The following is a 120,401-nucleotide window of genomic DNA, read 5'->3' as shown; positions in this document are numbered from 1 at the left end:
TATTTTTGTATTAAGGATTTCACATAAAATAGTCAGTTCTTATATTGAAATAATCGATTTTTTTTGCCTTACATAAAAGACAAAAGAGAGCATAGTTTTTTCAAAACCTTTAAAAAACACTAAGTGTCAATCAATTAGTTGTTTTGACAAATCAACTGGATAAAAAACTTGTTGAAGTCACAAGACCTTGAACGACAGTTTTTTCAACTAATTGAAAGCTCGAAACAACTGACTAAAATTCATACAACTTTTAGAAAACACTTCTTTCAAAAAAGATAAAGAATCAAGTGAGCTTGGATTAATACTATATGTGAGTTGACAACTCAAAATCTATTAAATGACACACATAAACACAGCAACAGATTCTTCAAGTCTTCAAAGCAGATTTGAGAGCATCAAAGAACCTTATTCAACAGTATATTATTTTAATCCCCACACTCCATTATATTTGTTACCTTTGCCTATCCACGTGAATTTGAGCATAAGGAAAGGGTAACAAAAGCTTATTTTCATTAAGAAATTGCATGAGAATTAGAATTCATATACAAAAGAAAACTGAGAAATACATTAGACATAATAATAAGGGGAAGATGGAGTTATTTTTTAATCAGTTAGATTGGATTTGGGTTCACCTAAGAAAAGATAGATCTCCTGCTCAGAGGAAGTCTAAACTTAGTCTTCAAGGAGATGGTCCTTTTTAAATCATCAAAAGAATAAATAATAATGCACATAAGTTAGATATGTCTTAGGAATATGGAGTACATGCTACTTTCAATGTTATTGATCTAACACCTTTTACAGGTAGCACAAATGATGAGGCATAAACTATTGATTTGAGCACAAAGTCTTTTCAAAAGGGAGTGGATGATGGTAGAGCCCTCAACAAAGGACCAACCACTAGGGCAATGGCCAGAAGAATCCAAGAAGAGTGGGACTCAGCTACTCTAAGAAGAGACATTCTATTATACATGTTTGAAGGAGCCCTAACCCAGTGGTATAACCTAGAATAAGATTTAAATCTTCTTGCTTAAAAGTAGTATAGAATTTTGGCTTGTATTTTGGCCTTGAGTAAATTAGGGTTAGGTTTAAGCTTCTAAAACCTACTTAGGGTATAATTGGGCTTAATTACAGCCCACATTAAACCCTACACAAATCATTATACCTAATTTAGTCACATTGTTCACACACACTCACACTTACCTTGTGACTTAGAATAGGTGCCAACTTTGTATGGTTTGGAATTCTAATTTCCCACTCTTTTCTTTGTATCATTGGTCGACTACTTCTACTATAAATGGAGGTGCTTGGCTATGGGAAATTCAAATAAAAAAATACATAAAGTTATGCTGCCAATATTGCTAGCAAATCTCTTCTTGTCTTCTCTCTCTAAGGTAGACCCCTTCTTGATCTCTCTTTCTCTAAATTCTTCAAGTGATTAGGCCTAACATATCACTCTCCACACTCTTCACGCCACTCCTAGGAGCAAATATCTCTTTCCAGCTTCTATTTGACCTCCATTCTTTAATGCTTCCACCAATCACTCCATCAAGCCAAGAACCAAGCCAATCCATGGAGGTTTCAAGCTATCAAAACATCTCATATGCCGCTTTCACATAGATAAGAACGTGAAAGCAAAGTGCAAAATGTTAGTGCATCCAAGAGAGACATGGGATAAAGTGATGGAAGCTTGGGGATGTATTGTTGATTGTGATCATGTAGATGCATTTGAACATCGTGTCCACGCATTTGAAGTTATTTGTTCTCCATGACCTATATTTGTTGAATATGTGTGTAATACATGATTAATTTCACACAATGAAAAAATTGTTAAGGCATGGACGAATAGGGTGATGCACTCAGAAAACACAACAAGTAACAAGTATGAACATCTTAACCCTATATTGTATAGTATTTCATTGGAAACTATCTACTAATATTTTTTTCCTTTGTAGGGTTGAATCCTCACATTGAATTCTAAAGAGGGTGCTTCAAACCTCAATGGGAGACTTATGTTATTATTGGGATACCATGAAAAAAATGATTACTTCGAAGCATACTACAATTAAAGCTTCATTTGAGCAGATCCTTCTTGTAATTGGTAATTTCTTTAATGTCACATCAAACAAAAAGTTGGTTGGGTTTGTATCCAAGTATGCTTTCTAACATATTACTGAAGAGAATGATAGAGTGAAATATGTTGGATTAGATGAAGGTCATTGTGGATGTACCCCTAGATCAACTCATGGACATATGTGTGCTTCTGAATTGGTTTCCTTTGGTGTTGGTAGCATACCACTACAATAAGTACATTTCATATGGACATGATTAAGCTTTGATGATATTTCAGTAGATGATTGTTCAATAGAGCTATCTATCCAAAATGAGTTTGAGGTGATCATGAAACTCTTTAAAGAGGTAGACATTATTGGTAAGGTTAACATCAAATAAGTTGCACGAAATTGCATATCTATATGTGATGTCTTGTGTGAACCACTTGATATGGTCAAAACTAAAGGTGCACAAAAGGGTTAGGCTACAAAATTTGCTAGATCAACTAGGAGAATCCCTTCTTATTTTGAGAATGTTGATGCATTACATTCACAAATTGATAGTTCTTCTACTATGAAATCTAGCAATGGATTGATTAAAGACATTACTAAAACCAAAGAAGTCCCTTTGATAGCTCAATTTCCAGTAGGGTTACATCCATACATTACTAATGTTGTTGATGTTAAGGCTGATGGGCACTATGGTTATTGCACTCTTGGGTTGTTGTCTGCATGAACTTGGTTAAAGAAATAAGTTAGTGGCGACAAGAATATACTGATTTGTTTGGAGGGATGTACGATAGGAATATTTGAAGAACTCACTTCTTGTTGACCACATGTCAATGATATCATGTATTGACTACATCTAAAATTGTTTATATACATGTTCAAATTTCATACTAATCATGTTGTTTTTGTATATATGGGTACAAATAAGTGGATGATAATTCCTGATATGGGATATGTAATTGCAAATCAATATAATGTCATTGTTGTGTGTTTATCTCAGATGAAATCAACAACCATTTTCTCTTTAATGAACAAACCACGTCTTAATTTAGGAACCATCGAATTGTTGCAATTGGACACATTAATGGTGTTCTCGTCAGTTGACTCTGGTGAAGAGCTCTGCTTCTAACCTGTCTCCTATAGTATTTTCTACGTCTTTTTATTGCATTGGAACATAGCTTCGTTAAAACAGAGGGGCCTCTACCTTGACTACATCTAAAATTGTTTATATACATGTTCAATTTTCATACTAATCATGTTGTTTTTGTACATATGGGTACAAATAAGTGGATGATCATTCCTGATATGGGATATGTAATTGCAAATCGATATAATGTCATTGTTGTGTGTTTATCTCATATTCAATCAACAACCATTTTCTCTTTAATGAACAAACCACGTCTTGATTTTAGGAACCATCGAATTGTTGCAATTGGACACATTAATGGTGTTCTTGCCAGTTGACTTTCTCGTCAGTTAACTTTGGTGAAGAGCTCCGCTTCTAACTTGTCTCCTCTAGATTGTTTTTTGCGTCTTTTGATTGCACTGGAACGTAGCTCCGTTAAAACAAAGGGGGTTCTACCTGTTGATCACACTCCGACGATCAAGTCAATGAGAGCATACAAAACAAAAGAAGTATCCAATTTCAGTCTAGTATTAAAAAAACATTGTCCCTTTACCGAGGGACTTTAGCCCCTTTTATAACTACTCTTGTAACAGCTTTCTCTCATGAGAATCTTATCTCTACTAAAAGCATAAATAATAACATAAAAACTATTTGCTAACAGGACACCACTTATCTTCAGGTGCTAACAGCAAGGAAATATTTTGTTTACGTGTGCACCCTTACTCACGGTGCTTCTCTTATTTAACAATTTTATCTTTTCAATATGCATGTATTTACGTAGCTTAACAACCACCTATGCAAACACGCACACTTAGGTTAAAGTATATTCTACTAATAACTTTATATTAATATATGACAAAAGATTATTTTAATTATTCTTTAACGGGCTTACCAATATAGCTGGACCAAACTCATGACCCACCCTTGGGACTCAAGAACCGAGCTGACCTACCCACGTCCATGCACCGAGCTACGAGCACTCTATCCAATACAAATGGCAATCATTTTATCCAGGTAAACTTCAGCTCGTTCAAAAATTATTTTTTATTGTTATGTAACTTATATTTTGTTGCTTTGATGAATTTTCAGATAAAATTACAATAAGGTTGTCTAATTCCACCAAAAAATATGTTGTGGTTTACATATTGTTACCCAACCGTCCATGATTGGTCATCATATTACACTAGTCGGATGCAAGTTTTTACGCAAATAATGTCCATTAGAGGAATTTTGAAAAAATTACAGAAAACAAATTTGGGAAACACAAAAAATTACCTTCTTCTTCAGCGAAACGCGACTGAAAAGCTCCAACGCTACAGGGATCCCAACGATCACCAAGACGACTATCGTCGCTCCAAGAAATACACTTGTCACCGCTCAAGACTCACTCTACATTCAACCCTAAGTAGTAAAGAAGAAAAACAAATTGGGAAATTTATTCAAACACTAAAGATATTTTTTTATCATTCATAGTATTAATAGGGTGTAGAACCAACACTCAAAATATGGAGATGTAGGATGTGCCCATTTTTTATTATTTGCAACCTGCTTTTCTAATATGATTGCTTCTTCCTAGACCTCCATAGGTTCTTCTGCCACCCCATATAAAACGTGAAAATACCTTTTTATCCTTCTTATGTCAATCCCATAGAGTAGCTTTCGGATTATGTAATCCGAACACACATTTGAAAAAAGACTTCAGGATTATGTAATCCAAAATATTATAGAGGGATATATTTTGAAATACGAAAATTTATGGAGGTAAGAAAAGAACATATGGAGGTGCAGGAAAAAACAGTCTTCTAATACACGCAACATGTTTGGCAACTTCTTCCTGCACCTCTACAAATTTCTTCCTGCACCGTCTCATTTTCAGAGAAGACTATTTTGCCCCCTTTAGAAAATGACTTTCGGATTATTCTTTTCGAAATATTTCTGGAACATCTTTTCTGGAACATATTTTATGAATTCTGGATTTAAAAATCTGGAAATCAAAAAAAAAATGTGTTCTGGAATGATTTTTTTGTCTTCTGGATTTTCTATTCCAGAAAAATGTAAAGTAATCTCGGTATTTTTGAAGAATGTAGGGGTGCAGGAAGAAAAATGTAGAGGTGCAGGAAGAAATTGCCAACATGTTTTTATTGAAAAGCCTGAAATTATTCGGTTGGCCCAACAGTTTTCCTATTCACCACTTGTTCTTTATATTCTTAATCCCAGTCGTTAAAAAAATCTGGGCCCACTCATTCGGCCCAATATTTTGACTATTAACAACCCGCTTTTTATATAGGCTTCTTTTTCCTGCACTCCTATGTTTTTCTTCCTGCACCCCCACCATTATTTGAAAAAGGACACCATGCTTATCGAAAATCGGGATCTGAGAGTGAGCTATGGTTTCATCAATCCGAAACTGAATCATTTTTTTTTTCTGGATGAGGAGGTGTTTTGGAAGCAAATTTTGCATAAATTATTTATTTATGGATTGCTGAATCCGGAAGCCTAATTATGTTATGAATTGGTGGATCCATAATTTTTTTTTAAAATTATGAATTTCCGAATCTGGAATGCATATTTCTGTTATGGATTGGTGGATTTAGAATACATTTTTTGAATGATGGATTTTTTAATGTAAAATGCATATTATGAATTACGGATTGGTGGATCTGAAATTTTACCAAAAGTGTCAATCCGAAATTTTTCTGGATTTCATAATCCTGAACGCAAAAAAAAAAAATACAGTTCAAGTGTATTTTAGGATTTTTAAAAAATAACAGGGAGAGTTTATTCTTTGCATAACATTGTGGGGGTGCAAGAAGAAGTTTCCTTTTATATATAGACTATTTTTGAAAACTCTCAGCCCATTTGAGTGGCCCAATATCTCTATTTGGCACTCTCTGAATTATTTATGGACTTCTATTTTTTTATTTATTTAAGATTTAGCTTTCTATTATTTGCCATGCGTTTTTTCATATAAAATCAACAACTTTTTGTTTGTGTAAAAATTATACGTATGAAATGTGTACACCAAAATGAAGAATTTATATTATATATTGTTATAAATTAATAATAAAAATTATCTTTATTATTATTTTTTTAAAACAAATCTTTATCATTTTAGCCTTTATTTTTTAACTCAAAATAAAAATTAATTCACAATAAAATTATAAAAATTGATAAAAATAATTTGTTCTTATAATTTGTTTCTTTATGGATAAAATTTTATAATTTTGACAATATTTTTATTTTAACAAATGTTATAATAGTTATTTTTTTTTTTAACTTTGTTAAAATCGATAAAAAAAAAGTAGACAAATAAAATTAATGATAATTACTTATTTGTTATTTAGTCTATATTTGACGTACAATCTTGGTTAGCTTTTAGTTTTTACTATATTAAAGGAGATGTTTATAAAATTACTTTTAATTTTAACTTTTTAACTAATGTGAGACTTTTTTTAATATATAAAATGTTTATTAAATTTATTTTTCACTCTTTTGTTTTTATATATACAATACAAGGCATAGCATATATACTTTTTAATTCTTATAAATATAATTCTCTCCTTTTTAACCACTACAAAAATATTTGTCAGTTTTAAATTTCTAGTATTTTCTAACTTTTATTTTTTAGATTTTATGATAAATCAGGTTTAGTTTAATACTAAATAAAAAATACTAATTAACGTGATTAACATATTAAAAATATTTTAAATTAAAGTAGTTATATTATTTATATGTGATTTAATTTAGTAATGTATTCTTTTTTTTTTTTTTATAAAGTTTTCGTGTTAGACATCACTGTGCAACTTGACATCTCAGCTAAGCTGACACCTCAAGAAACAACAATCATCTGCCATCACATGAAAAAAAAATATTATTAAAAAAAAGAAAAAAGAAAGAAAATACAAAAATATGGGGGGACTAGACCAAAATCCATATGTTAACACAAACGATACATAGGTAGATTATACCTATTCATAAAGAATTCTAAGAACATACTAGTTGGGAATCTATTATACCAATGAAGAGATTCTCTATGAATAAATCCTAAATTAGCCAACTTATCAGCACACACATTCCCTTCACGAAAAATATGAGTTACCCTAAACCTGATTGTCCCACAAAAATTAAGACAAGTATTTCATCGATTCTGAAACATCCACGGGACATTAGTCCTAGCAGTAAACGCAACACAAACCAAGGCAGAATCACATTCAAGCCAGACATTAGTGAGTCCCATTTTTTTAGCTTCCTCCATAGCATGTATAACTCCATAAAACCCAGCAACCAAAGCAGTTTGAACTTCAAGAAACGCTGAAAAAGCACCAATAAATTCTCCCATACTCCCACGAAAAATACCTCCACAAGTAGCAAGACCAGGATACCCAGGATACCCCCTAGCAGCCCCATCAGTATTAATTTTGACCCAGCCTGGTGAAGGAAATTCCCATCTAATAGGAAGAGGACGAAGAACTTTACCACTACGAGTCTTAATACCGAAAAACTTAATCACGTTGAAGTCCAACATATCATTCTTCATTGAAGCTTTAGACGAATTTCCCACTAGACAAGTTAAATTTTTAATTATCGAAATAGCCTTAGGAACCCCAATCTTATCCTGAAATCTAGCATAATTCCTCATACGTCATATCATCCATATAGAAAAGGTTATCACCGCAAGCTTAATCAATTTAACCAAAGGACTACCATCACTCTTAATAAAAGAAAGTAGATCATCCTTATTAGAGAAATGAGAAGTAAGAAAAATTTGTCGTACCCAACTCCAAATATGCAATGCGTTAGAACATTCAAAAAATAGATGTTGAATAGATTCCTCTTGCTTTTCACAAAGCAAACACATAGAACATATATGCAAACCTTTATTCTGAATATGTTGATCTGTAGGAAGTCGCCCATGAAAATTTTTCCAGAGTACTAGAGTTTTGGAAGGCGGAATAGATGAAGACCAAATGAATTTACCCCAACCACCTGGAACTCCTGGTTCTAAGAAAAAAGTCATAGCCGATTTAAGAGTGAAACGACCAGACTCATTTAGAATCCAATTAGGAATATCCTGTTCCTCTCTAATCATGATATGATTAAAAAAAAGAGGCATCTGCTGTAAAGAGAAGGGAATATTTCAATCACAACCTATCCAAAATTGAGAGACTGTATCCGGAATGCTAACACCATCAGATAACCCTGCAATATTTGCTAAAGAAGTAGTAGAGCACCATTTATCATTCCAGAAAATAATAAAAGAACCTGTACCAACAGTCCAATAAGTATAGTCAAGTATGGTAGAATAAAATTGCTTAATTCCAGGCCAGAGAGAGGAAGATCTATAAACCGTTCGAAATTCATATTTTGATTTAAGAACCCTGGCTTTCAAGAGTAAAGACCAAGGTTTGTCGCTATAAGCAAAGTTCCAAGCAAGCTTAAGAAGATATGCATTATTTTCATGATGAAGATTAATGATATTCAAGCCTCCATCCTCAAGAGGTGAACAAATTTTCCCCCAATTAACGGTAGCAATACCTTTTTTCAGAATATCACCAGTCCAAATAAAATTCCGACACCACTGCTCAACTTGCTTAATAAGTGAAACAGGCCACTTATACATATTAAAACTATAAGCTAGAGATCCAGTAATCACTGTATTGACCAGCTGAATTCGACCCATCATGCTAAGAGATTTACCTTTCCAAGATGCTAGCTTCAATTTAACTTTATCAGCCAAAGGTTGAAGAAACCGACACTTTGGAGCACCAACAAAGATAGGCACTCCTAAATAATGGAAAGGCAAACAACCATGACTACAGGAAAGAATATTTTGAATTTTGGTGACAAATCTTGGAGAATTATCCATGGTGAAGAAACTACTTTTAGAGTTATTAATATATTGACCAGAAAAATCACCATATGTTTTAAGAAAAGAACTCAAATTTCTAAGAGACTTAATATCCCCCCTACAAAAAATAAATATGTCATCAGCATACAAAATATGAGAGGGAGTGAGATAACCGTGCGGACTGGCCATATTTAAAATCTTCTTATCATTCACAAGCTTAGAGAGACCTCTACTAAGAACTTCCTCTGCAAGACAGAAAAGTAAAGGAGACAATGGATCACCTTGTCTTACCCCTCGACTGCAAGGAAAAAAACCCACCAAACTACCACTTATTCTTATAGAAAGCATAGCTGAAAGGAGAATTGTACTAATCCAACCGACAAATGAGGGGTGAAAACCAAAGTGTTTTAAAACTAATAATAAGAATTTCCAACTTAGAGTGTCAAAAGCTTTATGAATATCAACTTTGTAAGCCACATTACCTCCTCTAACCTTTTTAGAAAGCAGGTTAATAGCTTCAAAAGCAATACCAATGCAATCCTGAATCTGTCTACCCTGCACAAATCCATATTGATTAGGAGAAATGATTCTAGCAGCCACAAGTGCAAGCCTATCCGCCAGTATCTTGGAAATAATCTTAAACTTGAAATTAGCAACAGCAATTGGCCTGTAATCTTTAATGGAATCAGCACCCTGAACCTTTGGAATAAGAGATACCACATTACTGTTCATTCCAGGGAGAACCCAGTTTTGTTTAAAAAACTGTTGAACAGCATTGAAAACATCTGTCCCAATAATTTCCCAGCAAGAATGATAGAAAACACCACCAAAACCATCAGGACCAGGAGCACTATTACCGTTAAGATTAAAAACAGCATTTTTAATTTCAGAGAAATCTGGACACTTAATCAACATCATATTCTCCTCAGAGGAAACCATCCCAGGAATATAAGTACCAATAAAATCTTCCATATTATCAGTATCCAGAACATTAGAAATAGACTCAGCATAAAGATTTTTATAAAAGTCCAAAATATGATCCTCAATGATTTTAGGATCCTCCGTAACCTCATTATCAATCCGTAGACGATGAATCCCACTAGAATTATATCTCCTTTTGACCACCGCATGGAAAAAAGCAGTATTTCGATCTCCATCCTTGAACCATAACATCCTAGCCCTTTCTTTCCAAAACAAATATTGACAGTGAAGAGCATGATCAAGCTCCTCCTTAGCAATCTTTTCTTGACAGAGAAGTCCATCACTATCAGACAAACTAGCAGTCTCTGAGCTTTTTTGAATACCAAGAAGGATGCCCTGCTTAAGAAGAACTCCATTATGAACATTACGAAAAGAATTTTTATTCCAGTCACGGAGCTCAAGTTTCAACCTTTTTAACTTATGTTGCAAGATAAACATAGGACAACCAACAACCTGATTAGCCCAAGAATCATGAATAAGCTTTAGACACGAAGTGTCCTGAAGCCACATCGAAAAGAAACGAAAATTGCTAACCTTCCGCAAAGAATTACTAGCAAGACTAGCAAGAATAGGGGAATGATCAGAACAATTTTTAACAAGAACCTGATAAGAACAAGATTCCCATTCATCTAGACACACTCCATTACATAAAGCCCTATCCAGTCTTCTGTGAATTCTATGCAACCCTCTCCTTCCTTCCGTTACACCAAGTATAACAAGATCCAGTAAAAGGCATACAAGAAAGATCATTAGTATTAATCTAGTCCAGGAATTCATTACAAGAAACCTGATTAGGAGCCACCCCCCCCTTTACAGTCATCCGCCGAGAGCACAGCATTAAAATCTCCCAGAATACACCAAGGCCCTGTGAAGAAACTAAGATCCCTCTATAAAAATCGTTTAGACAAGTATGTGTTAGCACCATAAACACCTGCAAAGCTAAAACTTGTATCCTGCAGACGACAAGTTACAGAGATAAATTGATCATTAACCAAGAAATTTTGGACAAGATTAGGAACCGACAAACACCAAAGCTTAGCAACTTTATTAACAATAGGAGACGTACCCACCAAATGCATATTAACAGATTTGAAAAGGACGTGGAAAGCATTAGTGTACGACATCATGGATTCAGCAAGAAAAACCAGGAGAGGTTTAAGTAGGTTAAATAAACTAAGCAACATCTCCACAGTTTTGTGGTTCCCCAATCCTCTGACATTCTAAAAAAATGAAGAGACCTTCATTGCGACGTTGTAGAGAGAACTGCCTTAGCAGTTTTCCTGGATTTACCAGTCCCCTTAGGTGGTCTCCCTGGTTTTCTTTTAGTGCGAACTGTTTCCTCCCCATTATCACTGTCATCCTCCTCCATGTCATTAGAGTCAGCCCAAAATTTTGAAACAACCTGATTTTCAATATGATCAGAATTAATTCCAACAATGGTAGGCGGAATAGTTGACGCTCCAATATGAGAATCAACTCCCACATCTGTAGTTTCCAAACCATCAAGAGAAGAAAAGTGATTTTGAAGGACCAACGATATTGCTTTAAAATCCCCAAGATATTTAGCCTTTCGAGGGGAGGGATGAGGCGACTGAGATGGTACAGTCACAATAGTAGAGACCTCCACATTAGGAACTGGTGCATTAGTATCCGCATGTGATTTAACCCTCCGAGGAGAGGTAGTACGCAACGGAGATGGTACAATCACAGGAACAGATACCTCCACATGATGATCATCAATAAAAGTTGTTGAATTTGACTCTGGGTCCTTAGCTTGCATAACAGCTAGTGAATCCAAAGTGGGAGTGGACAACCCCTGCTTGGGTGAGGACCTATCATGATCTGAAGCATCCTCAAGAGGAGGCATATCTGCAAAAACATCCTTCCCTCCACCTGTTTCATCAACTTTCAACTTATCAATGAGGCCTTCCACGAGTTTTGTCTCCGGATCTTTTTTCCTATATTCTTAACGTTGTTTAGGAATCACGGTCCTCCCTTGGTCCCGTTCATCAGAAGATGCCTTCTGAGAAGGTTTATGTTGAGGCCCAAGAACACGACCCTGGTCATGGATCGCCCGACACTGAGCAAGCTCGTGCCTAATCATCTTACAATGAGAGCAAAAAGGAGGGAGCCATTCATATTCCACACCAGCTACAAAAGCAAAGCCTGGACGTTCAACCAAAAGTTGATCGGAGAGAGGGGACAGAAGATCAATATCCACCAACACTCTAGCCAACATACCCCTATTCTTTCTCATAATATGCTCATCCAAAGACAAAGGAGTACCAAGGCCTCTAACGATGGAATATATTGTATTTGGTTTCCAATACTCCAAAGGCAAATGGTAGATTCTAACCCATGTCTGAGTTTTGGTATTCTTCATGGTAGCTGGGACAAAGTCTTTTGTCCAGGCAAACAATCTCAATAAACCAGGAGATAACTTGAGGGAACCCATTCCGAGGGCCCATCTCGTGTCTTCTATAGAAGCGAACTCAAACTCATAGAAACCCTTTCCAAGAGGAATTGCTTTCCATGGTCCAAGAGCTTTCCACACCGGCTGCAACTTTTTAGTTAAATCCTGGTGTGTGAGAGGTTTATCCCCCTTAGATAGAATAACCCGACCATGGAGATGGGTTTTGCAATCCTCAAGACCAGCCAAGTAATCTGCCTCATCAATCTGGACAGCAATCATGTCACCCTTAATACAAGGGGTAGGTAGTTGGGACAAAGGAATGTCACATGTATTTCCCAAAGCCTGAGCAAAAGTCTTCCTTTGACCGGACATGGAATATACTTTATTATCAGGACAGACTTTTCGATCGATCAAACAAGTCCATGGAATGAGGAAACCCGCAGAGCCCTCTGCCATTTTAAAAGGCTAACAAGTCCGAACCTGTAGTAGGAAACCCTAAAACCCCCAAATCTTCAATTTAGGGTTTCAGTTTCGTTAATTTACGTAACCTGGACCTGCTGCTATTAGGGTTCGTCACCGTCTTTCTCGCAGCTGGACGGCGACCACTGGTTTCACGGCCAACTTCCCAGTGGTGGAGGCGTAGTTGGAGGCTGCAACTGTTGCTGCACCGCGGCGGCGACTGCTGGCCTGGCGTTGGAGGAACCAGGCGTCGCAGAGAGTTGCGACGGCGGCGCTGGTCAAATGCTAACCTAGGGATGTTTCGTTGCGTCTTCTCTGTGCGGAGGTGGTGCGTCTTCTCTGAACGAGTACGGCGGGGGCGATCGAGCAGAGCAGGTCGCGCGGTGGTAGCGATTGGACAGAGGACATCGCGTGGTGGTAGTGATTCGTGCGGTGGTCGCGGAGTGCAGGTCTACGGTGGTAGCAGATTGCAAGTCGACGATGGTCGCGATGGTGTCGTTGGGTGGTGTGGAATTAGGGTTCCATATTCCCAAAATTTTCAAAACAATCAAATAATATATCAAATGTATTCCTTGTTTAATATAGATAAAATAATTATATATACTAGTGAGAGCATAGGCGTTCTCGCGTCTGTATCCGCATTTCTTTTTTTTATATATATTAAACAATGTTATTATTCGCAAACTTATTAACAATAGAAATTTACAGTATATTACGAATAAAAAAATGTCATTATCATCACTATTATATAAAATTTAAAATCATTATATCTTGGTGTAAATTGGCTTAACCAATGCGAGTGATTAGTCATCCTTCTAAGTGTTTCATTCTTTACAAATTTTGTTTTCTACAAAGAATGTCAATTATGAATAAATTGCAAAATACACACATATATACATTGATAATTACTTGTTTGTGTAGATAAATGTGTGAATGCTTTTTGTTAATATCTTCATTCAATTGTAAGGGCTCCGTGTATATTATGTTACCTTTAATATATAATCTGTATTGGTAGACTCGATCCCCACAACCGAGCCGACTGAATGATACACGTCCATGTAGGACGACCGACACCCTCGGTCCATTAACGCTCAATCAAGGTCAGTAAAGTTAAATCATCATTATGAATTAGGTAATACACCTCTAAGTACGACCCACTTCACTAATCTGACCCAACAAGGTAAACTCATTAAAATAATATAAATAGCGCACATTCCAAGAAGTAGGTACACCATTAATTCTGACAACCGAGTGTCGAACATCCTTTGCTGACTTGAGCGTTGAAGTGTCTTCTGCAGGTACCCCCCATTTGACATTCTTCAGGAGATTGAGTGATCTAGCAACCGAGACCCAAAGGAGTAGCACGAAGACTGAAGGAGTAAGCTGACCGAGACCCAAAGGAGTAGCACGAAGACTGAAGGAGTAAGCTGACCGAGACCCAAAGGAGTAGCACGAAGACTGAAGGAGTAAGCTGAAGTGTAGGTCAACCGCCCGATAGGAAGAAGGAAGATGAAACCTCTCAATAGTTCTCTAGGTTTCATCTCCCTTGCAAGAACATAATCTATACCTATATATAAAAGGGATTTTCCACTTTAACTGCTTTAAATTTTTTCCCTATTTTATCCTTACTTAATATTTTATTTTATTAATTTATTTTGGTTATTTAGACATTTTATAATTTCAAAAGTTAATATTTCCTAATTACTCTCCCCTATTGTAGTAATTTTAAAATTGATTTAAGAAATAGCTTTTATGATTCTCCATTACACATAACCATGTACCATACTTCTCACTTTCTCTCTCTCATTTTCACATACCTACTCCCTACATTCTTTTTTTATCCTACTTCCCACAATCTTTTTTATCCTACTTCCCACATTCTTTTTTATCCTACTTCTCACTTTCTTTCTTTTCTCTTTCCTTTCCTCTTTTATGTAAAATCATACTTTCATTCTCACTTATCTTTCTCTTTCTATATTTTGATTAATCTTTGTGAAACCCTAATTTGACCTTTGCTTTATGAATTTGTAATTGAAGTTTGTGACTAGAGGGAGGGAAAAGACTCAACAAAAGGAGTTGCGCGCACCATCACAACAATCAGTAATTCTCTTTATGTGCATTTCAATTTATGAAACACTAATTTGACATTTGTCTTCTGAAATTTGATTGAAACATGTGACTAGAGGGATAAGAAGAACTCAACAAGAGAAGGTAGAGGGTACATGATGAAAGTTCTCATAAGACGCTTTTCAGTAACAATTTTATGGATTTAAATAAAATCATACAGAGCATTAACTAAACTATATTCTCATTTCTCATATTTTACGGAAAAGTTACTTCCAATTTGATTTTATGGTTTTTTGTCATCACCATTTCTCTACCTTTGTTATTCCTCTATATTTTCTTCTTTTAGGTTTTTTATATTCGAAAACATCTTAATTTTTCATAAATTTATGATTCTAGAGACCACCTTCAAAATAGGTTTGGTCACCAGAGAGCATTATGTAGAGAAGGTATGTCATCGTGTTCTTAACTCTACTTTTTACATGTTATACAAATGTTTTGTTTGTTCTTTATTTGTTAACTGTAGAGAGTTAATATTCATAGCAAAATAAAGGAATAAGATATGGAAAAACTTCAGAAGCAACAACAAGAATTTGTCTTCTCCCATATTTTTTTAGTTTATTATTACTTATTCATAATTTTAAAACAGGGATAAGCTATAAGTTAGAAAAGCGTAAAAAGAGGAAGACACCAAACCCCAAGGCACTATTTCGCTGTCGCGCTCACTCCCTCAATCGCAAGCTTCTCACGCGAAGGAACATTATTAAGAGCGGTGTGAAACCTAGATTTGGTGCGAAAGATAGGAACAATTTAAACGAGTCTCTATACGAGTTCAAGGCGAAGAAAAGATAAGCATATTCCATTGCATTTTCTTCTTTTGTATATAATTGTACTGGACCAGAGGGCTCAGAGCTCAACGCTCGGTGGTCGGACCTCAACACCTGCCATAGACAGGTCAGCTCAGCTCTGGGGTCAAGTTGGCAGGCCAAGTTGGCGGGCCATGTGATTAGGCCCCAGATGTATATATTAGTCCCTTCTTTCGTATAACTCTTCATAAGGCCTAGGTGGCTAACGAGGGGTAGTTATAGACCTTGGGGTGCGCTTAGTGCGCAGGGTCTAGTTCAAGTAAAACATTTTCTTTTAAACCTAAGCCATGTGTGCTAGGGCACGTAAAGGTTAGGTTGCATGTATGCAGAAGAAGAGTGTAGCACCACGCTGAGGGCGCCTACGTAAACAGACTGAACCCTTGATGTTGGTACATGAGTTGGTACCCTGATGGTTATTCTGTTATTATTTTATGCACTCCCTAGAGAAAAGATTTCGTTCTGTTGTAATACCGTGAGGGTTTGCCCTTGAACAGAATATTTTCCTGTTGAGTATACTTTCAGTTGAGATTATATTCTCGTGATAGAAACTTGTTACAAGAGGTAAACTATAAAAGGGACTTGAGATCCCAGGTTAAGGTACGTTGTTTCTAATACTGAAACTTACTACTTCTTGTTTCAACGGAGTCGTGTTCCAGCGCAACAAAGGGAAGAGCAGATTCCAGCAAAGACAGACAAAGTTAGAGCTTGTCATCAGAGTCAACCAACGAGCAGGTCAACTGACAAGAACAATAATATTTTTCACGATTAAAGTTGATTAAACTATTGAGGATGAATTTTTGGTTTATTATTTAATGATGTCACATGTGTTGCCATGATTGTCATGTATTATTGGTTGTGTATAGACCTAATGAAAAAATATTGGTTTAATTCCGATAAAATATTAAAAATTATTAAAAAAAAATATGAAACTCAAATTCTATTTAGTTTTCTCGATTGAGGTTGTAGTTTTAAATAAATTTGAACTATTACTAAATATATATATATATATATTCCCATAATTGATAAAATATTACAAATTAAAAAAAAAACATGAAACTCAAATTCTATTTCATTATTTTCTATCTTGAGTTTGTAATTTTAAATAAATTTAAGCCATTACAAAAAAGTGTTTTTAAAAGAGTGTTATCGGCATTTTCAAATTTCATTCTTATTTAAAATTTTATCACATTTTATCACAGTGATTTTATTATAAGTAACAATGAAACATAAAAAAAAATTTGTAAGTTTATCTTTTACTTAAGAAAATGTTTAGAAGTTTCTACATGATTTTAAACAATAACTACTATAATAAACAAAAATTTTGAAAAAAAAAATGTAATTATGGTTGTTATGGATGTACAGCGGGACTTAAAGAGGAAAGAATTTTTTTTAAATAAAATAGTGTACATTTATTCCTATGATATACATAATATTTTTATTTTTATTTTAGTCTTATTCTGCTTTAAAAGTAAAAAATAAACTATAAAAAATAAAAATAACTTTTGAATACATCTTAAAAATATAATACATTATAAATAATATATATATATATGTGATTAGTTATAAGATGTAAAACTTTGAATTAAATATGACAATTGTATAATCAAAATAATTTAATAAAGATATATATTTTGGAATAAATTTCTGTTGTGAAGATAAATAAAGTTCGTAAGAAAATTGATAATATCATTTGTGTATTGTTTTGATGATAATTAACTAATCTAAAATTTTGTAACAACATCTTGATTTTGTGGAAAAGTGACATATTACAAACAAAATTATAATAAAATTAATAAGTAGAAAGACAGAAAACAATTGGAAAGAGGAATAAAGATTAGAAATAAATTGATAGTATGTTTTTTATGTTTTATTAATAGTTATAAATTTTCAATTTTTATTGTGTTGTAATATGTGTGTTTTTTTATAGACAAAAACAGTCTTATAAAATCAGTTACAGAAAGTCTTTTATAATGTTATCATTTGTATTTAAAATTGATCTATTTCATATTTCAGATGTTTTCTCTTTTTTTCTTTCTTAATTTTATGATAAAGAAATATTACATAAGTTCCTTTGCAGATAAAACCTAATATTGTTAACAAATATGAAATTTACTTGAAATTAATATATCAATACCCTTCTATGTTTGTATTATTATTTACTAACTTAATTTTCTTTACTGTAGTTTTATAAAAAAAAATAATACTAAAACATTATATAATGTTATGTAAAAAATTTATTTAGAATTTTAAAATTTTCTAATTAAAAGTAAATATAAATATTTAATTTTTATAATTTTTTAAATATATTTTTAATGTTTATTATTTTTTCACATTTTAATAGATTACATAACAAAATGAAAAATATAAGTGATAAAATATCAACACAAGAACAACAAACACAAATTTGAAAACTAAATGTTGAAAATAGAAAGAAAAAATGAATGCACGAAGTAGGGATGGCAAAGCGGGGCGGGCCGTGCGGGCCGGCCCGCGGCCCGCAGGTAAAAAACGCGGGGCGGGATGACCTTTTCAACCTGCTAACCCGCATTAGCTCGCCCCGCATTAGCCCGCAACCCGTGCGGGCCAGTTGCGGGGCGGGGCGGGCTGGCCCGCACACCCGCAAGAAAAAAATATTGACACTTAGTAGCAGCAGGCCAACCTAAATTGGGTCATGCCAATTAAATCAATTTCAAACACGATAAAGGAGCAAGACACCAGTTAAAGAAGGAGAAGTAAGCAGAGGGTATTTTAGAAGTTACCCATGACCAAGCTAAAAGTTATCTTATTTTTATTGTATTATTTTTATGAAAAATTAATTAATTAATTGTCATTGTTTTAATATATGTAGATGACGGGGAAGATTATAATTATGAAAAAATGGATGAAGGTTCTACTAAGGTGGCATCCAATGTTATTGAAATGGAAGAATGTCAATAATGTTTATGTTTAATGTTTTTGAATTAATGTTTATGTTTAATGTTTTGGAATTAGGTATTTTTAATGTTTTGGAAGTGGAAGAATAGTGATATTTGATATTTATCTTAATGTTTTGATGTTTGACTATATTTGAAAAGGAAGGAAAAAAAATTAGGTTTGTTAATAACAAATATATAGGTTTAATTTAACAATTTTTTAATAACAAAATGTAAAAAAATAAATTTTTAATTTTTAAAAAAAAAGAACGCGGGCTGGCCCGCAAACCTGCGGGCCAGCTCTTATGCGGGGCGGGTTGGGAATTCTAGCCCGCAATAACTTTGCGGGGCGGGCCAACCCGTCCCGCATTTTTGCGGGCCAATGCGGGGCGGGCTGGCCCGCTTTGCCATCCCTAGCACGAAGAAGAAATTATAGAGAAAAGAGAAAAAACATTATTTATATGAGAAATATTGTTTCAGAAATGAGATTGACATCTATTTGACATTTGACTCAATCAATAAAAATTGCAGGTAACAAAAATGTTATTAGTGCTCAATGCTATGTTTTTATTTTTATTGGTGGCAATCTACATTGTAAAAATTTATTTAATTCGATGAAATTTATGTGTCTTTTTACATGTATTCGTATTTATTAAAATGAACTATAAATTTATATTGATAATATAAGTGTGTGAATAATAATATCATTTATTCAATTTTAATATTAAATATAATTATATATAAATGATAAAAATAAAAAATGTGGATACACTGGCACGTCAGTGCTCTGTTCCCGCTAGTAACAAATAGTGTAAATAGAATATTCACATATACTTATCTTTATGTGTCACGCATAAATAAAATGAACAATATCTGATTTTTTAAGATAATAAAATATCTTTATAAACAACATTTTTGGTAAAATTTTCATCTTCTCCTTCAATGTGTCTTTCTTTAATAAGAATTTTTGTTAAATGTAACAAAGAAGTTTGGTAGAGTGAAGAAGAGAATGTGCATAACCAAGAAGAATGAAATAGTTTTTTTTGTTGAAAGCATGAAACTTTTTTTTTTTTCCAGTATCATTACACACAGTTACACTTATGGGAAAAATGATTCACTAATGTTTAGTTGAATAAGTGAAAAGAGGAGTGATAATTCAAAATTCAAAAATTTAAAATTTAAAATTTAGTTTGTAAAAATAAAAAAGTCATAAAATGACAAATATCTCATTTCATATATTTTTTAAATAATAAAATAAAATATAAGTATAAAGATAAAATTGGAATAAAATAAAATAAAAGTTAAAAGAAAATATCTTTATATATATATTATTTTTATTTTTCATTCAATATAAAAAGGGATAGTATATTATTTATTATATCTATTTATTTATCTTGTATTAAAAAATATATTTTCAAAATATTATCTTTATAAGATAATTTATAATTTAGTGTCACTATAATTTTTATTATATTTTTAATATATAAAAATTAAACTATTCAATTTTTCTATAAAACATATTTATTATTTATATTTTAAAACTTAATTTTTAATTTTCACGATTTTATATAAGTTTTAGTTAATACCGTATTTTGTATTAAATAAAAAAGAGTTGCTTTACTAAAATACAAGAAATATAAATGTGATTATTAACATTATACAAACTAGCCTATCTATCCGATTTTTTATTTTTTCATTTATATGTATATGTGTTTAATATTAAATTTAAATAAATAATATTATTATTTCTAAACTTATATTAACAATATAAAATTATATATGAAAATGAACTTAAATTATCTAACCACATCTACTTATATATTTTTTTAAGGAAAACATTCTCAATATAGTAGTTACAGTAAATTTTCAAATATTTTTAAATTAAAAAATATAGAAGAAAAGTAGTTTAAAACTGAAAAACAACTAACTATGATTTTTTTATTCTCCAAATAAAGTAGTTCAATTCTCTATCTCCAGTTAAGTGACAATAAATAAAATAAATTTTTAAAACTGAAAAACTGGTTAACTTTAAAATTAAAAAATAATAAAATTAACTAAAAAAATAAAATATTAATAAAAATATACTCTTTCTAAGTAATAACGTGATAATAAATACACTATTTCTAAAAAATTACTGAAATGACAAATTAATCAAAATAAATTAATAAAATAAAATATTAATAATAATAAAATAGGAATAAATTTGTGTAAGAAAAACAGTTATAGTGTGATATAGATAATTTTTCTTTTTATTGGGTATGTTATTTTTTATTGGGAAGAATTATTTGAATTTGGAAAACTTAGTTATTTAAAAGATAAAATTATAAGTTTTTTTTTTCTAATTCAAATTTCTCTAAATTTAAATAAGATAAAATTGGAAAAGATTTATGTACAAACAACATTACTGTTAATTTTATTACTGTTATCTTTTATTGGGAAGAAGAATGATTTGAATTTAGAATACGTAATTATTTAAAGGATAAAATTATAAGATTTTTTTTTAATTCAAATTTCTCTAAACTTTTAAAATTCAAATTTTCAAAGAAGATAAAATTGGAAAAGATTTACGTAAAAAAATAATCACTTTGTACATTGTTATAGATGTCAATAATATGTATATCATTTCTTGTAAATCAAGTTTGGGATTTGTTATTCATTTATATTTTATTATTTTATTATTAATGAGAGTTATAAAATAAAAGTGAAAAAAAAAAAGATACAAAACAATTATTAGTGTATATAATATTTGTTGTTATACATTCAATACAAACATCATTCACCTTTTTCAACTTCTTTTATTACTTTAAAGCCTCTTTTATTACTTTCATTTCCATTGGTAATGGAGTAAGTAAGTTTGGTCTTCTCACCTTCCCCATTTTTTCCAATGGAAAAATGCACACTTCAAGTGAGTACAAAATAATAATCTAAAAATAAATTGGAATAAACAATTCTCCAAAGGAGGTTCTGACAAAGACAAAACCCCTTTAATGATAGAAACAATACCCAAATAATCATTATTGTTGTTGCTAAATAAATATATCAATATTTTCAACTTTTTGTGGGTTTGGTGCTTGTTAAGTGTATAACAGAATGACCTTTACGTAACTGCATGGGTATTCCTATATATACCCTTACGCCTTATGTAATACTTACTTTTCTATATACATAATGAAAATATAAGCCCTTACTCTCTCTTCTACTCACTTGACCTAATATGGTATCAAGAGCTCCCTGTTTTTCTTTTCTGTCATGTCTTCCGCTACATCCACAGTTTCTTCTTCTTCTTCCTCTTCTTTTCCTTCCCCTCACTTCTTTACCACATCGATTTCGTTGAAACTGTCTGAAGAAATTTTTTTGCTGTGGAAGCAGCAGGTCCTTGCAACCACTGATGGGTACAAACAGCAAGATAGTTTGCTCGTGGCTTGGATGTTAGCTTCCATGACCACACCGTTCCTCACCAAGATGGTGGGTCTTCACTCCTCCGCTGAGATTTGGGATGTTCTTCACACCTATTTCGCTGCCAACACACGTGCACAGATCAAGAAGTTCAGATTGCGTCTCAAGAACCCCAAGAATGAGCGCTCTGTTTCCACCTATCTCTTGGATATCAAGAAGACCGTTGATCTTCTTGCTGCCATAGGAGCCCCTGTTTCTGTTGAAGATCATGTTGAAACAATTCTAGATGGACTTTCTGCTGATTTTGACCCTTTTGTTGCATCCATCATGTCCCGCAAAGAGGCGTACACTATTAATGAAATTGAAGCTCTCTTATTAGCTCAAGAAGAGCGTCTTGCTAAACATCTTCAGGTTGATCATCTCACTGTTCCGCCCACCGCTGATGTTGCTACGTGGACTCCTACGCGTTCCACCAATGGCAAATCTCACCGCAAGCCTGGTGGCTCTCGTGGTGGTCGTGGCGTCATGCATGCTCCTTTGAATTCAGGATGTCTTTCCAACTACAGACCCTCGCATACTGACTCTTGGGTCTCGCTTCGCCCTGTTTGTCAAATCTGCAAAAAGCATGGCCACTCTGCGAATGTGTGTTGGCAACGGTATCATCCTTCTTCGTCTAACAATATGACGGCCAATTATTCCTCTTTTTCTTCTCAGGATTGTGTTCCTAGTGACGCGTCCATACTTGGTGCGCCTTCCTCCATGGATGACCCTCAGTGGTATCCGGATAGTGGCGCTACTCACCACATCACCAACTCTTCTTCTGTTTATTCCGATAAACAACACTATGCAGGTTCTGAAATGGTTAAAATGGGTAATGGAAAAGGTTTGTGCATCTCCCATATTGGTTCTACTTCTTTATCCTCTGGTACTCACAGTACGTCCCTTCATTTAAACGACCTTTTGCTCGTGCCTGATATCACAAAAAACCTTCTAAGTGTCTCAAAATTCTCTCGTGATAACAATGTTTTCTTTATATTTTACCCTCACTCGTGTTATGTTGTGCATCAGGATACGAAGCAAGTCCTTCTTCAAGGAACTCTTAAAGATGGGTTGTACACCTTTCCTGGCTTAAAGGCTTCATCACAATACTCTGCTAATTCTCTTTCTTTTACTGGAAACAGTGCCACTATCAACCTTTGGCATCAACGTTTTGGTCATTGCCATTTAACACCCTTAAAGCAAATTCTTTCGTCTTGTAATATCTCTGTAAAACATGATCTTCATTTTTGTGCTGCCTGTGCGCGTGCTAAGTGTCATTAGTTTCCTTATCCCACTACTTTAACTGTCTATACTGCTCCATTACAACTTGTGTATACTGATATTTGGGGTCCTGTTTATGTGCCTGCTTCTAATGGAGCTCGATATTATGTGTCTTTTCTTGATGCTTTTACCAAATTTACATGGATTTATGTTCTGCATACCAAGTCTCAGGTTTCGCATGCTTTCAAAAAATTTAAAGCTCTAGTTGAAAACCAAACTGGCCATAAAATTTGTAATCTGCAAACTGATAATGCACGTGAATTTCTTGCCTTAACTCCTTTTCTTCAACAACATGGTATACATCACCGCCTAACATGCCCTTACACGCACCAACAAAATGGTTATGTGGAAAGAAAGCACCGCCATATTGTGGACATGGGTTTAGCGTTGCTTGCTCATGCTCATCTTCCCCTAAAATTTTGGGCTGAGGCTTTTATTTCTGCAGTTCATATTATTAATGTTCTTCCCTCTCCTCTTATACAAGGTGACACGCCTCATCATAAACTTTTTCACACCACTCCTAATTACGCTCACTTTAAGGTTTTTGGTTGCGCTTGTTACCCTAATCTTCGCCCCTATAACACACGTAAATTTGCTTTTCGTTCTCAGTGTTGTTTTTTCCTTGGTTACAGTCTTCACCGTGCTGGTTATATTTGCCTAACTGCAGATGGAAAAACTATTATCTCTCGCAATGTTATTTTCAATGAATCTCACTTTCCCTATAATGCACAATCGCTTCCCTTTGCTGTTTCATCAGGTAATATCTTGCCTATTGTTTCTTCCACTCCCTCACTCACCATTGTGCCGTTTCATCCTCCTCCTGCTACCCCCCTGCCTCACCTCCTGATGTTGCTCCTGAGGTTCCCCCTACTGGTCCTCCCACTGATACTTCTGCGTCCTCTGCACTGCTCCCTGTCTCCACTACGACCAACGTTCATCCGATGGTTACTCGAGCAAAGGTTGGCACTCACAAACCAAAGGTGTATCTCTCCTCTCTTCCTAACATTCCTCACATTCCATCTTCTGTCAAAACTGCCCTTGCTTCCCCGCTTTGGTCTATTGCTATGTAAGAAGAATACACTGCTTTGCTCTCTAACAACACTTGGACCTTAACTACTCTCCCTCCCAATGCATCGCTGGTTGGGTGCAAGTGGGTTTTTAAAACTAAGCTACATGCAGACGGCTCGTTTCATCGGTGTAAAGCTCGTCTCGTGGCAAAAGGCTTTCATCAAACGCACGGGTTTGACTATGCCGAGACCTTTAGCCCTGTGGTTCGTCACACTACCATACGTCTTGTGCTCGCCCATGCTGTCACTTCAAGTTGGCATGTCTGTCAAGTTGATGTCAACAATGCTTTTCTTAACGGTGATCTTAGTGAATGCGTTTACATGCAACAACCCCCTGGTTTCGTTTCTGCAAATCCGCATCTCGTATGTCGGCTTTACAAAGCCATCTACGGGATGAAACAAGCCCCTCGCTCTTGGTTTCTCAAGCTAAGTAATACATTACATACCCTTGGCTTCACACCTACAAAGAGTGATACCTCCTTGTTTGTTCGTTTTACTTCTTCACACACTCTTCTGGTTCTTGTTTATGTAGATGATATTCTGATCACTGGGTCCTCTCTCTCTGCCATCACTACGCTCATTTCCAGCCTCCATTCCTGCTTTGCATTAAAAGATCTTGGTAATCTACATCATTTTCTGGGTATCCAAGTTACACGTACCTCCACAGGTGACATGCATTTGTCTCAGTCACAGTACATTCGTGAGCTCCTTCATAAAACCACCATGGTCTCCTCCAATCCGCAACCCACACCCATGATCTCCACTGTTCGTCTTCAACAAAACTTGTCTATGGCTTTTCATGATCCCACTCTCTATCGGTCAGTCATTGGCACTCTCCAGTACCTCCTTGTCACTCGTCCTGAACTCTCCTACTCGGTCAACAAGGTTGCACAGTTCATGCATGCTCCCCAAAATCATCACTGGCAAGCTGTTAAACGTATTCTACGGTATCTTGCTGGCACTGTTCACCATGGTCTCCTTCTTCACCGTACCTCTACCTCGAATGTCCTAGCCTTTGCCGATGCAGATTGGGCTGCCGACCTTGATGATCGCAAGTCCACCACAGGGTTCTATGTTTATCTTGGTTCCAATCTGATCGCATGGTCCACACACAAGCAAAAATGCGTTTCCCGGAGTAGCACTGAAGCTGAATATCGTGCCATCGCTGCAGTCATGGCTGAACTCCTCTGGCTCCGGTCGCTTCTTCACGAACTTCAAATACCCACGTCCATCCCTCGAATCTACTCTGACAATCTGGGTGCTGTCCTTCTAAGTGTTAATCCTGTCATGCACTCTAAGTCTAAACACTTTGGGTTATACCTTCACTTTGTTAGGGACAATGTCCAAACTAAGCAGGATCAGCTGTTTCACATCCCAGCCCGCTACCAAGTTGTTGATCTGCTCACCAAGCCTGTGTCTGGAGTCAGTTTTCTTCGGGTTCGAAATAAGCTCAAGGTTGTCCCTACTTCAACCATAAGCTTACGGGGGGATGTTAAGTGTATAACATAATGACCTTTACGTAATTGCATGGGTATTCCTATATATACCCTTACGCCTTATGTAATACTTACTTTTCTATATACATAATGAAATATAAGCCCTTTCTCTCTCTTCTACTCACTTGACCTAATAGTGCTTAACAAGGACAAAACAATAAGCATGTAAGTTTTTTCCATTCCTGAAATGCACATCCAAGAAAGAAAAAGATAAAGGCCTTCGTTAACCAAGCAAACAGAAATCCAAAATAATAATAAAAAAAACAAAAAGGGAAGTTTTGCGTTCAATTTTTGGGAGATGAGCATGAGGAGGGTAGAGGAGTAGGCAAATAAAAGTTACTTTAGGCCATTTGAGAAGAACCGGGCGGCAAGATGGAGAAAGGGGCAAAGAGATTTGAAGAGATTGAGGAAGAAGAGAGATACAACGAACATAGAGAAACCCTGATGAGCCCAAAAATCAAGTTGAGAGAATTATACTGAGACGAATGAAAAGGAAACGTTAAGAAGTGGTTATTGTAGATTTTTGGTTGATTATTGTAATCGAGGATGAAGTTTTTTATTTATTCTATGTGAAATTACAAAATGTCCAAAATAATTTAATAGAATAAAATGTTGTTATAATAGTAAAATAAAATAAAAATGGTTATAAAGGAAATTCCCATTACGTATAAATATTAATATTTATTTAAAAATCTTAGTAGGTTTGGATATAATTTTATTAAAATGTAAAGAAAATATGTGTTTTGAAACTATAACTTAACTTTAAGTACAATTTTTTTATTAATATTAACGAAATATTTTATTTATTTATTTATTATATATATTTATGTTTAATATTAAAATTTGAATAAATAATCTTATTATTTGCACACTTATATCATAATATAATTCTTAAAATTATAGAATTACCTTGTTAATTATTAAAATTATAAAATAACAAAATAATTAAAATAAAATAGAAAATTTAGAAAAAATAATCTAAAACAGTAACTTATTAATATTTTCTGAGAGAAAAACCCTAATTCAATATCTCACTCCGTATTCCTGCGTGCGTCTTTGAACCAAAACAGTGCAGCGAGTTTCAATGGCGGGTGGGAAAGCGAAGAAGGAGAAGGCGAAGGCGCCGCAGCACATGCCGTACCAAGGAGGAATCTCCTTCCACAAATCGAAGGGACAGCACATTCTCAAGAATCCTTTGCTCGTCGACTCCATTGTGCAGAAATCCGGCGTAAAACCCACTGACGTCGTTCTTGAGATTGGTCCCGGCACAGGAAACCTTACAAAGAAGCTTCTAGAAGCGGCCAAGAAGGTCATCGCCGTCGAGATCGATCCCCGCATGGTTCTCGAGCTCCAGCGACGGTTCCAGGGAACTCCTCACTCCAATCGCCTCACTGTATGAAAACAAAGAGTAATTTCACTTTCTGTTTCAGTTTTCACCCACTCTTGTTTTGAAGAAAATTATTTCAAAGTGTGAATTGTCAATTTTTTCTGTAAAAATTTAAAATAACCAGAAACGCCAAGTTACAGTGACTGGGAAAAAGGGGAAGCGAAACGACATCGTACAATCTTTTGTTTGAAGCGTATGAAGGAATGAGATTCTTTTGTTTGAAACTCGGTGATGTTGTGTGAGAAACACTTAGAAGTCCATTTGGTAGAGGTTATTTAAGGATTCAAATTGTGGTCACAGTTGCGATTATGTTGTAATGCTTGTTACTATGGGAAATTGTGGACAACTGTAACCATAGCGGTCAGTGACCCCAAAAACCTGAACCTTTTTTCTCAAAATAGTGGAAATAGTGGGTGTGACTGGTTTTTTAAAATCTGGGTTAGTATGTTTGAATGAGTTTTTTAGGGTAGCCCATGAGAACCGTTTAGTACGCATATTTCAAGTGCTTATTTTCAATGACTTATATGCATTAAGTTGATGCATGGTGAACACAGAATCTGTTTGGAAGAGCTTACTTACAACTTATTTGTTTTATAACATGGATACTTACTGTAAGATCTTCTTGGTCCCTGATTTTACTAACATGCTTTTGTATTATGTTCTTTTTTATTTTTTCATGGTTTCAGGTTATTCAAGGTGATGTGCTGAGGACCGAACTTCCTTATTTTGACATATGTGTTGCAAACATTCCATACCAAATATCTTCTCCTCTCACATTCAAGTTACTCAATCACCAGCCTGTATTTAGGGCTGCAATCATAATGTTCCAGAGAGAGTTTGCCATGAGACTGGTTGCTCAGCCTGGTGATAAACTATATTGTCGTCTTACGGTGAACACTCAACTCCATGCTCGAGTTTTCCACCTCCTCAAAGTTGGAAGAAACAACTTTAGGCCCCCTCCCAAGGTTGATTCCTCTGTAGTGCGAATTGAGCCCAGGAAACCTCGTATAGAAGTTAAGCTAAAGGAGTGGGATGGGTTTTTGCGAATTTGTTTCAACAGGAAGAACAAAACACTTGGTTCAATATTTAGGCAGAAGAGTGTGATCTCCTTGCTTGAAAAGAACTACAGAACTGTGCGGGCGCTGGAACTTGGGCAAAAAGATTCACTGAAGGAAGCGGATACCAAAACAGACTTGGCTAGTTTTGGTGACGATCAAGGTATGGAGATGGATGATGATGAAGCAGATGATGACGAAATGGAAGTTGAGGATGGGGAAACTGATGAGGTGCAATCTGAATTCAAGGACAAGGTTTTGGGTGTTCTAAAAGAAGGAGATTTTGAAGAAAAGAGGTCTTCCAAGCTCACATTGCAGGAGTTCTTATACCTGCTTTCTCTGTTTAACAAAGCTGGAATACACTTCTCCTGATTTCAGATGATCAATTTTCTTGATAGTTCTTCTCTCTTTTTAGTCTACACTATTTTTTTGCTTATTAGTCTTATCATTAGGCTGTATTTGTATTCTCCAAGAAAGAGTGGTATCAGATAACCTGTTCTTAAGCATAGTATTTTGTTGTGCTCCTTCTTGGATGTAATCTATATTGTTTTCATTAAATTATGTTCTTCCTTCATTACTTCATGAGCATCTGCATCTGCAACTTTCTGAGTGGTGTCATGTTGATTCTTTTATTTCAAATGTTCTTTTTCTCTCGGTAATGCAACCTTTGAGTTGTGGATAATGATTGTGAGGCATATTGTAGTATCAATATTTAGTTAACACTATTTAGTTAGTGCTATGTTTTGTCACTGAGAGGTTAAATTTATTTATGGGGATTTGAGACATGAAATTCTAAGTATCACCTAGATTGATACGGACGTAATGTGCTCATTTCAATATCTTTAACTGAAAGCAAAGAGAAAATATAAATTGGTCAAGAGAAGCAGCAGTGATGCACAACCACAAGAATATAGTTTCTCAAATTTCCTAACGTTGCAGTTTTGCTGTTTCTCCAAGCCTTCACGTGTTTTCATTGTCAGGGACTTATGAATCATGGACACTAAGAGGGCACTTGTGATCATGACACTAAGAGAACACTATTATCTTGTTAACTCATCCTCACTCAGAATTTTTATGTCCATTCACTCTTCTAGGAGAGAGACCAACAACTATATCCATGGAATTTGGGCAGTTCAGGATATCCATAGGTGTTAGGTATGTCTAACAATTTTCATTCTATATATTTCTCTCCAACTACCTTTCTTATTTTAAAATATTGTCTTATTTAATTTTAAAATTTCAACTCCTTTTAGAAATTTTGTTATTTAATCTCATTTCATGCTTATCATTTTCTTTAAAAGCCCATTAGATTTAATGGTCTTACTTATTTTTAAAACTATTGAGACAATGGTACTTTAAAAAAAAGTCAATAAGTTTTATCACATACAGTTTAAAATGCTCTAACATTTTAAAAATCTAAAACATTTAATGAAAATCAAAATATTTTGAGAAGTAGTGTATTTATCTAGACTAAAAGTACAAATAAGAAAACAAACAAAAACGTTATTAAAGAAAATAATATTGTTAATTCAAACTCAATTTAATTTTTTTTGGTATAAACAACCAAAGGACATAGAGTATCATGGTATGAAATATAATCTTTAGTATAAATCAACAAAGAACACAATAAACTACCATCCTATAAATTATCAATTTGATAATGATATTGGATACGAAAATTACATAAACTCCAAAATATAAGACAACACTGCCACTAATATGTACAATCAACATGAAAAACATCTCTAATAAGAATTCAGATTTATATAATTCTTGATATAAAAAAATAATTTACTTTATTTTATCATTTCCTATAATAAACCTTTACAATAGAATTTTGTAAAACATATATCTTAATAATTAAAATAACAGATGGAATCAAATCTTTGAAAAACAATGTTGTGAATCTTATAACATATATATAAATTATTATTTTTTCTTTTATTTTTTTTAACTTTTTTATGATAATTGTGTAAAAAAATTATTCAACTAAGTATCAGAACAATATAAATCTACAATTATACTCAAGTAAAGTGTCAAAAACATGTCTAAACTGATTTTTTTTAATTGTAACAAAATTGAATTTTTTTTTAAACATACAGTCAAAACATGTTTGGAAAGTGTGTAAAGGGATAATATATTTCACTGCTTTTTAGTCTTTTCTGTTGTAACCACCTATTGGTTATAACTCCTTTATATACACTTGTAATTGTAATCTTTGATATGAATATTTGATATACATTTTTCCTTTTCTCAAACTCTCACTCTGTTTTACTCTTTTACCCTTTATCTTCCTCTCTCTTCACATGGTATACAGAGCTTTTTTTTTTCATCATGTCTTCCCCTTCTTCATCTTCTTCTTCTTCGGGTACCAATCTTGAAAAATTTTCTGGTGTTTCCTCCTTCACACCTCATACTTTCTCTACTCCAATTTCATTGAAATTGGAAGATGATAACTTTCTTCTCTGGCAGCAACAAGTCACTGCCACTGTACATGGTCTCAACCTTTCACGGTTCTTGGAGGAGTCTTCATCACCCCCAGAATTTCTCACTGCTGAAAATTCAAAATCGCCCACCCTTAATCCTCTTTTTCTTCGGCATCAGCAACAGGATCACCTTCTCGTTGCCTGGCTTCTCGCGTCCATGACAATGCCAATCTTGACGAAAATGGTGGGTCTTCACAGAGCGTATCAAATCTGGAATAAACTGCATACGTATTATGCCACTCAGACTCGAGCCAAAATTAAGAAACTCAAGGTACAATTACGCAATCCTAAGAAAGATCGCTCCATTTCCACCTATCTTCTTGATCAAAAGAAAATCGTGGATACAATTGTCGTTGTCGGTGCCCCAATCTCGATCGATGATCAAATCGAAGCTATTCTGGACGGCTTACCTGACGAATATGACGGTTTCATTACTTCCGTCACCTCTCGCATCGATCCATACACAGTGGAAGACATTGAGGCTCTTCTGCTTGCCCAAGAGGAGCGTTTTGACAAACATCGATTGTTGGATTCTGGTATTGTTCAAGCACATCTTTCAATAGCTTCTTGGCAACCGTCAAACCCCACATACAACAAACCATGGATGAATCAAACTCACAGAGGTGGTCGCCGTGGTGGACGACCCCCAAATCGCTTCTCTGGAGTGTCAAATCGAATTTCTGGAGCGTTAAACAGAAACCCTAATTTCAAGACTCAGTGCCAAATCTGTGGAAAGATGGGTCACACAGCTCTCCGTTGTTGGCAAAGGTATGACACCGATTCAAATACCTCTATCAATGCTAATGCTACTGAATTTTTTGCTTCAGCGAATGAATCTGCTGAACCATCTATTTTGGGAGTACCATCTACGGTCACCGATCCTCTCTGGTATCCTGACAGCGGTGCTACACATCATCTCACAAGTGACTTCAATGCTTTTACCACCAAAGCCAATTATAATGGCACCGAGGATGTAAAGTTAGGTAATGGTTCAGGTACTCCTATTACTCACATTGGCTCTGCCACTTATATTACTCCTCACCATAACACTGTCGTTCATCTTCATCAACTTCTTCATGTTCCAAACATCACCAAAAATCTTATAAGTGTTTCTAAGTTTGCTAAAGACAATAATGTCTTCTTTGAATTCTATTCTGATTACTGCCTTGTCAAACAACAGGATACAAAGCGGATCATTCTATAAGGAAAACTTAAAGATGGTCTTTATGTGTTTCCTTCGTTTATTCACAAACTCAAACCTTCTGTATGCAATATTAATGTTAATTCTATGTGTTCTAAGTTTCAACTATGGCATAATCGCCTTGGTCATGCTTCCTATAACACTGTTACTAGAGTAATGAAATTGTGCAACGTACCATGTCTTAAACACTCCGTTTTTTGTGAAAATTGTACTATTGCTAAACATCACCAATTACCTTTTCATGATTCTGAAACTGTTTATACTTGTCCTCTTGAACTTGTATTTGCTGATATATGGGGTCCTTCTCCATACTATTCTTCTAATGGATCTCGGTATTACTTAGCCTTTCTTGATGCTTATTCGCGCTTTACATGGCTTTATCTCATATCCTCTAAATCTCAAGTTTTTTCAGTTTTCCAGCGTTTTAAAATTTTTGCTGAAAAACAAATTGGATGCATATTAAAAAGCTTACAAACGGATAATGCTAAGGAATTTCTTGCTCTTACACCTTCCTTGCATAATAATGGGATACAACATAGGCTAACTTGTCCTCACACACATGAGCAAAATGGCTCAATTGAAAGAAAACATAGACATGTTGTTGAGACAGGTTTAGCCTTATTATCAACTGCCTCTTTACCTTATAAGTTTTGGGGAGAAGCTTTTCTTACTGCAACTACTATTATTAATCACTTACCATCTTCTGTGCTTAACAATCGTACACCTAATGAAGTTTTTTTTAACAAAAAACCCACTTATGAATTTTTTAAAGTCTTTGGTTGTGCTTGTTATCCTTTGCTTAGACCGTATAATCATCATAAATTTGAATATCATGCTTTTATATGTCTGTTTTTGGGATATGATTCCAATCATAAAGGGTACCTTTGCTTGATGCCTTCTGGTAAGACAATTATCTCACGCCATGTCATCTTTAATGAAACTGTTTTTCCTTTTTCTCTTACAAATAATCCTTTCTCTATTGATTCTGATTTGTCATCTTCTACTCATTCTAATGTGCCCCTCACTGTTATTCCTTCATCCACCTCTTTACCATCTGCTCCTAATAATAATTCTGCTCCTAATAATAATAATAATTCTGCTGCTCCTGCTTGCACCACTGCACCTATATCTTGTGAATCTATGGAGTCTCTTTCTTCTCCACCTGCTTCAGATTCTATCATCAACAATCATCCCATGGTGACTCGTTCCAAAGCTGGTGTGTTCAAACCCAAAATATATCAGGTTAGTACATCATCTGTTGAACCCCTTGGTTATAAACAAGCTTTATCTGATTCAAACTGGTTTAAAGCAATGCAATCTGAATATAATGCGCTTATAACTAATAACACTTGGACTCTAATGCCTCATCCTCTTGGTGCGAGTGTCGTTGGGTGCAAGTGGATTTTCAAACGCAAGTTGCATGCTGATGGGACTTTTCATCGCAACAAAGCACGCCTTGTAGCAAAAGGCTTTACTCAGGTTCCTGGTCTGGATTATAGTGACACATTCAGCCCTGTTGTTCGACCTACAACAATTCGAATTGTTCTTGTTTTAGTTGTTTCCCACAATTGGCCACTACATCAAATAGACATTGACAATGCTTTTTTGCATGGAGACTTGCAAGAACATGTATACATGGCTCAACCACCTGGTTTTGTTTCATATGCGCATCCTCAACATGTATGCAAACTGAACAAAGCTATATATGGTCTAAAACAAGCTCCTCGGTCCTGGTTTCAGAAGCTTCATCACACTCTTACACAGATGGGTTTTCAATCTTCTAAAAGTGATTCTTCTCTGTTCATAAAGTTCTGGGATGGTAATGTCTTACTCATTCTTATCTATGTTGATGACATTCTTATTATTGGTAACTCATCTAATGTAATTCAAAAATTTATTTTTTCCCTACAAACTGTTTTCCTTTAAAAGATCTTGGAATATTGCATTATTTTCTTGGTGTTCAGGTCTCATCACTACCAGATGGTAGTTTATTCTTGTCTCAGGAAAAATATGCAAATGATCTTCTGCTGCAAACGGATATGCTTCATGCCAAATCCCAGCCCACACCAATGATTTCTTCTTTGCGGTTAACTAAAGATGGTAGCACAGTCGTTCCAGATCCCACTGTTTACAGATCTACTGTTGGAGCACTTCAATATCTCACTATCACACGTCCTGAACTTGCTTTTTCTGTGAACAAAGTCTATCAGTTCATGCATGCTCCTCAAGAACACCACTGGAATCTAAGATATGTTGCTGGCACCACTGCGCATGGTCTCCGTCTTCATCCCAGTTCTACATCATCCATAATGGGTTTCAGTTATGCTGATTGGGCAACTGATTTGGATGATAGACGCTCCACAACTGGCTACTGTGTCTACTTGGGAAAGAATCTTATCTCATGGTCTTCTCAAAAACAAAAGGTGGTCTCTCGGAGCACTACAGAAGCTGAGTATCAAAGTGTTGTTGCTGTTCTTGCCGAGCTGTTATGGATTCAATCCCTTCTAACAGAACTCCGACAAGTTTTCTCTCCTCCTACAATATACTCTGATAATCTAGGAGTTGTTCTTATGGCTGCCAATCCTGTCATGCACTCCAAGACTAAGCATTTTGAATTAGATTTACACTTTGTCAGAGAGAAAGTTCAACAAAAATACATTCATCTAGTGCACATTCCTGGTCAATATCAAGTAGCTGACATTTTTACTAAACCTATTTCAGGAGCATCCTTTTTTAATTTTAAGAGTAAACTTATGGTGGAACACATCCCCACCACAAGTTTAAGGGGGGATGTAAAGGGATAATATATCTCACTGCTTTTTAGTCTTTTATGTTGTAACCACCTATTGGTTATAACTCCTTTATATACACTTGTAATTGTAATCTTTGATATGAATATTTGATATACATTTTTCCTTTTCTCAAACTCTCACTCTGTTTTACTCTTTTACCCTTTATCTTCCTCTCTCTTCACAAAGTGTTTTTGAAAAGAGTTTTGAACACATCAATATGTTATACTATACAGGTGAGTGTTTTTATTCAATACATTAAAGAAGAGTTAATTATAATTTTTTAAAATTTTATTTATTAGTTAATGATTGAGCTAATTATGCACGTGTTTGATAGTCTTGTGTGTATCAAAGAAAAAATTAACTTAACATGCTGTGAACAATGAAGAAAATCAATAAAGAAAAATAAAAATATAAAAAACAAAAAATAAAGGATAAAGATTTTAAATTTACAAAAGATGAAAGGTTTTCTTATTACATATTAAGATTAAATTTCCCTTTAATCTAAGTAGCAACTACTAAAGGCCAAACATACTCAATCATCTCAAATTTAACATAATTAAAGGTTAAAGTTTTTATGTTAAAATTATTCTTTTATTATTGTAAGTTTTTATTATTGAATCTCAATTTAATGCTGGTGACAAGGCATTGCCTAAATTGAAACAACTTAACTATTACGTTTTCGGGTTTGGTATATTTGTGTTTATCAAATTTTGATATTTACACTCTGGAATCTGGTTATATATCTTGAAATATGTGTCGTGGGATTTATCTATTTTGCATGATTTTTTTTTTTGAGTATACTACTAAAGTTTAAGTAATTATTAAGCTATTGAAGTTGTGTGATTTATTGATTTTGTGTGGTTTTGTTTTTGGTTCATCTAAAGCTGAAAAACTTTACTATTGAATTGATGACAAGTGCATGTTTGGATTAAAGCATGCAAACACAAGTTTGAATCAAAAGTTTGTTGGAAACTTTAAGTTTGATAGAAAATATGGGTATTTGATAGAAAATATGGGTATACTATAATGTGATTTAGGTGAGTGTCTATGTAATCTCGTGAGAGTTCCATAGGCTCAACTCGTAAACTCGTAACTTCACATGATTTTTTTTAATAATAAATAACTACATTTAGTTATGAATGAAAATTATATAACTTCAAAGTACCTCAAATAAATAAGTTCATACAAATATTACAAAAATTAAATTGTTCAAGTCATATAAATTAAATAATAAGGAATGGACAAATGTCAAGTTTCTATGTCCAATTTTCTAATGATATCCTCTCCTCTATCATGTTCATCTCCATCTTCATCTTATTGCTCCATCATCTATATCTAGAGTTGGAATTTTTATTCTTCCATTTAGTTGAACCCTTTAACCAACACAAGATTAAGAGTCCTCTCTAGTTATAAGAAGATTCTTGAATCTAAATATTTTTTTACTCACATTCTTTGAAGAATTATTATATTTCACTTTTTTATCATTTCCATTAATATCTATGTTATGCTATTTTTTATTTCTATTAAAAATAGAAGATGCACTTGAATTCACCTGAACAAATACACTGCTCCAAATACAATTTCTGTAAAAAAAAATTGCAACAAATTTTCTTAATTAAAATAAAAAAAACATTCCAAAAAAATAAAATAAAAAAAAATCTGCACCTCAATTAAATAAAAAAAATATAATTTGACCATATACGATGAACTGCACCTCCGACACCACCGTCGACCTGCAACCCGCGATCACCGCAATCGTCGCACGAACGTACGAATCGCCACCACCGTGCGACCACTCCGCTCGATCGCCACCACCGCCGCACTCGTTCAGAGAAGACGCACCACCTCCGTGCACTCCACAGAAGACGCAAAGTGAAACCAAAACGAAAACGAAACGCGAAACCCTAAAGGTCAGTTTATTTCATTTAATTTTCCCCATTCAGAAGGACACCGTTTTGGGTTAAAACGAAAACCCAGTTGAAAGCAGACTCGCGAGTTTGATAGAGTTCACCGAATTCACTCCGATTCTGCCGAGTTTACTCTAAAACCGAGTTTACTATCGAGTTAACTCCGTAAGGATGTGTGGAAACGTAAACTTGTACGAGTTAACGAGTTGACTCGCCAAAACCATGTGTTTTGAATTTTGTTTTTTGTTCAAAAGTAAGTGGATAAAATAAAATTTGTTTAGACAGTACTGATAAAAAAAGGTATACTTGTACTTCATGTTACTCTTTTAAATACAAATCAAAAGTACTTTTACTTTAAAAGCAACCTTGATGTTGTTTTGAGCTGAAACTAAGTTTACTAGCAAACTTAGGTGAGAAGAGTACCGAGGGACGTTCAAACATGATAACAAACTGAGTTTGTTGTGATTAAAGTAAGTTGGAGGTGGTAAAACTGTTGCTATTGAAGTTGTGGGGTTTATTGATTTTGCATGATTTTTTTTATTGGTTTATCTAAAGATTATAACTTTACTGCTGAAGTCGCCGTAATGATTAATCTACTAACTGGTTTCTATTTTGCTGATTAAGGGAAAATTTGATATAAATTGTTGTACTAATTTTTGTGTTTGTGGAATAATGCTCTTATAAAGGTGTCAAATTCCCGCTTTTAATAACCTAACACTCCTTCATCCAGTATTATGCAGCTAATTAGGAATTTTTTTAATCCATTTGACACCCTCAAACTGATTAGGGATCAGAAAGAAATCACTATCTATGAAAGTTCTCCTTTTTGTTCATAGAATATGTCATGTCATGTAATTTTGTGTGTTTTAAATAACTAATGTCAGATGTAGTTTACTGGTATGCTCGTAATAACATAGTTAATCTTGATATGATTTTTGTCCTTTTTTGGTTATTCATGCACAGTTCTTTAGTTCCTTATCCAACAGGTCTGTTGCTTACGGTGTTTCCTTCCTACATGAAAGATATAAACTTTTAATCCTGCTTGGACTATCTAATATCTGTTTTTTAAAATTTATGAAATTTTTGGTGGCTTCTGGCTGCTGCTACAGTGTTTTTGAGTGTTGGTCACCACCCACCTGACACTACATCTTGCCTTTACATCTTTGGTCTGTAAATGATCCTTGAGAACCTGTGACGCCTTTCTCTGATCATTTAGAGTATAATACCTTTTCTATTTTGCAAAGGTTGTTAGACTGGTGAGAGTTTCTTAGAACTCAAATAGTAGAGAGTATACTTCGTATAAAAGTTGCATTAAAATACTATAAATTAACATAATAATTTCACACTATATATTATGTTTATGGTTTCTCATATAAATTTCCAATATTTTCGTATGAGTTAGGGGTTTCGGCGGTTTATTCATCAACAAGGTCTCTTCTCTCTCGTCCTCTCTGCACCCTAATTTTCGTTCTCTCTGCGACCTAATTTTGTTTTAAGTTGTAAAAGGTCACATCCTTTGAGTATTGACGTGTTTGATAACATCTGATTTGTATAGTTATTTTTGTTTTCGCAGGAAGCAAAGCGTGTCTTTTGAATTCAACAAGTAAAGATGTTAGGGTATGTTCAATTTTCCCTTATTGATCCTCTTAGTTGGTTTATGGTTTATGGATGAAACTCCTTTCCCCCTGATTTTTTATTCAATATTTAGTAGAAATACCTATTCCAAATCATGTTATTGTTGCCTGAGAATGGTTCCTCAGAATGAAAATTTGGTAGTGAGGATATACATACTTATTACATTGTCTGTTAGTAGTTGTGTCTTTCCTTGAGGTTCGATTTGGTAGTTTCAAGTTTCGATTGTAACACATTGATGGTTCAAAACTGAAATGGTTTTATCACGTCATGTTGTTTAAATAATTGTAGTTGAATTTTGAAGTTGAAGAGTGATGGAGTATTTGTTCTAATTTCCAATTTCTGATTCACTCCTAACATGATTCTGTGTTGAAAATGAATGAAGTGTAGTATCTACGATGGTCTATTATAGTCCTGGGTAGTCTTGGCATTTTTGTTACGGAATTTATCATATGAAATTGTTTTTGTAAAATTGAAAATGGATTAGAGAAATTTGTGAGGACTGCTTTGCATAAGCACTGCTAATCAGTTTAACTTGATTTGTGGAGAATTGAATGATAGCACTTCCCCTTTCTTTTGATTATGGAAATAATTCTTGTAGAAGCTGCTGGTATAATTTGTTCACATGCTTCTAATTTTACGTGCAATGCTCTAGGCCCAGAGTTAGGGCTTGCGTCATTCCATGGCCATTTTAGGTAAAAAAACGTAGTTTGTTTAGGTTTAGGTTTAGGATTGGGAATAGGAACCAAATCCATTTTGCTTCGGGCATCATATACAACGAGAACGACAAAGGATAAATATGAGACAATTTCTCCCTGCACCATATCATTTAAGACATGCACCCAATCCAAAATTCAACATTGCCCTTGGTTTCATGTTTGCTTACGGATGCAGAAATTCGGAAGTGGTTGTTGTATATTCCGGATTTAGATATCTGGAAGGTTATTTTCGTACTTCATTTAAGCTTTCGGATGACCATATCCGGAAGTGAGTTATGAGTCCCGGATTTTCATATCCAGAATGGTGTCCTGTAAATGGTGCTGAGGATTAGGATTCAAAACTCATTATGTTTGCTTATGGATCTTGGCATCTGAAAGGGTCATTTATGTTGTCCAAGTAAGCTTCTAGATGACCAAATTCGGAAGTGACATAGAACTTTGTAATTTGGCTTACGGACATGAATATCCGAAAGCAAAATCTTTTAAATCATTAAGGTCAAAACGAACATTTCACGTTAGTGTGTTGGGTGCATATTTAGATTGATATGATGAAGGGAGAATCATAAAAGAAATGACAAAATCCTAGGGTATATGATGATTTTTTTATAACTTTAAACCTAAACAAACTACGTTTTGCCTAAAATGGCCATGGAATGACGCAAGCCCTAACTCTTGGCCTAGTCCCTGCAAGCTTAAGGGTCCTTGGCCATTGAAGTATCTCCAAAGCCTTGGTTTAATTGCTTTCAATTTTGCGAACTCTGTTTGTAGTTGGAAGAAGAAAACGACTCTGGCACAGTCGAAGGTAGAGCAGAGAGCATTTGCTTCGGCTCTGGCGAGCGGCAAGGAGGCGACTTTGGTGGAATTCTACTCAACTAAGTGCAGGCTCTGCAATTCCTTGCTCAAATTTGTTTCCGAAGTCGAAACGAGGAACTCTCACTGGGTCAATATTGTCATGGCCGATGCTGAGAATCCCAACTGGCTACCTGAGGTACCTTCTTTTGCATAAAAGTACCCACTTTAAGTCTTGAGATTGTACATTATGAAATTCTCACTTTAATCCTTCACTTTGCAAAACATCATTAACTATTGGTAGTGAATAAACTTGTATGTGCATTCATAGGTAAAGAAAAATGAAATAAACCTTTTCACAAACTAAAATGAGATGATGTATCTTTGGAAATAAACTAAACTTGTAGAGGTTTTCCATATTATTTATTCTAGAAGTTTATTTTTTAATTTCTGTGTTATCTAAACTGTCCTAAACTGAATTATGTTTTGCATTGTGAGGGACTGAGGTGACTAACCCTTATAAGCTCAAATAATAGAGTAAGGGTACACTAAATTATAAACGAAATCTGAATGCAACTGACCAAACCCATGACTATAATGTGATTGATTGAGTAGTACTTTGAAAAATAAAACCATTGTTCCTTAAGTTTACATCTTCAATTTAAACATTTAGAGATCGTGTGGTGGAATAACCATATTTTTCAATGTTCATCCTCTAGAAAATCCCCATCATTTAGTAATCTCTTGATTACTCAAGTGTTTAATATTTTCATTCTTATGCTCTTGAAGAATTAAAGCATGATCTACTTAACCTGTAGATTCTGCTGGCAGGCACCCAAATAAAAAATGGGTTAGAATGTGTTAGTTGCACCAGTTAGTTAGATAAGACTAGAGATGATTGGGTATAAATAGAAATAGAAGGAATAGATATCACTGCTGGAGTTTGGAGTGGAAATTGGGAGAGAATCACTGGTTTATATCATTCAATTGTCTTTCCTTTGTACCAATATTCATTAAAATAAAGATCATTTTCTTGTTCCATTTTATATAATGATTTCAGATATGCCTTCATTCTTCAAATTTTATCTTGAGAATCATCATTGGCTGGTGGAGAAATCTAATCGAATAGTACCTTCAGGAAGTTTTGATTGTATGTTACTGATTTCTACAAACCTTTAGTAGTAGTAAGGGGGGAAATGCTCCTTATTTGCTTAGTGGGTTTCAGAAGCAGATTGTTGTTTGGCTTGTGCGCCTTTGAGAATCCCCGCATGGGATCAAACTTGATCTCAGCAAAGGTTTCTGTTTGGTTGCATAAATTGCATGAACATTCTGTGTGATTAAGTTATTGCTTGGGCTTGGGTACATCCAATGCATTTTGGCATACAAGAGTTCATGATGATCTGAGTATTATTAACTTCATTTCTGTTACTGCATTGTTGTAGAATGATAATGACCATTTAGCATCACAGAAGAGACACAGAGAAAAGGATAAAAAGTAGATCTGAAAGATAGCTAAGAAGCAGCTAGGAAAAATAAAAGATAACCTAATACAGTTTGGGAAAAATCACACTCTGTCACAGCAGTTAAACCCTTTTTTAGCAGAACTCCTTAATAAAAATAATATCTATCTATTGGAATAGATCTAATTCTGGTTATATGAATTAATTTGCATAAATAAGAACTAAAAGACTAATTAGAAGATAAAATAATACTTTTACAATAACTGTTCTAGGGTAGTATGGACAATACCCATGGAATCATGCAACAGCATAGGTGTTAAGAACTTATGATGTTAGCTATTTTTTTTTTCTGTTATGGAGATTGGATTTATATGCCATTGGATTGTGAAGAATATAAATGTACTTTGATGCTTTGTAATTTTTTTATATTATTTTGTTTATTTAATTGTGGTGTATAAGCTTACATGTCAATTTGGTTATTAGGAAGAATTTAATGGGACATGGGGGTTTAGTAAATACTATGATAGTTATTCATGTTATGCTGAACCACGTTTGAGCAGACTGACTAAGCCATTGGGTTCACATTCTGTGACTCTTGTCTCCTGCTCCAAGCCATGTTTTGACCTTTTCAAGATGCCGACCTGTTTCTCAGTTTGTTTTCTTCAAATGTGATTGTGGTCACTACATCCCTTTAAAGAAGTATTGTATTCTTGACTCTTCATCTGTGTAACTTTGGCTTTTTTATTTTTATTCATTCTTTCTGAATTACCTCTACATGCAAGCAAACCATGCAAATTTTATTTGCAATCCAGATGCTGCTTAAATTGGCCTTCACCCGGTATTTTTTCTTGGATTATGTATTGTAATTTGTAACAAATGTTGTTTCCATGTTTAACTGTAGCAAATGTTGCTTCCTTGGACATCTCAATTATCACCCAATACTAATAAAAATTGATGAATGGGCATATTACAGTTCTCTGGAAGGATACGGAAGAACATATTACATTTTAATTAAAAAGTAGAATACATTTTTCAATTAAGATACTTGAGGCCTTTATAATTTTATTGATGGAAAAGTATTATTACTCCTTCTTGCTGACTTGGTTTTGAATATTCCTATTGCAGCTCCTTAATTATGATGTTAGCTATGTTCCTTGTTTTGTGCTTCTTGACAACAATGGCAAGGCCCTGGCAAAGACAGGTGTCCCGAGTAGTCGTTTACACGTTATTGCAGGACTCTCCCATCTTCTCAAAATGAAGCGCCCTCAACCAAAATGATGGATGATGAGTTAGTGCTTGTGAGCACACACTGATTGTTTATTGATGTAGATGTCTTGAATTACATTTTATACAAGAGTTTATTATCTTTCTTCGTTTCTCATCTCCTAGATTTCATCGTTTATTCCCTCTGTCTATGCCATGGTCGCATTTCTCATCTCCTTTCGTCTGTCCATATGTTTCTGGCTCATAGTTTAGAACCACTGAACTTCGATAATCTACTTTAATCTTTTATTACTGAGTTCACAACCGCAACTATATTCAGTTTAAACATAAGCATGTCTGAAGAATCATTTATATTCTGAAGAAGTTAAGATTAAAATTCATAATGAGAGGAAACAGTTACAAAAATTAAAAACTATAGAGACAAGTTACTCCTTCTCTGTGCTTTGAAGTGGTTACAACAAACAAGTTGCAGGGCTTTCTCTGATCTTTGAGTTTTTCTTTGGATGTTTTGATGGGTGTCAGGTTTTACAGGCTTAAAGGGTATATAATACAAGTAGTTTCAGTGGGACGTTGAGGTGTTGGTTCTGTACAGTTTGCTGTAGGTGTTGGTTCTGTACAGTTTGCTGTAGGTGTTGGTCACAGGTTTTTTCTTATGGCAATTACTTCCTGCACGGCACCCAATTTTAGTATGAGAAGACAAAATGCCCTTAAATAAAATGGAGTACATATAACAATACATTTCGAATCCTCTTTTCTGGAATGTTTCTGAATTTTTTCCGGAAGATTTGGAATGGGATTTTTTTTTATTTTTAGATTTTTATTTTAGAATACAATAATCTCTCTTGGACGTATATTTCCAGAATGTATAATTTTTAATTTCAGATTTTTATTTCTGAAACAAAAAGTATTTTTGGAAATTTAAAATTGTGTAGGTTGCAGGTTTTTTTAAACATTCTTGGTATTGTTTTTATCTTTTCTTTATCTGTAAAAGGATTGAAACACTTTCCTTATTCAATTTATTTTTTTATAAAAAAAAGACAAATATTTTAAAAAACAGTAAGTTAGAATGAAAGTTACTGTTACAAAATTAAGACTATCATATTGTTTTTTTCTTTTAAATTACTATTTAATTGCATGATCATGTTTTTTTTATTTAACCTCATGCATTTTAGAAATCATTTCTTTCTTCTCTATAATAATAATAATGTTAATAATTTATAACTATATATAAATAGATAAGTTGTTTTGTAGTACACATTTTATATGTACTATTTCACTCTTATAATTTCTAGAATTCCTATTTCACTATTATAATTACTGTTATTACTTTTCTCCCATAATTTTATTTACACTTTTTAAATTACTTCTATTTTCTCATTTACCTATGCAATACACTACAAACCACCTATTATTTATAATGTTATCACCATTATTAATTCTTTTAATAGAGACAAAAAAATGTCTTTTTCTTAATAATAATAATAATAATAACAATAATAATAAAAACATTACACTCATCAAAGGATAAGATAGAATCTAGAAGTAAAAAGTGATAGTTACAATAACGGTCTAACATAGTTCGATAAGAACACACTGCCACAAAGTTCAAGATTATTATGGAAAATTTGAATTTCATTTTAAGTCTTTTATTACACGTGACTCGATAGGAATATATTAACCAACCCTAGGTTGAATAATGTTGGTGATGAATAGTTTAAATGAGAGAGCTTTAATGAAAATGTTTAATATCTACTTGGAGGATGAGACTCAAAGCAAGATTTTAATCCTTTTTGAACCCTCTCTTAGATATGACAATCAACGTTTAAATGTTTATTTCACTTATCAAACACGAAATTAATAGCTATGTGAAAAGTGATTTTACTATCATAATATAGAACAACTAGGTGAGAACAAACTATTTGAAGATCATTAAGAAAGTGAATTAGTCTAGCTCACACGTTACTTAAGCAAGTAGCAAGAGCTTAGTCTTTAGTCTTAATATGAAACAATGTCTTGTTTCATTTCCTTCCATGTAAGGAATGAACTTTTAATGAATAAGTAATATTATATGATAAATCTTTGTGAGTCAACATATGTGCTCCTATCAAAAGTCTAACTGTTTACCAAATTTGTGTATTTCAAAATCTACGACTCTTCCATCCTTATATTTATATTTTATTTAATTATTTTAAAAATATATGAGAAGAGATATTTGACATTTTGTGAGCAGTTTTAATTTTATATATCAAAAGGATAATAGAAGAGATAATACTATTTTTAAATTCAAAAAAATTTAAATTCAAAATTAAACATTGCAAAGTGAAACTTGCTGAGGAGCATTGTACAATTACATCTTTTTCTCCCCTTCATCTTCACTTTTATCCCATTAAGCACATTTTTCGTTTTCTATTTTCATATTCAAAATTCAAAATATGAGAAGTCATAGTTTTCTTCCAGAGCCATAAAACTAATCACGAAGTGTTGTTTTTCAATTATAAAGTAGAAGATGGAAATGCAATGTCTAGATTTACTTTTCTTTTTTATTCATTTATGCATGTCTTTGACATTGTATGATGACAATATTGTTATTATTGTGCTGACATAAATAACACCATAAAATACACGAAGACAACAATTTAATCAACCTTATAACAAAACTATTAAAGAAAAAAAAAGTAGGATTTTGTTCATTGGATAAACAATTGAAAGGGAAAAAAACATACAAGATAAAAGTGCGTCAATGGAATTGAGAGAGGTTGGTATATGAGAAAGAGAGGGTTTGGGAGAAAGATATAGTAAATATATGTTTAAAATATAAAATATATTTTAATTATTAATTTCTTTTATAATACTGTTTCAATTTAAAATTATAAATACTAAAAATGATAAATTAAAAGATATCAAGATTTTTTTTAAAAAAGTTCTTTTTATTATTGAAGAATAACAACTAAAAGCTCTTTAGTTTACGATATCTATTATAATTATAATTTTTATAAACTTAGGTGAAAAGAATACTGATTATATTCTAAATAATACTTAATTTATAATTTAAATTAATAAGATAAATCTTATACAAGAGAATAATTTATTCTTTTTCCTTATCTTTGTAAATTGTAAATTATTGTAAAAATAACGATTTTTTTTTTGCTCCAAACAAATCTTTCTAAAGTATTTTGACGGGTAATGCAAGGATATCATTTGTCTGCTTTCTTATCTTTTGATTTGTTTTTTCACAAATAAAACTTTTAATAATAATTTTTCATTATCATCAAAATATGTATTATATATATATGTATATGTATTTTTAATTATAAATAATTTCTTTATTAAAAAATAGGCAGGATAGAGAAAAGGAAATCACTGTGGCAAGTTAAATGCGAAAAAAAACTCTCATTCTTATCTTTTTTTTTATCAGCAAAGAATTAAATAAATTAAAATGAGATATTTTATGGGTATCCCAATCCGTTTGCAGATAAAGTATATAGATACATAGGATGATATCTATCTATATGACAACTCTTCCCTTCCTAACAAAAAACTATCGTCCATGGAACATAAAACAGCTAACACCTAAAAACAGGGACATATTCTTGATGATTCAAGCAAGTACTTCTTTTAGAGGAAAGACCCCACCACAAGCAATATCAGCCTTGTAGAGAAACAACCTTGATTTGGCCTTTTAACATCATCTAACACAGCTTGTATGAGAAAAACCAACGTTGTCTTGAGCTTGTAGTAAGCTATTCCTGCAGTAACTGAGCTAAAAGCCAGAGAAACCAGAGGGACCAAAAACAGCAAGTAAAAGCAACTGCAGCTGCATAATTCAGGTTTTTCATCACATGATCCATTAGTGGCCTTATGCCTTTAACTCCAGCTACTACACGTCCATCTAAAAACCAGTTTGCTTCATGCCATGACCCATCTGTTCTTACAGCACCTCCAACGTCCTCCATTACCTTCATTCACATCCGGCATGCATCCTTTCATTAGCTCCCGCGCATACCTTCCATTTGCACCCAACTCTTGTCCTTCTTCCAGAGCCTACACAAATAGAAACGACAACCTTTCCCTGCCATCAGTAGATCAAATAAAGGACCTTTCAATTAGATATCTTTACAACTAAACCCAAATCCATGTACTAGTTACATTTCTCTACCTTCTTTTCACCTTTCTCCCCCCTTTTTTACTTATAGCCCCCTCACCCATTCTCTTCCTTTCCTTAGTGATTACTATTTAGACATAGGCTAGGATTCAGTACCCAATTCGAGAAGGCGTAGTTAAAAGATTTCATCCTATATTTCAAACAAGACCAGGTTTTGAGTTGTGCCATATGAAAGATTTCTTCCGCATCAACTTTCCCTTGATTGAAGATAACTCTATTCCTGTGTTCCCAAATACTCCACACAACTGTTGCACAAACACCTTTCCAAACCATATTTTGTTTAGTGTTCATATGTACCAGATGAAAATTCTCAAAATGATATTTCAAATTGTAATGTTGCGCACCCAATACGCCAAACCACCTGAAGCAATAATTTCAAACCTGGTAAGCTATTTTACACTCCAGAAACAGATGTTGGTTTGATTCTTCCCTATCAAGATATAGAACACAAATGTTATCATTAACTACGACCCCTCTCCTTGAAAAATTTACTTTAGTCGGTAATCTTCCCAAAAGGGTCCTCCATGTCGTGGTCAGTACTTTTGGCATCGCCTTGGCCAACCACAAATATTTAAATACATCTTTAACATTACTTGTGACATAATTCGACAAGCATTCATAAGCTGTTTTAACAGAAAAGCATCCAGATTCCTCTCCATTCCAAACCTTTTGGTCTTGTACCTCCCTGTTCAGATTTATGTTTACCAGACTCTTTAATAATTGTTCTTCTTGTTGATCCTCCCAAACAAACCTATTACGTCTCCAACTTAGCCTCCATCTCCATTCTACACCTTCCCAGATCCCAACCTCTCCCACCTTACGCCCCTTATCTAAGGATATTGAATATAGCCTAGGGAATGCAATCTTGAGATTACTTCTTTCAACCCAAACATCCTCTCAAAATCTGACTTTGTCCCCTGCTCCTATTCTCCATGTGATTGCCTTTTGGAACCAGCCCTCTTCTTGACCCTCTCCACTCACTTTTACGAGATCTCTCCACCGCCAAGATTGGTATTTGCTTTGAACTTGTGTTCGTCCTAAATCGGGTCCATACTTTGACAAAAGAATCTCTTTCCATTTCCCTCTTTCTTCACTTTCGATACGCCACTTCCACTTGGCCAGGAGCGCTATATTGAATTTGTGAACCTCTTTAAAGCCTAAGCCTCCCTCCTCCTTTGGTTTGCATAAATTATCCCAACTAACCCACGATATTGTTCTTTTATCCTTACCCCACCCCCATAGGAATCTCCTTTTGGATGTTGGTTATACTTTTTTAGACTGATTCTAGAGCTTTATAGAAGGACAAATAGAAAAGTGGTATTGATGTGAACACCGATTTTATTAAGCATATTCTTCCTGCCATAGATAAATGTCTTCCTTTCCATACATTTAATTTAACTCTAATTTTTTCCACAACATGCTCCCAGATTTGACACTTCCTTGGATTGCCACCCATATACAACCCCAAATATTTAAAAGGTACCTTCATTAGTTCACAATTCAGAATCTTTGCATAACATTCGCTTGTGGTTCTCTCTACATTAAAGGCCACAAGTTTTGATTTATGGAAGTTAATCTTCAGTCCAGATGCAAGTTCAAAACACCTCAGGATAGCTTTAATTGTTACCACACAGGAATAACTATCCTCACACATAAAAAGAGTGTCATCTGCAAATTGCAACAGACAAGACTCTACTTCGAGCCTGCCAACTTTCACACCATTAAGCAGATTACTCTTTATTGCTTTTCTAACAAGGCCCGCAAGGCCCTCAACTACAACAATGAAGAGAAATGGAGCTAGAGGGTCTCCCTACCTTAGCCCTCTCGTTGGTTTAAATTCTTTTGTAGGACTTCCATTTACTAATACTAATACTGATGCTGACTCCAAACATCCTCTAATCCAAACAATCCACTTATGATGGAAGCCTAACCTTTGTAACATATCAAATAAGAACTCCCATCTGACCGAATCATATGCCTTTTCAAAATCTACCTTCACGCACAACCCTCTTTTCTTGTTCCTTATAATGTCTTCAACAATCTCATTGGCCATAAGAACACTATCAAGCATTCCTCTGTCCTTTAGGAATGCTGACTGACACTCATCTATAACCAAAGGCAGAACTTTCTTAATTTTATTTGACAGAACCTTTGAGATTATCTTATAACATGACCCAACTAAAGATATAGGTCTGTACTGATCAAGCTTCATTGGGTCACAAACTTTTGGTATTAAAGTAATGAACGAAGCATTGCACCCTTTGGGAATGGTTCCAGATTCTTGAAACTGGCTAACCGCTGCATAAATATCTTCTTTAAGAGTTTCCCAATTTTTCTGTATGAAACTTAAATTAAACTCATCTGGCTTAAGGCTTTTCGAACCATCACACTGTCTAACTGCTTCCCTGATTTCTTCCTCCGAAAAAACAGATATTAGACTTAGTTTATCCTCCTGGGAAATGGTTTTAAACTTAATTGCTCCTAATCTTACCCCAAAATCCTTTGTGGCTGTGAATCTCTCTTCAAAATGGTTTTTGACCTGACCTCTAACCACCTCAGGGTCCTCGCACCATTGGCCCCCAACTTCAACCCATTTTACTTCATTCCTGATTCTTCTCCACTTAATAGAAGAGTGGTAAAACTTTGAGTTTGAGTCACCATGCTTCAACCAATTTGACCTCGCCTTTTGGCACAACAGCGAGTCTATCTTATTTTCTATTTCCTTCAGCTGACTCATAAGTTCCATACTCTCAATTTTTGTGCTCTCCTCTTGCTCACTGTAATTGTCTTGGTTATCAAGAACCTCAATTTGCTTTAGGATATTGTTCTTAGAAACCTCCTAATTCCTAAACACTTCTCGATTCCAGACTTTTAGACCCTCCTTCAAAAAATTTAGTTTATCTTTGAAATTTGTTATACCATCTCGTCTTACAACGTAAGAGTTCCATTTATCTTTCACTAGTTCCTTAAAGTCGCTCTCCATTTGCCACGCATCAATAGACCTAAAGGGTCGTGGACCCCAATCCTTTAACATCGATTTCACTACTACATCACAATGGTCTGAAACCTCCCTAGGTTGGATATATTGTTTACACATAGGCCATTTCTGAATCCACTCTTCGGATACCAGTACTCTATCTAATTTGCTCTTAGCTGACCCATTTGCTTTAAACCAAGTATATTTCATGCCAACGATTGGTATATCTAACAAGAAATTTCCTTCTATGAACTTGTTAAAGTGACGAATTTCTCTCGTTTGACTGCCCCTTGCACTCTTTCATTTCCTTTCGTTGGTCCTCCTAACAACATTAAAGTCTCCTATGAAGCACCATGGACATTTTTGGTGTGCTGTTTTTATACTAGATAGTTCACCCCACAAAGTTTTCTTATCTTGAAAATTACAGGCAGAATACACGTTAACCACCACAATATCCATATTAGTTTGCAAATGCTTCCCAAAAAACACAATAAAACCTTTCCCCATTAAATGACTTTGACAAAGGAATACCTCTTTATGCCACATGGTTAAAAGGCTCCCTACCCCGTTTTCACCTCATTATGTAACCAACCCACATTACTATCTTTTCACATGGAGAAGCATTGTGCATCTGACGTTGTCTTTGTTTTTGTTTCTTGAACACAAATGATTCTCGCACTTTCCTTGGAAATTAATTTCCTCATGTACCTCAACTTAGTGCCCCCTCTTAACCCTCTTATATCCAAACTTATAATTATCATATAAGACCAGTTTTATTACCCTTCTCATTCTTCGTCATTATCGCTACATCTCTCTCTTCCATTCTTTCTACTTCTTTAATTACCTCATCCTCGTCCCTAAAACAAGTTGTTCCAATATGTTTACCCAACTCCCACAAATCAAACGATTCAGCATTATCTATTACCTTCCAGAAACGATTATTACAACCAATAATATCACCATCCGAAATTGATAGGCTTGCAGATTTAAGTGTTAACCTGGCAACGCAGCAATTCCTTGCTCGAAGCGAGTTCGTTCCCGACTCTGACTCCCTCAATGGATGCTGCACATTTGGCTCCCCGTTTGTCCAGATCCCTCTTCGCTGCTGCCTATGTGGTGGAGTGAAAAATTGGTCTCCCATCAATGCTCCTCCTTCGTCGGGTTTTTTCGTGACGGGGGTGGTTCTTCCACTACCTTGATCCTCATGCACTGATTGAGGGCTAACAACGTTCCTTTCAGTTTCAGAGTCAAACCCGTCGGCATACATGATCGGATTGGGCAGCACATTCTGGCTTCTCTGCAGCTTACTCCAACCCCCTTCATGTTGGCTTCCGCTAGCGTATTGGGCCCCTTCTCCTCTGGACCCAAACCTTCTTCACTTTGATGGATAGTTTCACTACTTTCTTAGGCCACATCCTTATTGGCCCAAAGTTGCACCCGTTTTACAGCCTCCAGTGCCACAACTAGGTTTGCTAGCACGTCTTGGGTTACATTAGCGTCTGACAGAGCATAACTAGCCGTTTCATTTGCTGATTGCAATCTCTGCACTCCCCTTACCAAATCCGTGACAGGTCCTGACATCACAGGCTCAGAAAAAGGGACTTTGATTGGCCCTTGTTGGAACCGCGTGCCACTACCATCTTCCACCAGTGACATCTGTGGTTGTCGTCCACCGCTACCTGAACCTGCGCCTTCTTCTCCAAGACCTTCCTCATACACTTGTAACTCTTCACGAAAAACGTTATCCTCAGATACCACCGTTTCCTCCACAAACGATTCCAAAGAGGATACACATTCAGATGTTGTGTAAAGATTACTCCTCCATCTACGTAAACCTCCATGCACTCTTGGATCCTCCTCTTTAATATTAATGCTATAAATCTCTCCATTTATACACATACCCTTAGACAAGCTTGCTCTGCAACTCCTAGGAACACGTACCTGAAGTCTTACATATTCTATTATCTCCCAGCTCTCCGTAGCTTTATCAACTGAAATCAGAGAAGCTATTTCACCAACTACTTTTGAAAAGTAATCCTTATTCCATAGCGAGAATGGGAGGTCGTAACATCTTGCCCAGACAATTATGTGATCTGCTAAATATGATTCTGACCAAGGATTCAAGACATCAAAAACACTCTCAAACCATTCCTTGTTGAGCTGAATCAGATCCTTCAATCGTTCTCATTCAGTTGAAGTTAGGAGAACCAGGTTGTCCCCCATATACCTCACTTTTATTGAGGTCATCCCTCCCTTAATAAATTCCTCACATACTTGGTTATAATCCATATCAATTGCCATTTGACCTATGATGCTTTTCTCCATCCAGGGTAAAGTAATTTTCTGGGTGTCAATAATAGGGCCTTTCCATTGCGCTTGTGAAGATCCTTTTCCTGCTTCTGCATATGATTGTAACCCTTTATTCCTCTTTTCCTTCCATACCTTCTTGTACTTCTTCTCCCTGGAATCATTACCTTGATGTTTTCCTTCCTCCTTTTTAGGACTAAAATCTGTTCTTCGATACCTTTTGGGATATTAACGTTTAGCTTCATTTTCCCTAAGTGAATCTGATCCAGTTCTTTCTCCAGCTGGCTCACGTTTGCCACATCAAAGAACCTCACAAAACCAAATCTTATTCCCCACCTATTCAACCTACGGGAGATAAACACTTCCTTTACCCTTGCCCACCTTTGAAAAATCTTGATCATGCCATATTCACATAGTCATTAGGAAAGTTGGAGAAAAAGAAGGTTGTGTGGTTATTTGGTGGTCGTTGTGGATAGCGAGCTCTACCCTGATAGCCATTTTCCATTGAAAAAGAAGAGAAAGAAGAGAGCTTTTTTGTTTTTGTTTTTGTTTTTATTTTCCTGACCAGTCCTCGGGCATCGACCTAGGGACTGACCTCAGACATCGCGCACCGATGTTTGGTAATGGAAGGGGGCCACGCAAGGTGGGTCCCAGACGCACCTACCAGGGGATTGGTTAGTCTTCAGACATTGGTGTCATAGACCCCGATGTTGGAGATCGACATTGGACCTCGCTAGCAGAGGGAGAGATTGGACATCGACAGTCTGAACGTTGTGGTGGGCCACGTAAGGTGGGCCCTAAAAGTTATGCTATGTTAACAGTTAAGCCACGAGATATGTGAGAAGCCTAAGTCACGAAGGATCCATGCACGTGGTGTGTATAGCGCATGAAGGCGCGACACGAGGGAATAATCCTGGGAGGCGCTAAGGCCCATTAGGGTTAGGGTTTCTAAGGAAAGTTGCATGCATTGCACGTGAATACTTAGGGTACCTACAAAGCAGATGGGGCTAGAGATTAGGTGCACAAGTTGGTACCCAAGCGACCACTCTGTTATTCGTTGCACTCCAGTTAAGGGAAGTTCTATGTGTCAGATACGCTAAGATTCTGTAAATAGCGACGCAAGGACGTTCCCTAAGGAACCCTAGACAAGGGTAACAACACAAAAGTAAACCTCAGTTTCAGCCTATATAAAGGGTGCTAAGAACCCTAGCAAGGTACACAGTTTCTAAGACTGAAGCTAATATACATTCTTGGTGTTTCTTTGCCCTAATACTGACTTGAGCGTCGGAGTGCAAACGGCCGCTAGGGCGCCCCTTTGTCTTTGCAGGTGAGAGGTTTCTTGATCAAGGAAGCACAATTCTCAAGCGGAGATAGAAGGGCCAAAGGCTACCGTTGGAGTCAACTGGCGAAGCGAGTCAACCGACAGGAACATTTATTATAGATTTTAAGGATAAAAACATAATTAAATAACACCTCTATCATCATGCACGATCATTCAAAAATAAAATAGTTATTGAAGTTTTATTTTTCCCAATAATTTTAGACAATAAGATTAAGATCGTTTGGTGATGTTGGATGTCCTTCTACTCTACTCTAGCATAGCAATTGCAATAACACAAAAGAAAGAGAAAGGGAGAAACAAAAAGCGCTAGTCGCGGTTATTTTTATTCGCTCCGAAACAAAAACATTGTTGAACAGCGAGGTAGAACAAAACGACTACCCCTTTTGCATTTTAACCTTGGCTTATGAACCTCTTCCATGTGGTAAGTTCTATTATTTCATTTAGTTTCAATTGAATCTCGATTTCGTGCTGGTGACAAGGCATTGCATAAATTGAAACAATTTAACTGTTGGGGTTTTTGGGTTTGGTATATTTATGTTTATCGAATTTTGATTTTTGCGCTCGAAATTTGGTTATATGTCCTGAAATATGTGTTGTGGGGTTTATCTGTTCTGCATGACCATTTTTTTGGGTATATTACTGAAGTTTAAGTAGTTATTAAGCTATTGAAGTTGTGTGATTTATTGATTTTGCGTGGTTTTGTTTTTGGTTCATCTAAAGATGAAAAACTTTACTATTGAATTGATGACAAGTGCATGTTTGGATTAAAGCATGAAAACACAAGTTTGAATCAAAAGTGTGTTGGAAACTTAAGTTTGATATAAAATATGAGTGTACTATAATGTGATTTATGTTTGAACAAGTTTGTCAAACTTGAGAGTCTACGTAGACTCATGGGAGTTCCATAGGCTCGACTCTAAACTCGTAAGAGTTTACTTTACATGATTTTTTAATAATAAATAACTACATTTAGTCATGAATGAGAATTATATAACTTCAAAGTACCTCAAATAAAGAAATTTATACAAATACTACAAAAGTTAAATTGTTCAAATCATAAAAATTAAATAATTAGAAATGGACAAATGTCAAGTTTCTATGTCCAATCCTCTAATGATATCCTCTCCTCCATCATCCTCGTCTCCATCTTCATCTTCATCTTATTGCTCCATCATCTGCATCTAGAGTTGGAACTTTTATTCCTCCATTGAAGTGAACACTTTAACCAACACAAGGTTCAGAGTCTTTTCTAGTTATAACAAGATGATGCTTGAATCTAAATGTTCCTTCACTCACACTCTTTGGATAATAATTACATTTTACATTTTTACCATTTCCATTAATATCTATTTTATGTTTTCATCCAATATCCGATCTATTTCTGAAAGTAGTTTTACTTCTATTAAAACTAGGGCTGGGCAAAAAATCTGGTTTTGTCAAACTGCTCCACTTTTACACTATTCTAATCCATTAAAAATCCGTTTATCTAAATTCAGTTTTTAATTTGATCCACATTTTTATTATATTTTCAAATCAGATATCCATTTTGTTTATATGGATTTTAGAAATTGAAAAATCCAAATTTCTAATCCAAATTTTTGAAAGGAGACTTTCACTCCAGTACCTCTACCCAAACCACTTTTTTATACTTTTTCTCATTTTTGGTTCCCTCTCTCTCCAGCCTCTTATTAATTTTTTGTAATTTTATTTGCTCTCTTTCACACACAATGAAACAACCAAGTCTTATACTTTTTTTTTATAATTTTATTTGCTCCAATATTTTATACATAATAAATTAATATAATATTTTCAAATTTCAAGTATTATAGGTAGGTGTATTTTAATGTTAAGAATATATATATTATGTTTAAGTTTTTTAGTATTATTAAATTATAATTTTATTATATTTTCTTATAATATTCAACTCTTTTACATGTTATTATATTAATATATTAATATTATGTTAATTTTAAAAAAATACATGGATTTTGATTTAAAATACAATTTACCTTATTTTTTTATAAAAATATGGATTTGATATAAAATCTAATTTGGATTTGAATTTTAAAATTATTTTTATAAAAAATATGGATTTGAATTATAAATCTGATTTTTTACTTTTTTTTTCACAATTTTTTTTTTCTTCACTTAAATACTGTATAGATTTTCAGTTATCTTCATGTATATACACTTGAGAGGACCATATGCAAACAGTAATATACCAAAAAATTTTATCTAAAAATATATTTACATTTAAAGAATATTCTAAGTAAAATATAAATTCAATGGTTGATTTTTTACACTGATTACTTTAACAATAACATAAAAAAAAATCACCAATTTTATGTATAGTTTGTAATTGTATATAATTACTTTTTCATCACTGAATATTGATTATCTGTAATTTTAATTTTTAGTATTATTAAATTATTATTTTATTATATATTTTAAATATTTATATGATATTAATTTTTTTACATATTTTTATATTAATATTGTTAGTTTTTTTAGAAAATATAAATTTAGTTTGAAAAATAAATTTTTTCATCAAGAGGGTATTCATTTTAGAATTTTGAAAAATAAATTTTTTCTACTGAATTGACATCAGTGAAAAATAATCCCTTTTATATAATTTATTTTAATATTTTAAAAATTAAATAATTTTTATATCAAAAAAATAAAAAATAGAGAATGTTTTATCTTAATAAAAATAACGGAGTAATTTTATATTAAGTTTTTTTTATCAAAATTAAAACATGCATAATACGAAAATTTTAAATTAAACATATTAAAATTATTTAATTTATATTTTATCTGAATAGATATAACTGAAAATAAAATCATGATAAATTTTTTTTCCTAAAATTAAACTTACTTATTTAAATATATATTAAATAAATAATAAATGCGTAAATGTAAAAAGTTAAGCTACTATAAAATATTAAAATTAATAACTAATTGAAAACATAAGCTTAACGTTAAAAAAATTAATAATTAACCTTTATCATAAAAAAATTAAATTACATTACATTAATAATTTTTTAATATTATATAAATTTATAAAAAATATGGATTTAGATTTTAAATCCAATCCAAATATTTGGATTTGGATTTACAAAAATCCAAATTATTTTTCCAAAAAATATAGATTTAGATTTTAAATCTGATCTAAATATTTGGATTTGGATTTTTCCATACACCCTTAATTAAGACAATGTACTTCGATTCCTTAATTAAAACAATGTAAAACAATGTACTTCGATTGAGCTCAGTAGTTGAATTCGGTCCATTCCCATAAATTTCTTAAAAAATACATTGCTCCAAATTTAATTTCTGAAAAACAAAATTTGCTGCAAGTTTTCTCAATTAAAAAAAAGAGCATTCCAAACAAAAAACAATTCTGCACCTCAATTAATTAAAAAAAAATCCAATTTGGAGCCCATCTTGTGTAGCCCAATAAAATAAAAACAGAACCCTAATTCCACACTATACATCTGTAACCTTATAAGATGAACGGCACCTCCGACACCACCGACCTGCAACCCGTGACCACCGCAATCGCCGCACGAACGCTCGAACGTACGAACCTCCACCACCCTGCGACCTAACCGTCACCACCGCGCGACCACTCCGCTCAATCGCCACCACCGCCCGACCACTCCGCTCAATCGCCACCACCGCCGCACTCTCTTCAGAGAAGACGCACCACCTCCGCGCACTCCACAGAAGACGCAAAGTGAAACGAAAACGAAACGCGAAACCCTAAAGGTCAGTTTATTTCAAACATGATAACAAACTGAGTTTATTGAGATAAAAGTAAGTTGGAGGTGGTCAAACTGTTGCTATTGAAGTTGTGGGGTTTATTGATTTTGCATGATTTTTTTTATTGTTTTATCTAAAGATTAAAACTTTACTGCTGAAGTTGTAGTGTTGATTAATCTGCTAATTTTGCTGATTAATGGAAAATTTGTGATATAAATTGTTGTACTAATTTTTGTGTTATGGAATAATGCTCTTATAAAAGTGTCAAATTACCGCTTTTAATAATCTAACCCTCCCTCATCCAGTTTTATGCAGATAATTAGGAATTTTTTTAATCCATTTGACACCCTCAAACTGATTAGGGATCAGAAAGAAATCACTATCTATGAAAGTTCTCCTTTTTGTTCATAGGATAGGTCATGTCATGCAATTTTGTGTGTTTTAAATAACTAATGTCAGATGAAGTCTTAGATTTTACTGGTATCCTCGTAATAACATAGTTAATCTTGATATGATTTTTGTCTGTCATTTTTTGGTTATTCATGCACAGTTCTTTAGTTCCTTATCCAACAGGTCTGTTGCTAACGGTGTTTCCTTCCTACAAGAAAGATATAAACTTTTAATCCAAGTTTTTGGTTGCTGTCACTTAATTTCTGGTAGTGGCTTCGGTCTCTGCTACAGTGTTTTTGAGTGTTGGTTACAACTTGCCTTTATGATCGGATACTTAGGATCGGATAGATAAACATCAATAGTAAATCGGAAGATGGTAACACGTATAGTTAGATCCTACAAATTTTATGAAATTCATAATTGAACCTTATAATCTATAAAGTGTACATAATTAGGTGTAAGGAAAGGGGAGAGGAGAACAGGAGTCATGACTGCAATGGGGAAGTTGAAAGGGAAGGGGAGAGGAGAGCAGCCTCTGTCTTAAACACTACCCCAACTACCCCATCTGTTACTGCCACACCAAGCCACCGTGCCGCACCCCGTCACATTACGAACACTTAAAATGTTGTTGCGCCACCGCAACCATGAGTATATATAGTAAAATTGTGCGATCTTAAGATTCAACTTGCGATTTTGACTACCATGCCTGTGACGTCTTTCTCTGATCATTTAGAGTATAATACCTTTTCTATTTTGCAAAATGCTAGTGCTGACTGATAAGGTTGTTAGACTCGTGAGAGTTTTGTAGAACTCAAATAGTAGAGAGTATATTTAGTATAAAAGTTGCATTAGAATACTATAAATTAACATAATAATTTCACACTATATTATGTTTGATAACTTTTTATATTTTATATCATTAGTGGATCATACTATATATTATTTTTAAATAGTTTTTATATTTTTCTATTATTGTTATACTTTTATGATTACTCTAGTTGATTATATTATATATTATTTTTTTATATAAAACAAAGAAAAAGTTGTTGGACTAGAACTGAGCCCAACCATCCAAAATAGCAAGAGAGGACTTAGAAAAACTAGAACCCTAATGTGACCCAACCCACTAGTTTATAGCTTGCACCACCCTATCAATGAAACACACAATAGAAAGGAAATGGGAGAGTAGTGAGATTGCAGAGGCTGTCCAAGACACCACTTTTTCATGATGTAGGAGAACGCAACATCAACACCCAAAACAGACACAAACTTGTAAGAGAGAACCAGTGAACCACGAAATTGTTACCGCTGTGTGTTTTGCTTAAATAAAGACCTGAAAAACAACCAAATCCAATGTCTGTTTTACAAGAGGGATTCATCTTATATGGATTTTTGCATGAAAGTATTGGCAAAAACATGTGACATTGATTTTAATTATGAATGTTGATGTTATTGCTTCTTACTGTATATCTCTTTATAGATTGGATAGCCCTGAAAGAAACGGATTGTACTGAATTGAAAGAAAGATAAAGCTCACAATATTCCAAACATTTTCCTAGTATACTTGTGTTTATTACTATTACACTTCTCTTTCTTTACCTTGGAGATGGTTTATTTTTCATTAGTGTAGAATCATGGCCAAAGCTGAAGGTGGCAAGGAACCAATAAATGAACAAGCTGTTGCAAATATGTATGCTTCAATGAGGTCTGATCTCAACCAAATTTACTCCAAAATAACTGAACTTGAGATGGAAGTTAGTGAGCACACATTGGTCATGAATGCCATTCAGCCTCTTGACCAATCTAGACGATGTTATCGAATGATTGGAGGGGTGCTTGTGGAGAGAACCATCAAAGAGGTCTTGCCTGCAGTGCAGCGAAATAAAGAGGGTCTGGAAGAGGTTGTTGCAAGGCTTAATGAGGCATTGGAAAAGAAGAAAAAGGAAATTACTGAGTTTGAGACTAAATATAAAATCAGGATAAGGAAGGCTGATGCTGAGGTGAAGGATGAATCTGGTAGGAAGGAAGGGTCTGCTCAAGGAGTTCTTGTGGGTCCTGCTGGTGGAAGTGAATGATTTGTCTAATTTATTGTTGTGTTTTCCTCAGACTATTAGCCAGAAATTTTCTGCCTTTCTTTACAACAATTGGGTGGAGGCAGTATAATGATTTACTTTACAGAGTATTGACTAAAGTATGTATAACTTAATATCTTTCAGTTTAATTGCTTTGGCCGAAAAAACTGTTCTTTATTGGGTGTTGTTCTTGTAGATTTTTGTGTGCAAGACTAGAGCATATAATCGTGTGGTCAAAGCTATTTTGTTTCTCATAGCGTCATACTCATCAGGGTTAAAATGCTTCTTCTGAGTAATTGCCTTTTGTTTAATATGTATTTTGAACCCAAATGCAAAAAGAGGTATTGGGAGGATGATTAGATGATTGTTTTTTATTGTATATTTATTATGTAATAAAATTAAATTTATTGGATTTGAAATGTATGAACCTGTTATTTAATCCATTTCTTTTCAGGGTATTACAAAAGTCTAATTTAACTCCATGATCTATTTTAATTCGTACACCTACAATTTGAGTTGGGTATGAGCTCGTGCATATATGGTTTTGATAATCATATAATAAATTATTTAATTCAATGAAAGATAAAATACTCTTATTTAAAAATGACACTAAAATGCGCTTAAAACAATTATATCTCTATAAAATTAAAAGTACATATAAAAAGGATAATGGAGTCTAATAAAAAAATTGACATAAAAATTATTGCAAAAAGTTGTATATCCTAAATAAACGCAATTAAATTTTTTTCATTCAATAGTATGTTAGAACTATCCATCATAAATAATATTACTGTGATTGAAAATTAAGTGTTTTTACATGTAATTGTGATATTATATTAATAAAAGAATTAATTTTTTAACTGTTTGTATATGATGTAAGACACAAATATTGTGTCTTATAGAAAAATAATATTTCACAGTTTTATTTTTTCCAATAAAATAAATATTAAGTACACAAAGACCTTAAACTTATATTCTATTTAATGAAAATATTATTTGAGCTTAGTACTCTAATTCAAGGAATATCTGCATCTTATATTTATTTAGATGATTCACGGGTGAACATTAAGATATCTTGAATTACAAGTTAAAGTTGTTTCGTTTCAGTAATTATCTTGACACAAGTCAAATTAGTGTCAAATCTATCTAGTGTGTATGGTTTTCGTTTCTACTTCATTTTGATTAAAATGGTATATGACATAATACTAATAAATACAATAGTGCCAACTATTAGAATGTTGCTTGAAGAAGAAATTGGCATTTGATGCTGCTTGAAGAAGAAATTGGCATTTGATGCTGCATGAATAGTAAAGAAGATGGAGTCCTATGAGTATAAAAGCTCTTAATGTCTCAACTATAAAAAAATATTCATAACTATTTCTTCTAAGCTATCATTTGAAGAAGATAAGAGAAGTGATCAATTTTAAGTGTCAAAACCCTTTTGTAACATTAAAAGTTTTATAGAAGAACATTATATTTGTATAACAAACTAGAAAAGAGTGCATATAATTTTATACCTTAGAAGACGCTAACACTTTATAATGAACAACAAACTCTTGTGATCTTTGTGATCACATCTTTATACAAACTTTGTTTATTTAGTTAAGATTAATTGTATTTCAAATATTGAGTGACACATATTAAGTGTACTAGTGCCAAAACAATACTGTTAGATAAGAGTGATTAATTTCTAAGCAATACAAATTTTTAGTTAAAAGTAATTGAGTTACAAAAATAATTGAAATTTTGACTATTAATGGTTGAATATTCAAACAATAATTAAGTTTTTAATTACATTATAAATAATACTTTGTCACTTGTAATAATAGTCTGTGAAACTTAATAAGTTAATTGAAAATTGAATATAATCAAACCATAATAAAAATCAAAAAATATTTTTTTCTTCCCATAGTACTTATTGATTGTAGATTATTGTAATGTTTAACAAAATCATAAGAAATTTGCAAACCATACAATTCTTTTAAACTATTTTTTTTTCATCTCTCAATTCAAAGATATCATTTAACTGCTCCCTTATTATTTTTTGACCTGTTCTTCAATACAAATTTTTAGTAACAAATTTTCATTATCATAAAAATATTTATTTTTATATATGAATTTTAATTTGTAAATATTTTTTTATTAAAAAATAGGCAGTGTAGAGAAAAAGAAATCAATGTGGCACCTTTAAATGCGAAACAAAATTCTCTCATTCTTATCTTACTCGATTAATTACAAAATTATTCATGATATTTATCAAATAATTTAAATATACAATATAATATATAACTAATTATTGTAAATATAATCGATAATGATATAATATATAATTTATTATGAAAATTTTAAATTAATATATATATATATATATATATATATATATATTCTTTGGTACTGAAAATAAATGAGTCTACATTTAGTAAAAAGTATTTAAAAGATATTTATAGGAAGTAATTTATAAAAAAAATAATAATTATGAGAGAGAGTTGACACTGATAACCTATACATATGTGAGACTAGTAAAATGAAATAAACATGACAAACAAAATTAGATGACATTTTATCTATTATTATAGAAATTATAGATACAAATAAATCATTATTACTTTTTTCCATTTTCTTAATCTCTTTCTTTCTTATTTTTATTTTTTTCTTTAATAAAATAATTTATATTTTTATTATATCCGTTATTCATTTATTTTTCACCCATATCTTCTCTTCCCTCTCTCTCCAAAACAAACTGCAATCAATAACACATGTTTATAGGATTTAAAACATGAAACAAAGAGAGGTGGTGCGTTATTTATATTTAACTAACTATTTTATATTTTAAAATTAATTTTAAACCTTAATTGACCAATCAACAACAAAGAAGGAATCAGTTGAAGATTTATGAAATATTAGTACTTTTTAGAAAGTATAATTTGTTTCAAATATAAATTAACACCCATTTAGTTTCAATGTGTTTATGTTTTGGTTAAATGCTTCCTAATTCATGAAATACATATAAGTTAGTTAATTTAAGATTTATTTATAAAAAATCATTTCATTAGTATAATAAAATTCCATTTAGTCTGTTATTAGAATTTTTTTATGAATATGTACAATCTATCCATGTATAACATGAATTTTAATATAGTTTTTTTATATTTTTATAATAATTTTTTTCATGTGATAACAGATGATTCTTGTTATATAAAAGATGTGAAATTAGATAGTGATGCTTAATATAAAAAAATTATAAAAAAAATGAAATTAACAGACATAATCTCCTAAATATTTGATCAATTCAAGTATTTTTATCCTATTATATCTTTCTGTTTTTTTTTTAATTTTCTAAAAAAATAATCTAAACCTAATACATGCTTTTTGTGAGGGTTCTGACAAAATAAATAGACATCATGGTAAATTTTGTATGTTATTTTTGTTTGTAATTGTTGACTTATTCCCTCCTTCATTCCTCTGTTTCAATCTTGTTCCCCTCTGCTAGCTTTGGGCAGTGGACACCTTCCTTCTCTTAGTACGATGAACGCCTCCATTATTGGTTCGTTTTTTTTTTTTTTTTTTTCATTGTTTTTTTTCTTTACTCCATGTCATTTTTCGCTTTGTCCTCTCTTTTCTAATATTGTCTTACCATTGTGGCGTGCACCTTGTTAAAGATCCATTGCAGGGTGATTTTCCAGAAGTGATCGAAGAGTATTTGGAACATGGCTGCATGAAATGTATTGCCTTCAATCGCCGTGGTACCCTCCTTGCCGGTAAGCTCTCTATCTCTCTATGTCTCCTTCTCTTTCATGTTTCGTACTCAACTGCTGCTGTGGTCTTTTTTGGGTATTCTCCTTGATGCATTTTTGCATTGTCTTTGTCTTTTGATTTTGGTTTTAAAAGATGGGCTATGGTTAAAATCCGTTTCAATGTTTTAAGTGGCGATTTCAAGGTTAAAGAACTCAACTTTACCTGATGACCCAGTAAGAAAAGGACATTATTTTTGTTTTTGTTCAGCGTGTTTTTTGTTTGGCAGTTTTCCTAGTGGGGTTATGTTGAATTTGGGATTTTAGCATTAAGCGTAGAGTGGAGTATTGTGTTTGATTATTATTATTACTATTTTTTGCCTTGGCTTGTGGATGGAGAAATAGTAATGTTATTCATGTTCCCCTGATGTAGTAATTGTGCAATTGATGCTCAATGCACTGAATAAACGTGATATGCATGATGTGGTTGTTTGTTTGTTCATGTTAATCTCTAAGCTTCGTCTCGTATAGAAAAATAAGTTAAATTTTTATGCAAGTCCTGTTCATGGTATGATTTAGTGAATTTAGAGGGGGGAAGAAAGAGAGAGACAGAACAGGACTGAATCGAATCTTTTTGGGAGAACTAATAGAAGTATTTTTTCTATTATCTGAAATTGACTGGATATAGGATCAAATTATAGTATATAAATAAGTGCAAACTTCAAATTTTTTGTGAGATTGAGTTTGACTTAAAAGTTCATTTTCTAAGATGGTATAAGATCCTGTCCTAGTTAGGTTTTTTTAGTCTATTCTAATTAGGTTTGTTGGATCTACCGTGTATCAAACCACCCATAAATACTATTCCCACCATGGTGCGAGGGTCTCACCTCACAAGCCAGTTAAGTTAAGTTTAAAGTCTATTCTCTAGGAATTCTTCTAGAAATGTAGTAATCAGGTTCTCCATATCATCATCCATTATATAGACTCTTGATATACTTGCTACTGCTGCACATTGATATTGATGAACCATGCATTTTAGGATGAGACTCATGAACCACATACTCTATCAACAGAGTTGACTAAACAATTGTAATTATTGCACGTACTTTAAAGTTCATGGTATGAACAGTTTAAGTTCAATGAACCAAGTACAATATGATTGCAGGCAAGAGTTAGCTAATAATCAGTTTGTGTTTCGGTTTATGTTGATTGCACAGTTGTGTCAAATTCTTTCTGAACCATCTATGGCTTGGCTCTCATCTGAATTTTGCTCACGACGGAGCAACTTTTGTTGGGTTTATATTTTAAACTATCCATTTCAGTTATGTACTACGCCAATCTGATTGTTATTCTAATTTTATATTCAGTTTATTTATTAGAATGAAGTTAAGTTCAACAATTTTGAAAAAACATTCTAATTTGATTTTATTTAGACATATTTTCTTTTTGGGATTAGATTTCAAGATAAATTAGTAGTAGGTTTTCTTTGAAAATCGTGGTGCTTAATTTTCTGAAGCATGGACTTGTTTCCATGATGTGTGTTATTTGTTCAAAAGTTATTGGAGTTATTGTATGATGATATCTATTTTCTCATTTTGATCATGATTTGCACAATTAAACCAGCTGGGTGCAATGATGGAAGTTGTGTTATTTGGGATTTCGAAACAAGAGGCATTGCTAAGATTCTTCATGATGATGAATGTTCTTCACCCATAACCAGCATCTGTTGGTCAAAGTATGGTCATCGAATTCTGGTATCTGCTGCTGACAAATCATTAATTTTGTGGGATGTTATGAGTGGTAAGAAGATAACGCGAATAGTTTTGCAACAAACCCCTCTACAAGCTCGTCTTCATCCAGGATCTTCAACACCATCTCTTTGCTTAGCATGTCCTCTTTCATGTGCTCCTATGATTGTTGACCTGAATACAGGAAACACAACTTTGCTTAAAGTTTCTGTGTCAGAGACGAGCAATGGACCAATCCCTCCTTCACGCAATAAGTCTTCTGATGGAATCACCTCCTTCACACCAACTGCTGCTTGTTTTAACAAGTACGGGACTCTGGTTTATCTGGGAAACTCAAAAGGTGAAATTCTTGTTATTGATTACAAAAATGGTGAAGTGCGTGCTGTAGTTCCAATCACCGGTGGTTCTGTTGTCAAGAACATTGTGTTCAGCAGGAATGGGCAGTATCTACTCACGAATTCCAATGATAGAGTAATAAGGATCTATGAAAACCTTCTGCCCCTGAAAGAGGAGGCCAGAACCCTTGATGACTTGAATAAGAACTTTGGTGATCTAAATAATAGTGAGAAGTTGAAGGCCATTGGATCAAAATGTTTAATTTTATTCCGGGAATTTCAAGATGCCATCACAAAGGTACACTGGAAAGCTCCTTGTTTCAGTGGTGATGGTGAGTGGGTAGTTGGTGGTTCTGCTAGCAAAGGTGAGCACAAGATTTACATATGGGATAGAGCTGGACATCTCGTGAAAATTCTTGAAGGACCAAAGGAAGCTCTTATCGATCTAGCATGGCATCCTGTACATCCTTTTGTTGTATCTGTTTCCCTGAATGGCTTTGTTTATATATGGGCAAAAGATTATACCGAAAATTGGAGTGCATTTGCTCCTGATTTCAAGGAGCTTGAGGAAAATGAGGAATACGTAGAGCGTGAAGATGAATTTGATCTGATTCCTGAGACTGAGAAGGTAAATGCTATTTTATTAGATTGGTCATGGACATCTTTATTTCCTTTTGCCCATTCTTTTTTGTGTAATATGCTTGCAGGTGAAAGGACCTGATGTAAATGAAGATGAGGAAGTTGACATCGTATCAGTGGAGAAAGATGCCACTTTCAGTGATTCTGATATGTCTCAAGAAGAGCTATGTTTCTTGCCAGCAACCCCTAATCGTGATCCTCCGGAACAGCAAGACAAGTGTGCAGAAAGTTCTTCGAAGTTGTTGGACAGCAATAACACTGGATCCCCTTCAGAAGAAGCTGGACCAAATGGACTTATGATGAATCATGCATCCAGTCCTCTTGAAGGTAATAACATGCTTTTCATTGTATGATTGTAGCTAAGTGATTTAATTCTTATCACAAATTCTAATTCTAATTCCTACTCCTCCCAAAAATAAAAGTTATAGAATAATGATCTTGTGACTTTGTCAGTAAATTTATCTGGTAAGCTTAACTTTGCAATTTGCAACTTCACTTGATTAAGTCTATTACTAGAAGAAATTGGATAACTATTATGCTTGTTTGAATGGAGAGATAACGACGGGTGAAAAAAAATTGAAATTTGAGTTGAACAGAATGGAGGAGAAACAAATTTCGAAGTTTTTATATTTAGTCAACTTTTCTCTTCAACCAATTAAAAGGAAATGCATCTCTATCTGTATTCTTTAGCTTTTTTTTTTGCTCTATTTCTTCTTAGCCAAGTATAGTGGTAGGTTTAATGTGTTTAATTACAGTTTAGGATCAATTAACTTAGTGATTATGCTTCTAAAAAAATTTCAAAGTCTCTGCTATTTTTTCCGCTGTACTGGCTTAGAAGTTCTCCTTTTTATTTCCAGTGTGGTTGAAATGTCAATGAGATTGTGTATTTTCTAGTATGGACCTCTGACTCTTATGATGCCTTCAGTAACAATATTTTATTTTTCAATTTCATGAAGACGATGTTGGGCGCATTAAAAGAAAGCGGAAACCTTCAGAGAAGGTGTTGGAATTGCAAGCAGAAAAAGTTAAGAGATCTTCAAAATCTAGCAAATTGGCAAAACCTAAGAGCAAATCTTTGGTTGATCAAGATAATGGTAACAGTTTTCATGGTGATGGGCTTTCTGATGAATGATTGTAGGTTATGAAATTCTTATTTACAAAGCACAATTTTTTTTTTATCAATTTTTGTCTTTGTTTGGTTTTCATTTCTTAAAAATCTTACGTTTGCATAGCTTTATTCAAACTTGACTCCTTCTCTTTCCTTGACCTTTGTTTCTAAGTTGGTGATGGTTAATGAAAGCTGGCATTTCCTTTAATTCATCTTTTTTTTCTGGCCATCCTCATTGATATCAGTTTTTTCCAGATAGGTTTGAGTTCATATGAACATTTTTGAATGGTTAATTGTTAACTTGTTGAACCTTTGGGAGGTAGTCAAAATCGAGATCTTACTTAGGATCGGAAAGATAAACGCGAATCGTAAATTGAAAGATCATAACCCGGATCGTAAGATCCTACAATTTTATGAAAACTTATATACACATACATAAAATCATTACATCTCATTCAAAATTCATAATTGAACCTCATAATATATAAAAGACTACATAATTAGGTGTAAACACCACATCCTATGATAAGAGTAAATAAATTTCTCAACTAGTTTTATTTGGTCCATAAGAGTAAATCACCTATTAATATATTAACTTTACTACTATGTTTACAAGGAGAAAGATGCACTGGTGGTCCTCAGACATTGCATGTCAGCCTTGTGAGTTAGTGTTCTAAACATTGGATGCCTATTGTTTGGATCAATGAACAACACACTTAGTGGTTGCCATTTTAAGTGTTACATTTAAATGACAACAAAACCAACAATAAACATCTCTCTCACCCCCAAGTTTCCTCTAAATTGATTTACCCCTTTCTCATACAAAGGCCTATTTTCCAATCCCAATGGGTGCAGTTGTTTGAGGTAAGTGCAAAATCCACAACCATTTTTGTTTTTGTATTTACTAAAGCCTGTAACTTGTCCAATCTTTTGCTTTGTGGTCTTGTTTTGTAATTTATAAATGCACAATTGCATTCTGCATTTTATTGTGATGTGTAGTGTGCCACATTGTTTAAATTGCCTGTGGTCCCATATGCTGCCCCCTATTTTGTTACGGAAGTTGCATGATCCAATGATTTTTCTAGCACCCAACAATCTTACACTGCTCTCTTCAAATATGTTTAGGGATGATTGGCGGATTTTATGATGTTGAGCTTAAAATCTCTAGAATATGATGATCCTACTGTGCCAGAAAAAAGATCCATTATTTGAGACCAGCTTTGCACCACTTCTTTTTCTGTTCAGCTTTGTCTTCTGTGTTCATCTTCTCTTGGTAGACATGTCTATTACGCTTGATAGACATGTCTGTTTAAATATACATAGTATATTATTGTATATTATATTTATGTAAATAATATATAATACATACATATATATATATATATATATATATTGCAATTTACGTCTAATAATAACATAAAAAATTGTAATCATTAATAATTTGTTAATGCTTATTGGCTTGTTTTTAAGCTTTTGTGAAGCAGGTTCAGGCTAGGTTAGTTTTTGAAACAGGTTAGCCTCTTGACGAGTAAATAGGTCAGATTAAGATATTTTAATTATGAACCAGGTCTTTAGCTTACCAAAGCTTGAATGCCATGTAATTCATATGGTTAGAGGTGATGAGTTTCATAACTTGCTGGAATTTGTTGCCAGACATGGTATAGGATTTAAGCCACCATTCTACCTTTGAAATTAGAGTAAAAAATAAAAGAAAATCAGTATGATTATGGAGGATATTGAAGAATATAGAGTTCAATGGAAGAGATTTAAATGTACCATTATGATATATGGGTGAATCTAGAAAAGATGGTGGCTGAAATTATTTTTCTAAACTATGATCAAATTAAGGAGAGGAAAAAGGGCCCTCTTTTTTGGTTTGGTTGATTAGCTAGGAGGGAGGATGATTATACTCTTACAAGTATTACTAAAGGGAAATAAAACTTCAAGAATAACTTTTTTTTAATGCCTCAAAAAATCATATACTATTTTCAATCTCCTAGAACTTCAAAATTCTCCCTTGCCCACCCTTTCGTTTCAACCAAATCCATTGTCAGTTATAGAACCATCTTTTAATTTCTATTGGTGGTTTTCACATTCAAAATAGGTGGTGGGAATAAATCAAGGAGTTTTACCTATTTATTAAAAAGTTTTAAGTTTAATTTTTTTAAAGTAAAATGCTTAGGCTGACTTAAAAAGAAAGTTTATTACATCTAAAAGTTTCTAAAAGGTCAACCTGTCTATATATTATCTCATTGAGAAGGTTTTGAGGTGGACAAGATGCATAAATTGAACTTATCAGTTGAAGTAAACTTTTAGAAGTAGTCTGATTGAATTAAAGTATATAATTGTTTAGACGAACTGAATTGTGTAACAATCAATAAGTTGAAATAAATCAAATCGAATTGCTTTGAATTCTTTGAACTATTCTCAATATGCACATGATTTTAAAACATATTTTAATTTTGATTTCGGAAGTTATAATTCAGAGTAGTTTTTACACAATTGGGTTCAGGGGTCGTTTAATGTTTTTTTTTTCAAAACATTTGAGTTTTTTTTTCTATACAGTTTAGTTTTTTCTTTTTTTAAATAACCCTTGTTTTAAAAAGACATTGTGATTTACTTGAGGGGGCTTATCCAAGCAAAGGGCTCCTTTAGTTGATTTGGACAAGAGATCAACCATGATGCATGAGGAAATGGATTGTGGACAAACCAGAATGTGCAAAGTTCCTTCAATGGTATCCATGAAAGGTAATTCTTTGATTGAAAAGTAATTGTAATTTTTTCAATTCAGTATTTCATTAATGAAGCATGAGACAAACTAATCCTTGCCGGTTTGCCATTGCTATCTTATCTCTCAATTACACTAGTCTTAGATTTATAGTTAACTTTCAAGTTAAAATTTGATAACAAAAAAAGATGGTGGTAAGTGTTGTGGAAATTTACAAATACCAAATCTGTTAATAACAAAAGAAAAAACTAAAATTTTGAAGGCTTCAAGAACATTTTTTGATAGCCACACTTTTAGTTAATACCAAAATTATCTTGGGTCTATTTGAATAAAGTTAAAATTATTTTTGAGATATTCCTTACTATAAATATGAATATTTTTTTTAATAGAGAAGTTCTCAAAATACACTTTGTATTCAATCATCATAATGGTGAAAATCTTGTGTGAAGGAACATATAGAGTTGTAGAAGTTTTCTTTTCAAATATTAAAGTTGACATGCAATTCATATGGGGAATTTAGTGTATAATTTTGGGTGTATTTTAGATTGAAATTTTTTACAAAGATAAACATATTTTTTTTTTCATGATTATTTGCAGTTGTATCTTTTTAGGTCCTTACATAGAAATGAACCCATTTGAAAGAAAAGTAAATGGAAGATTTAGATTTGTTATGAATTAACCAAGAAGTAGCTTAGGAGAACTTGTGTATAAAATTAATCATATTTAGTGAGATGATAATTGGATTATAGATAATGATAAAATTTTCTTCTGACATTGAGAGTTTATATATTAAATTATTATGATATTCCAAATAAAGAAGATCATCAAGAGATGGAGGAGGTGCCATGATAATGAAGGGGGACAAAGATCACATGGAAGACTATTATTATTTGAGCTTGAATTGATTATCATAGTAATGATCTAGATTTGGATAGTTTGTTTTTTTTTAGTATTTTTATTAGTGATCAACACTTGTAATTTTAGCTTAGTTTATTAGTTTGAGTATTTCAACTTTTGTATGTCAGATTTTATGCATTTTCATTGTTTACTTAGATATGCTGGTACCCATTTTAAAGTTATTTGAACAAGTGCGATGACATGTAACTTTATATTTTAATTAAGAACTTAAAATTTGTGTTACAATTACTAGAATGATAATCCTAGCTATCCACTAAGTATTGAAATTATATTTTAAGTGTTTTACATTTTTTGTTCTCTTTTTTTTAACTACTTTGTAGTTTATTTTGTTTTAGTGGTCCACCAATTCCTTTGATGCATAAAGGTTGCTATAAATATTGTGTGTAGCATGGTTCTGGATTACATTGAGATTTGAGGTGACTTTTGAGGGTTTATGCAAGTAACATTGATATTAAATTTTTTTTATATTAATTGCAAAATAACTGTCATTTATACCTATAAAAGGGATTCCCATTAATGATACATTTTAATATTTATATTTTATCTTTAATTATATTTTAAAATTTTAAAAAATAGAAATAAACTATTCAAATAGTAAAATATTTCAAAAGCATAATCTATTATAAACAGCTTATTATTTTATTTTGTATGAACCAACATTATTAATTTTATTTTCTTTAAAATACGAAAGCATATAAAATATTTCAAATCATGGTATGCTTGTTTCTACTATTACCATACAATCTACATAAATGGTTAAAAAAGTTAAGTAATTTAAAAAGAAAACTATGACTTGTGTTTAAATTTGTACAATTTATTATAGGATTTAATAATTTCTATGGTTATTGTCATGTTAACCCACGGAGATGAGTTAAAATTACAACAGACAGCATAATTTAGTTTTATACACAAATGATATGGTAAGAATTTCTTTGCAAGTTCTTATTTATTGAAAGGAAAGTTTTTGTAACAAGAAACCATGTGAAAGGAAATTGATATGATGCCATTAATTTCCCTACGGTCTACGTAAGCGAAGCTTGTAGGTAGCATAAACTCCCAGTGCCACTACAAGAACTGCTGCACCCATGTATATCATTCTTTGTTTATCTTCTTCATTGAACCTCTTAGCTAGACTAGTCACAGTTTGAGAAGCAGAAACAGCCACTTCCTTAATTCTAGACCTTCTTGTTGATTCAGGCCTGACCTTTTCATCATCACTCTTGTGTCCAACATCATTGCCAACTTTACCATGCATTTTGTCTCCTTCAAATGTTCTCAACCCGTTTCTCTCTTCTTTGATTTCCCCTATAGGGGAATCCTCCACCCCATCCATTTCATGTGCCTTTCCTGATTCCAAATCCTTCTTGGAATGGTCTTCACTTGCTTCCTCTCCAATAGCATTTTGCTTTTCCTCAGCAAACTTTCCCTCTCCTTGAAGCTTGTCATTTCTTGAAAAGGTAGCTTTTGGGGGAGTTTCCTCTTCTTCCTTTTGAGGAATAGATTCTTTTGTATGTTCTTGTGGGGTTGAAGTTGATCCATCATGACCAACTTTTGTACTATCTTCTTTTGGGGGGATTCCTTCTTGACCCTCTTGAGACTTGGACTCTTCTGTGTCCTTTGTTGGGGTTGAAGTCTCTTGATCAACTTGTTTTTTACTTTCAACTTTGGTTATTGCAGCTTTTTCTTGAACTTCTTGAGACTTGGACTCTTCTGTATCCTTTGTTTGGGTTGAAGTCTCTTGATCAACTTGTTTTTTACTTACAACTTTGGTTATTGCAGCTTTTTGTTGAACTTCTTGAGACTTGGACTCTTCTGTGTCCTTTGTTGGGGTTGAAGTCTCTTGATCAACTTGTTTTCTACTTTCAACTTTGGTTATTTCTGCTTTTTCTTGAACTTCCTCTTGACCCTTTTGATGCATAGACTCTTGTGAGGCATTTGGTGGAGGTGAAATCTCATGATCAACCACTTCTTTACTCTCAGTTGTTGATTTGGTTTTCTCTTGGTTATCATCGGTAGGAGTAGGAGCATCTTGGTTTTCATCCGCAGGGTTTGCTTCTGTTTCTTGCGGTGCTTCTTTAGGAGGTTCTTGTGGCTTTTTAGGGACTTTATCTGGAATAGTTGGTATTGTTATGATCACAGTTTTTCCATCAAACTTTCCCTTAATCTTGTTCATGTCACAATATTCTGGAACTTGATAGAATGTATTGAAACGAACCATGCTATTGTTCCCAAGAGATCTTTCACCATGAATTCTCACCCTTGAAGAACCGTATTCAACCTTAGCACCAACATGCTCACGTGCAAAACCTGTATAATGGGAAACCACATGGCTATAAAAATGGAAAATGCTCAACTTAAACTCCCAAAATGAAAAAGAAAGAAACAAAAAAAATATAGATATAATATATAATACACCTAAACAAGAGACTTGTTACACATGACAATTAATAAATGAATTATACGAGATAAATATAAAAAAATATGAAAGATGTCAAGCAAATTTCTCATAAAAAAATAGATAGCTCCTGATAAAAATGAGATGAAAAAGGAAGAAGATATGCTATTTTTTTTATGTATAAAAAATTCTTTAACAAAATAACAATTTGAGTACAGTATAAGAAGTTTAAAGCTTCTTTAGACAAAGTTTTTTAAAGAACACAAAAGATTGCATTTTCTTTTATATAACTAAATATATATTTTTTTCTTACTTAAAATAGTAGAGAAGAATAAATATTTTCAGATTTTATGCACATAAACCGAAATAATGATTAAAACTTAAATATACTACTCTATAGAGTAATTGATTTCTGTTTAAATGATTAATTTAACTGAAAATGAATACTTGATAACTTTAGTAAATTAAACAAAGGAACTATAAGAATTAATAAACCAAACGAACCATCAGGAAGGAGAAGACGCAAGGTGATTGAGTCTGGTGTTTCCTCAGTTTCATATTTGGCTTCCAAATCTTGGTAGGTGGACATTTTCTAACTCTTTCTCTTTGATTCAATTTCTCTTTATTTTTTTTGTCTTCAATTTCAGCAATTTGGGTAGCAAATGGAAACGTAGAATGAATATTTGTTGAAGATGATTTGGTGGATTTGTTCCTCTCATTTTATAGTGAATAGTTGAGGTGTTGAGTTTTCTTAAAAACGAAACCATTCCTTTTTGGTTGCTATGATTTTCCTGCGTGATTAAACTTCGTGAATAACCTCAACTCATTTGTGAGGTATAACTTCTTCAATAAATAAAGTGAAAAGTTCTTTGTTTGGCTCACACATCTCATATTCCAGCAAGAGGGGGGCAAACGTGCTTTTTTAGCATGATTACTTTACATTTCACTGATTATTAGAATGCTTCAAATTAAACCTTTAGAAATGGAATTAGAACATCTTAGAAGAGATTTAGAGATTTTTCTTATCAGAAAAAATATACATTTTAATTAAAAAAATACAACAGCACTTTCAATTTCCATCCAAACATGCCGTTAATAAGAGGAATTAATTAATTACAGGCCTTTCTAATTTTCCACGCATTTTTTCTTCAGCTCTTGGTTGCACTCTACACCCCCATATAAACAGAAATAGAAATAAAATATAAATAATATTTATTTCAATTAATGAAAGAAAAAGTAAAAAAAAAAAGAACTTGTAAAAATAATACAAATAGAAATAAAGTGAATAAAATATAATATTTTAACACTAAACTATGTTTTATATATTTCAAAAAACTTATTTGATTTTTTGAAAATTTAAAAAGTACCACCAAGGTTTTCCTCCTATTCTTACTGGGACTGAGTGAGAACTGTTCGGGGTGGATTTAGAAGAGGAAGTCAAACTGTGGTCGAGTTAAATCCTTCTAAGTATAGTAATCGAGCTTGTTGAGAAAAATATTGAACAAAGATTCATCTGTAAAAGATTCTTCAACGCTTAAGTCAATAAAAGCTAAATAAATTTCTAAAAGTGTTTAGTTGGTAAATAAAATAGATTGAGTGAGTAGTTCTTGAAGAATTAAGTTATATTTATAGACTTTTGTGCCTATGTTAATATCCAAAGATGAGTCAAACTAAGTATGAATGCTGATAAAAAAAAAGTATGAATTATCCCGTCTATTATAGCAGAATCAATTTTTAATTTTAATGAGGTTGTTATTATCAATAAATTTATGTATTTTTATCAATTGAAACACGATTTCATGGTCGATTCGATTGCACTAATCAAAGCTTAACATGGTCATCTTTTTACCATCTACACTTCTACTTTCAAAAATAAAAATTTCAAATTGAGATGTTTGCCACATGACCCTTAGAAACACCTTTTCTTTCACTCAGATCATATACCTAAATTTCCTTTGTATTGGCGAAAGCTGAACAAGTTTAAGTGAAGGGCTAAGTATCTTCTTACAACCAAGGACAAATTCTTCCTCACCATGCCCTTTGCTGAGAACCCCATTTCCTTATTGTTGGGCAAGGTTCGCTTTTTGCATCTTGTAAATTGTTGTATGTTATTCCAACTTCTAATTTCCTTTTTTGGTGCAAATATCATGGGCAAGGACTTTGACTACAAGAAACTTCATGCTAAGGTTGAAGCTCCTCCACTGGAGAAAAAACATACTTGTTGACTTCCAAAACCCATCCAAGAAGAAGATGACTAACACAAAAAAAAGGAGCTGAGACTTCGTCGACTACCCTTCAAAAATAATTCCACCAACTACGTTGACCGATACAACAACTCACTACAAGAATAATAAGATTTAACTGTCATAGAAAGCGTGGGCCAATTAAGCCTAGGCAAAATGAACAAGAAAAACAAAATAGATAGTGTCGGTCAAACACAAAAAAATTCCACGCAAATAATTATAAAAATTAATTTAATAATATTACTTTATTTGTGTTAGTTAAGGAGATACAAAATGAGACACTAAATTTGTGGAAAAAATAATAATTATATTAAGTGTAGGTTAGACCACCATTTTAAATAATTTTTCAGGATTTTAAAAATTAATTTAACTTTGGTGGAGGCTTATCTGACGAAAAAAATATTTTATTATGATTTAAATTATTTCTTAATTTACTTTGGTCCATCGAAATTCAATTTACTTTCCTCATCCAACCCTAACCCTAATCCTCCATCCATTTATTTCTTCTCTTCTCTCTGTTTTTGCTTTGCAACAATTCCATCTATGAATACCAACCAAGTCGCAGTGATTTTAGCATTGTGAATCGATTGCATGGGTTTGGAGAATGTCAGAGCTTCATAGTGGACCGCGACGACGTCGTGCTTCGGTTTGGTTGTAGAAGCTCAGAACCATCGTCTTCGTGGGCGAGATACGTCAAGACTCGCGCTGCGGATGCGACGGAGAGTCCGCAGACTCTTTTGAGTGAATTCTAAAGCTTTTTTGAGTAGCGATTGATCGGTAAGAAAGAAGGATGAATCAGAACCCACAATCGAGTGAAGGAAGAGGCGACTATGACGTTGCTCTCTCTGATTTCATTGCTTCCTTAATGGATTACACTCCCACGGTAACTTTCTTTTATCTCTGTTCTTCCAATTTCCCATTTTGCACAATTTAACCACTGTCCTTCATTGTTTAGATACCTGATGAATTCGTGGAGTATTACTTTGGCTAAAAGTGGTTTCAGTGTTAAGATTGAATCTGTATACACGAGCTTTTGGTCTTTTGGGTTTCCATTATTCCAATGGTTCTTGTCATGTTGAATACAAAACTTTAAGACATTCAAATATCTTTTGTCATTTTACAAGTTCCTAACCGAAATCTTACATGAAATTTGCGTGCTCATTTGTATTATAGTTGAAATTCCTACATTTTCTTAATATTTGTGTTTGTGTTGTCATTTTGATGCTGCAAAATTAAGGAAGCTTCGACCTAGCTTTAAACAGGTTGGGGTTCTGTGACTGCTGGCAAAACTTCTAGCATAAGGTTCCTCCCTTCCCTTGTGTTCCTTGATACCTGAATTCTAAGGGGGTTGTTCATTCGTTAAAAAATTGATATCTGTGTCATGCAATACATGGTACCGTAATCATAAGGTTCTAAACTGCTTAGTCTTCTGTTGATAATGAATTGGTTGATTTTTCCAGTGATGGTATTGTTGCATTAGTTCTAGTGAGTGGAAAGAAGGCACGTGAGCTTGGACTGCACGTAATTGCAAAGATAAAAGGATATGGGGATGCACCTAAGGTGTTGTAACAAGTTAGTGTTAACCTGCTTTGGTCTTGATTAATATGAGCATATTTAAAATAACCATTGGTACTCAAGGAATTGCAAATTGGAAGAAGAGGATTTTGCTTTTGTTTGTTCTTGTTTCTTTCTTCTTGGTCTGATTTCTGATACGATGCTGATGAAAGACCAATGCCACATGCCTATACAACCCCATCAACTCATGGACACTGTTCTTTGTTTATTCTTACTTAGTTACTTGCTTCAATGATCTTTGCAAAATATATTCTAAACCCCTTTCACTCAAATTAAGAATAATAACTGTATATGAAAAATGTGTTCATTCTCTTGGTCAGTCAAACGTAAAAGTTAATTAGCATTGAGAAATAATAGTAAGTTCAGAAGAATAATAGTCAAACGTAAAAGTTACAATAATAGGAATAGAGGTGATTTAACTCCATCAAAATGAAATGGGAATGATGGAAAGGGTTAGTTACCAATGGGAGATTGCAAAAAGGGAATTAAATTTGGATAAGTGATGAAAGGGATAAGAAGATGAAAAAGAGTGTGGTTTCACATGAAGATCAATAATTTGTAGCTTGACCATTCAAAGAAGGAATTATAAAGATATAAGTTGGGGACCCACCCATGAGAAAAATAGTGTATGAGACATGATAAAAATAGTTTATGAGGTTTCACCAGGATTTACTATTGTCTCTGCATTAGTCAAATTTATTGTGTTGTACAGTTTTAGTAAAGTACAAGAATTAATAAATGAAAATATTGAACCATAGAGTCTGTGTTGTTGCTCTTCATGATAGATGAAGTGCGTTCATTCTTACAAAGTATACCTTAAAAATCATATTAAGTTTTTTATTGATTGAAATTTTAATTTTCTTTTTCGTTTTTTTATTTCACAAAAATTAATGCAATATACTTCCTAATTTATCTTTCACTGTATCTGAAATATAAAGTAGAATAGGAGGAAAGGTAGGTATACAATGAGTTCTGTTCTTTGTATAAAAAAAATTTCTTTTGTACCTTTTTTCATTTTTAGTAAGTTACATAAGTTCCTTCTCCGAAAAATTTTAGCTTTTACTATGTCTGGTAAAAGAATTTGATGCATGCAAACAAGTGCATGGTTATTGTACAAGTAACACATGGTTGTTGATCAGATCTAACTACTAGTTTTTAGAGGAATGCATAAACACATAAGGACTTTAACTCCTTCAATAAATTTGATATATCTTGTTTATGCTTACAGGTTAGCTGGTGCAAATTTGAAGTGACTGTCGACTCTCTTAAACACATAAGGACTTCAACTCCTTCAAAAATCACTTATAAGATTCCTCCAGTGATAAGCTCTTCAGGTCAATTTTGTAGTTTTTCTGTCAAATTAATATGATTCTAGCGTAGACTTGTCTAACACTAGAGAGATGATAGTATAATTGTGCACAAATGTCCCCAAGTCGTCTCCCAACGAATCCAATAGTAAAATCAGTTGATCAGGGTTTAAAATCTATCTGCAGACAATAAAAGTTAGCAATAACAATAAAGATAAAAAGGGGGTTTGAGATAGTTGTGCAAAAAATATAAAAGAGATTAAAATAGAAAATAAAAAGCAGTTGATCCCTAGTTCTTCCACCATTGAATTCTTCACAGGTTCTCTAAAGATTAATCTTTTCTCAATCCTTCAACAGAGCTAAACCAGATTGAACATGCGCCGATCTGATTCAACTGAAACTCACCAGTAAAGCATGCGTCTACTAGTTTAATCAATACCCACTTTGTTCCATGCGTATACTCCATGGGAATGCTTACCTCCTCTCCCTTGAATCATGCGCCCAAGAAATTAATTAGAACAATGCGAACTAACTAAGAAACCAAAGTTTAAGATAAGGAAGACTCTCAATCATGCATTCAAGTACAACCTCTCACAAAAACCAGTTTTCCAGGAGATTAAACAATAAAAACAACTGTTATAGAGAATTAAAAATTGAAACTTTTATTGAACAAAACCTCAGAACTCAATGGGGAATTACAAAAGAATCAACCAAAAAGGTTTAGCCTTCCATGCGGAGGCAAAACAAAAGAATTACTAAGAAGAAAATAAACTAAGAAAACCCTATGAAGCTCCCTTCTTCTCCTTGATGCTTGTGTCCTTTTATAGGCTTTTCTGCTCCAAGGATCTTGGGAAAATATTGTAGTTTATATTTTGTTAACAGTTTCCCTTTCCATAATTCTTTTTATTTTGCAGAAGATTTGCTTCCAATTCTGTTTCTGAGATATTGTAGATTTTATTTTCTCTTTCTTCTCCTCAGAATTTGTTTTCTGTTTTGGTTCAAGAGCAACTTGGACTTTTGCATATTTGACCCATTCACAAAGGTAGATGCTTCCTCCGGATAATTTACTCTAAAAACACAAAATTAACAATAATAATAGTTAAGGCCCAAAGAAACCCAATTATAAAAATATTAATTAAAACAATGGATTTATTTATTATTATAGTCCAATAATCTATGAATAAGGCTAGTAAGTGTGAATAAATATATGCTCATCAAATACCCCCACACTTATCCTTTTGCACTCCCGGGAAAAACATTCTAAGGTTTAAAAAGAAAAGAAAAACAGTGCAAATAACAAATAGCAAATTCTAAGGATGCATAATGATAAACATGATATAATTTCAAGAAATCAAGGAATCAAGAAAAATGTGAATGGAAATTCCTATATTTTAATATACAAGCAGGTAATTGAAGTTAAAGGTTGAATCAAAATTGACAGAACTTCACTGGACACTCTCCAACTCTCAAGTGTTTAAGGCTTATATTTACACTCAGCACCCATGCAGACAAACACTACCATATGCTTAGCAAGACTCTAATATTCACAACAATTGAAAAAAACATGCAATCAAAGATCAAGAGGACTTCATAAGGGATGTAATGAGGCTAAGGTAAAGGTAGGTAAAAAGTGGGAAAATAGGCTTAAAACCATAGAAAAACAAAGGAGCAATGAAGGATAGGTCTAAAAACAAGTGTAAGTATTATGATAATTCAACTCCTCTTTTTATTTCAAGATATAATTTTTTTTCATATAGTAGATAGTCAATCCAATGTATTAGAAGATCTACTCTTATTTTGTTTATTTTGCTTTTTTTTTCTTGTTGTATTCTTTTTTTTCTATCCCTTTTTTTTTCTTTAAAACCGAAGAGGTAAACTATGGAAATGGCATACACCCCCACACTTATTCAAAAACCTATTCCCAAATAATTTCAAAGCTCCTTTATCTTCTAATGTAAGGACAAACATGGTTTTTCTTGTTTTGAGGCTTGTAATGAGGGTTAAAAATAAGAAAAAGGCTATAGGCTCAAAGGGCTAACAAATGGATTATCATAAAGGTAGGCTAATATGGCTAGTGGATTAATTTAAACGAAGAATGCCTCTATCATATCAATTCATGCACGTAAATCACAATTGTAAAACAAAGAATCAAGCTAAGTTCTAGAGTATAAGCAAACATGAGTGAAAACACACTAAAACGAGTATTAAATGATATATCAATTAAGGCTCAAAACTCACTAGGGACATTCTATCAAAAGATTCAACCAAAAATTTCTCATAACCAACTTATTTATCAATTTTAAAGAAAATCCAAACGAAAAATATCAAGAAACCAAGATTTTCAAGAATTATAAAACATGTCAGCCATTAGACAATCCTAAAAAGCTTATTTATTAACAAAAGCAAAAAGAAATTCAAACAATTAAAAGAAAAAACAAAAAACACAAAAATAAATCAACAAAAGATAAATCCTAAACTATGATTCTCCTCCCCCACACTTAAATCATACATTGTCCTCAATGTAAAATCAATAAATAAATGTGTATAATAAAAGTGAGAGAAGAAGTACTCCCTCATTCAGCTTGAGGGAAGTGGCAATTGCAACGAATCTCTTCAACCATCCCCTCTACAGTATAAGCCAAGACTTTTCATCCACAATGGTGTAGAAACACTATCAGCTGGAGCGTCTAACCAAAGCATGCAGTACCTTGGTAAACTATGTAACAAAAATATTATGATGAAGAAGCCTTGAAATAGTGGATGGAACTGGGGTAGGTCTGGAGGGCGTGTGAAATGGTACAGTTTCTTCCATGAATGGATGATGGTACTTTCTAGAGTATAGATGGAAGACAAAAATTTATTCATCATAGACGATCTAATATGGTTAACTGTTTGGGGATCGTCTAAGGGCGGTGGTCTAAGGCTAGACAGTCTAGCTAGGGTAGACGGTCTAGTTGGGGTGGGAGATGGAATGAAATGTAAGTTAGGAGGTGGTGGTGGCTGGTAAAGGCTGCTTTCAAACGTTCCAATTATGGTAGAAGGTGTAGCTAGTGGAGATGATGGAATGAGTGATATGGGCTTCACCTTAAATAGTGGAGGTTGTATTCTTTGAAGCTTTAAGGATGGAAGAATAATATCATCTTCTTCTCCACTAGCAGTGTCTACTTGAAGGATGGGTAACATCTGCTCTTCCTCTTCTTGTATTACCTCCAAAACTATGTCAGAGCCATTTGCTAGTGCACAATCTTTTTCAGTAGATTCGACAAGTATAGCAGCATCAACAACTTCTCTATCAAGACCTGCATCACAAGAGTTAGTGCATTCTATCTCAACATTTGTACATTTAATTGGATTGGAGAAGTTAAAATCTCCTAGAAACTCAAGCACATTTTCATCCTCAGTGTTTATGTGATGCACTAAATGATCTTCACATGTCACAACTTTTAATCCCTCATGATTTAGCAATGATTTCTCCTCCATCAGTAGAGGTTGGACAGTAACATTCAATGGTGTAGCAATCTTAGGTTCAGCAAGCTCAACTTCATGCAAATCATTCGGATTAACTTTAAAAATAGTTGATATGCCCCACTTCTTTTCGAGAGTGTCTATGGCAGAGGTAGGTGCTTCAAGGTTAGACATTCCATCAGTGTCTGGATCAAGAGTTATATCTGGATCATGAGGTGATTTCATCTCTTGAACATAATCTGCAATCTCTTCAATCATTTGATCAGTTTTCTCTCTTCTTGCTACAACATCAGCCTCCTTTTGCATTAGAATTTTTTTAGCCTCCCATTCTTGATCATATTTCATGTTCATCTCCTCCATCCGCCTCACCAACTCTTCTAAAGTTGGTTCTTCCTTTTGAATTGCAATTTTTTTAGCCGCCCATTCTTGATCATATTTCATGTTGACCTCCTTTATTTGCCTTGGTTCTTCCTTTTGAATTGCAAATTTTTCAGCCGTCCATTCTTGAAATTTTGTGTTACTCTCCGTCATTTTCCTCATCAACTCCTCTAAAGTTGGTTCTTCAAGATTACGAGGAGTATTATCAGTTTGCACAAATGGTTGAAAAGATGTTTGACTTTCATCAAAATAGTTTTGCTGATAATATGATTGTTGTTGAGGTTGCTCATAAGACGGTTGACAATATGAATTATAACGTTGAGGCTGCTGAAAGTGAGGTTCACATTGCTGCAGAGGCTGTTCATATTGCTGATAATATGAATTATAATGTTGAGGCAATTGAAAGTAGGGTTCACATTGCTGCAAAGGCTGCTCACATTGTTGATAATATGAATTATAATTTTGAGGCTGTTGAAAGTAGGGTTCACATTGTTGTAAAAGCTGCTTATAAAACTGTGAAGATTGCTGCAAATATGGCTCACAATAATTATCATAATTGTAAATTTGTTTAGCTAATTTTCGTTCCATTTTAGAATTGAAAACAGGGGAGATATGTAATGGACACCAACACCTATTAGACGCCTCAGAGCAAACTTTTTTTTTTAATTGAAAAGCAAACCAAGTAAACTCCCAGGAAAGAGAGGTGAGTCACAAGCGGACAAACTTAAAAACCAAGTCTTTCCTAGCCAGAGTCTTCCCTGAATTGCTTTCAATTTAAAAACTTAAAGAGTAGCAACTGAAGTGTCTACCCTAAATGCAAAATCCTATAAAAATAAAAACTAATGCAAATGCTACACTTAATGCTTTAAAAAAAATAGTTAGAGAGAAAAAAGAAAAAAAGAAAAAAAGAAAAAAAATATTATGTAAAAATAAATAAAATATAGAAAATAAAAACAGTAAACAAAAACAAAAATAGAAATAAATAAAGATGACAAAACAAAACAAAAGAAATAACTAAAAACAGAAAATATATAAAATAAAGGCAAAATAAGATAAAGATAAAAGATATAAAGGAATAAAAAAAACAAAAAAAAATAAAGATAAAAGATATATGAGATAAAATAAAATCAAAACAAAATAAAGATAAAAGATATAAAGAAAGAAAATAAAACAATTCAAAACAAAATAAAGATAAAAATATAAAGAAAGAAAATAAAAACAAATCAAAATAAAATAAAATAACAGATATCCATATTAGATTTTTTTATTTTTTATTTTCGTTTTTTTTATTGCTATATTAAATAAATAAAAACAAATAGAAAGAAAACACAGGTTAAATATGCAGAAAAAAAAAATTAGGAAAAAAAAATTATGCAGATAAGAAAGAAAAACCTGATAACCAAAATCAAATTGGAATCCTCGGCAACGGCGCCAAATTTCATAACTATCGTTTTGCTGTCAAATTAATATGATTCTAGCGTAGACTTGTCTAACACTAGAGAGATGATAGTATAATTGTGGACAAATGTCCCCAAGTCGTCTCCCAACGAATCCAATAGTAAAATCAGTTGATCAGGGTTTAAAATCTATCTGCAGGCAATAAAAGTTAGCAATAACAATAAAGATAAAAAGGGGGTTTGAGATAGTTGTGCAAAAAATATAAAAGAGATTAAAATAGCAAATAAAAAGCAGTTGATCCCTAGTTCTTCCACCATTGAATTCTTCACAGGTTCTCTAAAGATTAATCTTTTCTCAATCCTTCAACAGAGCTAAACCAGATTGAACATGCGCCGATCTGATTCAACTGAAACTCACCAGTAAAGCATGCGTCTACTAGTTTAATCAATACCCACTTTGTTCCATGCGTATACTCCATGGGAATGCTTACCTCCTCTCCCTTGAATCATGCGCCCAAGAAATTAATTAGAACAATGCGAACTAACTAAGAAACCAAAGTTTAAGATAAGGAAGACTCTCAATCATGCGTTCAAGTACAACCTCTCACAAAAACCAGTTTTCCAGGAGATTAGACAATAAATCAACTGCTATAGAGAATCAAAAATTGAAACTTTTATTGAACAAAACCTCAGAACTCAATGGGGAATTACAAAAGAATCAACCAAAAAGGTTTAGCCTTGCATGCGGAGGCAAAACAAAAGAATTACTAAGAAGAAAATAAACTAAGAAAACCCTATGAAGCTCCCTTCTTCTCCTTGATGCTTGTGTCCTTTTATAGGCTTTTCTGCTCCAAGGATCTTGGGAAAATATTGTAGTTTATATTTTGTTAACAGTTTCCCTTTCCATAATTCTTTTTATTTTGCAGAAGATTTGTTTCCAATTCTGTTTCTGAGATATTGCAGATTTTATTTTCTCTTTCTTCTCTTCAAAATTTGTTTTCTGTTTTGGTTCAAGAGCAACTTGGACTTTTGCATATTTGGCCCATTCATAAAGGTAGATCTTCCTCCGGATAATTTACTCTAAAAACACAAAATTAACAATAATAATAGTTAAGGCCCAAATAAACCGAATTATAAAAATATTAATTAAAACAATGGATTTATTTATTATTATAGTCCAATAATCTATGAATAAGGCTAGTAAGTGTGAATAAATATATGCTCATCAATCTTGTTTATGCTTACAGGTTAGCTGGTGCAAATTTGAAGTGACCGTCGACTCTCTTAAACACATAAGGACTTCAACTCCTTCAAAAATCACTTATAAGATTCCTCCAGTGATAAGCTCTTCAGGTCAATTTTGTAGTTTTTCTGTTGAGATAAGTATGTGATGATGATGATGAAGATGAGGTCAATGAATCAAGTCAAGATGATGAAGAACATGTTGACAATGACATGGACAATTGGGACTTTGAATAGCTTTTGGCCAATTAAGTAGTCTAACACTCCAATAAAGTAATGAACTAACTTATTCAACTCTCATCATATATCCCAACATGATCAAGTTCAATGACAGGTACAATGTAGCTGACTATAAATAAAGATGTTCCTAATAATACATATATAATCTAGATATTCCTGATTATAAAAGTTTGCACCTTATATAATCCTGGTATTGCACCTTATATAATTCTGAATATTGTTCCTGTGCTCACTCTGGCACACTGCATGCAACATATAACATACTAAAAGTGCCATCTAGAAGACCTGAAATATACATAATTAAATTGTTTCCACTTTCTTTTTTGTGATCAAATTAGGTCAGATTACTTGCCACAAGCCGACAAGTAACTTTCTCGAACAGGCGAAATGGGTTGCTGAAGAAGGCTTTTGAGCTATCAGTTCTGTGTGATGTTGAGGTTGTTCTCAGGTACCATTATTTCTCCTCCTTTAACTTTCCCTTTTCTTCTTCTTAAATTAATGTGTGAAATGCTTCTCAGGTACCAGTTCCTTTAATCTGTGACCTTGTAAATTTCATGCATACCTATATAATTTCACTTGTAATGATCCGTGTAAAAGGTTATTCATAATTTTGTGCAGGTCTATGTGCATGTGACTACTGTTAGTTCCCTGAAATATATGTAGCTGAAGTGAGTTCTAATTGTCAGTCACTGTAAGTTCTTCCACCACTTTAATTATTACCTTACACTCCATTATTTTAGTTGGTCAAATCTAATTATCACATTTGAGATGGTAAAATTTGCATATGTTGTTGATGGTAGGTACTATGTGTTGTATTTTCAATATCTGTCATTTGCTTTCAAATGGTGAAGTGCATGCAGTAACCAAACTAAGAATTCAATAAAAATATCATTCTTATTATTCTCATTCATACCCTTTTACAGCAGTTTCTTAATTTTCTTGAGTGGATATAGTTGAGGGCCTAGAAGACGAGACTTTGCTTGTTGCAACTGGATCTGAAAGGTTAGAGTAAATAAGGATTAAGGCAACAATATCTTGATGAGAGAAGTTCCATCACTTCAGAAAATTGAACACTCTGTGACCTACAATCATTTTTGTGAAGATCTTGAAGGGATTCATTATGGTGACTAAGGCTTTGTTTGAGCCTAGCCCTGTACCTCCTGTGCACATTCATGTGTCCCCTAGAGCCCATCACAATATTTTTTTATCAGCAATAAAACTGAGACACAATAGCATTTGATAGTTGTAACATCTATTTAGTTCAGTAAATGACCCTAAGAAATGCAGCCAATAGAAACTTTTAGCATATTATTGTATTATAATTGTTTTATCATAGCACAAAGGAGGTTTCACGATCTATGTAGAGTATAGTTAGGTGGTGCAAGTGAAAGGGTTTTACGAAAACTTATAACCTTAAAAGCCTTACAATTTGTCCAAATATGTTTCAATTCATTCAACCAAGCATATTCTTTGTGCTCTTTATCCTTCTCTTTCACCCATTTGGCAGAATGTCAACTTGCATTTTAATGTTGTAGTTTTTGATTAAAATTTTCTTTGGATAACTTGTATTCTTGTTATTTATGTTATTAGGACTTGGGTATTTTTTTGGGATGAGAAGTTTGGACATGCTTTCCATGCATGGAACAATCAGTTTTTTGAATTATAAGTTAAATTGTTTCCACTTTCTTTTTTGTGATCAAATTAGGTCAGATTATTATGCTTTTTTTTTTATGATGTCATTTTTTTTCCAACATTGAATTTTCAAGACAAGTAAAAAGTATAAAGAAAAATTTATAAATAAAACTTTTTTAGTAAGGAAAACATTTCTTCATATTAGATTGCTCCCTAAAATAGTTGTATCTTTAATAATTATATTGAAAAAAATTAAATAGGTAAAAAATAGGATAAATGCAATAAGAAAGAGAGAAATAGAGTAATTTTAAAATTAATTTCACATTAGTTAAATGTAATTTTAAAATTGATTTATTTCAATAAAAAAATATTTTTCTTTTTAAAATTGATTTATTTCAATAAAAATATATTTCAAATTGGAAACTAGAAACTGTATAGTTATTTGAAATTCTGTGTGCCAAACTTGTAGGCTAAGCCTACACTTCTTCAAATAAATAATATAAAAAATATTTTGAAGGCTAAACCTACGCTAATTTGTGGCCAACATGAAGGCTTAACCTACTACGCTTATGTGTTGCCAACAGAAGGCTTAGCCCACGCTTATTTAAAGACTGTGTGGCACTATCGTGGGCTAAACTAAACTCACTCTAGTTAAAAAAGTGTGGACATCTTGAAGGCTAAGCCCACGCTAATATAATTTTGTATGGGCTAACCGTGGGTCAAATCCACATGTTTTTATAAATTTCTAAACTCCTTGTAGGCTAAGCCCACGCTTGACCTACGCAAAAAAACACCCGTCATGTGTCGCCCACACGCCAATATCTTTACGTCGAGTACATTAGCTTCAAAATTCTTATTAACGCTATGCTCACCATAATGACCCTTTTGCGTAGGTTTTTTATACTTAGGGTCCGTTTTTGGCCCACGATATTAAACCTTTTTTTTTAGTATATATATATATATATATATATATATATATATATATATTCTAAGGGGAATACTGTGTGAGATGCTGAAAAGAGAACAGTGAACAAAGTTTAAATAAAAAATGTGAGCTCCAGCACGGAAAATTAAAATCAAATGCGTAATTCAGAGCTGATAAATACACATCACCAGATTTCCTTTCTCTTTTTTCTTTCATCTTTTCTTCATCTTCTTGGTTTCTCACCACAGAATTTTTTTTTAGGGTTTTGTTTTATTTTGTTGCTATTTAGTTTCTTCTCAAGTTTTGTGCAATCTTAGAGATTGCGGTTTATTATGTTAAGAGCACGGAGAACTCCATCAAAGGCACAATCTCCACCACTTTTCCTTAATTGACCACAACGAACAAAGTTTGGAAAATCATGAAAAGAAACAAGTTACTCACCACACAATAAGGTAGAAGCTGCAAGGAGCTTCCAGAAGGTTAAGAGGTCACAGAGGAAGAGAAGTATTGGCACAGTAAAGAAGGATTTAGCGATTCAAAGGAAAGGGAAAAAAATGAGAAAGCTCAAATGGAAGAAGTTTCAGAAAAAGTTTCATACATTAGTATGTTTTATAGTAATTCTACATTCTATATGTAATTTAAATAGGAATGGCTGTAATTATTGAAAAAAATAATATAAATATGTACGTTATTTTTATCATGATAACAATAAATAACAGAGAATGATAAAAGTATATAAAGAAGAAAATTTATAAATTTATCGTATTAAAGTTTTGTATTGAAAAATGATATGTTATTTTTTTTTTTATATATAATTTGTTTATTGGTTAGAGTCAAATTTGTAGGATGTACTATACTAATATTACAATTTTTTGAATATATTAAAATTATTATTTTATTTTATGTCTTTTGAGATTAAAATTTTTAGAATTAAAAATATTAGTATATTGATTGCTGTAAAATCTCATAAATATTTACTCTCGTGAATTCAAGATATATATAATATTTCAAAATATTATTTATACACCAGGGTGGCTTTATGATAGTCGCACTTATAAGTCAAGCGTAAGATTTATAAGGACAGTTATTACCTTAGCCGCCCTTGTAAATGGAGTGCGGCTGTGGTAATACCCGTCTTTGTAAATCTTACGCTTGATTTATAAGTGCTACTATGGTAAATAGTCGTCCTAGTAAACAGTGTTTTTTTAGTGCATATTGTTTAATGGTAATTTTCATATAAATTAACCTGTTCAACTATATATACTCAGTCAGACAAATAAATAAATTCAAAGAATCAAACTATATATATTGATAAAAATGTATACAAACACTAATAATATATCTCTATCTATCTCCAATTCCTACACTATTGATCAACTATCCTAGAGTTATAAAAATTTAGGAAATATGTGGACCAAGAATGTCTCACATATGCTATGGCTTCCGGAGACATGGGTGCCTCATCCATGAAAAACTGCATTTCAAAATATGGTTGACACATAATTAGTTTTAAGATACATATATGTTTAAGAATTATAAAAATAATTTAACAAATGTTACCTCCTGGCAATCACTTTTAAGGTATAGTCTTACAATGGTAATCATCAATTGCATAATGTAATAGTCACACTCATAGCTTCCTGGTTGTTTATTACACTATAATTCAATAAAAGGTAAAAGTTAGTATTGATAAACAATGAAAAGAGAAAGAAAAAAAATTACAAACCTTTAGTCTTATCCAGTTCAAATTTTGAAATTTTAATTCGATCGACCTTTTAGGATGCTATATCCACGCCATGAACTGGTCGATACAAAAAATCTCGTTAGTAGATGGTTAATTAGTAACAAACAGAGTTAAGTTTATAGTGTACTTACCTATCAATGATATTCTTAAGACTTGTGGATATCTTCTTGTGTAGGGAACAAAACCACAAAGTCGTCTTATCAACCACTGATAAGACAAGTAACTGCCAATGATCCCTACATCATCCATGAAAAGAGTGAGTAAATTTTTAAAACATGAAATAATAACAATTGACGACATATATATTTAAACTTGTTAGAATATATGACCTTAAACAAGAGGGGGGGGGGGGGTGAATTGTTTATAAAAGATTTTCGCAAACTTTGAAGGTATAATGAAAGCCAATGAAGAATCACACAGAAAGAAACTAAGGAAAGCAATGCACAAAGCTGTTTTAGTTGATTTCTAGAAAATCAATCGGTTGTTTTTGTGATTCAACAAGTTGTTTTTATCAACGGTTAATAAAAACAACTTAAAACAGATATATGTGAGATCAGGGAAAGAGAGAATCACACAAACAGATTTATACCGGTTCACTCTTACACCAAGAGCTAGATCCAGTCCCCAGAAACCACTGGGTAATCCATTATGCAATCAAAACCAGATTACAAACACCACACACCAAAGTAGTGACCTTGAACCCCTCAAGAAACACACTACCTTTGGCAAACCACACCAAGAGTGTTGATCTTGAACACCTCAAGAACACACAACACTCCTTGACAACACAAATACATAAATACAGTAATCAAGGAAGAAGGGAATAGAATACACTTGGATATTACTAAGCTTAAAGTTCAGAATTACAACCATATCCTATTCCACACTATTAAGAATGATCCAAAGCTCTTTCAAATCTTGGAAAAACTGTTTTTGATAAACTCTTTTTCTTACTCCAAGATTAGGAGCGTAAAACCACCTTTATATAGACCAACCAAGTGGTCAAAAACATTTAATAAAGGAGCCAAGGTAGTTAGGATCATTTAAAGCACATTAAAACCACTTAACAAAATTCTGTTAAGGTTTTCAGGAAAACAATCGGTTGTTTTGTCGAAACAATCGATTGAATTGACTTGACAGCAAAGTCAAGCTTTCCAAAACCTTTTCGAAAACTAACAAGGTAAAACAACCTGGTTTTTCGAAATTTCAACCTGTTGAAATTTCAACAACATTTTAGAAAACTCATCTTTTCAAAATGTTAAAGATTCAAATGAACTTGGATCATCTTAAGGAGTGAATTAACTAGTTTCTAACAACTAGACAACACACACACACACAACAACAAGGTCTTCAAGCTTTCCTCTTGGATTTGGAGACATCAAAGCATCTTGTTCAACAATCTCCCCCTATTTGATGAACAGAAATCCCTGATTTGTTTGTGTTGTTGTTTTTGAATTTGAAAGGTCCTACAAAACAAAATTTGTGCATATACAAAGCAAGTATACCAGCAGGATACCAAGGCACACAGAACCAGTTTTCTGCATAAGCCTTTAAGCAGAAAAACCAGTCAAATAACCATAAAAACCAGTGCCAAAAATAGACTTGTGTGCAACAAAACTATGGTGAATAAGAGCATGAAAACAATAGAATTTAAACCATGATAAAATCAAATAACACCAAAGTGTAGCAGCAACAATGCAACACATAAAACCACACCATTCTCCCCCTATTTGTCTTCACAAATAGAATGAAAGAAGAGATAAAAAAAAACCTATTTGCATAAGTGTTTTCTAGCATTGAAAACCAACACCATTGCAACAACAAATCTTTGATACCATATCAGAATTGAAGCAAAATCTATGGTGTATCAGAGTTATGACAATAGCAGAATCAAAGTACCATAGACCCCATAAATTTTAACAAGGAGACCACAATTTCTCCCCATATCTTTTCTTCATCCAACAGTTCAAGTTGGTCAAATGATTGCTCAAGAGGCGGATTTGGTAGAAATATTCTCTCTTCTGTTAAGAGCAAACCTTCCAGCCGTTCCAAAGATACATTCACAAATATTTATCAACTCAAAGACCATCAATTTGGTTGGCATTCATAAAAAGCTTTGAATTTCAAGGAAAACAAAGAATACATCTCTTTATTATATGATTCAATGGCATAATAAATGCATTTTTGATCCACAATGGGTTTCGAAAGCAAAGAAACAGCTGTAATCATGCATAAGAATTCATAACAGCTTTATTCAAATGTGCCAGAGGTAAAACAATCGGTTGTTTCATGAAAACAATCAGTTGTTTTTCTGAGACAACAAGAAAATGTTATTTTTCAAAGCAAATCATCTTTCAAACTGATGGAAAATGCATAATGAAATACATTCATACCTTTGCATTACCTCAACATGTTTAGAATTTCATTTGGTCTTATGAAGCCGAAAACATAGGATGAACATGTACAACTTACTTTACATATCTCATGAATTTTGACTTGTCAAGAATATGAGTAAGGTGTATGCTCTTGAACCATAATAAGAAGCATCACTTTGATTAGTCTTCAACATACACCTGTACTTGAAAGGTCCTGCAACACAAAATTGATGCATATACAAAGCAAGTATAGCAACAAGATAACAAGACACACACAAACTGGTTTTCTGCATATACAACATTAGTAGAAAAACCAGAAAAAGTGAAGTGTTCAAGTGCTTTCAAGTGCAGAATAACAACAACATAATGCACAATTTTAAAGCTATCTGTACAACCAAATCAAGCATAGACTTCTCCCCCTATTTTTTCTCACAAATAGACAATGAGAAGGGTTGTACAAAGCAAAAATCAGAATGATAATACAGTAGTCCAACAGTACAATCAATGTTGACATTTCAAGAATAGAACATGACATAAAGCTTTCAAGAAAACAAGTGGATATAATCTTTTATTATCAGATTCTGAGGCACATTCAATGTATATTTGTCCAAAAGCAAGATTTGAAAAAGAGGAATGGTTTAATCATGCATAAGCAAACTTGGCAGCATTATACAAAGGTGCCAGAGGAAAAACAATCGGTTGTTTTACTCTGACAACAAAAAGAACATTTTTCATAACCAAAAATTACCTTTTAAATTGATGAAAATGAAGTATGCAATTTGTTCATACCTTTGCACAGAGAACTCCAATAGATTCACCAAAAAAGAAGACTTTGAGATGTTCATATGGTCACAAGGCACACTTACATAAATTGAGAAATGAAAACACACATACTCTTTATTCTTGAAGTTTCTCTTTTGACCAACCACTATGCATTTGCCAAGGATGTCTCTTGACATTCAAAGAACCCTGCAAGACATATACAATTGAAAAGTGTAGGTACAAAGATTGTCTTTACTCTTGATATTCTTCCCTTTAGCAGTCATTCTTCAAGTCCAAAACTGATTCTTGGCTGCCAAGGATACCTACAAGAAAAGATTAAGAAGCAAGATTTGGTCCCCTTATGAATTTGAGTCCAATTATGTTAGTAGGAGCCTTAGGAACCTTAGAAACCTTAGGAACCCATTTCAAAATACCTCTGGGAACAAAAAACCTTATTACTCCGCAGAATCTAACTGAGTGGTCTCTCTTCATGCAATAAAAACATGTAACAACCAGTTGTTTAGATTTTTCAATCGGTTGTTTTTCTGGAAGTTTTGAAAAAGACTTTGAAAACTCAGTTTTCTTGCTCTGTGGATTAAAACCTAAACCTGATTTTCCAAAAACACAATTTTGAGATGCCAAGACAGTCTCAAAGTTGGATTTACCCTTTGAAAGCCTATCCACAGTTTTCACAAGGTAGTGAACCTTGTTTTCAAGAGATTCACAATTTTCACAAACAAGTCAGTCACACTTGCAAGAAGAGTTCTTGTAAAGCATTTCTAGATTTTCAAAATCAGTTTTTGAATTCTCCAACTCTTCTTCTTGTGCCTTGACTTATTTTCAAGCTAGTTATTCAACCCTTTTAATCGGTTGTTCAAGATTGCCAATCGGTTAGCTTCCTCATGTGTTTCTTTAAAAGCTTGAAGAAGTTGACTATAATTTTCAGCATTTAAAGAAGTACAAGAACTTACACTGCTTGTGTCACTTTCTTGTCTTGTCATTAGACATACATTTGCTTCTTCTTCATCACTTGAAGAGGAGCTTGATGAGTCATCATTGTAAGCTCTTCTTGATTTTCCTTTCTTCTTATGCTTCTTGAAGTTTTTTTTCTCTTTGTTGGGACATTCAGTTTTAATATGACCCTGTTCACCACGTCCAAAGCATGTATATTTGTTAGTTTTAAACTCAATAGGTTTCTTGCTATCATACCTGTTGGATGAGTCACTTTTGTTGTTTCTCTTCTTTAGGAACTTTCTGAATTTCTTAAATAGCAAGCAAAATGTTTCCTCTTCACTGTCATCACTTGAGTTTTGATTCTTTTTGTGCTTGACAACTTTTAAGGCAATGTTTCTCACATGCTTATTTTCACTCTCTTGAATGTTGAGTTTATTCATCTCCAACTCATGCTCCCTAAGTTTTCCAAACAAGGAGGCTGTAGTCAAAGATGTCAAGTCCCTTGATTCTGAGATAGCCGTGACTTTAGGTTGCCAAGATCTATCAAGACATTTGAGAATCTTGATATTCAACTCTTCTTTGTCAAAGACCTTTCCAAGACTCATGAGATGATTGACAATGTGAATGAACCGCTTTTGCACATCCGCAATTGATTCTCCCTTGAGCATTCTAAACATCTCATACTCTTGGATTAAAGTATGTTTCCTTGCCCTCTTTACATCGTTCGTTCCTTCATGAGTTACCTCTAGATTATCCCATATCTCCTTTGAAGATCCGCATTAAGAGACCCTGAAAAACTCATCAGAATTTAAGACAAAGGTGATAATGTTCTTAGCAATATAATCATATTGAGCCTTTTTCCTTTCTTGCTCAGTCCATTGGGACCAAGGTTTTTCAGAAAAAACATTATCTTTTTCAGGCATTGGAATAAAAGGACCATTTTCAATTGCATCCCAAATTCCTTTATCAGAAGATTCAACAAAGATCTTCATATGTACCTTGCAAAATTGGTAATTCAAACCACAGAACAAAGGTGGTATGTTTATTGATGCACCCTCCCCAAAGGGTAATTTTTCAGTCATAAGAAAAAAGATTTTTAGGATCAAACTTAAGTATTTTTCAAGTACCAAGCTCTTGATGCCAATTGTTAGAATATATGGCCTTAAACAAGAGGAGGGGGGGTGAATTGTTTATAAATATTTTCGCAAACTTTGAAGGTATAATGAAAGCCAATGAAGAATCACATAGAAAGAAATTAAGGAAAGCAATGCACAAAGCTGTTTTAGTTGATTTCCGGAAAATCAACCGGTTCTTTTGCGATTCAACCGGTTGTTTTTATCAGTAGTTAATAAAAACAACTTAAAACAAATATATGTGAGATCAGGGAAAAAGAAAATCACACAAACAGATTTATACTGGTTCACTCTTACACCAAGAGCTATATCCAGTCCCTAGAAACCACTGGGTAATCCACTATGCAATCAAAACCAGATTACAAACACCACACACCAAAGTAGTGACCTTGAACCCCTCAAGAAACACACTACCTTTGGCAAACCACACCAAGAGTGTTGATCTTAAACACCTCAAGAACACATAACACTCATTGGCAACACAAATACATAAATACAATAATCAAGGAAGAAGGGAATAGAATACACCTGGGTATTACAAAGCTTAAAGTTCAGAATTACAACCCAATCCTATTCCACACACTTTAGAATGATCCAAAGCTCTTTCAAATCTTGGAAAAAATGTTTTTGATAAACTTTTTTTCTTACTCCAAGATTAGGAGCGTAAAACCACCTTTATATAGACCAACCAAGTGGTAAAAAACATTTAATAAAGGAGCCAAGATAGTTAGGATCATTTAAAGCACATTAAAACCACTTAATAAAATTCTGTTAAGGTTTTCAGGAAAACAATCGGTTGAATTGACTTGACAACAAAGTCAAGCTTTTCAAAAACTACTAAGGTAAAACAACCTGTTGTTTCGAAAGTTTAACCTGTAGAAATTTCAACAACATTTTAGAAACCTCATCTTTTCAAAAGGTTAAAGATTCAAATGAACTTGGATCATCTTAAAGAGTGAATTAACAAGTTTCAAACAACTAGACAACACACACACACACCCAACAACAAGGTCTTCAAGCTTTCCTCTTGGATTTGGAGACATCAAAGCATCTTGTTCAACAAAACTTACTCATTAATATAAGGGCATAAGTAAACCTCTTTTCCCTTTTTTTCCAGGGTGTTAGTGATGTATGATTGGGTCTCGTTTGCCTTTGCTCCAGTGGGATTAGTATATGCGGGATCTAAGAATCCATACACATTTTCCTTCCCCTCAGTGATAGAGACACCATTCAAAAACCTACAAGTAATTAGTTAAAGCATAATGAATGCTAATTTAACATAAATGAAATTGAAATATAGGTAAAGATACTTACATAATAAAAAATTGAATTATATTTATATTCAGCTCCTGATCCCTAGCTACAAATTCTAACAGATCTGACATGTATATGTACAATGGCAACTCAGGGTTTGTTTAAAAAAAAAGTATCATCCCATGGAACTTCCAGAGGGTCTCGTCCAATTTCTTTAGCAACTATAGCTTACTCTTCATTTCTGCTTTGGTCTCTTTGAGGGAGGAGGATGAGTGTCGTGGTGCAGTTCCAAAATATAGTTTAATTCCAACTCCTTGTCCAGCTGCACGAACACGACCACAGTGCTTTGGTCGTCCAATTGCTTCAACCAGGATATTGTGATGACCTTCAGGAACAAAATTACCTTGGGAGTCCAAGGTATCCTGTAAGAGACAAAAATCATATTAGTTTTTAATATGATTAATGATTTAAAATAAATGAAAAAGGCTAAAAATAACTTACAATGGTTTCGATGATAACCCCTAAATGCTAAGAACTTGGTGCACCGACTTCTTAATTCGGACCCTCTTCCATTTTATATGGCACATAGGTGGTGATGGAGGAGAAGTGATCCCTGTTTCCACATCCTCAGACGCAGTCCTCTGTCTAGATTGCTCCTTTTCAACCATCAGTGATTGCTCAAGCTTTGGATACCCCGATCGAGACAGTATATGCAGGGTAACATTCTTTAAAGCTATCTCTTGAGCTTTTTTCCGACGATCCTGTCATAATTGAAATAAACAAAGTGAATTAAATAATATTAACTTATTAATGTTATATAAATAAAAATAGTTAAGTAACTTCACTTACCATCCAACCGTCATTTTCAAGGCTTTCTTTAAAAAACCGTCATGTCTCTTCATCAATAAAATTGTACTTTAGACAAGGACTTTGACCTTTAAGGTCGCCAAAAATATATCTCGACGTCAGTTTTAACTTAAAGTGACAAAATTTAAGTCCAATATTGGATATAATCTTTGATCGAAGCGGTTTCACATTAGGAATTCTAAAATTTGCCTGCAAAATAACATCACCAAATTAAAATTAATCAATGAATATTAAAAATCACTATATCATAACAATAATAATGTAAAGCTTACGAGAACATCCTCCCAGAGCATTTTCCTATCGACCTCTGACACCTCATCCCATGAATTAATCAAAATGGAGAGCCTCTCACGAGAAACAACTCCAAGATAACTATTAAACTCATATGCACTAGGACCAAAAGCCACTCCAGTGTTGACGTCAATGTCAACAGGTGTCTTCACACCAGTGACACGTTTCTTCACGAGACGCTTCATTCTAGTAGGTCCTCTGTTGCCTCATCCAGATTTGGGTTTCTTTGGAGTCTGATCGTCACCCATATCTCTACTAAAAAATTAGTTAACAAAAGTTAGTTAATCTGCATGGAAAGAAAATCATATAAAACAAATACATAATATTCTAAATGGCGTTACGTTGCGCAAATTGTATAAATTCTTCTACTCCTCTTTCGTACTCATCACTTATACGAACACAATTAATCCAATTTCGATCCATTATATATTCTAGAATAGTTAGTCATTTAGGTGCTTTCTAATCAGTGTTCTATCTCACGCGTTTGCCGAGGGTCGAACATCCCCGGACTCAATACCAACACCTATTATTGTCGAGGGTCGAACACCCTCAGACTCAATACAAACACAATAATTCTATTCTAAACTAACAACTAACATAACATAAATACAAAATATAATAAATACTAAATAATATAAATTAAAAAAAACAAATTATAATACATAAAAAAAAAACAAATTCAAAATATAATAGATACTAATACTAAATAATATAAATTTAAAAAAATACAAATTATAAGACATAAAAAAACAAATTCAAAATATAATAAAAAATAAATAATGTAAAATTTAAAATATACAAATTATAATACATAAAAAAAATTCAAAACATTAAAAAAAAATCAAAAAATTTAAAACACCACACCAACCTTGTGTGTGAAGGCAACGTTGGTGGTGAAGAGTGGGAGGGGAGCGCAAGTAACGACGGCAACAACGGAAGCGGTGATAGAGCAACAACGAATGACAATGAAACAGTACTTTGACCACCAATGCAAGAAAAAAAAAACAAATATAAGAAAAATGAAAAACATTTATACATCCATTTGTGAACATGCAAAAGAAGAAAGAGAGCTCAAGAAACTTATAATGACACAAAATGAATGAAGATGCAGAAGAAGAGATAACTCCAAACGCAAACGCAAGCAGGAACAATGCAAATGAAAGACAAAGAGAAGAAAGAAAGTATGAATGTGTGTGGTGTACTTTAAAATTAGTATAATAAAAAATTTATAAGGACGACTAAAGGTAAAACCGCACTCGTAAATCAAACCCTCTGATTGACAAGGACGGCTATTCGTACAGCCGCACTTGTAAATCAAAGGCGTTTGATTTACGAGTGCGGTTTTATCTTTAATTGCCTTGTAAATAAAAAACGCTTCATTTTTTTTTCTTCTGCACTCACCACCATTTCTTGCCCCTCTTCCTTCACCACAATCATCACCCAACACTCTTTTACCCCAACCTTCCACATTTCCTTCATCGCCTTGCCACCCCCATTCCCTGCTCCTTTTCGTCCCTCCCCACCCTCGATTGGAACGGTGTCGTTTCCTGCTCTGAGGTCAATGCGGAAAGACGTGATGACGGAACCGTGGACCAAGACACCAAGCCTTGTATTCTTGTCAGAGCCTTCTTCTACTCTACTAGGTATTTACCTGTTCTGTCCGGTTGACTCGCCTCGCCGGTCGACTCCAACGATTGCTTTGGCCCTTCTATCATTGCATGAGAACTGTGCCTTCTCCGTCAAGAAATTTCTCACCTACAAAGACAAAGGGGCGCCTTAGCGGCCGTTTGCATTCCGACGCTCAAGTCAGTATTGGGGCAAAGAACATCAAGTGTATAAAATAACTTTAGTCTCAAAAGCTGCATACCTTATTAGGGTTCTTAGCACCCTTTATATAGGTTGAAACTAGGGTTTACCTCTGTTCTGTTACCATTGTCTAGGGTTCCTTCGGAAGTGTCCCTGCGCAACTATTGTGTAATCTTAGCGTATCTGGCACATGAACTTCCTTTGACTGGAGTGCAAATGAATAATCAGAGTCGCCGCCTAGGTCCCAACTTGGTGCACCTAATATCCAACGCCATTTGTTTCGTGGGTGCCCTAAGTATCCATGTGCCATGCATGCAATTTCGTTGGTAACCCTAATTCTACTGGGCCCTTACGCCTCCTAGGATTACCCATGATGCTGCGCCTTCATGCGTCATACATCCCACATGCATGGATCCTTCGTGTCTTTAGGCTTCCCACACATCTCTTGTCTTTAACTGTTATCTTAACGAAATCCTAGGGCCCGCCTTACGGGGCCTTTCACTTCTGCCAGCCGATGTCTGATCTTCTTCCTCTACTGGGGAGGTCCGATATCGATCTCTGACATCAGGCTTAGGGTAGCAATGTCAAAGAACAACCGACCCCCTGGTAAGTGTGTCTGGGACCCATCTTAAGTGACCCCCTTCCCTTACCATACATCAGTGTGCGATGTTTGAGGTTAGTCTCTGAATCGATGACCGAGGACTGGTCGGGACACAAGCCCCCAGTCTCGAGCTGTAACTCGCTTCAACGAAGAGACTAAGTGATCGCGCTGCGCGACCTACGTGGAACTGGGTAACGGGCGTGAACAGTACACCGAAGTGACGTCTCATCATTCTTCACTAATCAACGTACGTGTGTTAAAATCAATGGCAGGGATTTGTTGGCGCTCGAACTTCTTCGTGCACTGTTCAAATACTTTAACTCTTGCGCTCACACCACTATTTCATTACTTCACTTGTGCGAACCTTCACTTAGCATTATGCAAAAAACGCTCTCTTCTCTTTCCTTCGAAAGGTATGATTTTTATTTCATGATTACTTTGCCTTTTATGATTTCGCCGCTCGTAACATGCCGATAACTGCCTGGGATTGTTTTATGATTCTCACATTTCTTCGCACATTCATTTCTACTGCTCATATTTTTCGGGTTCCCGTTTATCTGGGTTTCTTCTGATGTTGTCAAGCCACTCTACTTCCCCTCTAAAGCCTTTCTTCCCTTTTTCTGTATAGCTTTCTTTGTCAAGATGACCAAACGAATTAGGCGAGTCTCCGAACCGGCTTCTGCTTCGGGTTCTGCTTCAACATCTTCTCCGTCCTTTGCTTCTCTACCTTCCACAGTCCCACCTCCTCCACCCCCTTTTTACGAGTCTTTATACCGTTGGGCTCCGACGGACCTTTTGGGGGAGACGTCTACCTTTACTTCCTTAAAATGCATAGCGGCTTACAGGAAGAGACAATCATGCCACTCGTCATGTGTATTTGGCAAAAATCACGACAAATTTGTGCGAGTGGTGGCTTGCCGATTGGGAGAACTGGTATGCGCTGATGAGGCCTCTGACCCCGAGGGTCCCTTTTGCTTCATATATTCGACCCTCTTTCGAAGGCTGGGGCTCCGGTTGCCCTTTACCCCCTTTGAGCGTACTCTATTAACTGAACTGAATGTGGCCCCTGCCCAGCTTCATCTTAATAGTTGGGCATTTGTGCGGGCATTCGCAATTCTCTGTTGTGGCCTCGAACTTACACCGTCGGTGGACATCTTCCTCCATTTCTTCGAGGCCAAGGACCCAGGGAAGAAGTTGTGGGTCAGCCTAAATGGCGTGGCTGGGAGGGTTCTCCTGACGCTCTTCCAACAATCATATAAGGGTTTTAAGAAGAACTTCTTCAAGGTTCGCTGCAGTTGAAGGGACCCCTCTCTCCTGGATGTGATGGAGATCAACCTCAAGTGGACATGGAGGCCAATCAACAAGATCAAGAAGAGGTAGAGGCGCAAATGGAGGACACCCATGGAGGCCAAAGCCCACGTCAAAGGCTTACAAGAAGCATGTTCAAAGCTTTAGGAGCTAGGGGACAATTATTTTCTCTTTTTGTAATTTCTTTGGTTGAAGGTGCTTAGAGGGAAACATTAGAAACCTCTATTGTTATAGCATCTTTTAGTCTTTAGTTAGGAGCTTTAGGAAGGGGGGGGGGGTGTGTTAGTAGATAGGTGTAGGAGTAAATAAGGAGGTGCCAAAGTGAGAGAAGGGATCACACCTTCCTCATGTCTTGTTTTAGGCGCCGGTTGTAGCTTCTTTTAGGAGGGAATTTTGAATTCTCTTAGTTTGATTTTCAGCACCTTTAGGCTATAAATATAGGTGCTGCCCTTGTACATTTCAGATTTGAATTTTAATTAGAGAAACTATACTCAAATTTTGAGAGAGCATTGGAGAGCTTTGAGCCTTCTTCTCTAGTCTTATCTTGATTGTTCTATGGTTACCTCAAGTGGCGGCTTGCACACTCATCTAGGAGCATCCATCCTTCTAGTGGCGTGATCATCCAACCATACATCCATCTTCATGAGCTTTCTCCTCTCCTTCCTTCCTTCTCTTTTGAAATTCATGTTTTGAGCTTTTGTTCTTGTTTTGGTTCGGCTATTTCTATTTTCCAGCAGTTGTTCTTCTTCTTTTCTATGTTTTGGTTCGGTGCTTTTATAATTCCAGAACTCTTATTCAGTTTTCTTGCCTTTTAATTCATTTTGTTCGGTTCATTGTTGTTCTTTTTCAATTCTATTCGGTGCATTTGCTTCTTCTTTCACTTTAATCGGTTCAATTTGACTATAATTGGAACTTCCATATGAGTTTGGATTTGGTGCTAGTTTTGGTGAGTTCTTGACTTAGAACATTGATCCAATTCTAAGAAAAAGTGCCTAACTATTGTCCAACTCAAGTTGATTCCTAAGAATGTCAAGAATCATTCTCTTCTTTGCTATTGGAATCACATCAGGATGGGTTCCCCTTGTACTGGACAGAGAAACCTAACCTCCGGAGGGTCCGTCGTCCTGAGGACCTTTCTCCCTTGGAGAGGGATGTTTGTGGGTTTTTGTCCGAATTTACCGCCCCCTGAGTACTGCAGAGCTGCTCAAGCGAGAGTATAACCTTGAGGGTCTTGAGAGCTACATTGGTACTCTTTTACCTCCTAAGCCTCTCCCTCTGTTATGGTTTTGCATGCACCCTTATCTTATTTACCTTTATATTGACCTGCTTTTGTTACACAGGTATGCGTCTTAACCATGATAAAAAGAGAAAATTGGCAGATCTCCTGGCCAAACAAAGGGCGGCTGCCACTGAGTCGTGTCTCTCGATACCCTTGGCTCCTTCCACGTTCGCTATTCCGTAAGCGACCGAGGGCGGGCGTATCTATAGTGCCCTCAGCTTTTGTTTCTGTTGGCGCTCCGGCCTTCGTAGACCATCCCCCGAGTGCCTCTTCCCCTTTTCCTGCTGCTTCAGAAGGTGGGGGAGGGAGTGCTACTAGAAGTCAGGAAACTGACTCCCCCACGACTCTCCCTCCATATTTTAAGCAAACGCTTAATTATTTCCGAAGTTGCGAGACCGAAGGTGTGGACGAGAATTTCCTCCAGGATCGTGTGGCTGAGTTTCTGGGGCCGCTAGTGTTTGCTTCCAACCCGGCGCTTGCCAGGACGCAAGCCTTTAGGGATCTTGAGGCGAAAATATCGAGGCTCGAGGAGGATGCTACTGCTAGGGCCAAAACCTTTGCCCACCGTGAGACGGCTCTGTACCTAGAGGTAACCAACCTTCGGCAGATTGAGAAAGACATCAAGAAGACCCTCCAGGAGAAGAGTTTGGAGGCGGTTGAATTGGAGGCCAAGATTCTTCCTTTGCATACCCGCAACGTTGAGCTGGACGATCTGTTGACTGAGCTGAAAGGAAAGATGGCTGACCTAGAGAGTAGGAGCACACGGCGCGAGGTTCTCCTGGGGAAGGTCGAAGGAGAGTTGGCCGAGCTGAAGGGTGAGCCGGCCGAGAAGTTTGAGTCTTTCAAGAGGGTGGAAGAGGAACTCATGAATGACACTACTGCGGCCTATGGTGAGGGGTGTCAGGATGTTGTTGCTCAATTCACTTGTGCATACCCCGAAACAAATCCTTCCCTTTTTCACGAATCTAAATACGTTGTGGACGGCCAAATCGTGCCACGAGAATGACTTCTTCTTGTAACTTTATTTTTACAATTATGTCTTTGGATGGGTAAACATGTAGTCCTTTATAACTATCATTTGTGTCGCTTGGCTATTTGTCTGCGTTGGCTACCCTGCGAGGTTGGCTACTTCCTTAACTTTTATCTTTGTTGTATAGAATTTGGGCGTAACTGGGAATCATGCCTTCTCTCGTGGGAGAGGTTTAATCTGGGAGACTAAATTGCTCCTCTATGAGCGACGTTCCGTGGAAGGGGGCTCTTTCGGTTGTTCCCTACTGCCTCCATCTTCTTTGTGCATTACCTCGGAGAAAAGGTCTCCATTCTGTCTTCGAACGGGCTATCCTTTGCAAGAGGGAGATTCCTTCAGGGAACCACATTACTTCCATATTGGCTATCACCACAAAGGGAGATTTTACTTATTTCTGCGAACCATACTATTCTCAGACTTGGTGAACTTACGTAAGAGGGAGGTCCACTCGGGGAACCATATTACTTCCGCTCTTTACCTTATCACTACAAGGGAGAGGTTCATTTATTTTTGCGAACCATACTATTCTCGAACTTGGTGAACTTACGTAAGAGGGAGGTTCACTTGGGGAACCATATTACTTCCGCTCTTTACCTTATCACTACAAGGGAGAGGTTCATTTATTTCGCAATGTACTTTAACTGAATAACTTTTATTCGGGTGACCTCGTTAAAAAACCTTTTCAAGGGAAAAAGAGTGTCCCCATAAATGTGTACAAATGCAAAGTTTAACTAAAGTAAAATTTCAAATTGGTTGCATTCCAAGTGCGAGGAATTGCACCACCTTCTAACGTCTCGAGCCTATACACCCCATTTCTGAGGGATAACTTGGGGGATAACTTGTTTTCTAACTGGTACGGGTGAGCCTTCCTCATCACCAGGTCGGTGACCTGAAATTGTCGAGGTCTCAGCTTGGAGCTGTACTTGTACTCTACCCTCCTTTTCAAAGCTTCAGCTTTGATCTTTGCTTCTTCCCTCACCTCGTCTAGTAGGTCCAAGTTCACCTTTCTCTCCTCGTTCGATTCTTCGACTACGAAATTCTGGAAACGTGGTGAGTTCTCCTGGATTTCTACTGGGATCATAACGTCCGAACCGTATACCAAATTAAATGGCGTTTCCTTGGTGGTGGACTGAGGGGTGCTGTGATAGGCCCATACGATTCTAGGAACTTCTTCTGCCCAGGTCCCCTTAGTAGAACTCGGTTGGCGGATTTGACCTGTCTGTTCGTCTGGGGGTGTTCTACTGACGCGAACACTTGCTTTATTCCCAACTCTGTGCATAACTTACCCAGTTGTTGGCTTGCGAACTGCGTACCATTATCAGATACTAACCTCTTTGGGATCCCGAAACGACACACTATGTTCTTCCACACAAAGTGTTGGACTTTGTGGGCTGTGATCTGTGCTACTAGTTCGGCTTCAATCCACTTCGTGAAGTATTATATAGCAACCACGAGGTATTTCATCTGCCTTATTGCTAAAGGAAAAGGCCCCAGAATATCGATTCCCCACGTATGAAATGGCCACAGGCTGTATATTGATCTCAACTCTTCTGGGGGCGCGTTGTGCCAATTAGCATGTTGCTGGCACTGCTTGCATCGTTGGGCGTATCTTGTGCAGTCTTCCCACATGGTTGGCCAGTAATAACCTGCACGGAGGGCTTTCGACGAGAGAGATCGACCGCCGATGTGGCTACTGCATATTCCTTCGTGTAGTTCTGCCATGATGCGTGTGCATTGTTCACCGTCCACACAAACCAGTATGGGATGGGTGAACCCGTGCCTGAATAACTTTCCATCGATTAGGGTGTACTTACTTGAATTTTTCTTTACTTTTCGGGCTTCTGCGGGATCTAGTGGGAGTATTCCGTCGGCCAAGTAACACTGGTAAGCTGTCATCCAAGTTTCTCCTTTTTCGACGTGGTGAACCTGTGGCATTATCACTTCAACAATCGGGTACCTGCTTATTCTAGGCGTTTTCACCGTTTCCTGTGTCAACAATTGATGACTCCTCCTCATCCCTTCCGAGGTGTCCATGTGCTGGATCTCTGCCATTTTTCCCGTGATCGTTCGAGGTATCTTCAGGGTTTTCTGAATCACCATCCTCTGTCGGCCCCCCTTACCCGAACTGGCGAGTTTGGCAAGCAAGTCAACTGGGGCATTTTGCTCTCTAGGTACATGGACTAGCTCGAACACATCAAACGATTCTTTCAGCACCTGGACGTATTCCAAGTATGCGACCATCTGAGGATCTTTAGCTTGGTACTCCCCCGTGATCTGTCCTGTGACTAACAAAGAATCACTTTTCGCTAGCAATCCTCTCGCTCCCATTTCCTTTGCTAGCAACATTCCTGCGATCAGGGCCTCGTACTCTGCTTGGTTGTTACTGGCTTTGAAAGCGAAACGGAGAGCCTGCTCGATTAGCAACCCATCCGGACCTTCGAAAATGACTCCTGTTCCACTACCTTGTTGGTTTGACGAACCATCTACTGAGAGTACCCACTTGAAATCTACCCCTTCTTGATGGGTGGCTGCGGAGGAGAGCTCTACTACGAAATCGGCATAGATCTGGCCCTTGATAGGGCCCCTGGGTTCATAATGTGTGTCAAACTCAGAGAGTTCTACCACCCAACATGCCATTCTTCCCGCCACACACTACAAAAAAACGTGTATAATGTGACAGTTATTTTTGCAAAAACTGACGTTTTTAACCGCCGCATTATACATCTGTGGCGGTACCGCGTACCGTCAGAATTCTTGCCGCCACAAAGTTTAATGTGGCGGTCAATTGAGAACCGTTGTAGCAGACGCCATATTATACATTGTATAAAGTGGCGGTTTTAAGCGTGTAATTGACGTCAGTTATAAATGTCGTAATTTAAAAACTAGGTAAATCAATTCTAACGTAAATAGTGGCATTTTTAACCGCCACTTAATACAGTATAATATGACATTTATAATACACCTTATAATTGTCATAATTCGAATATTAAATATTTAATTTTATTTTTAATATTTATAATAATTTATTTAATTCTATTTTATAATTTGATTTCATAATATAATTTCATATTATAATTAAACTTCAGTACACAGTTATGTTTCATAATATAATTAAATTATAACATAAACTAATTTCATAATAATATTGTACTTCATAATATAATTAAAATTGATAAATATAATAATCAAAATATGACTTTATTGAGAGAACAAAGTTGATAATGTCAAACTAATCCAAACAACAAGTAAATTAAATTGTCAAAATATAAATTGTTTCATTTTCTAAACATAATACAACTAAACTCCCAATCCTAATTTCTCTTACTGCCTCGACTTGATCTTATATTCTGGTTTGGTGATAAAGCACCACTTCCAACTTCCTGTGCCTGGAATAAGTTAAAATATGTTTAGAGTTAATTGATAATTTTTAAAAAATAAATGAAAACAATATTATAATCAAAGACACTATATGGATGAGGTAATGTGGCAAGATTAGACCCCTGCATGATAATCAAATAGACTAAAATTATAAGAAACAATGAAAATAAATGTATAAAAGATGTTGCACATATATGCTATTCACACAAGTTAAGAGAAGTAATCCTTAAGCACATGTGATGTGACAAACACATTCTCAAACAATTATACCTCACGGCAGTGGTAGTTTGGACCTGGAAGTTGTGTACAATAAAATGTTATTATGCGAAGAACTTGAGAAGCCTGTGGTACACAATGTGCAAAGGTTAGATCAAGGTAGAAAACTAGTGCATTAATATATATAAAATAGTACTTAAAAGCAACATTACACATGTGGCCAGCCTGCATTTATAGTATTGACTCATCCTAATTCATCAATCTATCACGCTAAGAACTCATCTATTCAATTAATATTTCCAAAAGATTAAACAATACTTTAATGAATAAATCAAATATTTGTTTATGCTTACATAGCAAAATCAAGCAACCTTTAGCTTATTTGGGATTTCAAATGGAGCATAAATCTGCGTCCAGCATGACAAATATTCATACACAAACAATACAAATGGATTATAGAGTTAAATTTTAACATTTTTAAGCTTGTCACTCAAGCATCACCCAGAATATAGTATAGGCATACAACCAAGAGCATTTAAGTAGCAGTTTAATAACAAGATAGATAACAACTTAAGCAATACATACAATAACTACATACCTGAATGTTCTTAACAGTAAAAGTGACGTCTTTGCCTTCATTATGATCAACTACAGCCCTGCAATTCATTTTATAGAAAAATAAATGCATAAGTTGTTTGGCCAGGTGAGAAGAATATTAATAGACTCATGAGATAAGTGTTTTGGGATGGGAAATAGATTCATTCTGTTCATGTATAAATAACTGCTAATTGAAGTAGAGAATGTAAGTAAGTTTTATTTCCAGACTTGCAGACTACAAAATGCTTCAAAGCATTTGGATGAATACCTTGATGGAATATTCATCCCAATCAATTTTGTTTCCAATTTTCATGGAGGACCCGATCCTAATAAAAAAGCTTAAGCAAAAATAGAAAATGAAAGTACTATATATAATCAATATTATGTCTCAAATAAAAAATGAAAAAAAAATAGAAACAAAATAACAAAAAAGACACCCAGGGACCACAATTTTAATAAGAGCAAGTAAGCTTTTGATAAAAAAAGGATTTATCATTAATTTGACAGTAGTGGGGGAATTCATAAGAAAAATGAAAGTGGCATAACTATAGAGTAAAAACCTTGAAAGAAAGGTGGTTTCCTTCATTTCTAAAGTTTGTAACCGGGGGTTTTTAGTTATCAAAAAATAATAGATATTAAAAATTATTAGTTGGAATGTAAAAGTTTGAAGAAATAGGGAGACCCAAAAATAATGAAACTTGATAGAATTCAAAGTAAGCAAGAATGGAGTTTTGACAATTCACTTAATCATCAATAATTATGAAAACAACTAACACTTCTTCCAATCTTTCTAAAGCCTTAATCATTAACATGAATTTCTAGCATTTGAAGTAAGCCCCCAAATAACTTATTTCAGTTAAAAAATTCTATAAAGAATTCATCCAGACAGGAACAACATGCTTCATAAGTGCTTGTTGAAATGGATAACTCCAAGTAAATTGAAAATAAGTCCATCAAATAGAATCATAAATACAGTAATAAAAAAAATTAAGAAAAAGTGAGAAACCATTAGTTTGGTTCATGATAAAGATCAATAGCATTGACGGAACGACGCTAAAATGATTACTTTACAGCCAAAATCAATTATTGTCGGTGATGATGGATGAACAGGGTACCACAGTTAAGACATTTTCAAATTGAACAACAAAAACATGAAAACTTTGAACTAATTGTTTACTCCATTTCTCACTCCCGTTAACAACAAAACCAAATTCCCAATTCACAATGATTTTAATTTTATAATGAAACAAGAAAAATAAATAAATTACAGAGAACCAAATTTCATCAAACATGTGTACACACAGAACCATATTGCCGACGACGTACCGAGTTACGAGAACAATTTTCCGGTGAGAATGATTGCGGGAAGAACGATTGCGGTGCGACTGAAAACCCTAAATCGAGAGAGAAGGGAACGATTGCAGTGAGAGAAGAGGAATACGAAGTGGGGCGGTGAGTGAGGGTTTACGAAATACAACTGTGAAGGGAACAATTGCAGTGAGAATGAGGGTGAGGGTTTACGAAATGGGGCTGAGAGAGGAACGATTGTGATGAGGGTGAGAGAGAGGGTTTACAAAATAGTGTTGAGAAAGAGGGGAAAACGAAAACAAAAAACTTTGGGAAAGAAGGTTATGGAGGGAACAAAAAGTGGGATAAAATTGTTTCGAAGGTTATGACGGTTCTAAATGTCACATTTCGAAGGAACATTATGACACCTACGAAGCTGTCGTATTATACAGCTAATTGTGGCGGTTTTTAATAACTGTCATATTAAAACTGCCACTTTATATACGATTTTTTGTAGTGACATCTGGTTTCTGTAAGACTTTGCAGATCGGAAGGTCCGTCATTACCATGATGGTGAAACTTTGAAAGTAATGACGGAGCCTTATGGCTGAAAATACTACTGCTAAGGCCGCTTTTTTTCGGGCCTGGTATCTTACTTCGGGCCCCTGCAACACCTTACTGACGAAATAAATTGGTCTTTGTACCTGGTTCTGCTCCTGTAACAGGACTGAGCAACTTTCTCTGTTACCGCGAAATACAAGCGGAATGGGGTACCTAGCTTGGGTTTGCGCAAAATCGGAGGGTTGGCTAGGTACTTCGTCAAATTCTCAAAAGCTTCTTCACATTCGTGGGTTCAAACGAACCTGTTGTTCCTTCTCAGGCACTGGAAATAAGGATGACCCTTGTCTCCTCCGGCCGACACGAACCTGGACAGAGCAATCATGCGCTCTATTAACTGTTGTACTTTTTTCACTGAGATTGGGCTTCTCATATTTGTTATGGCAGCACACTTCTCGGGCTTTGCCTTGATCCCTCGCTCAGTGAGTAAGAAACCTAGGAATTTCCCTGCCTTTACTCCAAACACGCACTTCTCCGGGTTCAATTTTAACCTGTACTTCACTATCGTAGTGAATAGCTCTTCCAAGTCGGTTGCGTGTTGTTCCTTTTGCTGGGTAATGACCATCATGTCATCCACATACGCTTGGACCTTCCGTCCCAATATAGGAGCCAATACCCTGTCCATTAGCCGTTGGCCCTTGCATTCTTTAGCCTAAAAGGCATGACTCTATAGCAATAGCAAGATGATTCAGTCATAAATGCGGTCTTACACTCGTCCCTGAGATGCATCATGATCTGGTTGTAGCTGGAGAAGGCATCTAGGAAGCTGAGCAATCTGCACCCGGAAGCACTGTCCACTAGGGCATCGATACTGCGCATTGGGTAAGAATCCTTTGGGCAGGCTTTGTTAAGGTCTGTGAAGTCGACACACATTCTCCACTTCCCGTTACCTTTCTTTACTAGCACCACGTTGGCCAGCCATTCAGGCTACTGGATTTCCTTGATGTGGCCAGCTTTCAACAACTTCGTTGTCTCTTCCCAAATGACTTGTCGCTTCTCTTCGTTAAACTTTCGTCTTCTTTGGCGGACGGGCCGGACGTTGGGGTCCATAGTGAGGTGATGGCACAGAAAATCAGGGTCAATGCCGGGCATGTCAGCGGCGGACCATGCGAAGGCGTCGAGGTGTCTCGCTATGACTTCGGAGATTTGGTCCCGCAATTCTATGCTCAGAGATTGCCCAAGTTTAAATATCTTTCCTCTGATCTCCCTCTCCACCACTCCCCCAGCAGGCTCGGGTCGGTTTTCCCGGACGATCTCTTCTCGGGTCACTCCCTCTTCCCTCGGTGTTCTGGATGTGACAGAGAATATTCCTCCCCTTGTCTTTAGGCTGTTTTCGTAACACCTCTTAGCTTCTCCCTGATCAGACACGATGGTGATTACCGCCCCCTCGAGGGAGGGCAACTTCATTTTCATGTGTCTTATGAAGGGAACTTCCTTCAACCTGTTTAAAGCTAGCCTTCCCAATAGTATGTTGTAAGTTGAGGGGGCATCGACAACAAGGTACCTGATTTTAGTGGTGTGCGAAGACAGGCTGTCCGAGAACAAACGTCCGGCGTAGGGCTTCAACTGGTTCGCGGACAACCGTAGATGATTGAAGGTTGTTAAGAACATAACATCGGCCAAACTTCCTTTATCTACGAGGACGTGGTGTACCCTTCTCTCAGCGGAGATTAGGGAAATTACCACCGGGTCATTATCGTGTGGTACGATGCCTTGGAGATTGGCTTCCGTGAAGGTGAGGTCGACGTCGGGAGTGAGATCTGTCTGTCGTGTCTCTACTGTTGTCTGGGAGGCACATCCCTCTCTTGGGAAACCCCCTGAGATAGTGTTTACCTCTCAATGAATAGGAACTTCGTTCCCCTGATCTGTTCCTGTAGCCACCAATGTCTGATCATTCGTTTCTTCTTGTAGGTACTCCTTAAGGAATCCGCTCTTTACTAACTCGTCTAGTTGATGGGCCAGGGCTAGAGAGTTTCGTATATGGTGGCCATTCGCCTAATGTAATTCACACCAAGCGTTCTTGTTGGGCCCCATTTTCCTGTTAGTCTTTGCTGGTACCTTCAACCTTGTCGCTATGTTGGGAATGGTGATCAACTCTTTGGGCTCCACCCGGAAGTTATGCTTTGGGGGAGGATCTCGTCTTGTGCATGCCCCCCTCGGGGTCTGTTCGTAGGGTTTCTCCGCCCCTTCTTCTCTGCTGTTGCTTTGTGAACTCTCATAGGCGGGGGTCGGGTGGTTGCCCGTGGTCGGACAGGGGGCAGGAGACCCTGTTTCTGTGTTACGCGATCATCCGCAACAATGTGTGCTAACGCGCGACGTCGAATCTCTGTGAACGTCCTCGGGTAGACCATTAGTAATGATTCACTGAAGGGTCCAGGTAGCATTCCCTTGACAAAGGCATGAACTATCATGGCCTCATCGGTGGGCTTCAGGTGGACTAATTGAATCACAAATCTGTTCAGGTAATCCTTCATGGATTCCCTCTGGTACTGTTTGACATAAAAAACGTTGTAGGAGAGTCGGTTGGGGGCCTTGTTGACAAGGTACTGTTCCCTGAATAGTGTGGCAAATTGATCAAAACTAGTAATGTGTCCGTCGGGGAGGCTGATGAACCATTCTAATGCTGCGTCCGATAGGGTGCGCATCAACATCTTACAATAGACGACGTCAGATCCCCCGGTGAGCATCATCTGGGTGTGGAATGCCGTAAGGTGGGCCTCCGGGTCTTCCACTCCCGTGAAGGAGACTTTCGGACCTAGAGACGTTGTTGGCAACACAACATTCATGATCGCTCGCGAGAATGGCATAGGACGTGCCCTAAGCGGTACCGGTGGTGCACGCTTGTCTGTCGTGCGTTCCCCTACATGTTGTAGGCCCCTTTGTAATTCCTCATTGGCTCGACGCAATTCTGCGTTGTTTTCTCGAGAAGCCGCTACTTCTGCTTGGAGAGCGCGCATCGTATCTAGGACCTGCTGTGTGGTCACATTATCCCCTTCGGGGGGTGCCCTCCCCTCAGATCTAGCCACTGCTCGTCTCGTACTTCTCATATTGTTGGTTAAGACTCCTTACGTGATTGTGAGTGAGACCTTATTTTAACGGGCCCCACGGTGAGTGCCAAATGTTCTGTCCGGTTGACTCGCCTCGCCGGTCCACTTCAACGGCTGCTTTGGCCCTTCTATCCTTGTCTGAGAACTGTGCCTTCTTCGTTAAGAAATTTCTCGCCTGCAAAGACAAAGGGGCACCCTAGCGGCCGTTTGCACTCCAACGCTCAAGTCAGTATTAGGGCAAAAAACATCAAGTGTATAAAATAGCTTTAGTCTCAAAAGCTGCGTACCTTACTAGGGTTCTTAACACCCTTTATATAGGTTGAAACTAGGGTTTACCTCTGTTCTGTTACCACTGTCTAGGGTTCCTTCGGAAGTGTCCCTGCGCTGCTATTCTGTAATCTTAGCGTATCTGCCACATGAACTTCCTTTGACTGGAGTGCAAATGAATAATCAGAGTCGCTGCCTAGGTCCCAACTTGGTGCACCTAATATCCAGCGCCATCTGTTTCGTGGGTGTCCTAAGTATCCATGTGCCATGCATGCAATTTCGCTGGTAACCCTAATTCTACTGGGCCCTTATGCCTCCTAGGATTACCCATGATTCTACGCCTTCATGCGTCATACATCCCACATGCATGGATCCTTCGTGTCTTTAGGCTTTCCACACATCTCTTGTCTTTAATTGTTATCTTAACGAAATCCTAGGGCCCGCCTTACGGGACCTTTCACTTCTGCCAGCCGATGTCTGATCTTCTTCCTCTGCTGGGGAGGTTCGATATCGATCTCTGACATTAGGCTTAGGGTAGCAAAGTCAAAGACCAACCGACCCCCTGGTAAGTGTGTCTGGGGCCCACCTTAAGTGACCCCCTTACCATACATCAGTGCGCGATGTCTGAGGTCAGTCTCTGAATCGATGACCGAGGACTGGTCGGGACATTACCATTTCCTCAAATTCATTAGTATGCTATTCTCTTGCATTTGATGTTGAATTCATTATTCTAAATAAGGATTGGGTATATATACCTTAAGCGTAATAGGATATCTGTTTTTATAATTTATGTATGTGGAACTTGATTCATTTACCTTGTAATTAATTGACTACAAGTACTTCACATTTTCAGTCACAACTTCGTGAGGCCTTACAATTACTTCCTCAAGAAAGCTGGTCGCACAACATCAGCACTGGTATAATGGCTGTTCTGCAGAACCGTGTTGGTATGTTGAGACAATTTGCTTAATTATTTATGTGCAGTGCTATTTTACTGTTATTTTAGTTTCTCTTTCTGTGTTCCTTCAGGTTCTTTAAAGTTATAATTTTAGCAATTTCCCCTCAGCTGATAAAATTATGAGATGGAACGTAACCAGGGAGAATGAACTCTGAAAGTATAAACCAATGGAATGGGGAGTTAAAATTTTAATTCCCGGTGTTCAAAGATAAGAGTAACAGCTATGAGAGACCGAGAGAGGAAAAATATATTGATAGTAATCTGTCTATTGCAAAACTCAACTAGGACATTGTACCGCCCTGGTAGTCGGAAGTGATGACGTGGCATCAAGCTATTGTATAGGCGTGTTGACGAGACGCCTTGCTAGCAGAAGGGAAGGAAGTCGGGGGGCTCGTGAAGTCGCCAGTTATTAAGTTGGCGTGCTCCGATCTCCAGCACACCAGAACCGGCGGTCACCGGGTTAAAGATGAAGTCGCCAGATGTAAACTCAGGCGACCAAGTGATTAGAGATCGCCGGAGCAAGCACATCGCCGAAGATGAAGGTGGTGCAGATTATGAAGGCGGCCGGCGAGACCACAGGGAAGGTGCGTACGAAGGCACCCTAGCTCGCCAATCCAGTAGAGATCGCACTCCAAAACAGCTATGCACTGAGTAGTATCATGCATAAGTAACTTAGCCAAAGGAGAGTCAGAAGCAGCGCCCAAGTCAAGGAGGCTCCAGATGATGGCACGTGTTCGGCTGGATACGAGGCACGTGTCCAGGTGTGTAACTGCCAGGAGAGAGAAAGTGCCCAGGTACATAAGGGTTTCCCAACGAACTTCTGAGGTACGCACGTTCAGATTGTCTTCTTCACGCTTGCGAGTTCTTGAGTATACTGAGAGAGAACTGGTTCACGGTTCCTTGAGAGAGTTCTTGAGTGTACTCTTGTAGTATTTGGTGGTTCAGCCACTGACTTGGGCGTTGCCGCTCTGTTCTTTTGCAGGTTCTTGAGGTGGATCGCGGCGAAGGACGGAGGCAAACGCGGTGCACACGTCGATCCAAGTTTGACGAGGCATAGCTCCAACGTTCTGGTCAACAGGCAGGATCAGACATATATGCATTGGGTGGTTATGTGTAACCAACCTCCCCAGTTCCCTATTTTAATGATTGTTTATTGCCATATCAGCAAGTTACAACATTTATAAATGACACCATATAAATGTTGTAACAGGTTATATACTTGTTTGATCTTGCATACTGAAAGGTTTTAAGTCAGCAGGCTTTGTTATGGCAAGAAACTGCACACTCTATGGACTAGCTCCTGTTCTCTAGTCTGGAGATTTAGTTTTAATAAGGTGGTTTATTTGAAGGAAAGGTTGTGAATGAAAAGAAACTTCTTCTTTGCACTTTCACATAAATAATATGAAGTTTTATAGAACTATCACATGTCCTTACCTTACTGTACTGTATTATGGTTTTTTTAAGACAATAAAACACTAAGCTGTATGAAATGCTTGACTTATTATTCATGTACAACTCTTGCTGAAAGGTTACAGGCTCTCATTTTAGCTGAGTCTATGGTTTCCATGCATGGAGAAGATTGGTTGGTAGGCCAAGTAAACACAAATGATGCACGAGATCCAGCTTCAGCTGACATGTAAGCTGTGCTTGCTAATGTTAACTTTTTAATACATCTGCATTGTGCGCGTCTTGCTTCATTTTCTCACCCCTTCCCATTTTAGGTGTGGTTGTTGCTTACTCTGTGGTTGAGATGATAATAAAATTAATATCAAATGTTGAGGAAAATGGGGGTATATTCAAAGAAACTCATTCACTCAGCCTTTAAATTCTGTTTTTTGATTTTAATGAAAAATGTAACAAAGTTGGAAATGGTTCCTCTGCTGTAATTCAGTCCATTTGGTCTATAATTGTGACCATAGTTTAAAATTATAGGGACTTGGGCAAAGGATAAAATAAAAGAGACTACATTAATGTGACATGACACTATGAAATAGTTATGGATATTTTAGCACAAATGATGAATGTTGTTTCACATTTTGGGTTACAAACTGGTAATCAATTAAGAAAATTGCTGGAGATAAACATATGTATTATTTAGATGAAGAAGGTAATTCTAAGGAATTAAAGTTTTGTTGCCCAGAGCCAAAAGCTCCTACGAAAAAAAAAATCCTTTGCCCATAACTAACCAATGATCAAAAGATATCCCACACTCTCACCTTTCTGTTGGTATGAAGTCAAGACCAATTGGGTTGGGCTGACAAGACACCATGTACACAATTGAAGCGTAGGTGAACATTGTTCCGTGGCTTCAAGTGGGAGATTGTTGGGTATGAAGCCAGGACCAATTGGGTTGGGCTGACTAGACACATGTTTAGTGAGTGGGCTTAATTATTATGTCCCTTTATTATCTCTATTTAAAGAGATCATTGTACTTGTAATTGGTGTGCAACAGGATATAATGTAAACCTAATAGTTGCCCGGGTGGATGTAGGTTGCAGTTGGTGACTGAACCACATTAAATCTTGTGTCGTTTATTTTTCTGCAGTTGATTCGTGATTATGTGTATTGTTTTCGCGTGCGTTTTTCCCATCAAGTTGTATCAAGAGCCTTGGTTCGTTTACACACTAGAGATCCGATCAGCAGAAATTAATCGACGAGATGTGAAAATTGCGGTTGCAGTAGCGTCCCAGAGTTAGGGTTTCGCAGAGGCGACAACAATGTCCCAAAGTTAGGGTTTCGTAGAGGCGGCAACAACATCCCAAAGCTAGGGTTTTGCAGGGGTTGCAGCAGCGTCCTAAGGCTTAGGGTTTGCCAGATCTGCTTGACAACAGCGGTGACCAGCGACGGTGGTGGTGCGGAGCGCCAGGGCAGTGGGGACTGCGACCAGGTCTGTTGGTGAGTGATTTTGGGTGGTGCAATTTTTGTGTTCTTGATTTAAAAAAAAAAAAAAAGATTGCCAAGATCTGAAATCAGTTGTACCGAGTATCTCGTCTAGTCATTTGAGATGACAGAAGAAGGGAGGCTCCAAATTGATAAATTCGATGGTATAGATTTCAGTTGGTGGAAAATGCAAATTGAGGATTTGCTAGTTCAAAAAGATTTGGACGTGGCTTTTGATGACAAGCCAGAAAAGATGTCTAATGCAGAGTGGGCAGGTTTGGATCGGAAAACTATGTCCGTTATCCGACTCTCTTTGAGTAAGAATGTTGCGTTCAACATTTTGAAGGAGAAGACAGCGAAAGATATCATGGAAGCATTGTCTAACATGTACGAGAAGCCATCTGCTGCAAACAAGGTGTTTCTGATTAGAGAATTGGTAAACACAAGGATGAAGGAAGACAGTTCAGTTACTGAGCACATCAATAAAACGAATTCGATCTGAGCAAGACTTATGTCAGTGGGCATTAAGTTCGATGATGAAGTTCAAGCTTTACTACTGTTATCGTCTTTGCCTGACAGTTGGTCCGGAACGGTTACAACAGTTACTAGTTCAGCGGGATCCGATGGATTCACTTTTGAGAAGATTCGTGATCTCATTCTTGGCGAGGATGTCCGAATAAGGAGTTTTGGGGAATTATCTAGTGAATCGCTATATGTCATGAGAGGTAAGAGAAATATCAGAGATAGTGGGAGCAAGAACAAAGGAAGGAGTCAGTCAAAGACTAGGGATTGCTCAAGTGTAACATGTTGGAACTGCAAGGAGGTGGGGCATTTCAGGAATCAATGCCCAAATGATAAACAAGTCAGCATTGCAGAAGATTCTGTAAACGAGGACCTCTTAGTCTGTTGCGCAGAGAGAAGTGTGGATTCCTGGGTCATGGATTCTAAAGCATTGTTGAATCTAGTTATTGAAGACTTTGGAAAGGTAAGACTAGCGGACAATAAAACTCTTGATGTTACGCGGGCATGGGTGACATAGTGTTGAAGACACCAGTTGGTTTTTGGACTTTGAAGGATGTCAGAGTTGTTCCAAGCTTGAGGAAAAGTTTGATTTCTGTTAGGCAGTTGGACGAACAGGGACATGAAGTGAAGTTCGGAAATCAGCAGTGGAAGGTCGTCAAGGGAAATCTTGTCATGGCCTGCGAAAGAAAGAGAGGGAGTGACCATCCCAGTTCAAAAGATAAACAAAGTCCGGTTCACAGAATCTCGTGGGCAGAAGAGGGTTGTCTTTACAAGAGAGAAACCCAGAGCCACAGGTCAGATTCAGGATGAACGAGCATGGAAAGGTTCAGGTAGACCAATCAGAGGTACTTGTGGCAGTGGGAGCACGGGTCGTGCTTCAGCTAAGGTTCCTAGATGACAGTGGGTTAGGAGAACCAGTATTCCAGCGGTTGAAACTTCTCCAGAAAAATTCTTGTTGAATATGGAGAGTGTTTGTTCTCAGGTTGTTCCAGGATCCGGCAGTTCCTGTAAGTGGGAGTCGGTAGGAGCAGAGAACGGGTCAGTGACTGACGTGTTGAAACTCAGGGGAGTTTTAACGACGTCTTCAAAATGATTAAGAAGATTGGTGGCAACTAGAGGTGGAACAGTGAGTTCCATCGACAAATTACAGAAGTACATGTACATAGTTGAAGCGCAGGTGAACATTGTTGCGTGACTTCAAGTGGGAGATTGTTGGTATGAAGTCAAGACCAATTGGGTTGGGCTGACAAGACACCATGTACACAGTTGAAGCGTAGGTGAACATTGTTCCGTGGCTTCAAGTGGGAGATTGTTGGGTATGAAGCCAGGACCAATTGGGTTGGGCTGACTAGACACATGTTTAGTGAGTGGGCTTAATTATTATGTCCCTTTATTATCTCTATTTAAAGAGATCATTGTACTTGTAATTGGTGTGCAACAGGATATAATGTAAACCTAATAGTTGGCCGGGTGGATGTAGGTTGCAGTTGGCGACCGAACCACGTTAAATCTTGTGTCGTTTATTTTTCTGCAGTTGATTCGTGATTATGTGTATTGTTTCCACGTGCGTTTTTCCCATCACTTTCCATTCCCATTATAAGTGAATTCACACATCACAAATCCTGCATTTCTCTGTCTTCTACCTCATCATTCACTCCCTGCCCCTTACTCCAGGCGTAGTTCTCCAAATTGTGGGCTTGCTCAGCTGTTGTGTTGCTGGAATTTTAGTGCCTAAGTTAACATTTAAGGCTTAATCACAAACAATCATTTGAATACACACATGTATGTGTATGTATCTATGTATAAAAGATAAATTTGGGCAGGAGGGGTTCTTCTCAATGCTTTTATCTGTTAAATGTGATGATTAGGTTGTCTAGTGTTTTCAATGACAGTTTTAGAACGTATATGGTGAGATGAGAATATGATACATGGTTTTAATTACATTTCAAATGATACTAAAAGATTTCAACAATAATTTAATTTTTAATTATGGTGGTTTAGTTGTATGTACTTCCATAACTACTATTGTCAATTGTAAACTATATGGATACCATTTGGAAATTCAGATTTTATTTCTATTGTGATTTTGATTACTTGGTAATGTGATACTCGTCTTGAAACCAGTGTTGACACTGTTGGAAACATGTCTCTGTGGTTAAATTCTTGTTAATTGTGTATAATGCTTCTTCATCGTACTCTTTCTTTTACAGGAAACCTCCTTGATGAAGGCACATTAACAAAGGTGATTCTCCATCTTAACGAGAAAATTGCTGTTGTACTAGAGTATTTGGAAGATACGAAGGTAACACTAATGATTAATTGCTTAATGTAATGTTAATTATTAGCGTTGTTAAAAGTCATTATTGATGTCAATTTTGGCCTATTCATGTACTTTGTTAGTGTATAACTCCTTTGTATTAAATAATTCCCTAGTAGTAACTACAGTAGACTATATTTAGTTGGCTGTAACTGCCTTGGTTAGACACTTACAACTAACTCTCCTTTTTAGTCTGTTGTAACAACCTTGGTTAAATAGTTATAACTAGCTCCTCTGAGTCTGCTGTAGTATAAATACATACAAGTGTAAACAGTGACTCATTATCTTTAATTCAATTTCATTATATAAGTTGTTTTTCTCTTTAATATACTTTGTACTACAGTCTTAAATATATACCGTTCATCCCATTATAGTATGATTCTCTTCTACTCTCTTTACCTGTTTACAAACACATAGCAAATTATAATGGTGAAATCATACAGGAACATGGGCAAAAGAAAGGGGATGATTTACTTGCTTCGGTGCGAATTATTGGGAGGTATGACGTTTTACTGTTGTTTTCTTTTGAATTATTTTTACTTTGACACTTGATGGACTAACAATAATTTACTTCAAATCATATATGGAAGACATCTTTCATATACCAGTATGGCATTTGTTGTCATATAAATTTTTTAACAATGATAGACCTTCTTAACCTGTATATTATTCATGCTTTCACTGTCATACCATTGCAGGGTAGTATTAGGAAAGAAACATGCAAATTTAATTTATTTTCTAAATGCAAATTGCAATGGTATAGATCATCTTAAGCTAATTTAGACAGTTGTTTGTTTCATCAATTTTCATCCTGTTCCTTAATCTTGTGCTAATTTGGATAGTTTTTGTTTCAGCTATCTTGCAGAAGCGCACTTAGCATGCAAGGAGAAGTTTCAGGATCTTTTAGGGTATATGCTTTACATTGAAGGTGAAGATGAACAAAGGTATCTTCAAGATAATTATGGGCAAAAAAAATTCCTTTATAGTGGAGCATTTGCATGATTTAATTCTATGTTCGAGGCCCTTCTACTCTGTTTGCTTTCTTCTACCTATGCTGTCTCAAATGACTCTGAAGATCGAGGGATGCAAAGCTTTGGCTTCATGCAAAGGAATTGAGGCTGTAACTTATTTTTTGGTTCCAATACTTGTATTTTTAAATTTGAAATTTCCGTTTCTCCTTCCTTTTTTTGATGTTGGTTTATTATTGCATTCACTTAAAGGTGAATCCTTATGAGTAA

General features: G+C 35.0%; 10 protein-coding genes and 1 long non-coding RNA gene across 21 annotated transcripts; 5 read left to right on the top strand and 6 right to left on the bottom strand.

Moving 5' to 3' along the window:
- Positions 1 to 11,978: 11,978 nt before the first annotated feature.
- Positions 11,979 to 12,881, bottom strand: LOC137825198 (uncharacterized). The gene has a single exon (XM_068630871.1). The coding sequence runs from the start codon at positions 12,879 to 12,881 to the stop codon at positions 11,979 to 11,981; it is 903 nt and encodes a 300-aa protein (XP_068486972.1).
- A 14,135-nt stretch (positions 12,882 to 27,016) lies between these two features.
- Positions 27,017 to 29,048, top strand: LOC137825469 (ribosomal RNA small subunit methyltransferase-like). The gene is made up of 2 exons (XM_068631135.1): positions 27,017 to 27,398; positions 28,079 to 29,048. Exons 1-2 carry the CDS (start codon positions 27,090 to 27,092, stop codon positions 28,817 to 28,819), a joined length of 1,050 nt encoding a protein of 349 aa, XP_068487236.1. The 5' UTR covers positions 27,017 to 27,089; the 3' UTR covers positions 28,820 to 29,048.
- A 7,581-nt stretch (positions 29,049 to 36,629) lies between these two features.
- Positions 36,630 to 60,028, top strand: LOC137823497 (prefoldin subunit 2). 4 transcript variants are annotated; one of them, XM_068628666.1, is made up of 3 exons: positions 56,927 to 57,097; positions 57,128 to 57,213; positions 59,223 to 60,028. In XM_068628666.1, exon 3 carries the CDS (start codon positions 59,232 to 59,234, stop codon positions 59,670 to 59,672), a length of 441 nt encoding a protein of 146 aa, XP_068484767.1. In that variant the 5' UTR covers positions 56,927 to 57,097; positions 57,128 to 57,213; positions 59,223 to 59,231; the 3' UTR covers positions 59,673 to 60,028. The 4 variants fall into 4 exon arrangements, with proteins under 4 accessions (XP_068484765.1, XP_068484768.1, XP_068484766.1 ...); XM_068628664.1 differs by lacking the exons at positions 56,927 to 57,097; positions 57,128 to 57,213 and adding an exon at positions 36,630 to 36,836; XM_068628667.1 differs by lacking the exons at positions 56,927 to 57,097; positions 57,128 to 57,213 and adding an exon at positions 36,700 to 36,836 and having other exon boundaries at positions 59,228 to 60,028.
- Positions 36,679 to 42,948, top strand: LOC137823499 (uncharacterized). Of its 2 annotated transcripts, none has more exons than XM_068628668.1 (4): positions 36,679 to 36,836; positions 38,407 to 38,450; positions 39,953 to 40,172; positions 42,559 to 42,948. In XM_068628668.1, the coding sequence occupies exons 2-4, from the start codon at positions 38,443 to 38,445 to the stop codon at positions 42,709 to 42,711; spliced, it is 381 nt and encodes a 126-aa protein (XP_068484769.1). In that variant the 5' UTR covers positions 36,679 to 36,836; positions 38,407 to 38,442; the 3' UTR covers positions 42,712 to 42,948. The 2 variants fall into 2 exon arrangements, with proteins under 2 accessions (XP_068484769.1, XP_068484770.1); XM_068628669.1 differs by lacking the exon at positions 36,679 to 36,836 and adding an exon at positions 37,173 to 37,303.
- A 3,053-nt stretch (positions 60,029 to 63,081) lies between the features above and the next one.
- LOC137826245 (protein RBL-like) lies at positions 63,082 to 71,012 on the top strand. 3 transcript variants are annotated; one of them, XR_011083463.1, is made up of 7 exons: positions 63,082 to 63,213; positions 63,329 to 63,427; positions 65,024 to 66,111; positions 66,191 to 66,449; positions 67,079 to 67,256; positions 68,356 to 69,978; positions 70,776 to 71,012. XR_011083463.1 is itself a non-coding variant. In XM_068632140.1 (6 exons), exons 1-5 carry the CDS (start codon positions 63,195 to 63,197, stop codon positions 67,252 to 67,254), a joined length of 1,641 nt encoding a protein of 546 aa, XP_068488241.1. In that variant the 5' UTR covers positions 63,082 to 63,194; the 3' UTR covers positions 67,255 to 67,256; positions 68,356 to 71,012. The 3 variants fall into 3 exon arrangements, 2 of the variants coding, with proteins under 2 accessions (XP_068488241.1, XP_068488240.1); XM_068632140.1 differs by having other exon boundaries at positions 68,356 to 71,012; XM_068632139.1 differs by lacking the exons at positions 68,356 to 69,978; positions 70,776 to 71,012 and having other exon boundaries at positions 67,079 to 67,438.
- A 623-nt stretch (positions 71,013 to 71,635) lies between these two features.
- LOC137825632 (inactive protein RESTRICTED TEV MOVEMENT 2-like) lies at positions 71,636 to 73,965 on the bottom strand. Its single transcript, XM_068631352.1, has 2 exons — positions 73,776 to 73,965; positions 71,636 to 73,183 (listed from the first exon to the last, which is right to left on the bottom strand). The coding sequence occupies exons 1-2, from the start codon at positions 73,858 to 73,860 to the stop codon at positions 71,892 to 71,894; spliced, it is 1,377 nt and encodes a 458-aa protein (XP_068487453.1). The 5' UTR covers positions 73,861 to 73,965; the 3' UTR covers positions 71,636 to 71,891.
- A 1,982-nt stretch (positions 73,966 to 75,947) lies between these two features.
- LOC137825633 (uncharacterized) lies at positions 75,948 to 86,596 on the top strand. 5 transcript variants are annotated; one of them, XR_011083322.1, is made up of 8 exons: positions 75,961 to 76,397; positions 76,752 to 76,816; positions 76,975 to 77,074; positions 78,318 to 78,423; positions 84,884 to 85,151; positions 85,457 to 85,566; positions 85,737 to 85,809; positions 86,042 to 86,596. It is a non-coding gene; the product is annotated as an uncharacterized lncRNA (long non-coding RNA). The 5 variants fall into 5 exon arrangements; XR_011083321.1 differs by having other exon boundaries at positions 76,975 to 77,086; XR_011083323.1 differs by lacking the exon at positions 76,975 to 77,074 and having other exon boundaries at positions 75,958 to 76,397.
- Positions 86,597 to 92,691: 6,095 nt separating this feature from the next.
- On the bottom strand, positions 92,692 to 94,178 carry LOC137825196 (uncharacterized). The gene is made up of 2 exons (XM_068630870.1): positions 93,528 to 94,178; positions 92,692 to 92,763 (listed from the first exon to the last, which is right to left on the bottom strand). The coding sequence occupies exons 1-2, from the start codon at positions 94,176 to 94,178 to the stop codon at positions 92,692 to 92,694; spliced, it is 723 nt and encodes a 240-aa protein (XP_068486971.1).
- Positions 94,179 to 103,803: 9,625 nt separating this feature from the next.
- LOC137825195 (uncharacterized) lies at positions 103,804 to 104,355 on the bottom strand. The gene has a single exon (XM_068630869.1). It carries the CDS (start codon positions 104,353 to 104,355, stop codon positions 103,804 to 103,806), a length of 552 nt encoding a protein of 183 aa, XP_068486970.1.
- Positions 104,356 to 104,513: 158 nt separating this feature from the next.
- Positions 104,514 to 109,797, bottom strand: LOC137825194 (uncharacterized). The gene is made up of 4 exons (XM_068630868.1): positions 109,481 to 109,797; positions 107,269 to 107,326; positions 106,725 to 106,796; positions 104,514 to 105,728 (listed from the first exon to the last, which is right to left on the bottom strand). The coding sequence occupies exons 1-4, from the start codon at positions 109,795 to 109,797 to the stop codon at positions 104,514 to 104,516; spliced, it is 1,662 nt and encodes a 553-aa protein (XP_068486969.1).
- A 1,465-nt stretch (positions 109,798 to 111,262) lies between these two features.
- On the bottom strand, positions 111,263 to 112,219 carry LOC137825193 (uncharacterized). Its single transcript, XM_068630867.1, has one exon. It carries the CDS (start codon positions 112,217 to 112,219, stop codon positions 111,263 to 111,265), a length of 957 nt encoding a protein of 318 aa, XP_068486968.1.
- Between the last annotated feature and the right edge of the window lie 8,182 nt (positions 112,220 to 120,401).

The sequence above is a fragment of the Phaseolus vulgaris genome, chromosome 8, assembly GCF_000499845.2.
Source record: "Phaseolus vulgaris cultivar G19833 chromosome 8, P. vulgaris v2.0, whole genome shotgun sequence".
Classification (NCBI taxonomy): domain Eukaryota; kingdom Viridiplantae; phylum Streptophyta; class Magnoliopsida; order Fabales; family Fabaceae; genus Phaseolus; species Phaseolus vulgaris.
This window is presented reverse-complemented; position numbering and strand designations above follow the sequence as displayed.

Bases quoted from the DNA above. Each gene is read 5' to 3' on its own strand.
- LOC137825632 (XM_068631352.1), bottom strand. From the start codon at position 73,860: ATGTCCACCTACCAAGATTTGGAAGCCAAATATGAAACTGAGGAAACA. The intron at 73,184-73,775 runs GTTCGTTTGGTT...CCCATTATACAG, and splicing joins GCGTCTTCTCCTTCCTGATG to GTTTTGCACGTGAGCATGTT.
- LOC137826245 (XM_068632140.1), top strand. The intron at 66,112-66,190 runs GTAAATGCTATT...ATATGCTTGCAG, and splicing joins TGATTCCTGAGACTGAGAAG to GTGAAAGGACCTGATGTAAA. The intron at 66,450-67,078 runs GTAATAACATGC...AATTTCATGAAG, and splicing joins TGCATCCAGTCCTCTTGAAG to ACGATGTTGGGCGCATTAAA.
- LOC137825469 (XM_068631135.1), top strand. From the start codon at position 27,090: ATGGCGGGTGGGAAAGCGAAGAAGGAGAAGGCGAAGGCGCCGCAGCAC. The intron at 27,399-28,078 runs GTATGAAAACAA...TCATGGTTTCAG, and splicing joins CTCACTCCAATCGCCTCACT to GTTATTCAAGGTGATGTGCT.
- LOC137823499 (XM_068628668.1), top strand. The intron at 40,173-42,558 runs GTACCTTCTTTT...TTCCTATTGCAG, and splicing joins ATCCCAACTGGCTACCTGAG to CTCCTTAATTATGATGTTAG.
- LOC137825193 (XM_068630867.1), bottom strand. From the start codon at position 112,219: ATGAGAAGTACGAGACGAGCAGTGGCTAGATCTGAGGGGAGGGCACCC.
- LOC137825195 (XM_068630869.1), bottom strand. From the start codon at position 104,355: ATGCACAGAGTTGGGAATAAAGCAAGTGTTCGCGTCAGTAGAACACCC.
- LOC137823497 (XM_068628664.1), top strand. From the start codon at position 36,630: ATGAACTGCACCTCCGACACCACCGTCGACCTGCAACCCGCGATCACC. The intron at 36,837-59,222 runs GTCAGTTTATTT...ATTTTTCATTAG, and splicing joins CGAAACGCGAAACCCTAAAG to TGTAGAATCATGGCCAAAGC.
- LOC137825194 (XM_068630868.1), bottom strand. From the start codon at position 109,797: ATGGACAGGGTATTGGCTCCTATATTGGGACGGAAGGTCCAAGCGTAT. The intron at 106,797-107,268 runs GTATGTAGTTAT...TGTGTACCACAG, and splicing joins TTACTGTTAAGAACATTCAG to GCTTCTCAAGTTCTTCGCAT. The intron at 105,729-106,724 runs GTATAATTGTTT...GTTTTTTTGTAG, and splicing joins CAAACTACCACTGCCGTGAG to TGTGTGGCGGGAAGAATGGC.
- LOC137825196 (XM_068630870.1), bottom strand. From the start codon at position 94,178: ATGCTCAAGGGAGAATCAATTGCGGATGTGCAAAAGCGGTTCATTCAC. The intron at 92,764-93,527 runs GTAAGTTCTTGT...TATGTCTTGCAG, and splicing joins AAGAAAGTGACACAAGCAGT to GGTTCTTTGAATGTCAAGAG.
- LOC137825198 (XM_068630871.1), bottom strand. From the start codon at position 12,881: ATGGCAGAGGGCTCTGCGGGTTTCCTCATTCCATGGACTTGTTTGATC.